General features: G+C 39.4%; 3 protein-coding genes, 1 long non-coding RNA gene and 1 pseudogene across 14 annotated transcripts in view, besides 13 other annotated features; 4 read left to right on the top strand and 1 right to left on the bottom strand.

Annotated features, from left to right (window-relative positions):
- Positions 1-484, top strand: part of MMP10 (matrix metallopeptidase 10) — a 10,127-nt gene extending 9,643 nt beyond the window's left edge. Inside the window, exon 10 of the mRNA NM_002425.3 lies at positions 93-484. Coding sequence (NP_002416.1) covers positions 93-193 — 101 coding nt within the window. The 3' untranslated portion in view covers positions 194-484. The remainder of the gene's footprint in view (positions 1-92) is intronic.
- Positions 3,059-4,185, top strand: LOC100421658 (sacsin molecular chaperone pseudogene; annotated as a pseudogene).
- Positions 17,314-18,513: an enhancer, noted in NCBI's record as "MED14-independent group 3 enhancer chr11:102623204-102624403 (GRCh37/hg19 assembly coordinates)". NCBI's record gives its function as "activates an origin of replication core promoter dependent on BRD2, BRD4, P300/CBP and CDK7 cofactors, and independent of MED14, by STARR-seq in HCT116 cells {active_cell/tissue: HCT116}" and the evidence as "EXISTENCE:reporter gene assay evidence [ECO:0000049][PMID:35650434]".
- Positions 23,218-23,782: an enhancer, noted in NCBI's record as "H3K27ac-H3K4me1 hESC enhancer chr11:102617935-102618499 (GRCh37/hg19 assembly coordinates)". NCBI's record gives its function as "activates a minimal SCP1, AML or CMV promoter by ChIP-STARR-seq in naive H9 embryonic stem cells {active_cell/tissue: H9 hESC(naive)}" and the evidence as "EXISTENCE:reporter gene assay evidence [ECO:0000049][PMID:30033119]".
- Positions 23,783-24,347: an enhancer, noted in NCBI's record as "H3K27ac-H3K4me1 hESC enhancer chr11:102617370-102617934 (GRCh37/hg19 assembly coordinates)". NCBI's record gives its function as "activates a minimal SCP1, AML or CMV promoter by ChIP-STARR-seq in primed H9 embryonic stem cells {active_cell/tissue: H9 hESC(primed)}" and the evidence as "EXISTENCE:reporter gene assay evidence [ECO:0000049][PMID:30033119]".
- Positions 37,441-37,490: a silencer, noted in NCBI's record as "silent region_3866". NCBI's record gives its function as "represses an Ori minimal core promoter by ATAC-STARR-seq in GM12878 lymphoblastoid cells {active_cell/tissue: GM12878}" and the evidence as "EXISTENCE:reporter gene assay evidence [ECO:0000049][PMID:35858748]".
- Positions 37,611-37,660: a silencer, noted in NCBI's record as "silent region_3865". NCBI's record gives its function as "represses an Ori minimal core promoter by ATAC-STARR-seq in GM12878 lymphoblastoid cells {active_cell/tissue: GM12878}" and the evidence as "EXISTENCE:reporter gene assay evidence [ECO:0000049][PMID:35858748]".
- Positions 45,626-46,825: an enhancer, noted in NCBI's record as "BRD4-independent group 4 enhancer chr11:102594892-102596091 (GRCh37/hg19 assembly coordinates)". NCBI's record gives its function as "activates an origin of replication core promoter dependent on BRD2, P300/CBP, MED14 and CDK7 cofactors, and independent of BRD4, by STARR-seq in HCT116 cells {active_cell/tissue: HCT116}" and the evidence as "EXISTENCE:reporter gene assay evidence [ECO:0000049][PMID:35650434]".
- On the top strand, positions 46,032-59,190 carry MMP8 (matrix metallopeptidase 8). 7 transcript variants are annotated; one of them, XM_011542835.3, is made up of 12 exons: positions 46,032-46,232; positions 47,440-47,506; positions 47,908-47,995; positions 48,313-48,557; positions 49,224-49,372; positions 49,460-49,585; positions 52,411-52,572; positions 54,567-54,684; positions 55,549-55,682; positions 56,277-56,430; positions 57,129-57,232; positions 57,529-59,190. In XM_011542835.3, exons 3-12 carry the CDS (start codon positions 47,963-47,965, stop codon positions 57,636-57,638), a joined length of 1,335 nt encoding a protein of 444 aa, XP_011541137.1. In that variant the 5' UTR covers positions 46,032-46,232; positions 47,440-47,506; positions 47,908-47,962; the 3' UTR covers positions 57,639-59,190. The 7 variants fall into 7 exon arrangements, with proteins under 7 accessions (XP_011541137.1, XP_047282921.1, NP_001291371.1 ...); XM_047426965.1 differs by having other exon boundaries at positions 47,905-47,995; NM_001304442.2 differs by lacking the exon at positions 47,440-47,506.
- Positions 65,217-79,499, top strand: MMP27 (matrix metallopeptidase 27). Of its 5 annotated transcripts, none has more exons than XM_017018120.2 (10): positions 65,217-65,373; positions 66,211-66,449; positions 67,868-68,016; positions 68,105-68,233; positions 74,151-74,312; positions 74,498-74,615; positions 75,889-76,019; positions 76,921-77,080; positions 77,945-78,048; positions 78,976-79,499. In XM_017018120.2, the coding sequence occupies exons 1-10, from the start codon at positions 65,272-65,274 to the stop codon at positions 79,218-79,220; spliced, it is 1,539 nt and encodes a 512-aa protein (XP_016873609.1). In that variant the 5' UTR covers positions 65,217-65,271; the 3' UTR covers positions 79,221-79,499. The 5 variants fall into 5 exon arrangements, with proteins under 5 accessions (XP_016873609.1, NP_071405.2, XP_011541252.1 ...); NM_022122.3 differs by having other exon boundaries at positions 74,495-74,615; XM_011542950.4 differs by lacking the exon at positions 66,211-66,449 and having other exon boundaries at positions 74,495-74,615.
- Positions 79,500-83,773: 4,274 nt separating this feature from the next.
- Positions 83,774-129,862, bottom strand: MMP20-AS1 (MMP20 antisense RNA 1). The gene is made up of 5 exons (NR_183620.1): positions 129,651-129,862; positions 93,202-93,283; positions 89,612-89,746; positions 89,098-89,164; positions 83,774-87,661 (listed from the first exon to the last, which is right to left on the bottom strand). It is a non-coding gene; the product is annotated as an MMP20 antisense RNA 1 (long non-coding RNA).
- Positions 84,503-84,672: an enhancer, noted in NCBI's record as "experimental_18685 CRE fragment used in MPRA reporter constructs". NCBI's record gives its function as "activates a minimal promoter by MPRAs in K562 erythroleukemia cells, with activity observed for the non-introgressed 11:102557130 variant allele {active_cell/tissue: K562}" and the evidence as "EXISTENCE:reporter gene assay evidence [ECO:0000049][PMID:34662402]".
- Positions 91,550-91,719: an enhancer, noted in NCBI's record as "experimental_18677 CRE fragment used in MPRA reporter constructs". NCBI's record gives its function as "activates a minimal promoter by MPRAs in K562 erythroleukemia cells, with activity observed for both the introgressed and non-introgressed 11:102550083 variant alleles {active_cell/tissue: K562}" and the evidence as "EXISTENCE:reporter gene assay evidence [ECO:0000049][PMID:34662402]".
- Positions 107,462-107,631: an enhancer, noted in NCBI's record as "experimental_18676 CRE fragment used in MPRA reporter constructs". NCBI's record gives its function as "activates a minimal promoter by MPRAs in K562 erythroleukemia cells, with activity observed for both the introgressed and non-introgressed 11:102534171 variant alleles {active_cell/tissue: K562}" and the evidence as "EXISTENCE:reporter gene assay evidence [ECO:0000049][PMID:34662402]".
- Positions 123,886-124,055: an enhancer, noted in NCBI's record as "experimental_18672 CRE fragment used in MPRA reporter constructs". NCBI's record gives its function as "activates a minimal promoter by MPRAs in K562 erythroleukemia cells, with activity observed for both the introgressed and non-introgressed 11:102517747 variant alleles {active_cell/tissue: K562}" and the evidence as "EXISTENCE:reporter gene assay evidence [ECO:0000049][PMID:34662402]".
- Positions 128,309-128,478: an enhancer, noted in NCBI's record as "experimental_18668 CRE fragment used in MPRA reporter constructs". NCBI's record gives its function as "activates a minimal promoter by MPRAs in K562 erythroleukemia cells, with activity observed for the introgressed 11:102513324 or rs11607177 variant allele {active_cell/tissue: K562}" and the evidence as "EXISTENCE:reporter gene assay evidence [ECO:0000049][PMID:34662402]".
- Position 128,393: a transcriptional cis regulatory region, noted in NCBI's record as "Neanderthal adaptively introgressed variant 11:102513324 (GRCh37/hg19 assembly coordinates) or rs11607177 in the experimental_18668 CRE". NCBI's record gives its function as "modulates activity of the experimental_18668 enhancer by MPRAs in K562 erythroleukemia cells {active_cell/tissue: K562}" and the evidence as "EXISTENCE:reporter gene assay evidence [ECO:0000049][PMID:34662402]".
- Positions 137,529-137,698: an enhancer, noted in NCBI's record as "experimental_18652 CRE fragment used in MPRA reporter constructs". NCBI's record gives its function as "activates a minimal promoter by MPRAs in K562 erythroleukemia cells, with activity observed for the introgressed 11:102504104 variant allele {active_cell/tissue: K562}" and the evidence as "EXISTENCE:reporter gene assay evidence [ECO:0000049][PMID:34662402]".

Here is a 144,179-nt window from a genome sequence, read left to right as displayed (position 1 = left end):
TCCATTATTAACTTGTACTTAATCTAAGTTATATGTGTTGCAAAATGACATATTTGAAGATGTCTCATCATTTTCCTTATCTATATTTACAGGATTTTTCTACTTCTTCAGTGGATCATCACAGTTTGAGTTTGACCCCAATGCCAGGATGGTGACACACATATTAAAGAGTAACAGCTGGTTACATTGCTAGGCGAGATAGGGGGAAGACAGATATGGGTGTTTTTAATAAATCTAATAATTATTCATCTAATGTATTATGAGCCAAAATGGTTAATTTTTCCTGCATGTTCTGTGACTGAAGAAGATGAGCCTTGCAGATATCTGCATGTGTCATGAAGAATGTTTCTGGAATTCTTCACTTGCTTTTGAATTGCACTGAACAGAATTAAGAAATACTCATGTGCAATAGGTGAGAGAATGTATTTTCATAGATGTGTTATTACTTCCTCAATAAAAAGTTTTATTTTGGGCCTGTTCCTTACTTTCTAGAACAATTCATGTTCAATACCCTGATCATACTGGGGACTGATTATTTGACAGATAGTCTGCCAGTAGGTGTGGTAGGAACACACACTCTATAAATTAGTCATGTGGCTGTCACATACCCTCTCCTATTCTCTGCACCAACAGGATCTTTCTTTTCATCTCACAGATATTGTAAGTGTTCCTTACACACCTAACAAAGAAAGAGGTAAATCAACAGTTGTCCTGTATCTAGGCAGGATCAAAACAAAATGGAGAAATGGAACTCTAGAATGTTAGAGCCTGGGAACCTGCATATTATTTAATAGACTTTCCAATTTTACAGGTGGGGAAATAAAACTAGTTTGGAGTCCACTCACCTCTTGTTTTAACCCAAATCTTTCTTCAGTGGGATTCCTTTCTTGCTCTAGAGACTAAATTTCTCATCTCCCCCTCACCCTCACCCTCCTGTTAGAATACTCTCTTGCTACCATTTTGTACATGGAAACCCCTGAGTGATAACAGTGCATGTGCACATGCCAATTTTGTGACAGATTTACCATCACGAAGTTACATGCTTACACCATACTGACAACACTATAGAAACTTGTTCCTTCTTTTATTGACTAATTTTAATGCCAGACTTTGTCATAGTTGCAAAGTATGAAACAGTGAAGAAAATACATTTAACTCAATTTCATTGAGTTTTGTCTGGTGAGAGAAAGAAATCAAATGAAAGAACATAAATTAATGTATAACTACAAATTATAAAGCTGTTATTAGAGAAACGACAAAGCTGTAAAGAAGAGTACTGTTGGAGGAAGGGTTATCTGTTAAAGTTTGGTTATTAGAGAAAGTCTCTCTGGGAAAATAATGTTAAAAACAAAGCATCTAAATCCAAATGGCCAGGTGGGTGAATGGGTAGGAGGATTTAGACTACTCTAAGGAAAGAAAATGCAAATTAGTGTTGAGGCCCAGTGGGTTTAAAAAAATAAAAGTCCTTGGCATGTTCAAGGAACTGAAAGATGAGTGCCTATTGGCATGTTGGAGAGTAGGGGTGGAATAAGATATTAGACAGGTAGACACAATCAAATCATCCAATGTCTTTACAGTATACTAAAGAGTTGTATTTCACTTTTAGTGCATTGTAGATTCATCGAGTGAGTCTTAAACAGATAAGTTATGCCAGCCATTATATTTTTGAATGATTACTTTAGCTGGAGAGAGTTGGAAGGAAGTGACGACAAAAGTTGGAACAGGTTAAAAATGACAGGGAAGGGTGGTAGGGACAGGGGACCTCTGGGTAGATTGAGAGACATGACTGGATTTTTTTTATTTTTATTTTTATTTTATTTTTGGCCCTGTCACCCAGGCTGGAGTGCAGTGGTGCAACAACCACAGCTCACTGAAGCCTTGATCTCCCGGGCTTAGGAAATCCTCCCACCTCAGCCTCCTGAGTAGCTGGGACTGCAGGTGTGCACCACCACTCCCAACTAATTTTTGTACTTTTGGTAGAGACAGGCTTTTGCCATGTTGCCCAGGATGATTGGGAACTCCAGGGCTCAAGCAATCCATCTACCTCAACCTCCCAATGTGCTGGGACTACAGGTTGAGCCACCATACCCAGCCCTGATATATATTTCAACATCATTCAGATTTCATGATAAACTAGATAGAGTTCTGAGAAAAAAGGAAGGTATTAAGAATAATTCCTAGATTACCGGCTTGAACAAATTCTTGGATCACAGCAGCTTCAACAGAGTCAGGGGAAGGCTGAAAGAGAAGCAGTTTTGTGGGAGAAAGTTAAGATTCAGTAGGAATCACCTCACCTTTTAAATATAGAAATTCTTGTAAGTTAACCAACTAAAGGCATTAGTAGGCCATTAGATGGAGGAATCTGGAGCTCAAAACAAAGTAGATAAAACTGTGGGTGTTTGGCGGCATCAGTCAAGCCATGGGAATAGGTAAGTTTATATGGGAAGATTGCAGAGATAAAAGAAGATGGTTCAGGACTGAACCTTGTAAAATGCAGTATCACTCAGACCAGGCCAGGATATGCTGTGGTAATGAGCACTTCCCGATTTTCAGTGGCTTAGAACTAAAAGTGCATCGTAGTACTCCACTGGGGTCTCTACTCCAAGTTGTCCTCACTTCAAGACCCGGGCTGATGGAACGGGCACCACGTTGAACGCCAGCCTTCACTGCGGCGGAGGGAAAGAGTTATTGGTAAATTTCGCGCTGACTCCTAGAAGTCTGTGTGGATACAATAAACATCATTCTGCCCATACTTCATTGGCCAAAGAAAATTACATTGCCTCATCTGACACTAAAGATAGTCAAATAATATACTGTCACACGCCTAGGAGGAGAATCAGAAATATTTAATAGAGAACACTAATCATAAACACAAAGGGCTTCCTCACAAAAACAAAAAAAAAGTAACATGTGTACCCGGGTTGCCGCCGAGGCTCGCGCCTGCGCAGTGAGCATCCCGCCCTTCGGCTGCTGGGAGCCTCCCAGAGCCCAGGAGCGGCAGGGACCAGACGCTGGCTTTGGGGCTGCCCAACAGCCCAGCGGCTAACGACACCCGCGACGGGGGACAGGTTGATTTGGTTAAACAACTCCACTACCCATTGATTTTCTCAAAGATATTTTGCGAAGACGTCCAGGAGGACAGATTCTTAAGGCCTTTTTAATGGACATTTGGAACAGGCAGAGGCAGACACTGCCTTCTAGATGCGGTTTTAAAGCAGCTACGGTGAATGATGGGGTCAGATCTCCGGGTGTACAACACGGTTTTCAGCCCGGACGACTGGCGCGGCATTCAGAAATGGCAAGAAGTAAGACAAAGTATGAGCCTTTGAAGGTTGGAAGATTTGGAATTGAGTTTAAGTCTGGCTACCATAGAGATGTTCCTTGTATCTTTAGTGGTGACTGGATTGGGATGTTCGAGCCTCATCAAACACTTTTTGGCCCACATGAGTGAGACCAGTGTTGGAATGTCAAAGATGACAGCATTTAAATTCGTGAACTTTTGGACCAATTTCTGCCATTTGCTGGCATTTTTGGAAGCACCAAGGAAACATTCATAAATCTCAATTTTCCAGAAACATTTTTTCCTTTTCCTTTTCGCCTGCATCCTCGACAGCTTAGTAGTAAACACTACAGTAAGCAGAAGGTTCTCCAGCTCTCCGTCTTTTAGGGCAGATGTAGACCCAGTGCTGCTCTTTCTAAAAAGTGTGCAGGACGTCTCCTTATAATGTCCGAGAGGCTGGTGGAATGGAGAAACCGGTATTTAGAGTGACTTCAAGGGCACTCTATTTAGACGGCACTGAAACGTGAACGTCTGAATTCTATAAAGATCCTGGGAACTGCACTAAGTAACAATTGTGAAAGGACTCCAAGCAATGGCATCAACTGTATAACATACCATGCTGGTATTAGAGCCTCTCTTCAGTGAGTTGTCCCAGATTGCAGGGATTTATGCAGTTAGCCATGATTGGGTCAGTTTTAGAAGACAAGAGTACTGAAGATGTACAAAAGCCATCTTGGTTGGTGTGTAATGGTGTGGGTGGCCAAGGGATTTGCAGTAATCTTCAGTCTTTAGTGGATGGATTGAAATTTGTCCCAATCATTGGAATAGCCATGTCTTTGTCAAGCAAAGATGGTGAAGCAAAAGGAGCAATGTCAGATGTCTCAGGAATAGCATTTTGTTTTCTTTACTGCAGGGTGGGGAAAGCAGAACAGGCCTCCCAGTTCACATCAGTGGGTTCTTTGGCCTCACCGACAACATCAGGAACATAAAATAAAGAGATGTGGGCAAGTGGAGAGACCTGGCAGCTTTCTGGAGTGAATTTGTTTTCATGACTGTTGTCCCTAAAGTTCATGCTACTTTGATCTTAGATTCACCAAAACTTCTGGAGTTTTGTTACAGAAAAAAAAAGTAACATTCCTATATTTTCAGTATTTTACATTAGATTTTTGACAGAGAAATATGTACAAATGACCCAAAATCCAAAGAGAAGGAAATACCACTTTCATTAGTAAAAAGTTTTTCTCCCTCTCATCTCATCTCAGCCAACCAGTCTTTTCCAGAGGTAAACAATGCTACTAATTTCTTATGAATCCTTTAATCTACTTTATGCATTAATAAGCATGTCTATTAAGCCTTTACTTTCTAACCCAAAGGGTGGGATACTTTATATCCTATTCCACAGTTCATTTTTTCTCACTTAATATATCTTGGAGACTGCTCTGTATCAGTGACAAAGAGCTGCATTATTCTAATTAATAGCTACATAGTAACCCAATATACGAATTCATCATTTATTTAACAATCCCTTATTAGGGCAAATTTGGGTTTGTTTTCGATATTTACTTTTCAAAAGAAATAATGTAATAAACCTTTTACATATGTTACTTCACAAAGAAATACTGTAATTAATAACCTTTTACACATGTTACTTCACAAATGTGGAGTGAATCCGTTAAAAAACTATCTTGCTTAAGGGCTAGGTAGAGGAAGAACTGGAAAAGCAATTCATTGATTCCACACTGCTATTGTTGGGATCATCCATGACTGGCTTAAACTCCTGGAGGTGGGGCTGTGCTTAATCTCACCCTAATCATGTTGATCAGTGGGCGAAGAAAGAATTGGCATCAATATTTTCCACCAAGAACTGTGAGATGAGAAAGTAGAAACAGTATGCCGAGGCAATCTAGGTAAAATGTTGGCAAAGAAAGTACTTATAGGAAATATTTTCTCTTGTGTTTACAGATTTCATTAATGGTTCCAGTGAATGCCTTTATTTGGGGGAGGGTAAGGAAAAAAAGGAACTTCAATTTATAGACACTGTAAAGGGTGCTAGATGTGTGCAGTTCTTTCGGTCCTCATGTTAACCATGGCAAACAGTAATGTCTTTAGATTATAGACTTTTAGGCTTAGAAGGATGAATTTTCTCATGATGAGCAACTAGTAAGCAGCAGCACTGAAATTCCACTCCAGAACAGACTTAGAATCTGTATAGGAAACTCACTGTTTTCTTCTCTGTACTCACAACACTTCTGACACCAGATATGTGGGGGTTTTTTTCACTCCAACCAATTCTTTAACTTTCCCAACACTGGGTGTCATGTAATTCAATTATCACACTAAATACCTGAAGTTAGTGTAGACCCCACAGGTTAAGGACACAATCCCATAAGACCACTCTGCTTACTTCCAGTGCTAATCACATGTCTGGGCCTCCTGGACGTCCCGCAGACCAGCTATAAATGAGAGCTTTCTACAAACCACTCCTCATGGTCAATAATTTGCTAGAACAGGTTGTAAAACTCAGGGAAACATTTAGTTAAATTTATTGGGCTGAAAACTCCAAGCTTCTAATCATGGTTTGGTCTTTCTGATGACCAGCCTCCTTCCAAGAGTCCCCTCATTAGAACAAAAGATGTTCTCATCACCCAGGAAATTCTAAATGATTAGGGGCTCTGTGTCAAGAACCAGGGTCGAAGACCAAATATTGGAACAAAAGATATGCCTACCACCCCTATCTATAAGGGTATTAAGAGCTCTGTCTCAGAAACAAGGGCAGAGAGCAAACATTAGAACAAAAGTTTCTCCTAGAACTCCTATTACTCAGAAAATTCCAATGGGTTAGGAGCTCTGTCAGGAACTAGAGCAGAAACCAACATATGTATTTCTTATGATTTCAAAGACCCCTACATTAAGACAAGAGCAGCGCTAATGGCAAATTCATTAGGATTCCCAGAAAGAGATAAGATGAATATTTCAATGCTTCCTACCTCTGAACAGTTTTTGTTCAGAAAATTGGGAGGATGCACTAATGGCAAATTCATTAGGATTCCCAGAAAGAGATAAGGTGAATGTTTCAATGCTTCCTACCTCCAAACAGGTTTTGTTCAGAAAATTGGGAGTATGCCTGCACCTTCAGGAAGGGAACAAGTGACTTCAGATTTGCAGAGATTGAGAGGGATGCTGACAACAGGCTGGGAGTTACCAATAAGTAGCCACAGAATGGTGGTAACCAGACAGAAAAGAAAGTAAGTGAATATAACCTGAATGAGCTTGGAAGCATGTTTTTTCCCCAATCAGTCCTCCAGATGATAATGCAACCTAGCCAATACCTCGAGAACCTATGAAGAGGACCCAGCTAAGCTATACCCAGACTCATGACCCACAGAAACTGAAATAATAAATGTGTGTTGTTTTAAAATTAGTGGTTATTTTCTACTCAGCAATAGATACCTAATATGTTGAGTGATTGCCTTATTTGGAGCCACAGCCACATAGCAATTAATCCAGATGATTCAGGCCAAAATCCATTTCTGCTACAGAAAGTCTGGAGGCAGAAATATCCCACCCCCTTTTGGAGCTCAAAACCAGCAATGATACCCCTGACATAGAGAGACAAATGACTGTGTCTAGGGTGGGCTTTAAGGCAAAATTTTAAAGTGGAAATAAATAGCCATTAATGCTCTCACTTTATTTGGCGTATCTTTCTCTTATCTTTCTGTATTTTACCCACCTCTTTTTCCAGGCACCAAGCAGCACTAGAACACAGAATTTGCAGTCATTAATAAAATATGCATGATAACAAGTTTAGAGTGTGTGAGTTATAAATGTTCCTTTCTTGCTATTGACTAGCATTAGGACACACGGTAAATATGCATGTTTTAAGAGACAGAGAAGTAGTAGAGTTAGAGCAAAACACACACACAGAAAGACAGACAGGCAGACAACAGAGACAGAGAGGAGAGAAAGGGTGACACGATGGTGATAAGACAAGTGTAGGGAGGAATACGTGAACTGTATTTGAATTGCAGGAAGATGATTCAGGTATGAGAAGACCAAGAAGCAAAAATCTGTGAATCAGTGGAGGGAGGAGGAGCAAAGGGAGTGAAGAAGGAAAGGGTTAAGATGATATAATGTAGGACTGCATTAGGAAATTCCACTGGGACCAGCCACCTAAGGGGAAGTCTTGAGATCAGGGAGGGGAGAGAAACCTGGAGAGCAGTTTCATGCTAAGCCTTGGGGTGTAGCAAACAACCTTGCAGGTGGGCCTTCATGCCTCAAGGACCAGGAGCAGAGAGAGTTCAAGCTGGTCCACCTAACCACTCTCTATCTAAGTGGGGAAGGGGGTGCTTGCATGAAGTGGGTTTTGGGAGGTTGAATTGCTGTTCTACCTCCTCCACTCCATCATTCATTGATTCATTCACTCATTTAACAGATACCCACTGAATGTCTACTGTATAGTAGGCAACATATGGGGCACAGAGTTTCACAAACATGGCCACACTCTTACAGAGCGTATATTCTCCAGAGGGAGATGGAGAAGTTAACAGTCTATGTGATATACTACCAAGCGTGATGGCCATAATGGGGGAAGCACACAGAGCTGTGGGATCACCAAGGAGGGGCTCTGCCCCCAATGCTGAGAGATTAGGGAGGCTTCCAAGAGGACTAGGCATCTATATGGAGAGCCAAAGGGCAAGAACTTAAGAGGTAAGAAGAAGGGAGGTGGTCCAGACAGAGAGAGATCAGAGTACTGGAGAGTGTCGATTACTTCTCTGGCCCAAAGCATTGCTTCTCAAGCCATCCGTAGTGAAGGACCAGTTCCTTACATTTCCAGTTCACCATGGATACTTTTGTAAAATACAGCGAAAGGGAATTACTATGAAAATGAGATGACAAAGACATTTTTAAATGTTCAGTTTTTAAATTATTAGACTAGATCCAATAGACATAAAACTACTTTATCAAATTGTTGTAAAAGCATGATTGATTGCTGAGCTTATCACACACCAATTACAGTTCATGAATCATCCCTGATTCACAGGCCACACTTTAAGGAGCACTTGCCTATAGCATACAGGAAAAAGAGAAAAATTACAGTCTAGAGGATTCTGGATGAAACAGACAAGGAAAAGAAGAATCAGTGAGCTGTTACCAGAAGCTCTTTCTGGGTGTAGGTCCATTCAGACTGCAGAAACCTGTGGTGAGAGAGTCATCATGCATCCGTCTGAATTGCAACCATTGAATTCTCACCACACCCAGTGTCTAACATTAGTTAATTTGGTGGAAAGTGGGACACAATCAGCGAAACAGAGGGTTTTAGAGGAAGCTGAAGAAGGAATTAGGGATAATCAACTTCCCCTTCCCACTCCAGCTTCAAAGCTTTTGTTAGTTTCTAAGAATCCTCTGACTCTGTAAAATAGACACCCCTTCCAATTCAATGGTTTCTGGTTAAAAGGGGAGGGGGGAGAAACAACAACAACAAAAAATGATAATAATAAAAAACAAGCAACCAAGCAAATAAACAACAAAAAAAACTTCCACAACTGCAAAAGCTTTCCCACACATCCATCTGCGTCTGCTTGCCTGGCTACCGCCTTGTTTCTCATTCTGGCTTCTGGCTGCAGAAGTTTTCTTTGCTGAGATGCACTCTCTGGCCCTCCTGAGCTGTGTTGCACATACCTCTTGTACATTCCCAAAATACTCTCCAATCACAGCACTTACCACTCTTTATTTAACTGTCCCCTCAAATTCATCCTACATTGGACTGTGACTTCCTGCGGTTATATTCCACTGCAATTCAGAGAATGGTACATGGTAGCTACTCCGTAAATCACTGTTTGTTAAATGAAAGCATGCATAACTCCCTTGAACTAGGAAGAAAGTAATGTCAATTTTAGAATGTGAAGAATGACAGGCATCTGGAGATGTCTGGAGAGGAAGGGCATTCCAAGGGAAGCAAGCTGCATGCACAATGGCATAGAGATATTAAAAGACATGTTTGAGGAATCTCAAGGGAACATCTGAGAGAGTCAAAGAAAGGGAGTCACATTAATTTATGTTTTAGAGAAAATATATGAAGCATCAGCTTTCTAACATGTGATTGAGTATAAAATTAATGAAACATTTCAGTAAATGAAACAGTAAAATTTCTCCCAAAGTTTGTAACTCATTGTTTTTCATTTAGTCACTCATTTAGCACATTTGCTCATTTAATAATCATTCCATTGCATCCATCAAATCTGTTTTTGAAGTAGGAAACATAAATAAGAAATAAATTGCCCACTCACTTAGCTAAGTAACACACGTTACCACTATATGTGTAGTATATTTTCTCAGCAGCAATAAAATAGGAAAGAAAAATTACTTCATCAGTTAAACAAGCATGCACTAAAAAAATGCCCTGGTTTCTTTCTCTCTCTCTCTCTCTTTTTTTTTTTTTTTTTTTTTTTTTGAGACTGAGTCTCACTCTGTCACCCAGGCTAGAATGCAGTGGCACGATCTCAGCTCACTGCAACCTCCACCTCCCAGGTTCAAGCGATTCTCATGCCTCAGCTTTCTGAGTAGCTGGCCCACCACCATGCACAGCTAATTTTTTTTTTTATTTTTTCTTTTAGTAGAGATGGGGTTTCACCATGTTGGCCAGGCTGGTCTCGAACTCCTGGCCTCAAGCGATCCTCCCACCTAGGCCACCCAAAGTGCTGGGATTACAGGCGAGAGCCACTGCTCCCAGCCTGCTTGGTTTCTTAAGGATTAAATCAAAGGAGGTAGTTGAAGATATATACAACCTTCTTAATCCCTGCAAAGTCAGTAGGAAATCCAACCCTTTAATTTCTTCCCTAGAACAAAGACATGGTGAATCATAGACCTACTTATATTTAGAAGCAGATTTATAATTATACATACTAGTAAGACCTTCCCAATCAAATTAATGGAATGTCACTGGATCACCATTAGCTACAACTAAAAGGTGACAAAAGCATGATAAGTGAATTTAGAGCGTAAGTTATCTAGCTTGGAAATTTGCCACCTCCACAATTGTTCTTAAAATCGTATTTGGCTCACAGATATGATGATGGCGATGATAACAATGATGATTATACAATGATGCAATACCTAGTAACACAGCTGCTTCTTGAGCAATGCTCCCAAATCTCTAAAGCAGATGATTCAACTTGGTTTATTGTGGAGATTCAGCAGATATTACTTGTTTTTTCCTTGCTTTATTTAACTGCACAGCAACAATTTCCTCAAGAGTCATTTCCTGTGGTAAGTTTAAATCCCCTTAAAATGAACTAACCCTGTCCCTTGAATCATAGTCACATTGTTTTGCTTTCTAAGAAATAAAACAACTGAGAATTTCAAGATCTCAGTTTCCTCATTTGCAATGGAAGGGGGTTTAATTAGGTTTTGTGATTTGTTTGTTTGTTTTACTGTTACAGAGCAGTGGTCCATATTTTGGGGGTATATGTGATATTTTGACACATGGATACAATGTGTAATGTTTATTATACCAGGGCAATTGGGATATTCATCACTCCAAACATTCACCCCTTCTTTATGTTGTGAACATTCTAATTCTTCTCTTCTAGCTATTTTGAACTATACCACAAATTATTGTCAATCATAGTCATCCTACTGTACTATCAAAAACTAGATCTTATTCCTTCTAACTGTATCTTTACAACAATTATAATTAGAGTTTTTTTTTTTTTTTTGAGACCAAGTCTCGCTCTGTCACCCAGGCTGGAGTGCAGTGGCTCCATCTTGGCTCACTGCCAGCTCTGCCTCCCGGGTTCACGCCGTTCTCCTGCCTCAGCCTCCCGAGTAGCTGGGACTACATGTGCCCACCACCATGCCTGGCTAATTTTTTTTTTTTTTTTTAGTAGAGACAGGGTTTCACTGTATTAGCCAGGATGGTCTTGATCTGACCTCGTGATCCACCCGCCTCAGCCTCCCAAAGTGCTGGGATTACAGGTGTAAGCCACCATGCCTGGCCATAATTAGAGATTTTTAAAGGTATCTTTTAACTCTAAGAAAAAAACAGCAATCATGAAATACTCTGTAACAAACACCAAAGTAGATATATGTTATATATATAATTTTGTTTAATTCTTCTGAAAACCATTTTGGGATTGGGGGGAATTTTATTACTATTATTATAATTTTCTAGTCAAGAGAACAGAACTAACTTTAGTCTTCATACCCAGTTAGAAGTAGGGTTGGATTTCCAGTCTCTACCTGCTAAATCTCTATCTACCTCATACCCAAAATCATACCTTCAAGTTCTGTCTCCCATTCAACATTCCATAAGACCATGATTATACAGTTTTTAAGAATTTTCAGGGTAGCAATTTAGAATGCCAGCCATTTGGAGTTTGCAACATGCTGTTTTATATTTTTAATAGCTTTCTTTATATTCTTTCTTTTAGAGCAAGAAGTCTCTGTTCTCCAACCAGTGACCCAAACATTACCTTGTGTACAATAGCGATGCGTGTATAGACCTCCAACACATGATGGATAAGAACACATTCTCCCCTCTCACACACCAAGGACATGGGCTGCATTTCTCTGAGTATCTCTGTTTACCTTTTATTCCATATAATACCTGATCACAGTGTAAGTTTTTGATGTCAGGGAAATAATGATTACTGTTGTATTAGTGCAATTTATAAAACACATGTCTATAACAGTATATCTCTACCCTATAAAAAAAATTTCATACATAAAGGAAGACAAATAGTCAAGCATAAGGCAAAATATGAGAAGTCCTTTAAGAAAGCTACAAAATACCACAGAATTCCAATAAGTTAAACAATATGATGTTTGACAGAAAACAAAATCTAATCCATGTTAGATTCATTGACATGAAATGAAATTCTTAGTGTAGTAGGCTTAGACTTGGAAATAGAAAGCAACAGCTCTAATTCTAGTGCTCTTCACTAGATGCATGATCTGGAACAAGTGATGGAAGGCCCATGTCTCTAAGTTTTCTCATTTGACAAGTAAGAGGTTTCTATTAGATTGGTGATTTTTAAACTTGCTGCATTCTTCCATGGTATTTGGGGGTTATGTTAGAGGGGACAAAGAGAGAGGTAGTAGGATGAAGGTGAGTCTCTAGAGTTCAGTGCTTCTACTTTAAGCACTACTATCATGCTTTGCTTTTTTATCTGTTTGCAAATTTGATCTGTTTGCTGGACATACACACAGATTGCTCTTTCAGTAAAGCATTCAGTATTATGACATAATTGTTGTCAAGCACTATACTGAATAACCACCAGATTTCTTATTGTATGAGTCTTCATGAAGATGACATCATGTGTAATTTGTTGCTCAATCCCAGTTATCACAATGGTGGTTTCCTCAGTTTTTCAGGAGTTCCCCTTTCCTGTTTCTGAGGCTACTGAGTGAACTAGGGGATTCCTGGCAGGAAGCACCAGGAGCACTGAGGGGATGGCTTCTCCACAGCTAGTGTATGCACCCTATGGTGGTCGGGGAGTTCCAGCCTCATTTTGGCTGGGAAAAGATGACCTATATTCCATTTGTCCTAGAAAATGCCTCCTTTTCTTATTTCCCTTGCCTCTGCAGGCATCAGAAGTCCTGTGGGAAAGAGAGAATTTGGGTTTTCCTGAGAAATTCATTCACTTCCCCTTTTCTGTTTGCATTAGTGTGATACTCCATTTAGATGGGGAAGTTGTGGTTAAAAATTAAATTGAGAGAGGAGAATGTGTTCTTATCCATCATGTGTTGGAAGTTTGTACACACATCTCTATCGTACATAAGGTCACTGTCTTCTGTGTAATTGCAGCACTTTGTATGAATCTCTTACAGCACAAATTAAAGGTACCATGCATGAATAATCTGCTGGCCTATTTTTCCTTTCTCCAGCCTAAGTGACTGGAAATATTAAGAAAATATTTGTTGAATGGAGGAAGACATATATGAATGGATAAATACAGCCTAGTCCCCTGGATTAAATGTGTTCAAGCATTCATGGAGAAAGTATTACTAAATGTAGTAAAGAAAAAAATCTGGCTACTCTACTGAAGAGGAGGAAGCTCTGAGACTTCATGAAGAGAGAGAGAGGGAGACCCTGGTATCCCTGCTGATCCCAGCCTTCCAATCTTCTCCACCAAAGCACCAGACCTGTGATGAAGCCAGAACATCTTGGGTGTTCTAGCCCCAGTCACGATCTGACTGCCGCCAAAAAAGATATTCCAAACAACCAAATTGTTCAGCTGAGATCCAGTAATAGAATCCTGTTAATTATTATTGTTTTGAGACACTAAATCTGCAGTGGTTTGTTATAAGCTAAATATACACAGGAGAGGCAACCAAGTAAGCAAAGAACAAATAATATCCCACAAGGTAGAAGGCTAAGCAGGGTCGATACGATGCGTAGAATCTACATGGAAGACCTTTCCCACCACTTCCGGGAAAATGAAATGAAGCTCATCCTTAACAGAAAGAACGGCAGAGATCTTTATTATGGCACTCACACACACACAGAAAAAACATAATGGAAAAAAAACCAATTGGGTCACTTAGGGCAACAGAATTCATTTTTCCTGCAGATATATTAGTATCAGTTACCACTTGCAGATAGTCAAAAAGAGGGAAAATCCTGGCCAACATGGTGAAACCCCATCTCTACTAAAAATACAAAAATTAGCTGGGCATGGTGGTACGCAGCTGTAGTCCCAGCTACTCGGGAGGCTGAGGCAGGAGAATCGCTTAAACCCAGGAGGTGGAGGTTGCAATGAGCCAAGATCACACCACTGCACTCCAGCCTGACCACAGAGCAAGACTCTGCCTCAAAAAAAAAGAGGGAAAAGAAAACTTAGAGTAATATCAAAAGGAAGTCTCTTGGGGGCACCAGAACAAAGACTCATCTCCACACCTTCTTCTTTGAGATACCTGCTGCTAAATTACTGGATGCGTATGTTTCATCTTCCACATAGATGATGTCAAGATGACAGCAGAGGCCATGTTCTTGTGTGGGGCATAGCTGCTTTAATCATTTGCAATGCCTAGTACAGTGTTCTGTAAATAGTAGGCCCTAAGTAATCAATAGCTGATGAAATGTCTGGCTAACTGACCCATCTTTTAATCATGTAGATCATTAGGTCAACAGTGTCCAATAGAAATGTAATAAAAAGACTGAGTGTAATGGCTCACGCCTGTAATCCCAACCCTTTGGGAGGCCGAGGCTGGAGGATCACTTGAGCCCAGGAGTTCAAGACTAGCCTGGGCAACATAGTAAGACTCCATCTCTACAAAAAAAAAGTTACCTGGGCTTGGTGGTGTGCACCTATAGTCCTAACTACTTGGGAGACAGAGGCAGAAGGATCACTTGTGCTCAGGAGTTCAAGGCAGCAGTGAGCTGTGATCATGCCATTAATTCCAGGCTGGGTGGCAGAGGGAGACAGACAGGAGAGGAGAGGGGAGGAGAGGAGAGGAGAGGAGAGGAGGGGAGAGGAGACGAGAGGAGATGAGAGGAGGAAAGAGCCTCATGTAGAAATTTAAATTTTCTAGTTGCCACATTTTTAAAAGTAAAAAGAAAACAAGACAGACTAATTTTAATAATATATTTTATGCAACCTAATATATTTAAAATATCATTTTAGCATGGGCTACCAATATTTAAAAATCATAAATGAGATATTTTTCATTTTAAAAAAATACTTAGTTTTCAAAATTTGGTGCATAGTTTACACTTGTGGCACACCTTATACAGATTAGCCACATTTCAAAGGGTTCAGTGGTCACAAAGATGAGTAGGTACTGACCCAGCTTCATAACAGAACAACTGATTGCTGTCAATGTCCTCTCAGAAATATGCTTCTCACGTAGAACTTTCACAGTCATTAACTTTCACTGAAAAATGATTCAGCTAATAAGTTTGTTTCATTTTATTTAGCTTTGTGATGCACACTAACAAAAGCCAAGATTATCTTAACAAAGAAAATATTGTAGTATTATAGTGTATTGTGTGTTTTAGCAGACTCAACAAGTGCAGTGCAGGAAATAACATCTTATGGAGGAGACCCAGGTTCCTTTGACTGGCGACGGGCTTTGGGAAGCACATTTTACTTTTGCCCTTTTTCTCTCTCTTGTGTTGCCATAAGACCCTGCCTAAGTGGCAGTCCTGGAAGGTAGTAGTCCTAACAAGAAGCAAGAGACCAGGGGACGTCAGGACAATAACTCTCTATATCACTCCTAGCAAAACTAGAATCCCTGCAATGCTCTACAAGCTCTCCCTCTCATCTGCCTCTGTCTTTGCAATCACTCACCTTGTCCCCTACTATTCTTCCCTTTGCCCACTCTGCTCCAGCCACATTGGTCTTGGTGTGCTATTTCTTGAATGTGTGCTCGTTTACTCCCCAACACTTTGCACAAGTCGTTTCCTTGGACAGGAGCACTTTTCCCCCAGATATTTTTATGGCTGACTTAGCCATGCTTTACAGCTTTGCTTAACTGTGTACGATGGGGTGTGTTTCATTGTTGATGGCCTTATTGATGATAATCATGAGTTTGCAAAAGCAACTGGTTAACTTCCATTATGTCACAATTTCTGATGAATATTGAGACTGCACATTGCGAATGAAGAGGATGTCTCCCTAGGTGAATCAAATAGCATTTTGTTGTTTTCTGGGAGTGCCAGGACCCTACATAAAGAGGGAGCCTGTGGGCTGAGACACTGGAACAGCAGTCAGGTAGGGAGCCATCACTTGCCTTGCACTGAGAAGGAAGACAAAGGCCAGCATGTCCAGGCTTTTTTTTTTTTTTTTTTTTTTGCTGCTGGTGCTGCTCTGGGGTGTGGGGTTGCACAGCTTCCCAGCGACTCCAGAAACACAAGAACAAGATGCAGAGATAGTCCAGGTAAATGCTGCATTGCAGCTGCCAGTAATGCAAGAGCAGCGTGTTCCCATTTTTCAAAGGTCAAGAGGTAGGAATTCAAGCAAGTTTGGGATTCATTTAGGAAACAAGTAGTTTGTCAGGAACAGGTCCCCTCATTTAAAAAAAAAAAAAAAAATATATCACTGGGTGCAGTGGCTTATACCAGTAATCACAGCACTTTGGAAGGCTGAGGTGGATCGCTTGAGTCCAGGGTTTGAGGTTGCAGTGAGCTATGATTGCACCACTGGACACCAGCCTGGGCAACGGAGCAAGACACTGTATCAAAAAAAGAAAAAAAGAAAAAAGAAGGTAAAGCTAGAGGGAACCAAAGGAGCAAGCAACACATAGACTGGCTGTACTAACTGTGATTCTGACCTCAAGAGTAAAGCTAGACTTAACAATGGCATGGGTTCTTCTACCACAGTAACATTTCTGCACCACTGCTAAACATAATAAGGGCTACGAGATCACTACAGAAGCAGACAGATTTTTTCCCTCTTCTCATTCAATTATTAAGGAAAAGGGCTATATTGTTACAATAGTGAAATGCTGCAATTTTTCAGAAAACTGAGAAAGACTTTACTTCTACTATTTTAGTATTCTTTTCTTTATAAGAAATACCTAGAAAACTGCTACTACAACTTGAAGAGTGAAATCAATCAAATTGGAAGGCAGAGAGACAGTAGCCCAGTGCTTGAGAAGCTGAAGCAAATGCAGAATTTCTTTGGGCTGAAGGTAACTGGGAAGCCAGATCGAATTTGATGAAGCAGCCCAGATGTGGGGTGCCTGATGTGGCTTCCCTCATCCTCACTCAAGAGAGCCCTTGTTGGGAGCAAACAAATCTGACCCACAGGTAATAAGACTGCGCACCAGAGTGAGAGACAGCTGTTTCCCACCACAGTGGGAAGAAATGAGGTTCTCTGTGTCTCTGTTCTCTCCTTTATCATTTTAAGGATCAAAACTACATGCCAAATCTGCCTCAAGAGGATGTGGACCGTGCCACTGGGAAAGCCTTTGAACTCTGGAGTAAGGCCTCGGCCCTGACCTTCACCAGGGACTTTGAGAGTGAAGGGGACATAATATTATCCTTTGTGTGAGGAGGTAAGCTCTTCTCTCCCAAAACCATTCTGAACGTTCCCTCCTGCTACCCTGGGATCTGCTCCATCAGAATTGCTGATGGAGGAAAGCCTCACAGATGAAGTGTGTCTTTTGGCTCCTTGCTATAGCTCTTTTGTCTCACCTGGGTAAGGCTGAATAAAACAAGGGTATATCTTTGTTGAATTCTTTTTCTTGCAGATCTCCATGACAATTCTCCCTTTTATGGACATGATGGTTGTCTTGCTCATGCATTCCCACCTGGACCAGGTATCGGAGGAGATGTTCATTTTGATAATGATGAAACAAGGACCAAGGATTTCAGAAGTGAGTCAGCTAATTCCTTCACTGCCTCTTTTATTTTTCCTTCCCATAGCTTATAGAATTTTTTTTGTTTTATCTGAAAGAATGCTTTCAGTAAAATGAACCAATTTTGACTTTATTAGTATAAATACTTTAATAAATATAAACTGTTGACACTATAAATTACTTTAAAAAGGTAACTATTTTGTCTCATTTCATAAAAATGTAAGAGAATAATATTTCTTCAAGCTGTGTAATTTTACTGACAAAAATACATTACTCTAAAATTTTTACTAGAATGTTTAATATCATATCATTATGTACATTTGTCAACTATTCAGTGCTTTGAAAATATTCAGGTTTTTGGATTTTGCATGCATAAAATGTAAGGACACTAGACCCTATCACAGTGCAAAATAAGTAACTTAAAGGAGTTTATTTGAGAGGCTGAGGTGGGTGGATCACTTTTAGGCCAGGAGTTCAAGCCCAGCCTGGCCAACATGGTGAAACCCTGTCTCTACTAAAAATACAAAATTAGCTGGGCATGGTGGCGTGTGACTGTGGTCCCAGCTACTCAACTTGGGAGGCTGAGGCACGAAAATCACTTGAACCAGGAGGCAGACGTTGCAGTGAGCCAAGATCGCACCACTGCACTCCAGCCTAGGGGACAGAGTGAGACTCTGTCTCAAGAAAATTTAAAAAAAAATTAAAAACTGGTTTAAATAAGCAAAGAATCTTGAAGCATACTAGCATAAGGTGTATATCTTGCCAATAAGGAGGATTTTTAAAAATATGAAGTTTCAAACTGCCTTTCTATGAGGTGGTAACTTCTATTTGTGCAGAGATACTCTGGCTTCATGATGTAAGATGAACTGACATTCTGGAGTAACCAAATGAACAAATACAGAATCCTTTGTCTGGAGTCAGCCTGGTCGAAAGCTCAGATATGTCTTCTGCAGAAGGTGTCCATCTGCCTCCCACCCTTGTAGTCCTGCAGGGTGCCCACCACACACACACACACCTGTGTAGCTTGAGAAGTAACCCAATTATACTAAGAAGAAAGGTCTTCTCGAGTGCACCTTACATTGGAATAAAACTCTCCATCCACTTCTCGTGAAGCAAATGTCTGGAGGAAATTCTGTCTAATATCTACTAGACTCCAGGCAAATCTTTTCATGGCCGATTTTTTGTTGACAGGCAGTAAGCACTGGGTCGTTCAGGAGGATCAACTGCTGAGTGGCTACCCCAGGGACGTCTACAGCTCCTTTGTCTTCCCTGAAAGGGTGAAGAAAATTGATGCTGCCATTTATGAGAAGGACACTGGAAAGACACATTTCTTTGTTGCCAATGAGTATTGGAGGTAAAGACCTACCCTCAGAAAACTTGGGAAATCAGATCACTCTGGTGGAAGGAGAGTTGCCTTTTAAAATTTTTCTCAAATTTCACTGAAACTTTCCTTTTTTCTGAGAATGAATGCAGCCAGGCCCACAGCCATTCAGTCCCCTACCTGTTATCACACTGCTGCCTAGCAAGGCAAGGAACTTGTTGGCTTGCATTTGAAAAGGAGATAAAGAGCAGAACACACAAAGGGGACTAGAGGCATCCAAAAAGGAGAAAATGAAGCATTTCTCCTTGATAGGACAGAACATGGAGCCCAAGGGAAAATTTGAATCAGATTTTTATGGTTGAGAATAACTTAGAGTTTGTCTAGTTTGCCCCACTCTCCCTCCCAGTTAAAATTTCTTAATAGTTTCATGCCAACAATGTACCCACCCATAATTTTTAAAAGCAGCCATCGGGGTTTTGCAAAATTGAGGCACAGACAGTACCTACCTCTCAGATTTGTTGTGAGAATTAAATGAATCTTCATATGAAAAGCACTTAGGACAGTGATTAGTACATGGAAAGTTCTACATGAAAGTTAAGTGTTTTTTATTGTTTTTATATTAACCACAATGTGATATTTTTAGTTATTTTTTGTTACCAGGTATGATGAAAATATGCAGTCCGTGGATGCAGGTTATCCCAAAATCATTGATGACCTCCCCGGAATTAGTAAAAAAAATTGACCTGTTTTGAAAAATAAAGGTAAAGACCATTCAATTTCCTCATTTCACTATCATAAAATTACACATTTAGTGTTACATAGATAAGACAGTAAACTGTGTACACAAAAATATGATATTTTCAAGAGTTCATGTGAAAAATCATTATCTAGTTTCTTTTATTTCTAGGTTTTTTCTATTTCTTTTGTAGAAGAAGGCAGTATGAATGTAATCCTAAAATGAAGCAAATTTTGACTCTCCTGAAAGCTAACATCTGGTTCAAGTGCAGAAATAACTGATGGTTGACTATCACCAAACAGAAAATAAAAAGTATTTTTAATGAGCCCAAAATATGTTCTTTTCTAAGAAACCAGGTATTTCAGTATTTTATTTCAGTCTCTTGGTAACACAAGGCAGAGACATAGAAATACAATCTTATTTAACTTCAATCTGAACATATTCTATGTTAGCTAGAATATATTGCTTCATGAACTTATATAAGTTAGTTTTAAGCAAGTACTAAGGGTTGTCAATCAAGGTCATCCTTAGGTTTTCACAGAAAAAAGCTTTTTACTAGAGTCCAAGACTCTGACTTTAACCTGAGCAGCTGCACATATGGGATGCATATCTCAATCCACCCAAGACAATAACAGCCCTCAGTTTCAACAAAGAAAAAACAGCGTAAAACTGTATCATCCTTACATGTACATGGCAACACTGTCACATATTAAAGAAAACAGACACTTAAACTTCGTATAAAAAATAAAGTGGCTGGGCACAGTGCCTCACGCCTGTAATCCCAGCACTTTGGGAAGCTGAGGCAGATAGATCACTTGAGGTCAGGAGTTCAAGACCAGCCTGGCCAAAATGATGAAACCCCATCTCTACTAACAAAAAATACACAAATTAGCCGGGTGTGGTGGCAGGCACCTGTAATCCCAGCTACTTGGGAGGCTGAGTCACAAGAATCACTTGAACCCAGGAGGTGAAGGTTGTAGTGAACCAAGATCGCGCCACTGCACTCCAGCCTGGGCAGTAGAGTGAGATTTAGTATATATATTTTAAAAAGGTAACTTTTATCAACATATAATATGAATACAGAAAAGCCATGTATCATAAGTATATAGCTGATGACTCTTCACAACACAACCAAGTAACCAGCACACAAAAGAAAATTGCCAGTATCCCCAAATCCCTTCTCCAGGTACTAAGCTTTCTAAGGGTAACTACTATCCTAACTTCTAATCTAATACCATAGATTAGCTTTATCTCTTTCAGTACTTAAAATAAATGGAATTATACATTATATACCTTAGTATCTGACTTCTGTCACTCAACATTATATTTATGAGATTCATCAATATATTTTTATGTAATTTTTGATCATTTATTCTCTTTGCTGTAGAGTTTCCATTGAGTGAATAATTTCCCACAATTTATCTCTCCAGTCTATGTTGAAGGACATATAAGTAGTTTCCAATTTGGGGCTATTACAAATAGTCTTCAGGGGAAGCAGAGCAAGATAGTTGAATAGAAGCTTCCAATAGTTGTCCTCACACCCCCGCAAGAACACAAAATTGAACAACTATTCACACAAAAAAGCAACTCCATAAGAACCCAAAATCGGGTGAGCAATCACACTACCTGGTTTTAACATCATATTAAGGAAAGAGGCACTGAAAAGGGTAGGAAAGACAGTCTTGAATGACCTACACCAGCCCTCTCCTATCCCCCTGCAGTGATCATATGGCATGAAGAGAGAATCTGCACTAGGGGAAGAGGGAGTGTACAGTGATTGTGAGACTTTGCATTGGAACTTAGTGTTGCCCTGTCATTAGTGTTGCAACACCAGGCAGAATTCAGTCAGCTCTTATGGAGGAAGAGAGAGAGAGAGAGAGAGAGAGACTCAATTTGGTGGGTAGGGGGGTGGGGGGGAAGTCAGGAAAGAGAAGAAGAGTCTCTGCCTGGTCATCCAGGGAATTCCTCTAGATCTTACCTAAGACTACCAAGCTGGTACATCTGTGGGTCTACAAGAGCCACAGGTTTACTGGGCTTGGGGTGCCCCCTAAAGCACATATGGCTGCTGTGACCAAAGACTTAGATCATAACAACCAAGTTGCTTGGAATACCTGGAAAGCCTTCCCAAAAAGGACAGGTACAAACAAGTCCAGACTAAAAAGACTATGATAAATACCTAACTCTTCAATGCCCAGACACTGATGAACATCTGTAAGCATCAGGATCACCCAGAAAAACACTACTTCACCAAACAAACTAAATAAGGCACCACAGACCAATCCTGGAGAGACAGAGATATGTGACCTTTCAGACAAAGAATTTAAAATTGCTCTTTTGAGGAAGCTCATCAAAATCCAGGATAACATGGAGAAGGAATTCAGAATCCTATCAAATAAATTTAACAAAGACATTGAAATAATTACGTGGAATCAAGCAAACATTCTGAAACTAAAAAATGCAATTGACATGCTGAAGAATGCATCAGAGTCTCTTAACAGCACAATTGATCAAGCTGAAGAAATAGTGAGTTTGAAGACAAGCTATTTGAAAATACACAGTCAGAGGAGACAAAAGAGAAAAGCATACGTACAAGATCTAGAAAATAACCTCAAAAGGGTAAATGAAAGAGTTATTGACTGTAAAGAGAAGGTAGAGAGAGAGAGATTAGAGTAGAAAGTTTATTCAAATGGATAATAACAGAGAATTTCCCAAACCTAGAGAAAGATATCAAGTACAAGAAGGTTATAAAACACCAAGCAGATTTAACCCAAATAAGACTACCTCAAGGCATTTAGTAATCAGTATCTGAAAGGACAAGGATAAAGACAGGATCCTAAAAGCAACAAGAAAAAAGAAACAACATGCAAAGGAGCTCCAATATGTCTGGCAGCACACTTCTCAGTGGAAATCTTAAAGACCAGGAGAGAGTAGCGTGACATATTTAAAGTGCTGAAGGAAAAAAAATTATCCTAGAATAGTATATCTAGGGAAAATACCCTTCAAACATGGAGAAATAAAGACTTTCCCAGACAAACAAAAGCTGTGGGATTACATAAGCACCAAACCTGTCCTATAATAAATGCTAAATGGATTTCTTCAATCTTAAAAAGAAGGATGTTAATGAGCAATAAGAAATAATCCAAAGGTACACAATTCAGGGGTAATAGTAAGTAAACAAAAAAAACACAGAATATTATAATACTATAACTGTAGTATGTAAACTTTCTATGCAAGGCATAGAAAGACTAAAAGATGAACCTTTGAAAAATAATAACTACAACAACTTTTCAAGACATAGTATAATAAGATATAAATATAAACAACAAAAAGTTAAAAAGTGGAGAGATGAGGTTAAAATGTACAGTTTTTATTAGTTATATTTTTGCTGGTTTATACAATTAGTGTTAAGTTGTCATCAGTTTAAAATACTGAACTATAAGATATTATTTGCAAGCCTCATGATAACCTCAAATCAAAAACCATACAACAGATATACAAAAAAATCAAAAGCAAGAATTTAAAACATACAACTTGAGAAAATTATCTTTACGAAAAGGAAGACAGGAAAGAACAAAAGAAGGAAGAGAAGACCAGAAAACAAATGACAAAATGGCAAGAGTAAGTCCTTACTTATCAATAATAACACTAAATATAAATGAACCAAAGTTTCCAGTCCAAAGATTCAGAATGGATTAAACAATAAGACCCAATGATCTATTGCTTACAAGAAACACACTTCACCTCTAAAGACACACATAGAATGAAAATAAAGAGATGGAAAATGATACTCTATACAAATGAAAGCCAAAAGAGAATAAGAGTAGCTATGCTTACATCAGACAAAATAAATATCAAGACGAAAAGTATAAAAACAGACAAAGTTGAGGGAGGAGCCAAGATGGCCGAATAGGAACAGCTCCAGTCTACAGCTCCCAGCGTGAGCAACGCAGAAGACGGTGATTTCTGCATTTCCATCTGAGGTACCGGGTTCATCTCACTAGGGAGTGCCAGACAGTGGGCCCAGGTCAGTGGGTGCGCGCACCGTGTGCGAGCCGAAGCAGGGCGAGGCATTGCCTCACTTGGGAAGCGCAAGGGATCAGGGAGTTCCCTTTCTGAGTCAAAGAAAGGGGTGACGGACGCACCTGGAAAATCGAGTCACCCCCACCCGAATACTGCACTTTTCCAACCGGATTAAAAAACAGCGCACCACGAGATTATATCCGGCACCTGGGTCGGAGGGTCCTACGCCCACGGAGTCTCGCTGATTGCTAGCACAGCAGTCTGAGATCAAATTGCAAGGCGGCAGCGAGGCTGGGGGAGTGGCGCCCGCCATTGCCCAGGCTTGATTAGGTAAACAAAGCAGCTGGGAAGCTCGAACTGGGTGGAGCCCACCACAGCTCAAGGAGGCCTGCCTGCCTCTGTAGGCTCCACCTCTGAGGGCAGGGCACACTCAAACAAAAAGACAGCAGTAACCTCTGCAGACTTAAATGTCCCTGTCTGACAGCTTTGAAGAGAGCAGTGGTTCTCCCAGCACGCAGCTGGAGATCTGAGAATGGGCAGACTGCCTCCTCAAGTGGGTCCCTGACCCCTGACCCCCGAGCAGCCTAACCGGGAGGCACCCCCCAGCAGGGGCATACTGACACCTCACACGGCAGGGTATTCCAACAGACCTGCAGCTGAGGGTCCTGTCTGTTAGAAGGAAAACTAACAAACAGAAAGGACATCCACACCAAAAACCCATCTGTACATCACCATCATCAAAGACCAAAAGTAGATAAAACCACAAAGATGGGGAAAAAACAGAACAGAAAAACTGGAAACTCAAAAAGCAGAGCGCCTCTCCTCCTCCAAAGGAATGCAGTTCCTCACCAGCAACAGAACAAAGCTGGATGGAGAATGACTTTGACAAGCTGAGAGAAGAAGGCTTCAGACGATCAAATTACTCTGAGCTATGGGAGGACATTCAAACCAAAGGCAAAGAAGTTGAAAACTTTGAAAAAAATTTAGAAGAATGTATAACTAGAATAACCAATACAGAGAAGTGCTTAAAGGAGCTGATGGAGCTGAAAACCAAGGCTCGAGAACTACGTGAAGAATGCAGAAGCCTCAGGAGCCAATGTGATCAACTGGAAGAAAGGGTATCAACGATGGAAGATGAAATGAATGAAATGAAGTGAGAAGGGAAGTTTAGAGAAAAAAGAATAAAAAGAAATGAGCAAAGCCTCCAAGAAATATGGGACTATGTGAAAAGACCAAATCTACGTCTGATTGATGTACCTGAAAGTGACAGGGAGAATGGAACCAAGTTGGAAAACACTCTGCAGGATATTATCCAGGAGAACTTCCCCAATCTAGCAAGGCAGGCCAACGTTCAGATTCAGGAAATACAGGGAATGCCACAAAGATACTCCTCGAGAAGAGCAACTCCAAGACACATAATTGTCAGATACACCAAAGTTGAAATGAAGGAAAAAATGTTAAGGGCAGCCAGAGAGAAAGGTCGGGTTACCCTCAAAGGGAAGCCCATCAGACTAACAGCAGATCTCTCGGCAGAAACCCTACAAGCCAGAAGAGAGTGGGGGCCAATATTCCACATTCTTAAAGAAAAGAATTTTCAACCCAGAATTTCATATCCAGCCAAACTAAGCTTCATAAGCAAAGGAGAAATAAAATACTTTACAGAAAAGCAAATGCTGAGAGATTTTGTCACCACTAGGCCTGCCCTAAAAGAGCTCCTGAAGGAAGCGCTAAACATGGAAAGGAACAACCGGAACCAGCTGCTGCAAAATCATGCCAAAACGTAAAGACCATCAAGACTAGGAAGAAACTGCATCAGCTAATGAGCAAAATCACCAGCTAACATCATAATGACAGGATCAAATTCACACATAACAATATTAACTTTAAATGTAAATGGACTAAATGCTCCAATTAAAAGACACAGACTGGCAAATTGGATAAAGAGTCAAGACCCATCAGTGTGCTGTATTCAGGAAACCCATCTCATGTGCAGAGACACACATAGGCTCAAAATAAAAGGACGGAGGAAGATCTACCAAGCAAATGGAAAACGAAAAAAGGCAGGGGTTGCAATCCTAGTCTCTGATAAAACAGACTTTAAACCAACAAAGATCAAAAGAGACAAAGAAGGCCATTACATAATGGTAAAGGGATCAATTCAACAAGAAGAGCTAACTATCCTAAATATATATGCACCCAGTACAGGAGCACCAAGATTCATAAAGCAAGTCCTGAGTGACCTACAAAGAGACTTAGACTCCCACACATTAATAATGGGAGACTTTAACACCCCACTGTCAACATTAGACAGATCAACGAGACAGAAAGTCAACAAGGATACCCAGGAATTGAACTCAGCTCTGCACCAAATGGACCTAATAGACATCTACAGAACTCTCCACCCCAAATCAACAGAATATACATTTTTTTCAGCACCACACCACACCTATTCCAAAATTGACCACATAGTTGGAAGTAAAGCTCTCCTCAGCAAATGTAAAAGAACAGAAATTATAACAGACTATCTCTCAGACCACGGTGCAATCAAACTAGAACTCAGGGTTAAGAATCTCACTCAAAGCCGCTCAACTACATGGAAACTGAACAACCTGCTCCTGAATGACTACTGGGTACATAACGAAATGAAGGCAGAAATAAAGATGTTCTTTGAAACCAACGAGAACAAAGACACAACATACCAGAATCTCTGGGATGCATTCAAAGCAGTGTGTAGAGGGAAATTCATAGCACGAAATGCCCACAAGAGAAACCAGGAAAGATCCAAAATTGACACCCTAACATCACAATTAAAAGAACTAGAAAAGCAAGAGCAAACTCATTCAAAAGCTAGCAGAAGGCAAGAAATAACTAAAATCAGAGCAGAACTGAAGGAAATAGAGACACAAAAAACACTTCAAAAAATTAATGAATCCAGGAGCTGGTTTTTTGAAAGGATCAACAAAATTGATAGACCGCTAGCAAGACTAATAAAGAAAAAAAGAGAGAAGAATCAAATAGACGCAATAAAAAATGATAAAGGGGATATCACCACTGATCCCACAGAAATACAAACTACCATCAGAGAATACTACAAACACCTCTACGCAAATAAACTAGAAAATCTAGAAGAAATGGATAAATTCCTCGACACATACACTCTCCCAAGACTAAACCAGGAAGAAGTTGAATCTCTGAATAGACCAATAACAGGATCTGAAATTGTGGCAATAATCAATAGCTTACCAACCAAAAAGAGTCCAGGACCAGATGGATTCACAGCCAAATTCTACCAGAGGTACAAGGAGGAACTGGTACCATTCCTTCTGAAACTATTCCAATCAATAGAAAAAGAGGGAATCCTCCCTAACTCATTTTATGAGGCCAGCATCATTCTGATACCAAAGCCAGGCAGAGACACAACAAAAAAAGAGAATTTTAGACCAATATCCTTGATGAACATTGATGCAAAAATCCTCAATAAAATACTGGCAAAACGAATCCAGCAGCACATCAAAAAGCTTATCCACCATGATCAAGTGGGCTTCATCCCTGGGATGCAAGGCTGGTTCAATATACACAAATCAATAAATGTAATCCAGCATATAAACAGAGCCAAAGACAAAAACCACATGATTATCTCAATAGATGCAGAAAAAGCCTTTGACAAAATTCAACAACCCTTCATGCTAAAAACTCTCAATAAATTAGGTATTGATGGGGCCTATTTCAAAATAATAAGAGCTATCTATGACAAACCCACAGCCAATATCATACTGAATGGGCAAAAACTGGAAGCATTCCCTTTGAAAACGGGCACAAGACAGGGATGCCCTCTCTCACCACTCCTATTCAACATAGTGTTGGAAGTTCTGGCCAGGGCAATTAGGCAGGAGAAGGAAATAAAAGGTATTCAATTAGGAAAAGAGGAAGTCAAATTGTCCCTGTTTGCAGACGACATGATTGTATATCTAGAAAACCCCATCGTCTCAGCCCAAAATCTCCTTAAGCTCATAAGCAACTTCAGCAAAGTCTCAGGATACAAAATCAATGTACAAAAATCACAAGCATTCTTATACACCAACAACAGACAAACAGAGAGCCAAATCATGAGTGAACTCCCATTCACAATTGCTTCAAAGAGAATAAAATACCTAGGAATCCAACTTACAAGGGATGTGAAGGACCTCTTCAAGGAGAACTACAAACCACTGCTCAATGAAATAAAAGAGGATACAAACAAATGGAAGAACATTCCATGCTCATGGGTAGGAAGAATCAATATCGTGAAAATGGCCATACTGCCCAAGGTAATTTACAGATTCAATGCCATCCCCATCAAGCTACCAATGCCTTTCTTCACAGAATTGGAAAAAACTACTTTCAAGTTCATATGGAACCAAAAAAGAGCCCGCATTGCCAAGTCAATCCTAAGCCAAAAGAACAAAGCTGGAGGCATCACACTACCTGACTTCAAACTATACTACAAGGCTACAGTAACCAAAACAGCATGGTACTGGTACCAAAACAGAGATATAGATCAATGGAACAGAACAGAGCCCTCAGAAATAACGCCGCATATCTATAACTATCTGATCTTTGACAAACCTGAGAAAAACAAGCAATGGGGAAAGGTTTCCCTATTTAATAAATGGTGCTTGGAAAACTGGCTAGCCATATGTAGAAAGCTGAAACTGGATCCCTTCCTTACACCCTATACAAAAATCAATTCAAGATGGATTAAAGACTTAAACGTTAGACCTAAAACCATAAAAACCCTAGAAGAAAACCTAGGCATTACCATTGAGGACATAGGCATGGGCAAGGACTGCATGTCTAAAACACCAAAAGCAATGGCAACAAAAGACAAAATAGACGAATGGGATCTAATTAAACTAAAGAGCTTCTGCACAGCAAAAAAACTACCATCAGAGTGAACAGGCAACCTACAAAATGGGAGAAAATTTTTGCAACCTACTCATCTGACAAAGGGCTAATATCCAGAATCTACAATGAACTCAAACAAATTTACAAGAAAAAAACAAACAACCCCATCAAAAAGTGGGCAAAGGACATGAACAGACACTTCTCAAAAGAAGACATTTATGCAGCCAAAAAACACATGAAAAAATGCTCATCATCACTGGCCATCAGAGAAATGCAAATCAAAACCACAATGAGATACCATCTCACACCAGTTAGAATGGCAGTCATTCAAAAGTCAGGAAACAACAGGTGCTGGAGAGGATGTGGAGAAATAGGAACACTTTTACACTGTTGGTGGGACTGTAAACTAGTTCAACCATTGTGGAAGTCAGTGTGGCGATTCCTCAGGGATCTAGAACTGGAAATACTATTTGACCCAGCCATCCCATTACTGGGTATATACCCAAAGGACTATACATCATTCTGCTATAAAGACACATGCACGCATATGTTTATTGCGGCATTATTCACAATAGCAAAGACTTGGAACCAACCCAAATGTCCAACAATGATAGACTGGATTAAGAAAATGTGGCACATATACACCATGGAATACTATGCAGCCATAAAAAATGATGAGTTCATGTCCTTTGTAGGGACATGGATGAAATTGGAAATCATCATTCTCAGTAAACTATCGCAAGAACGAAAAACCAAACACCGCATATTCTCACTCATAGGTGGGAATTGAACAATGAGAGCACATGGACACAGGAAGGGGAACATCACACTCTGGGGACTGTTGTGGCGTGGGGGGAGGGGGGAGGGATAGCATTGGGAGATATACCTAATGCTAGATGACGTGTTAGTGGGTGCAGTGCACCAGCATGGCACATGTATACATATGTAACTAACCTGCACAATGTGCACATGTACCCTAAAACTTAAAGTATAATAATTAAAAAAAAGAGACAAAGTCATTAAGGTAATAAAGTGGTCAATTCAGCAAGAGTGCATAGCAATTGTCAATATATATGCATAAAATACTGGAGCACCCAAATATATAAAGCAAATATTATTAAAGCTAAAAAGATAGATAGACCCTAACACATTAATAGCTGGAGACTTCTATATGCTATGGGACAGATCTTCCAGACAGAAAATTAACAAAGAAACATTGGAATTAATGCAGTATAGACCAAATGGATCTAATAGATATTTACAGAACATTTCATCCAACAGGTACAGAATACACACTCTTCTCCTCAGCACATGGATCATTCCCAAGGATAGATCATATGTTACACCATAAAACAAGTCTATAAAATTCAAAAAAAAAAAACTGAAATAATATCAAGTGTCTTTTCTGATCACAATGGAATAAAACTAGAAATCAATAACAAGGAATTTTGGAAACTATACAAACACATGGAAATTAAACAATATCCTCCTGAATGACCAGTGAGTCAATAAAGAAATTAAGAAAGAAATGAAAACATTTCTTGTAACAAATCAAAGTGGAAATACAAAATAGCAAAACCTATGGGATACAGTGAAGCAGTACTAAGAGAAAAGATTATAGCAGTAAGTGCTTACATCAAAAAAGTATAAAAACTTCAAATAAATAACATAATAATGCCTCTTAAAAAACTAAAAAAGCAGGAGCAAATCAGACCCAAAATTAATAGAAGAAAAGAAATAATAAAGATCAGAACAGAAATAAATGAAATTAAAACAAAAAAATACAAAAGATCAACAAAACAAAAAGTTGGCTTTTTGAAAACATAAACAAAAGCAACAAATCTTTTGCCCAGTTAACTAAGAAAAAAGGGAGAAGACCCAAGTAAGTAAAATTAGATATGAAAAAGGAGACATTAAAACCAATACTGCAGAAAAAGATCATTAGAGGCTACTATGAGCAACTATATGCCAACAAATTGGAAAACCTAAAAGAAATGGATAAATTTCTAGACACATACAACCCACCAAGATTGAACCATGAAGAAATCCAAAATCCGAATAGGCCAATAACAAGTAATGAGATTGAAACTTAATAAATGTCCCCCAGCAAAGAAAAGCTCAGGACCCAAAGCCTTCACTGCTGAATTCTACCAAACATTTAAAGAAGAACTAACACCAATTCTACTCACACTATTCCAAAAATAAAGGAAGAGGGAATACTATCAAACTCATTCCATGAGGACAATATTACCTTGATACCACAACCAGAAAAAGACACGTCAAAGAAAGAAACTACAGGCCAATATTCTTGATAAACATTGACACAAAAATCCTCAACAAAATTCTAGCAAACTGGGTTCAACAACACAGTGAAAAGATAATTCATCATGACCAAATGGGATTTATCTTAGGTATGCAAGAATGGGTCAGCATACACAAATTAATCACTGTGATACATCATATCAACAGAATGAAGGATAAAAATCATATAATTTTTTTAATTAACGCTGAAAAAGCATTGATAAAATTCAACATCACTTCATGTTAACAATTCTCAAACAACTGGGTACAGAAGGAACATACCTGAACCCAATAAAAGTCCTATATGACATACAGCTACTGGGTGACATTACTGAATGGGGAAAACTGGAAGCCTTTCCTCTAAGATCTGGAAAAAAACAAGGATGACCACTTTCACCATTGTTATTCAACATAGTACTGGAAGTCCTTAGAAACTATACAAACACATGGAAATTAAACAATATCCTCCTGAATGACCAGTGAGTCAATGAAGAAATTAAGAAGGAAGCTAGAGCAACAAGACAAGAGAAGGATATAAAAGGCATCCAAATTTGAAAGGAAAAAGTAAAATTATCCTTGTTTGCAGAATATAAAATTTTATATTTGGAAAAACCTAAAAACGCCACCAAAAAACTTATTAGAACTGATAAACAAATGCAGCAAAGTTGCAGGATAAAAAATCAACATACAAATATCGACAGCATTTCTATATGTGAACTGCAAACAATCTAAAAAAGAAATCAAGAAAGCAATCCCATTTACAATAGCTACAAATAAAATAAAATATCTAGAAATAAACTTAATCGAATAAGTGAAAAATCTCTACAATGAAAACCATGAAACATTTATGCAAGAAATTGAGAAGGACACCAAATAATGGAAAGATATTTCATGTTCATGGATTGGAAGAATCCACATCATTAAAATATCCTTGCTACCCAAAGCAATCTACAGATTTAACGTAATTCCTGTCAAAATGCCAATGACATTCTTCACAGAAATAGAAAAAGCAATATTAAATTTATACAAAGCCATAAAATACCCAGAGTAGCCAAAGCTATCCTGAGCAAAAAGAACAAAAATGGAAGAATCACATTACCTGACTTCAAATTATACTACACACTATGGTAAACAAAACAGCATGGTACTGGCATAAAAACAGACACATAGACTAATGGAACAAAATAAAGAATCCAGAAGTAAATCCATGAATCTACAGTAAACTTGCTTTTGACAAAGGTGCCAAGAACATACACTGGGGAAAGATAGGGGTCTAGTTTCATTCCTCTGCATATGGATATTCAGTTTTTTCAACAACATTTATTGAAGAGACTATCTCTTCCCCCATGTATGTTCTTAGCATATTTGTTGAAAATGGTTCATTGTAGCTGTGTGGATTTATTTGTATTTCTGGGCTATTTTATTCCATTCGTCTATGTGTCTGTTTTTATGCCAGTATCATGCTGTTTTGGTTACTATAGTTCTGTAGTATAATTTGAAGTCAGGTAATGTGATTCCTCCAGTTTTGCTCTTTTTGCTTAGGATAGCTTTGGCTATTCTGGGTTTTGTGTGTGTGGTTCCAAATAAATTCTAGGATTTTTTTTTCTATTTCTGTGAAGAATGTCATTGTTGTGTTCATAGGGACTGTATTGAATCTGTAGATTGCTTTAGGTAGTACGGACATTTTAACAATATTGACTATTCCAATCAATGAACATGGAATATTTTTCCATTTCTTGGTGTCCTCTTCAATTTCTTTCATCAGTGTTTTATGGTTTTCATTACAGAGATCTTTCAGTAATTCCTAGGATTTAGTTTTGTGACTACTGTACATAGGACTGCTTTTTCATTTCTTTTTCAGTTTGTTCACTGTCGTCCCACAGAAATGGTACTGAATTATGTATGTTGATTTTGCATCCTGCAACTTTACTGAATTTATCAGATCTAATAGTTTTTTGGTGGAGTCTTTAGATTTTTCCAAATATAAGATTAAATCATCTGCAAACAAGAATAATTCAACTTCTTCCTTTGCAACTTAGATACTCTATATCTTTTTCTTGTATGATTGCTCTAGCTAAGACTTCTGGTACCATGTTGAATAACAGTGGTGAAAGTGGGTATCCTTGTCATGTTCCAGATCTAAGAGAAAAGGCTTTCAGTTTTGCCCCATTCAGTATGGTACTAGCTGTGGGCCTGTCATTTTACTATTTATTGCCTGTCTTCCCCTGCTACAGTGGAAGCTCCATCAGGATGTGTGGCAGGGAGAGGGGTGGGGGATTTGCTATGTATTATTGTTTTGTCTGTTTATTTTACTAATATAATGCAAAATCCAAGTAAGTACTTAATAAAAGTTTTTAAATAAATTAACACAGAATTGATGCTGGATTCCAGAAAAGATGGAAAGTTAATAAAAAGGTATATAGTCAGTTTGACCAGCTCCTGAAAAATTTCTTGGCTTCGTCTTCATTAGTGCAGAGGCTAGAATATTACAGACATTGCAGCAGCCCCCAGAAATGCTCAGAGCCTAAGACCAAGTTTCTGATGGGTTCCTGGGGAGAAAATCCACCAATGAATATGAGAAATCAGAGTGGTTGTGTTTAGACTTTGCCAATAAGCACTCTGCCTTGAGATTTCAGGGAGACTGATAGTCCCATGGAAATATAAGATCTCAGGGGAAGTATGCATTTGTAATAACCATATCTGTCAAAGGACTTGTTTCATCCTGCTGAACTCATGACTGGAGTCGCCCCAAAAGTGGCAGCAAGGGAATTCCTGCAAGGAAGTGCCCAAGACTGTCTCCAGATGGGGCCAGCTGAGATTCCAAAGAAGGAAGCACTAAATGCCAGGGTGAGAAGGACAACACATTTATTAGGGGTATTTACTTACAGAGTTCTTTGGTGTATCCTCTCAAAGAACAATCACGGTAGAGGGGTGTCCTACATAGATATGTCTTCATCTAGGGGGTAATATGTCTATATGAGGATTTAAAGATTTGGTTCAGGGCCAGGGCCAGTTTCTTTCTAGTAAACCTAGATATCTTTATCACTACCAGGGAATTTTCAAGTTCCTGGTTTGGTTTCAAGACTGCTGGGAAAACCTTACAGCTGGCAAGGACACAGGGTGGTCAAGGCACTCTGATTTTTGGTCAGGACACAGAAAAAAAAAGTGAGGGGAACTGGGGAACCCTGCAGGAGTTTTATTCAGAATATATAAGAAATCTAACATATTAATAATAAAGTGACACATGCAATTAAAAATGCATGGGAGTTTTAATCAGACTCTTCACAAAGACATATATATGGCCAATAAACACATTTAAAAAGTACTTAACATTATTAGTTATCGAGAAAATAAAATTCTTATAAGGCACCACTAAAAAAAATCCACTAAAATCATTAATGTTAATAAGACTGACAACACCAAACATTGATGAGGAGCTAGAACATCTGGAAGGCTCATACAATATCAAATTGCTCACAGTTCAATATTTATTCACCCTATGACTTCTACATATTTGCCCAAGATAAATGAAAACATAAATACCCCAAAAAAGCTTGCTCAAGAATTCATAACAGCTTTATTCTTGATAGTCCAAATCTGAAAATAGTGGCATATTCATACAATAGAATATTACCACTAGTACTATATACAACAACATGGATTAAACTGAAAACCATTAAAATGTCTCTCTTATCCTAAGAGACATCATTCTAGGCAAAAGAAGCCAGGCACAGAAGCTAATATATACTTTTGATTCCATTATATGAACTTTAAGATTATAAAAAGTAATATATAGGAAATGAAATCAGAACAGTGATTGACACTGAGGAGGGACTGTGTTTGACCAAGAAAGAACTCAGAGAACTCAGATGATGGAAATGTTCTCTTCCTTCATGAGGTATGGGATACATTGGCTTATACATTTGTCAAAACTCACCGAACAGTGTAGTTAAGACTTGTGTACTTCACTATATGTCAATAGTATCTCAAAAATATATAAAGAAAAAAGAAATTAACAGCAAAAGGAAGTCTTAATTATTCTATAACTATAAAATAATGTTTAATGGTTTAAATATCTTCCCACAAAGAAAACATTAAGCTTAGATGGTTTTATTGGTTTGTTTTGCCAAAAGATCCATGTCAAGGAATAGATCATTCCAATCTTACACAAACTCTTTCAGAGAAAACAGAGGACATATTCCACCATCACCATATAGCACATAGGGAGCAACTTTAGGTACTTTCTTATTAATACTGGGAATAAGAGAAGGATGCCTGCTATCACTGATATTCGTTTAATATAGTCCTGGATATCCTGTCAAAAACTGAAATGAGGCCATGAACAGTGAATCATGCCTGTAATCCCAGCCCTTTGGGAGACTGAGGCAGGAGGATTGCTTGAGCCCAGGATTACAAGACCAGCCTGGGCAACATCAGTAAGACCTCATTACTACAAAAAAAAAAAAAAAAATTAAAATGAGGAAAATATCAACAGTTATAAAGATCAAAAGGGAAGAGTCCAAATTATAATTATTTGTAGATAATTTGATAATTTACATAGAAAACCTCAAAAGAATCAAAACTCTTAAGATGAGAAAAATTGTAATGTTTCCAAGTACATCAACACATCAAAATCATTTACATGTCTATATATGCACAATAAACAAGTAGATCAAACATAGAAAACAAAATATTAATAGCCACAGCAAAATCAATTACCTCTTTAGGAAATAACATAGCAAAAACAGAACAACCCCTTAAAAATGAGAATTTAAGACTCTATTACAGACATATAAGAAAAATAGAATATGATCTTCATGTATGGAATGACCTAATACTCTAAAGATGACAATTTTTCCAAAATTAATTTGTAAATGGGAAGCAATTTTAACTAAATTCCAATGGCAGTATTTGGGAAAGGAAAATTGATTGCAAGGCTTTTATTTATAAAAAAAAAAATACACACTAGGAGCTAAGAATTTTGACAAAGAACAAAGAAGGAGAGAGTCCCACCAAATATTAAGACATTTTACAAAACCTCTGTGACCCCAGTGGTGCAAAACTTACGCAGGAGCAGAGACATAAGCTAATGGAACTAAATACAAGTCCAGAAACATGCTTTTGGTATGATAGGGGTGGTACTACAAATTAGAAGAAAAAAAAGAATGAATCCTCAAATAGTTGTTTGGAGGCACTACATGGAAAAAATAAAGATGAATTCTGTATCCCAGCAAGTGCAAGTAACAGATACTCTTCACTGTGGAGTTCCAGCTACTGGGCACATGGAAGAATTATACTCCTTAGCCTCCTTGCAGTGGGATGGGACCACATGACTAGTTCTGGACTATGACTTGTGCTTGGTTCTGGGCTGGAACATTTCATTGCTTGTGCAAAACCCTTTAGAAATCTTTTTTCAACCAACATGACAGAGAGAATTCAAGATCACAGCTTCTCTGGAGGTCTGTGAAACTGGGTCACTGCCATACACAGAGGTCCTCTGTCAAACCATAATTGACACATAGCACAAGCAAGAAATAAATCTGAGCTGTCTTATAAGACTAAAGGATGCAGGGCCTATTACCAAAGTGTAATTTTGCTTATTCTTTCTGATGCAGACCATGCACAAAAGTATACTTTGAATTGGTTAAAGACTTCAATATGAAAGGTAGAACTAATTCAACAAAATACATAGGAGAATATTTTGACCATCATAATGTGGGGAAGAATATCTCAAATAACACCAAAAAAGCATAACTCATAACGGGCAAAGCTGATAGTTTTGATTACATTGAAATTAAAGAATTATATTAAATGAGAAACAGAGAAAGTGTCTGCAACATATGAAACTAAGGAAAGATTAATAGGTGGTTCAGAGAAGAAATTCTTTTAAATCAACATGAAAAAGGTAAGAAATCCAGTAGAAATGCAGGCATGGAAATAAGTTGGCTATTATTAGAAGGGGAAATCTGGGTAGCTGACAGCATATAAAGAGATATCCAATCTTACTAGTAATCAACGGAATACCAATGTAAAAAAGATACCTACTTATACCTACCAAAAATGGCAGAAATTAGAAGTTCTGGTTATATTAAGTGCTGATAAAAACATGGGGAATATGAACCCTTATTTACAGCGGGCAGAACTGTTAATTGGTGCAACCATTGTGAAGCAAAATCTGGCTGTATCATAAGAATACCTGTATTCTAACCCCAGTAGTCCCACTTGTAAGTATTCATTCTGACTGTGATCCCCAGGAGACTTGTAGGGCAGCCAATACAGAACTATTTGTGAGAGCGGGAAGCTAGCCACCGCCTGGATGGCCATTGTTGGTGAACTGACACTTAGAATGTGATAGCCCTTATCAAGTAAGCTAAAACTGCCACCCACAACCTGGCATTAAGATCTGTTAACAGAGGACAAAATAATGTGCTTAGGAACATTGTGACCACTGTGGAGTTTCTCATTCTGCATTCTCACCTAAAGCAAACTATTCATTTTAATGAGCTTTGGCCAAGTCTTTAATGTCCAGTTCTCCCACTAACCTACCTAGTTCAAAACCTGGGCTCATCCTTACTAAATGAGATAAATGGGATCTATTTGTTTTACATTCTTATTTCGAAGAAGACTGTTGATCTGACCGAACAGTTCACCCTCCGAATACCCCAGTGGACTTTGGCGCCCTCTGCTGGTTTTACAGGGGGCATGATGACCACTAGCATGGCTAAGAGTGACAGGTCTCAGCCATCCGTGACTTCATTGAAGGCCACTGGTTGCGTCTGCTATACACCAGCTTACTCTGGGAGCATTAAGCCATAGAAAAATATCTGGATGGAGACATTTCAAAATGTTAACATTGGTTACCTCTAGAAGAGGGGACTGAAGTAGGGGGAAAGGGGGTTAGAAAACTTCACATTTACTTACCGTACTTCTGAAAGTTTGGAATTTTTTTTTTAATAAGCATGTATTTTTGTATTACTAGACTATTTAAAAATAAGTGATTTTTAAAATAAAATAAATCGTTTGAACAACACTTTCTATATTGCTTTTCGTGCATTACCTCCTTAAAGCCCACGGCTTTGAAATAAGAACGTAAAACAATATAGCAATATAGAAAGTGCTCCTATCCTGTGAGGCTTTTTTTTATATTTAATTGCCAGAGAACTGTAATTTTTATCTGTTATTTTGCACTCTGTGTTAAACATTTTCTACACATCCATATTTAATCTTCACAACATTCCTATGATGTCAGGGCTATTGTTACCACCATTTTACACGCAAGGAATTAAAACTTAGGGATGTGAAGTGAACTGTGTCTAGGGTCCCACAGTAATAAGTGGCCAATTAGGGATGTGCAATTAAGACAGAGAGATGAAGGAACTTGTGCAAGGTCAAGCAAATGATAGAGTGGAGTCAAACCCAGGTCTTCGGATTTCCATTCCCCATGCTAAAGAGAAACAGGCTGTCTGTGAGTACCTCGGGCTTGTCACTTCAGGTTCCTCTGATGTTTGGTCCTGATGTATGAGGCAACCACATCTGTAGAATTTGGAGGAAGAAAGAGTCAGAAAGTTCCCATAATGACCTTAATGTGACATTTAAACTAAAGAAGCTACTCAGGCAGAAGGTCAACTCCAGTAGAAGACTTTGTGGAGACTGAACAGAAAGAGCCTTGGAATTAAACCAAACTTGGATTCCCAAATTCTGCCACACATTACACATCTGCCAGTGTGTGATCTCAGGTAATTCACTTAACCTTTCTGATCCTCAGTTTCTGTATTGCTTTTAAAAGACGTAATACCTAAGAAATTTACATAAAAGTGACTTTGCAAAAGCCTTTATGACAGTACCTCACTTCTAATGAGTATTCAGTAAATACTCACATATTCTTGGCATGGAAAGTCAAAATGGAGAACAGGGTGGGTGCAGGTTATCCTGGAGTTATAGGGCATGGTCTCCTAAAGGGCTTTTCAAATCACATGCAGACCACAGATCCTGAAGTGCCCTTCCCTGTGCAGTCAGTCTACACATTTACTGACTACCTCCATCTCTTCTCATTGAGAATTATTGCCTGTAACAGAAAGATCAATGGTCCCAAAAATGCCCACATCCTGACCCGTGAACATGTTAGCTTACATGGCAAAAGAGGTTTCACAGGTGTGATTTGGGTTAAGGACCTTGAAATGGGAGATTAGCATTATCTCAGTGGGTCCAATCAAATCACCTGAGTCCTCACAAGTGGAGACCCTCCCCCAACTGTGATCAGGGAGAGACAAGAAGATGGAATAAGGGTTAGAGAGAAGTGATATTGCTGGTTTTGAAGATGGCAGAGGTGGAAATACAGGCCAAGGGATGCAATAGCCTCTAGAAGCTGGAAACAACACAGAAACTGATTCTCCTCTATAGCTCCCAGAAGGAACACAGCACTGCTAACATATTGATTTTAGCCCAGTGAGACCCATACCAGACTTCTGACCTGCAGAATCGTAAGGCAATGAATTTATCTTGTTTTGAGCCATTGGACGTGTGGTTATATGTTACAGCAGCTGCGGAAAACTAATCCACTGCCCCTGACAAGCCAATGTCACCAAAGGGCATATGTGGTGTCTTTCTGATATTTTAGGTTAAAAAATAAATTCAGGTTGAGAACCATTGATCAAGAGGAGTGAGAACAGAATCTAGTGGGGACTATATAGATGTGAGACAGTTTATTGAGATGAATTCTCACAGACTCCAACAGGCGTATGTGGGTGACAGCTGGTTGGGCTCCAAGGGGGATGGGAGCCAGATGTGTGGTGTGAGGAGCAGGTGTGTGATGTGAGGAGGAGCAGGTGTGTGGTGTGAGGATTGGGTGTGTGGTGTGAGGAGGAGCAGGTGTGTGGTGTGAGGAGTGGGTGTGTGGTGTGAGGAGGAGCAGGTGTGTGGTGTGAGGAGTGGGTGCGTGGTGTGAAGAGGAGCAGGTGTGCGGTGTGAGGAGTGGGTGCGTGGTGTGAGGAGCGGGTGTGTGGTGTGAGGAGTGGGTGTGTGGTGTGAGGAGGAGCAGGTGTGTGGTGTGAGGAGTGGGTGTGTGGTGTGAGGAGAAGCAGGTGTGTGGTGTGAGAAAGAGCCGGTGTGTGGTGTGAGAAGGAGCGGGTTTGTGGTGTGAGGAGCGGTTGTGTGGTGTGAGGAGTGGATGTGTGGTGTGAGGAGGAGCGGGTGTGTGGTGTGAGGAGTGAGTGGTGTGAGGAGTGGGTGTGTGGTGTGAAGAGGAGCAGGTGTGTGGTGTGAGGATTGGGTGTGTAGTGTGAGGAAGAGCAGGTGTGTGGTGTGAGGATTGGGTGTGTAGTGTGAGGAAGAGCAGGTGTGTGGTGTGAGTAGTAGGTGTGTGGTGTGAGGAGGAGCGGGTGTGTGGTTTGAAGGAGTAGAGGCACTGACTGGGCTTCCAAGAAGTTTGACAGTGAGGGAAAGGAAACAGGATGGTAACTCAAGTGATTAATAGGGTAGAAAGAAGTCTGTTGTTTGGTTTTATTTTGTTTTACTAGAGAAACCATGTAGGCAAACAGGAAGCAGCCAGTGAGGGAAAGGAAATAGCGGGGGAATGTGTAAGGAGAATAGTTCTGGTGTGGAGATACAGAAAGAGTCCCATGGACACACTAAGAAATTGAATATTTTGGTGGTAAAAATGAGAGAAAACGAGGGCATTTACTTAAAGTGGGAAGTAATACCTTGCTATAGCTAGACATTGTTAGAAAATCAAGAATGGAGAAGATTTAGAAAAGACAGTGCCTCAGGAAAAATGAAAAATGAGGCATTCCAGCCACACAGCTGGATTGATTTAGTAGAAAAGAGAGTTTTGGCAAAATCCACTTCGCAGTTTCCTGCCTCTACATACACAGAGCGGCCTGGAATGGAAATGTTTACTTTTCTGCCATCTGTTCTCGTGGGTCTGTCAAACTAGTTTCTGGACAGTCGTTGACTCTCAATGGGTCATTTTCTCCATTCTTTCTTATCCTCAACACCCTCTAGTTGGGAGGACAATAGATACAGGGGCAGAAATGGAAATGTTTGGGGCTAATCAAAACCATAAGGATAAGATCCTCCATGCTCACTCTAGCTACTCTCTCACTTGCCTGGACCATGGCGGCTGCTCAGCAGGCCTTTTAATCAGCCTCATCTGTGGGTTGAATTCACTACCACGGCTTCTCTAAGTCTCCACTTCCTTCAGCTCCAGCCTTAGCCTTGATTCCATCTGTCATCCTCAAGAGAACTCTTTGACTCTCAAGACAACTCTGTTTTTGTTTTTTTTGTTTTTTTTTTTTTTGAGACAGAGTTTCGCTCTTGTCGCCCAGGCTGGAGTGCAATGGCACGATCTCGGCTCACCACAACCTCTGCCTCCCGGGTTCCAGCAATTCTCCTGACTCAGCCTCCCAAGTAACTGGGATTACATGCACGTGCCACCATGCCCAGCTTATTTTGTATTTTCAGTAGAGACGAGGTTCCTCCATGTTGGTCAGGCTGGTCTCGAACTCCCAGCCTCCGGTGATCTGCCTGCCTCAGCCTCCCAAAGTGCTGGGATTGCAGACGTGAGCCACCGCACCCGGCCTTAAGGCAACTTTTATTTTATCTGTGTGTATCTGTGATGCGAATTGCTGCTCCTTGGAGATGTGTGGTGTGATGACCCAGGTTCCCTCCTGTCTTCTTCAACCTCATTTCTTCACCATCCATCCCCACACCAAGAGTAAGACCCATGACCACCCGCTAGGGCCAGGTCCTCACGACCTTTCACTTAAACTCTTACTCCACCTTTTAATTGTTCTTCTTATTTATAACCTCTCTTCAGTCCAGTCTATCCTAGATACTATGGCCCGGTTAGTTTTATTAAGTCAGCATAGATTGTTACATGGCTCAGAAACAAACAATGTCTGCTCATTGCTGGCCTTTTGATGTTTAATTCCTGCCCCTCCACTATCTGGTTCTAGCCTACCATTCCAAGCTGCTTCTCTTTATATGCTCTATGCTGATTCCCCCAGACCCTTGTTATTCTTCACTTACAATCCAAGATTTCTTACCACAATACCTTTGCTTTTTGCTTCTAATCCCACCCTCATTTAACTTAATTTCAATGCCAAAATTCAATCCACCTTTCAAAGTTTATCTCAGTGTCCACTTCCCCTACAAAGACTTTGTGGATCTCCCCAATAGAATATGATTTTTCCTTTTTTAAAATCTTAAAACATGACTCTTTACTTCTCTTATTGTATATTCTCCATCCTCTCTTACAATAGAGATTCTCAACTCATCCTCATTGTTACCTGGGATGCTTTCTAAACTTGTGTATACCTGGGCCCCACCCCAGAGATTCTGATTCAGTAGCTGGAGTGGAGCTCAGTCCATTCTGGCTGCCAAATAAGATATCATAGACTGAGTGGCTTATAAACAACAGAAATACATTATTTCTCACAGTTCTGGAGGACGGAAGTCAGATCAGCCTGCTAACATGGTTAGGTTCTGGTGAGGGCCCTCTTCTGGGCTGCAGACTGCCAACTTTTCATTGGATCCTCACTTGGTGGAAAGACAGAAAGAGAGTTCTCTGGGGTCTCTTTTATAAGGGCACTAATCCCACTCATGAGGCCTCACCTCCTTAAGGCCCCACCTCCTAATACCGTCACACTGGGAGTTAGGATTTCAACATGTAAATTTGGGGTTGGGGGACACAACATTTAGTTCATAAAAGAAGCCTACTTGTATGTTTAATATAGATTCTGATGTAGTGCCAAGACTGAGAATAATCACTTTTAAAAATTTTTTCCTCATTGAGAGAACAAAGGAGATTTTAGGAAGAGTCAATGAAAAGGTAAATTTGAATCATATCTCTGAATCTGTTTTCTTCTTTAAAATGGGGATAATAACTCCCACTTCTCTGGGTTGTTATGAAGCTTAAGGAAGGTAATAGATGCTGCATATCTAAGACTTAGCACAGTGATTAATCCATAATGACTTGTGAGATCTGAGTGTATACATTTATACTCTGTGCAAAGGATGTGAGTCACACACATATGTTCCCTGGCTGAACTTGAACACTGGCTACTAAAGGAAGCTCCATGGAAGTTACTTCACTTGGTGGCTTAACTTAGAAGCACTTCTCTTTCTGGAAAAGAAGAAATTTTCAGCATTTCTAACTCATTCACAGAACGGACGCATGAACTAATGTGGCTATAATTTCACCACATTCATAATACAAAGAGAACAGCACAGTGAAGGGTTTACACAGACTTTTTCCATGTATGATCTCATCTAATACCCTTGATGCCCTATGAGGGAGATGTTAATGCACTAGTTTCACAGGTGTGGAAATTGAACCTCAGAAGAACTTAGATTTGCCAAAAGTTGCATAAGTGGGAAGTGGCAGGACTGTAATTTGAACCCAGTAAGTTTAATTTCCACCCAAATGCTCTTTACCTTTCACCACAACTGGCCCTAACAATTGTTCTGTTAACTTGATCAGGGTATATGGACATCCATTCTGATCATGAGAGTTCAGAAAGGCATGAAGCTGAGGACATTTTGCCTTGGCTTATGTGAATCAAATGAGCCACGGCTTCACTGGGTATAATTCTGTGCTTAGCGGACGCTGTTCCTTCTACTGGATCACATTCCCCATTGGCAACTCCTACTCATCATTCAAGATTCAGGCACATGTGCTCACCCCAGCTGGTTCAACTCATCCTTTATTTTATAACTAAAAAACAAATAGACTATATCTATGCAATCTGTGTCATCTCCTCGGGCCTAGAAAGCAAAACTGAACTATAAAAATACACCTGCTATGTTGCTGTAGAACCCACATCTATATCCTTATCCTTATAAGAATATCCTTATCCTTATGAGAATAGGCTGCTGCCGAAGGGGCAGGAGGGAGGCTAGTAATAGAGAGGCAGAAAGAGCCTACATTGCCTTGTGAGTTTTCTGGGCAAACTAAATTTCTTTCTTCTTCTTAACTTGCCCTGAAACTCATGTTATAATGAACAATACCTTCATTTTTAAAACTTTGTTGGCTTGTTTGTTTTTTCTAGCAAGATATCTACTCAACAGGCGAACAACTCCTGTTCGCACTGAAGTGTAAATGACTGATTTGATTTTTGGGGGAGAGAGCCTGAGAGAACTCAGTCCCAGGGACCAGAAGCAGGTGAGGCACAGACACCACGGAGGTAGACAGTGGTCAGGTGTGGAGAAAGGATTCAGAAGGCACAAGCTGGAGCCCTGAAAGCAAATGCAGTATAGCCTTCTCCACCACTGCACCAGGGCTGGGCCTGTTGGGGGAATCCAGACCCAACCGTTCAATTTTTTAACATAGCATTTACCCAAACACCAAAAACTAAGTTTACCGAAGTTTTAGATTCTCAACTAAATCACTTGCTGTTATGTTCAGAAGAAAGTACATTTATAAACCTTGTAAGCAAGCCATTGCATCAAAATAACTCAACATAGAGTTAGACCAATGTTAAGGCATTTTCGTGGAGGAAAAAGCATTTTTTCACCAAAGACCTAATGTAAAGAAAGCCACATTAAGCCATGAACTCAAGGAGGATGAACATGACCGTGATCTTTGAACAATTTGGCAGGAAGCTGTCACATTTATATTAATACAAAGAATGGGTTGCTACATCTCTGCATGTCTACATTCTACCTCTTCATGATCCGGTTCAAATTCCACCTCCCTCATGAAACCTTCCTTGATTTCACTCCCTCCACACCACTGCTGTTTCCTCCAAACACCCACAGCATTTTATCCAAACCTCTATTAATTTATCTCCAATACTCTAGCACCCATCACAGCATGTGGCATGTAGTAGATGACAGGAAATGTTTACTGAATGAATGTAGGAATATACATCATTAACATTAATCTGCTGTCCAGATATGTTCTAACCCAAGACACCTTTCTTTGGATCATTTTCAAAGTTCCTAAGTGACCTCAGGAAAGATCAGAACTCCTTATCATAGCATCTCAAATACACTCTTTACATATTAATACATGCTATGTATCATACATGTAGACACATGCATTTATACACAAGAATACCTGCCTTTACCAAATATGTATGCATATATGTAAATGAGTATTCACAAAGACTGTGTATGATAACAAACTACATGCATGTGGACTCAGAATAAGTGGGACCAGGTTACATGATTTGAAAAGCATGCCCAGGGGCCTCTGACAAACAGTCTCCTATGTAGCCATATTGTCTGGAAATCTCTCAGTGTCTTACTCCTTGAAGATGTACAACATCTCATTCTCCCTCTCCCTTGTCTTCTGCCTGTGAATATAAGCCAAAGTATCCAGCTGTTGAAGGCCTAGAGCTGCTGCTCCACTATGGCCCAGCCAGAGACTCAAGTGGGAGACTACCATGCAGAGCTTATAGTAGCTCCCAGCTCAGTCTCTCTAAACATACCCTCTGGGGTTGAATCCTGGCCCCTCCACAAATGAAACATGTGACTTAAACAGGTCATCTAAATGTCTCTGGATTTGATTTCATCTGTAAAATGGAGATAGTAATAGCATCTCCCTCCCAAGGCTATGTGAAGATGGATTGGGGTAATATGTGGAACACAGTACAAATGTCTGGGCAATCATAATTTTTTAGCAAATGTTCATTATTATCATCATCAGTATTGTTCTCTTTATCTTTTCCATGGAAAGTCTAACTTATAGACTAGGGATTTTCTAATATGTTGATACCAAACCACATCCTCCAGAAGCAGCTCTAGGCCCCATACAAAGCCTGCTTTGTAATAACACAGTCACTCATTCTCTCCACATACAATGAGGGAGGGTAAGTACAGAGATTCTCTAGTTGGGCTCCTTGGTCCCAAGATATCTACCACAAACCTCAAAATATTCCCCTGCATAAGTTAATTCAACCTCAACATCTTACATAGTCAAAAAATGTATCCACATAACTTCAGGATTAGTCCCTTGTTCCTTTTCCTCAACCAATTTTGTAAAAGGAAATAACTAAAACATCCAAAAGCAAAGAGTAGAAAGTTGGAGTTTTGAAAGACTGTTGAAAGACTCCCCCATTTGGGGGTACTAAATCACATTATAAAATTGCAAAACTGTCAGAGTGTAATTAACCTATGTTGCTTCATATTCCTGATGCAGCAATTGTTTAAGACATGGCTTTAAAGAGGACTGCAAGAGAGCTGTGAGTGACACATGATGCTGTGAACGTCAGGGTGCTCGCCAGGGAAGGGCCCTACCCAGAGGGACAGAAAGAAAGCCAGGAGGGGTAGAGTTTGAAGAGAAGATCATGTTCTCCCTGAAGACGCTTCCATTTCTGCTCTTACTCCATGTGCAGATTTCCAAGGCCTTTCCTGTATCTTCTAAAGAGAAAAATACAAAAACTGTTCAGGTAAATGAACTATCAGTTAGGTGATGTTTGATTTGCTGATTATTAGGAAATAGTGTGGGTTGTTTTCTCTTGTTAATTAAAACAGCCTGAAAGAAATTATTTGGGTGATTAGTTTGAGATTGAACATCTCCTTTTAGTGATTTGGAGGGTTCCAAGCTGGTAAGGACTAGGCCTTTTAAAAGCCGGACATGAAAACAAGCTGAATTCTTTAAAGGCTGGGAAAATACTGCTGTAGAGTTACCCCTAGTTGGGAAACTTTTGTAGAAGAAATGGTTTTATTTATAAAATGGTATCATTTTCTTTCTCATTTACCTAAGGTTTTTCCTTCCAGGATATCTGCAATCAAGTTACTATATGTCTGGTGCTTCCATACAGGCATTTTCTTTGCCGCCAAAAATTCCAGATATAGAAAATAATGTGAGGATGGTAGATTACAATGAACTAGAAATCAGTACACAGTAAAATCATATTTCCCAGCATCAGATTGTGGACTGTTTATAAACTCTTGGAAGCATTATAAAAGCAGAACCAATAGTTTTTTTCCATTGTTTCACAGTCTGAAAGTGAACCCAAATTTTTAAGAAACACAAGGGAATTCTGTCACAAATCTCTCATGCACAGTTTTCTTAGCATTATAGTTTGGAGAAAGCATTATTATTATTAAGAGGTTATCTCTTAATTGTAACCCCCGGGTTAATGTAAAGTCCATTGAGTGCTTATTCTATGCAAGGCAACTGCTACACATTTCACAAATATCTCATTTAATCCTCACAAGAACCTTATTGGAGCATTATTATTTTCATTTCAGAGACAAAAATATCTTAAATCAGATAAATAATGTGGCCAAGTGCTCACAGTTAATTCATGGCAGAGTTAAGATTTGAACCCAGGCCTGTCTGATTCCAAAGCGTGTGATCTGGTCAGTGTCACCTACTGCTGTGGTTAGAGTGTGTCCCTTGAATTTATGTGTTAAAGATTTAGTAGCCCATGTGACAGTGGGTCCTTTAAGAAGTACTTAGGTCATTAAGAAAGATTAATGACACTCTTGTGTGACTGGATTAATTTTTGCTGGAGTGGGTTCTGGCTCTTGCAGAACTGGATTAGTAATTAATAGAATGGGTATTATAAAGAGGGGCTGCCCTTTGTGTTTTGCCCCTTTTCACACATGCTTGCTCCCCTTTTGTTTCTCTGCCATGTTATGACACAGCACAAGGCCATCTCAGAAGCCAACCAGATGCAGCCACCTGATCTTGGACTTCCCAGCCTCCAGAATTGTGAGAGAAAATCAGCCCCTTTTATGTATAAGTTACCCAGCTTCAGATATTCTGTTATAGCAACAGAAAATGGACTAAGACACTGACAAGGTGCCAGGTGTTCACAGGCAGCATGAGGTCTAGTTAGGTTACATTTCACTGTGTATGAAGAAACTTTTAAGCCAAACTTAAAATAGGTAATTTTTAGGCTAAACTCTTTGGATTTTGACTAAATTTAACACTTCCAAAGAGTTACTTTGGTGAATAAAATGCTAATATCAATGATATTGCTGTTCCCCTAAAAGATATTTGAAATTATTTTGAAATTATCAGTTCTCATTTGAGAGGCAACATGGTGAGTTAAAATCTGAATCATCACTTGGAAAATTCCTTAATTCTCTGTGCTTCTGTTTGTTCAGCAGAATAAATAAGCCTTTTCTACAGTAGTGAAGAGGATAAAAAAGAGGAACTGCACTGATGCAACAAATACCTCAAGAGAAGTCAATTAATGTTAGTCCTAATTTTTTTGTAAAAACAAGAAGACAGTCTCCTGACTGTAGAGTAGCACTTTGCCTGTGTGATGTGATCCTCATCCCTTATGAGACACCCTTTTTTATGCATAACCATTAACTGGAGCACTGAGTGGAGGAACTGTTCTTTCTAAAAAGAGTTGTTCTCTCAAAGCCAACCTACAAATTAATTTGTGTTATTGTTCCTGTGGCTGTCAAGTTATCAGACCTCTGTAGTAACTTAGAAAGGGTTGCAAAATGACCAGAGAACTGGAGGTCCTTTCACAGCAAGACCCCTATGTGCTTGTCTTTGTCCAGGACTACCTGGAAAAGTTCTACCAATTACCAAGCAACCAGTATCAGTCTACAAGGAAGAATGGCACTAATGTGATCGTTGAAAAGCTTAAAGAAATGCAGCGATTTTTTGGGTTGAATGTGACGGGGAAGCCAAATGAGGAAACTCTGGACATGATGAAAAAGCCTCGCTGTGGAGTGCCTGACAGTGGTGGTTTTATGTTAACCCCAGGAAACCCCAAGTGGGAACGCACTAACTTGACCTACAGGTGATATCTCTAGGGTTTCAGGATACACTCATTTATCCAGTATGGACTGGGCTCTTATATGACAGACACTGTTCTTGGGATACACTAGGAACAAGTAGATAAATATCCCTGCCTTTGAAGAGTGTGAGTAGTGAATGAATATGAGAATGAAAATGTTGAGATACCGTGGGTTCTTTCCACTCCAAGGCTTCCCGTTTTAGTCTTCCTTCTCCAACAATCTAAAGAGGACTACCAGCAATGTTAGGCTGTCTCTCTAAGCACTTACTTTAGGACCCAACAAAGGCTTAATCATTGCTGGAGAGAGTCAAGTCCCTCCTTTCATACATCTTAATAATAATAATAATATCTAATATTTGTGGAATATTATTACTATTTGACAAGTAATGAACTAAATGCTTTATATGTATTTAATCCCCACGGCAGCCCTATGAGAGGGATACTATATTAGTATCCTCATTTTATGAATAGGAAACTGAGGTTTAAAGACATGTATTAACTTGTTCAGAACCCACATCTGTCCTCCACCCTGAGACCTGCACTCCCTCCTTATCCTCTCCAGTGGTAGCACACCATGATGCAACTCACTTCAAAACAGAACAACTCATCAGTTGATGGACTACTGTTCTAAATAACATTTAACTCTTCATACATCCTCTCATTTTGAAGGATTCGAAACTATACCCCACAGCTGTCAGAGGCTGAGGTAGAAAGAGCTATCAAGGATGCCTTTGAACTCTGGAGTGTTGCATCACCTCTCATCTTCACCAGGATCTCACAGGGAGAGGCAGATATCAACATTGCTTTTTACCAAAGAGGTAGGTACAAAGCAGTCATGCTCAGTTTTGCTTTCTTTGGCTAACCTGAAACTTGGCAAGGATCTAATACAAATGTTCTTATTTCAGATCACGGTGACAATTCTCCATTTGATGGACCCAATGGAATCCTTGCTCATGCCTTTCAGCCAGGCCAAGGTATTGGAGGAGATGCTCATTTTGATGCCGAAGAAACATGGACCAACACCTCCGCAAGTAAGTTAATCAAGATTATGTCCACACACAGCTTCTGAATTAACCTTTTACAGATTAGAATACACACACACACACACACACAATAAAGGTAACATAATATTTCAAACTCACAAAAAGTGATCATTTGAAATTTTTGCTACCTCATGATACTAAGTCAATTTGGGATTTTTTTAAAAAAAGAAAGAAAAAGACATGCTGAATCTGATTACTGACCTTACTTCTTAGGTCAGAGATCAGAAAATACAGACTACGGCCAAATCCTGCCTGACCCCTGTCTGTATAAATAAAGTTTTATTGAAACAGGGCCACATTTATTTGTTTCTATATCATAAATGGCTGCTTTCACTCTACAATGGCAAGCTGAGTAATTGCAACATGGATCATTTGGCTTACAAAGCCTAAAATATTTGCTATCTGGTTCTTTACAGATACTGCTTTAGAATATCTTTATTTTAATATTCCCAAATTTAGTGATGTTTGAAAAGAGCCTATTTTTCCATTTTTGGAAATTCATTTAGAAATTATAATTTCTATAATTAGAAATTAGCCTATTTTTCCATTTTTTGGAAATTCATTTAGAAATTATAATTTCTATAATTAGAAATTAGTCTATTGAGAAAAGAACAGACACCTTCCCTCTCATCTAGTTAGTTCATCTCCTTGGAGCTCTTCTTCAGTGGTATGCTTCTGTACAGCAAGCCACTCCTTTCAGGAGAAGGCTCCTATTAAGAAGGACTGGGCTGCTTGAAGGGAAGAAATGAGGCTGAGGACAGGTATACCCAGACCATGTGGTACTTCACAAAATATGGGGTAACAATATGCCAGAGAGCACTTTTAGAAAATAATCAGAAAGGCACCTTTTACCTTTGCTTGGCACCTGTTCCTCCTGCCATTTTCTCAACATGGGTATGTTACGAGGGTCTATTCTACCTAAGTCCATATGCTAGGAGCTGTGTGTAGCCAAAGATAGGTAATAACCCTCAGCTCCTCTCCATTCCCTGTTGCCCTCCTCACTAGTTCGGATGATCATTACCTCTTACCTGAACGAATGATCTAGATTCCTAACTGGACTCTCCATCTCCAGTATGTGCTCCCTCTAATTTTTCCTACCATTGCAGCAGGGTTTGTTTTTGGAAGCCCATCTTGGATCACATCACTCTCATGCTTAAAAGTTTCAATGTTTACACATTCTGCACCAAATAAGGTCCAAATACTTCCACTTGGTATTGAAGGCTCTTGGTGCTTGTTCATCCTTGTCTTTCTTGGCTTGTCTTCTTATTTCACGTATTCCATTCACATCGGGCTAACACCCACATTGTACATTCACTGTTTCTAGGTCACACCCTATGCTTTTCATCTTCCTCACATTTGCTTGAATTGCTTCCTCTCCCTGAAATACTCTTCCCATGCCCCACGCACCACCTTTTAAAATCTCTCTCATCTTGCCATGCTATGTATGTCAAAGGCCACCTTCTGTCTTGCCTTGTCCTGGAAATGAGAACTTCCTCTGCAGAATTCTGACAGCTTTTGTATCTCCTTCTCTGTCATCACTCACTGTGTGCTTTCAAGTTGTTTGCACACATCTCTCCTCTTCTAGACTATGCACTCCCTGTAGAGCAGAGAACCACAACAAATTGCCCACAGTTCCTTTCACGGTATTCCAAGCATTCAAAGATATTTTTCTGAAATGCACTCATGAATGCATAATTAAAAGGATGTGATGATAAGAAACAATTCTTAGAGCATGGGTAGAATTTTAGCAGGCTAATTATCAACAGGAAGTTGAACATTGCAGTAAGAGCATGGATCTTGCCATTATACCTGGGTTTGACCCCAATCTGTCACTTACTAGTTGAGGGACCAAGTACCAGCTATTCAAAATCTATGGGCATCAGTCACTTTACTATAAAAATATTGTTAATAAAACTTCAGAAAAATGTTATGAGGATTGCATAACATTAGATTGCCTAGTATGTTGTAGGTACTCTACAATTATGGCTTTTTTTAAAAGTAGGCATATACAAAAATGCATCAGTGTGTTTGTGAGGCAGCATGTAGACTGGCTGGACTGAAGGATTCATGTTAAAAGGCAAGCACTCAAATATCTGCTGGAGCCAAGTGGAGGAGGTCTTGAAGGCCAGGCAAAAGAGGTTGGGCTTTATTTGATAGGAAGTGAGATCCTGGGAAGGTTTTAAGTCTCCAGTTGTGAACGGCACTATGCTCATGGAAGTTAAAACATGGAGAAAGAGAGCAATAAGGGTAGGATTTGTCTCTCTCCAGTAGAGAATTCCTAGAGCATCTTAGAAAGCTCAGAAACAGAGAAGAGCTGGTGCTAAGCTGTGGGTGATGAGGGAGCCAACATGAGCCAGCCCTCCATCTGAGGCTGCTCCACTGCTGGGCTGGCTTCTCTTCTAACTACTTGCTCACAGGGACTCTACTCGTGAGGCTGAGTGTCTGGGACAGTGGAGATGGTGATTGTGGGAATGCAAGAGAAGAGGGGTTCCCAAAGTCATGACGGCTCTGCCATTACTTCTCCAAGTCTCAGATGCACATTTGTAAAATGTGAGAATTGGAATAAATGCAGCTTTTCTGGGTTCTAAGAGTTTATAAGAAGTTCATACTCACCTAGTCGCCATCTATGACCACTATCTTGATTCTTCTCAATGTCCACTTTCTCAGGTATCTGAAAGAAAGATGAAAAAGACAGCCATGGGAAGGGCTATTTCCCTGAGCAGTTTTGACTTGGAGGTTGCATTCCTTGAGATCATGTTTCTGCCACCCTGGGATCCACACTGAGCTGTTTACCACCCGTGTTTGCATTTCAGATTACAACTTGTTTCTTGTTGCTGCTCATGAATTTGGCCATTCTTTGGGGCTCGCTCACTCCTCTGACCCTGGTGCCTTGATGTATCCCAACTATGCTTTCAGGGAAACCAGCAACTACTCACTCCCTCAAGATGACATCGATGGCATTCAGGCCATCTATGGTAAGGTCTTCTCAAGAGAGTCATAGTACATGGTAGGACCTGGGAATAGGCGAACACTCCCAGAATCTGAATATCTCTTCCTTTGCACTTCTGCAGTTTCCATAAAACTGAACTCTGAATTTCCCCAGTAATAAAGCATTAACAAAGAAGGTGTGAGGGACTGAGCCTCTATTGCTGCCCTAAAAGAAAAAAAGTTTAAGAAGAAATGCACTACAGTGCTTCCCAGTTATTGTCTTTGGATGGTGGGGATTTTTTTCTTCTTTTTTAGGCTTTCCAAATTTCCAATTTTAAATTTTTTTTGGGGGGGGGGATGGAGTCTCACTCTGTTGCCCAGGCTGGAGTGCAGTGACGCGATCTTGGCTCACTGCAACCTCTGCCTCCCAAGTTCAAGCAATTCTCCTGCCTCAGCCTCTCAAGTAGCTGAGATTACAGATGCCCACCACCACACTTGGCTAATTTTTGTATTTTCAGTAGAGAGGTGATTTCACCACAATGACCAGGCTGGTCTTGAACTCCTGACCTCGAGTGATCTGCCCACCTCAGCCTCCCAAAATGCTGGGATTACAGGCGTGAGCCATTGCACCTGGCCCCAATTTTAAATATTCTAAAAAGACATGACTATTCTTTTTCCTACAGCAATCCTGCTCCCAGATGTATCTATCAAAGAAATTCTCATGTAGATCCATAAGGGGACATGTACAAATCATGCCAAAGATGTTCACTGCAGTCTTGTTTGTGGTAATGGAAGTTGGAAGACACCTGGGAGTCTATTAGGAGAAGACTATACAGATAAAATGTGGTAGCTGCACACCATGAAGTGATGTGCAGCAGTGAGAAACATGGTACTAGATGCACATATGGCAACAGTACAGATGGGTCTTTAAAACTTGGTACTTTGTGAAAAAGAAACAGAATGAGATATATTGCACAATGTATTAATTAAATTACACAATATATAAGTCTATGTAAATTTAAAATGTATATAAACAAAGCAAGGCATTTTTCAAGAAGAAGAAAGGGAATGGTAGTGGAGTATGGAGAGAAAAAAAGAAACTTTTTTAAGGCATCACTGATACATTTCAAGGATAAGTATAGGGGCCTTTTGCCATATTGCCTGGATAAGACCATTACATCTCTCTTCACGCTTGCCCTTCTGTTCCCTAGTTGGCTGTGAATAAAAACAAGAAACCAATAAGGGATTTACTGCTCTCTAAAAAAGTGTGGAATGGAATGGAATAGTGGATTGGAGTGAAATATAATTGAATGGAGTGGAACAGAGTGGAGTGGAATTGGGGAAAGCCCTTTTCTGTCTCTGGTGGGACAGCACTATAAAATCAAGCAAGCATGCCAGGGTGCCACAACCAGGGAACTTTTTTGTGATTGCAGATATTTCAGAAATGTTGAGCCTATCCTAACTGCCTCTATTCCCCAATTTCTTCCTCCTGCCCACCCCAACAACACCCCTTTATTTTGTTCACCAATGTTTTTATCTTAACTATTATTATAGCCTTTCATTCCACAGTGAGAAAACACATGAAAATTCAAATACTTATAGAAAAAATATTGCTAAAATTTGACTTAGGTGTATGCTATAGCGTAAAAGACTAATATCATTCTTTCCTGAAAGTGGATTTTGGTGAGGAGAGAGGCAATAGATACTGAGTGACCAAAAAAGCAGAAAGAGGAACTGAAAAGTCAGAGAAGAATTAGTTTAGAATTTAAAAGGGAAGGAAGGAGCATAGAATTCAAATTTCTTTACTTCACAGCTTGACCTGGAACTTACCCTGAAAACCATCATTACTCTTATTAAAGAAACAAAAACTTTAAAAGGATGAAATATACAATTACTTTAATACTTTATGGTATAGTCTGGTAGCACTTACCTTCACATGAAGACCCTTCACCTTTCTGAGAAGTCTCTGATGTACCCAAGAGTCACACCGGACTTACTCTCATAAGAAAGACCTTTTTTTTTTTTTTTTTTTTTTTTCCAGGACTTTCAAGCAACCCTATCCAACCTACTGGACCAAGCACACCCAAACCCTGTGACCCCAGTTTGACATTTGATGCTATCACCACACTCCGTGGAGAAATACTTTTCTTTAAAGACAGGTATAAAATTGAAATATTTCTTCCTTTGATTCCTCTTACTGACATACCTTAAAACTGGATTCAAATTAAGTCACACGTTAGTCACCTTTTCCTTGAATTCTATACTTGTGCTTCTCATCGGAATTTTTTATAGGTTCTGGGGCACCACTAGGATTATCATAGCCCCCTGAGCTTAACTTTATCATCTTCGTCTTTTAAAGACTATTTGTACCATTTTTGTGTCTATACTGAATTTATGCAATTGAGTATTTTCTGGGTAACTCAAGACATCCAGGAGAAAAAAAAAACATGAAAACATTCACAAACATTCAGATGCCTTTGGTGATGTAAACAGACATGGGCTACAGCTGCTTGGGAACCCCATAGCTGAAACACCAAAGCACCATCCAGTTCCATCCAAAATCAGTCAAGTAAATGGAACCTGCGCTTAGCTAGCTGTGCAGCAAATCATCAAACTGAGCGAAATTTTTATTTGTCCATTGGCTATTTTGTGAGTGTGCAATCACAGGCTGAGGGTACATGCTGTTGCTTTTATCAATATGTTCACAGCATTTACTGGGAGCAATAATGAAAGATGCTACAAAGTAAGATTTTTCAATGTCCAAGGCAGGACAATGCCAAATGTAATCAAATAAGATCACTCCCATAACCTTCCCTGAAAGCTGTGAAGTACTTGCCAGATGGACAATATCACTATAAAGCTTCGCCATATGCTGGTCACTGTGCTAGGAACTTTGCATTCGTTCGATTGTTATATTCTCCCAGCAATCCTACAAGGACCATCACTAGCCTAAAAGTCACAGGAACTGCCTACTTAGACTGTTATGTATAAGTGTGTGTGTGTGTTTCCTTATGTTCCGTTAGGTACTTCTGGAGAAGGCATCCTCAGCTACAAAGAGTCGAAATGAATTTTATTTCTCTATTCTGGCCATCCCTTCCAACTGGTATACAGGCTGCTTATGAAGATTTTGACAGAGACCTCATTTTCCTATTTAAAGGTAACTTCCTAAAGTTTTCATCTTATGTTAGTTCTGCCTGAAGGGAGGGGGCAGGACTTCTTTGTGGTCCCTTTCAGGTTCATGGTGAGCTAATGACAGCATTAAGCTGGCCAGGCTTTTGCCAGAAGACTAGGGTTGGGCCCCATCAGGACCACTAACTACTGTGTGAACCTGAGTGGGTTATTTGCTTTTCAGCCCTCAGTTTTCTCACCAACAAAATGAGACCACACTAGACTGTCGTTAGCATTCTTTCATCCTCATCCCAGATACAATTCTCTAAGACTCCTCAAGCTGTAATTTGGTTTCTGCATAAAAGTCACACAAACTAAGGCATCCAATTGTGGGGCCTTGAATGTCTTGCTCAGAAGTTTTTATTTTTTATAGGCTCTGGGGAACCATTAAGGCTCTCACAGCCCCCCTGAACTTAACTTTATCATCTTCATCTTTTAAAGACTATTTGTTCCATTTTCATATCTATGTGCAAGACCAAGAAGTGGTATATATATATATATATATATATATATATATATATATATATATAATTTTGTAAAAATGGAAAAGTCGTATTTAACACTTAACCTGAATCATTGACAGGCAACCAATACTGGGCTCTGAGTGGCTATGATATTCTGCAAGGTTATCCCAAGGATATATCAAACTATGGCTTCCCCAGCAGCGTCCAAGCAATTGACGCAGCTGTTTTCTACAGAAGTAAAACATACTTCTTTGTAAATGACCAATTCTGGAGGTAACGTAAACTATTTTTTCAATTATAGGTTGAAATCTGTGTTTCTCTACCCTGCTTACAAACCTTCAAGCATTTCAAGGTTTAAAACAATCTAGATAGTCTCTAATAGGTTTTACCGAGAATATATTCTTTTTTACAGGATGATTGATGTTACCATGGCTTTTGAAATTTTTCATTTCTATAAAATTAAAATGTCTATGCAATAGTATTGAGGATTCTGCATCAAGAAACAAAGAAAACCTTAACAAAGCACTAGGGTGAGATACAAAGAAAGATTTAAGCTAATTCTCACTTATGAGTTCAACTCAGACATATGCAAGCAAATGTTATCCAGATAGCCTGCAGAATTTGGTTCCCAAGTTGAACCTATTATGTATGTTTATATATCTATATACACACACAAGGGAGTTATACTATATACCAATTAAGTAAAAGCCTTGAAAATATAAGCTTACTTTGGGTAATAACAGTGTGTCAGCCATCAAGCCTGTTTTAGAATTAATGATAACCATATGTTTTATAAATGTGTACCCTTAGGTAGAGAAATTAACCATTCTTAATCCTAGTAAACAGGGCATTGTGAGAACTGAATGAAAAAATATGTGTGAGGAGACTTTGTAAATTATATACAATAAAAAAAATTTTTTTCGTTATATTCTGTATTGGTGTTAAATCGGATAACATTTTGTTTTTACCAGATATGATAACCAAAGACAATTCATGGAGCCAGGTTATCCCAAAAGCATATCAGGTGCCTTTCCAGGAATAGAGAGTAAAGTTGATGCAGTTTTCCAGCAAGAACGTAAGTAGGAAAAAAAAACCTAATAAATGTGTTGTTTGTTTGTTTATTATAGAGGAGACAGGGTCTTACTATGCTGACCAGGTTAGTGTCAAACTCCTGGCCTCAAGCAATCCTCCCACCTCAGCCTCCCAGAGTTCTGGGATTACAGGCATTAGCCACCGCACCTGGTGTTTAAATTTTTTAAATAGCATGTTTGCATTTGAATGTTATGTTGGAACAGGGGCAGGGTTTTCTAACTGAAGACATCTGAGATATTCTATAAGCTAATTCAATAAATTATCTCTCTTTTTTTATAGATTTCTTCCATGTCTTCAGTGGACCAAGATATTACGCATTTGATCTTATTGCTCAGAGAGTTACCAGAGTTGCAAGAGGCAATAAATGGCTTAACTGTAGATATGGCTGAAGCAAAATCAAATGTGGCTGTATCCACTTTCAGAATGTTGAAGGGAAGTTCAGCAAGCATTTTCGTTACATTGTGTCCTGCTTATACTTTTCTCAATATTAAGTCATTGTTTCCCATCACTGTATCCATTCTACCTGTCCTCCGTGAAAATATGTTTGGAATATTCCACTATTTGCAGAGGCTTATTCAGTTCTTACACATTCCATCTTACATTAGTGATTCCATCAAAGAGAAGGAAAGTAAGCCTTTTTGTCACCTCAATATTTACTATTTCAATACTTACATATCTGACTTCTAGGATTTATTGTTATATTACTTGCCTATCTGACTTCATACATCCCTCAGTTTCTTAAAATGTCCTATGTATATCTTCTACATGCAATTTAGAACTAGATTTTGGTTAGAAGTAAGGATTATAAACAACCTAGACAGTACCCTTGGCCTTTACAGAAAATATGGTGCTGTTTTCTACCCTTGGAAAGAAATGTAGATGATATGTTTCGTGGGTTGAATTGTGTCCCCCATAAAAGATATGTTGAAGTTCTAACCCCAGGTACCCATGAATGTGAGCTTACCAGGGTCTTTGCAGATGTAATTAGTTAAGTTAAGGTGAGATCACACTGAATTAGGGTGGGCTCTAAATCCATTATGACTGTTGTTCTTATAAGAAGAAGAGAGGCATAGTCACCTAGGGGAGGAGGCCGTATGAAGACAGAGGCAGAGATTGGAGTGACGCATCTCCAAGCCAAGGAATTCCAAGGACTGTAAGCCACCAGTAGAAGCTTTGAAGAGGCAAGGAAGGATTCCCTCCAATAGCCTTCAAGTGTGACCCTGCTGACACCTGCAGAATTCGGACTTCTATCCTCCAAAACCGTGAGGGAATAAATTTCCTTTGTTTTAAGCCACCAACTTTGCAATACTTTGTTACAGCAACCCTAGACATGAGGTACTAGACACAGTACATCTACACATATGAAAATGAATCAACACAGAATGCAGAAGTAGAACCCTTGCTAAGGACTACTGGGCATCTTCCCAGGACAGCAGCCAAAAGAGAACCACCACTTCCTCTCCTGCCTCCTCCTTGCTCTCTCCTAGAGTCCAAACCCAAATGGGCCAGTTGGATCTGATGTTCGTCAGTTCTTTACTTCTATTTCCTGGGGTACTCAGGAGGGCACACACTATAGATAACTTGGGTTAGCTGCATAAAATTCAATGTCTCATTAAGTTGCATTAAACTGAGCTTAGATGTGTAAGTTTGCTAACGGATGGGTTTTTTTGTTAAGAACTATAGGATTTATGGGACCAAGTCTAGCGAGTCCAGATATCAAAATCATTATAATGTTATATTTGCTGTTATTAGAATATAATATAGCTTATTATACAATAAATATGTAGACTGTAAAATATATTTCTCACTAGTACCTCCTATTTTCTTTCTCTGTTGAAGTTTTTAAATCCCACAGATAATTAAATTGGCACCTTTATGCTTGTTCAAAAATTAAAATAATCTATTAAATAAGTTCAAATTAAAGATTTTTACTTCAAATGACTGATTTGTGATTTGCTTTTAATTTCTTAAAATGTTACCACATAATTCATCTAAAGTATAAAAAGGAATAGCAAATTTTAGATGTTGTGCAGATATATAATGCTTGTGTCAGAATTATTATAATATTGATAATAAACTTTAGATATTGCTTCAGAGTGTGTGAAATATTTTATAAATATTTGAGGTCCTCAAAAATTTCCTCAAGTATGTTAATACATTATTCTCAAATTATTTTACAAAATAAGAAAACTGAAACAAGTATATATTATCATTCCATTCATTGATTTATTCAGCAAGAATTAACTACCTACCTACTATTAATTATGTTTCAGGGACTGTGCTAAGAAAAGTGAGAGAGATGTATAAGCGATTCATCATATCAACGTAACAAATGCAAAAGGATCTATAAGAATTGAATATTCCATTTTTAATAGTAGCATCAATTTCAGACTATCATGTTTCCTAAAACTTTCTATAATGCCAGTTATGAAAGTTTTAGGAAAATGCAGGCATGAAAATGAGTGTCTTATCTTCTCAGAACACCTGCTAGTTGTGCTGGCTATGATAGACTCTTGGCTCAAACCTCATCTATACATCTTTGAGATGAGGACTGATCTCATACTATTTTTTAACCACATTTGACAGAGTCATAGACAGTAAACTGTAATATGAAGTGTAATAAAGAATTCAGAGTTATTCCTTTTAAAAAAATTATCTTGTTGACAACATGTAGTATTTTCCAGCTATTACATTGATATTTTGAATGGGCACAAGAGATATAAAGACCTAAGCTTAGAATGCATTTATTTATTTTTTGTTTATTTATTTATTTTTGAGACAGGGTCTTGCTCTGTCACCCAGGCTGGTGTACAGTGGTGCAATCACAACTCACTGCAGCCTCAAACCCCTGGCCTCAAGCAATGCCCCACCTTAGCCTTTCAAGTATTTGGGACTACAGGCACACACCACCACACTCAGTTATTTTCTTTTGTAAAGGTGGGGTCCCACTACATTTCCCAGGCTTGTCTCAAACTCCTGGGCTCAAGTGATCCTCCTGCCTCGGCCTCCCAAAGCGCTGGGATTACAGGCTTGAGCCACCATGCCACCCTGCCTAAGCTAGAATTTAAACAATGAGATTCATGTTTATCTTAGGTTGAGATTCTTCAAAAGCAAAGCCTAAGTCAAGACATTGGTGCAATTATATTTTCAGGACACAGTCCCAGGAAGCAAGAGTGAGGTAGCAAGAAGAGTGAGTCAAAGAATGAGGAAAAGCCAATACAATTATGTGTTATCAAGGTTTCTGCTATGGGCAATTGAAGCTCAATTCCACCAGGGGCCTCTGAGAAGCCTGCAGACCAGCTTCCAGTCGTTCACATCTCCAGTGAGCAGGAGGCTGGAACATTCATCCTTCAGTTTCCATTCCCCATTGGATGAGGATGTTCCCTGAGAGTGTTAACTTCTTTACACTTCCAGGCTGTACTGTCATGCTGACCTGGAAGGCTTGATGGCATCTCAATGCTCTGGGAAGAAAGCAAAAAGACACACAGTCTGTGCTTAAAGTTGTATTAGGTTGGTGCAAAAGTAACCACAATTACTTTTGCACTTTGTCAGAGCAAAGTGAGTTACACAAACCAGTCCACCCCTTGTGCAACTAAATTAATGCTGTGGGTATGTGGCAGAGGACATCAGAAGAATCTCCTACAGCTTTGTTCCTTGGAGATTTAAATGATGGGAAATTGGATGAGCTTTCTCTGGAGTAACTTACCAGCCTCAGAAAAAAAAGAAATTACAGATACCAACACTGGAGAAATCTCAGTGTGGCAGGGCTGCTAATGACCTATCTTAACCTTCAGTCTACACTTCTTCTGCAGTGAGACTCCAATTTCATTTGAGGTAGCAATGCGTCATATTTTGTAGCCTTGCTTACAGCTAGGCTTACAGCTGGATATGGCCATGTGTTTATTTCTAGCCAAAATGTGTAAGCAGAATGTTGTGTGGGGCTTCTGGAAAGGGACTGGAAAATTACTTTTTCTCTGCCTTCCTCCTTCTTTCTGCCTGTAATGCAGATGTAATGGCTAGAGGTTGAGAAGGCAGCTGACTCATGAGGCATTGTACTGACAGAGTGGTGTAGCAAGGTAGATGTTGCCTACCCTTGATGATATGGAGCTGTCAAACAAACCCTAGGCTTCCAAATCTGGGCACTTTTTTTTAATGTGAGGCAAAAATACATTTTTATTTAACTAAGCATCTGTTATTTTGGGTTTTTGTGTTACATTCAACCAAATCTCATCCTGACTAATACATCACATGAAGGGTGTGGGAAGTGCCCCACCTCCCTGCAGTGAAGGTCATCAATTCACCATCCCTGCCTCTACACATGAGAGCTTCCAGTCTGCTTTCTTGCCTCTCATTCTTAAGCAGATTGCACAACACAAAGTCACCAAATATTTTTGAAAAGATTGCAGTGTGAAAAACAGAGACCAAAGGAGAGACTTTGAGGAACTAGAGACAATTGTAGGAGCAAAAGAAAATGTCGAAATAAACTAAAGTATACTTAACATTAACATTCTTTAAAAATAAGAAGAGACTGGGTACAGTGGTTTGTGCCTGTAATCCCAACACTTTTGGAAGGCTGAGGCAGAAGGACTGCTTGAGGCTCAGCATTCAAGACCAGCCTGGGCAACATAGTGAGACCTTGTCCCTACAAAAAAATAAAAATAAAAATATTAGCTGGGCATGGTGGCATGCAACTATAGTCCCAGCTACTCGGGAGGCTGTGGCAGGAGGATCACTCGAACCCAGGAGTTTGAGGCTGCAGTGAGTCATGACTGTGTCACCGCATTCGAGCTTGGGTGACAGAGTATGCCTTCTTTTGTTTATTTAAACAAACAAATAAATAAATATAAGAATTAAATATAAGAATATAATTTTGGATGTAAAATATGTCTTATTTATTTAATAATTTCTTATTTATTTAGTTATGAATTATGTATTATTAATTATTTAGTAATTTATTTAAATAAATAAATAAGACATATTTTATGTCCAAAAACACTAATGAAATGCAAAAAAAAAGCTTAAAAATGTAAAAGAATACTCAGAACTGGAAAGAGTTCTTGGAAATTAAATGTCTTAGCTGAAATTAACAATCGGTGGGCTGGAAAGTTAAGTTGGTAGAAAATAGGATATATTAGAAGCATAAAGACTCAATCTAGGAGGTCCAACAGATATGGAAAGAAAGAAGAGAAAATGAATGGGTAGAAAAGGAGAAAATGAATAGGAAGAAATTATAACCAAAACTATATTGGAAAGTTACCTTAAATTGAAGTTTCCATGAAAAAAAGGTCCACTTACTGTCCAAAAATGTTAATACAAAAGACCTACATCAAGAGCATAACTATAAAATTTATAAATATCTAGGTAAAGAGAAGATTTCCAAAACCTTTCAAAAGAAAAACATCAAGAATCAGAGTATAAAACTTTTCAACAGCAGCACTAGAGTCTGGAAAATAATGGAATCTTCATTATCCTTCAAAGTTCTCAGGCAAATTTATTTTAGACTGAAATTCTGTATCCAGTCATACACCAATCAAGTGTGAGGATGAAATAAAGGGCATTCTTAGGTATGAAAAAAATCAGAATATTTATTTTCCTTATATTCTTTCTTAGAAAACTCCTGAGAGACATGTTGCATCAAAACAAGGGAGTAAATCAAGACATAGGTAGAAGTGAAACCCAGTAGCCAGAGATCTAACACAGAGACACAATACAAGTTTTCTGGTTAATGAGAGGATGACAGTTCTACAACAGACCCAGACTGGAGAAGGCAAGCAAGGGGTCTCAGAGGGATGAGTTCAAGGGAAAAAAACTGCTGCTATATTTCCTGTCATGTTTGGTTATTCTGAGAGAGTTTAAGAGTTCTATGGAAGAATTTGGTAAAGAATTAGCATATAAAAATCAATTCAACTATCAACTGCGGAGAAAAAAGGCTATACAAGAAAGGAGATGTAAGGCCAGGCATGGTGGCTCACACCTGTAATCCCAGCACTTTGGGAGGCTGAGGGGGGTGGATCACCTGAGGTCAGGAGTTCAAGACCAGCCTGGTCAACATGGTGAAACCCCATCTCTACTAAAAATACAAAAATTAGCCAGGCATGGTGGTGCATGCCTGTAGTCTCAGCTACATGGGAGGCTGAGGCAGGAGAATTGCTTGAACCCGGGAGGCAAATGTCGCAGTGAGCCGAGATTGTGCCAATGCACTCCAGCCTGGGTGACAGAGCGAGAGTCCGTCTCAAAAAAAAAGGGAAAAAAAAGAAAAGGATATGTAATCATAGTATACTACGTGATTCTCTTGTGAATAATATTTTCATGGTCATAATTGTATGAACGCTGATTACGGGCTTAAACATTCCTATAACCAAATTAGGAAAGCAGAAGGAGTGTTAAGTCCTTCTTTTCCATAGGAAGATGTTAATAATAACATTTAACTTTGAAAACTCGAGAAATAGTAGCATAAGCACGTTATTTACAAATGTGGAGTTAAACATAAAGATAAAAAGCTATAAAAATAATTTAAAGAAGTTACCTTTGGGGAGCAGGACTTGAAGGAGCGAAAGGTTAGGGCAGAGAGATGCTTTTTCGTTACAACAAGATAGCACCATTTGACTTCCCTTTTTCTGGTAACTCTATTTTTTTTTAAATTTTGTTCTGAAATATTTTAGAGTTTAAAAAACACAAAAGAACAATACAATGAGCATACTTGTACTTAGCATACTTGTACTTAATACCATTATAACACAAATCCTGATCATGTCTGCCTTCTCCCCTTCATCCCATTGCTCCAGAGGCCAATTAAACAATTTAAACTATATACATATATTAAAACAGTAAATAATAATATTTCTGAAACAAGATTTATAACTGGGATGAGCTTTAAATGCAAAGGAAGTATGTATCTACTTAGATCCTATAAGTTCCTCAGCTATGCCATATAAATTTTGTTTAGGATATGGACAAGGAAGATTTAGAAAGGTGTATCGATTGAGGAGTTAACATTTGGGAAGAAAGGGAAGAAAATTTTAATAATTGGTAGAAGAAAAGGGGAGGACAAGTGAGGGAGGACATTGCTGTAACTAAGACTGTTCCTTCATCTAAAAGTAGCCCAAGTAAAGAAGAATATATTGAAATTAATCCAAAAGGCTCTCACTAACTATATTCTCACTTCTGATGTTAATTTTGGCCTTCATCATCCATGACCTCTATGACTCTTCATCTTCCCAGTCAGCTGTCTTGTCCATGAGACCCTCCATCCCATCTTCCATAGCTGTCTACATATGTATTTTGTTCCAGTCAGGCCAGATTTCCTGCAGCTTATTTCTGCTGTGTTACCTCCTTCCCATGGCCTCTTTGCACTCATACTTCTTCTTCCTTCCTCTGTAAATCCAAATTCTACACATTCTCCAAAACCCAGAGCAAGCCCTAGTGCAAGCCCCAGTGCAGGCTGTATTTAACTTGCATAAAACCTCAAGGCCACACTCATAAGCAATGATCTGCCTTTGGCCCTTCTTAGTCTTTACAATCTGCACTGTGTATTTGCCCACTTGCCTCCTTTTTGTCCTACATTAATTTCTGTATGTGTCTGAATTCTCCAACAAGATTGCATTCACAGGGGCAGGCAAACAGTAGGAATTCAATAAACATTTGAAGTTTATCTTAGTTAATAAGGGTAATCTGACTCCTGATTCATTTGTCTTTTTATGATAACATCCTACCAAGATATTCTGAGATTGCCTTCAAAAGAAAACTTTGCAAGGAAAAAAAAATAACTTGGAGGCTCACTTCCCAGTATATTCAATTCAGTAATAAGCACTAACTGTGTTTACTAAACAATTGCAGGCCAAGATTACAAAATCAGCTCAGTCAAAAAAAAAAAAAAAAAAAAGCAAATCATGACACACTTTATGGCAAGTGTCCCTTTCTGTTATTAATTAAATGATGATACAAGCCAATTCATGCCACGTCTCACTATTATTTTCTAAATTCTGTGCTAACAGAACCGGCTTCAGCTGAAGAAAGAGAGGAATGAAGCGCCTTCTGCTTCTGTTTTTGTTCTTTATAACATTTTCTTCTGCATTTCCCTTAGTCCGGATGACGGAAAATGAAGAAAATATGCAACTGGCTCAGGTACTGTCTTAATAAATGATATCGATGACTATTGATAAAAAGCTTATTTTATTGATTCTCTTGGGACCTAAAAAGAAAACACATTCCTGCAAAAGAGTCCTGAACTTTTTTGTGAGAAGGAACTGCTTTTCATTTGTCTATCTCTGACGATATCAGGAAATTGTGTTGGGGAGGAGGGCTGGCACAGGGAGGGGGAAAGGATCTGCTATAACTTTTAGCAATGGTCACAAATGAAGGGATGTTTAGTGCGAGGAGAAAGGAGAGAGCCCTGCAAGGTATGGAGATCACTATAAAAGCATTTCAAGACAACCAGGAGGACCCAATCTACAATTTGGAGCCCTAATCCCTATATGTATGAAAAAAAATACATTGCTTTACAGATTCCCTCTAAAAATCAGTTCAGTTAACTTTTTATTTTTGGTTAAAGCAAATACATGTGCAAAATGGATAATCACTTATTTATCCTAGAACTTGTTTCAAAGAAACACCAAAATGAAAGTAACAGCAAAAATATGTAAGATAGGTCATCATTCAACAGACAGACGAAGCTTCATTCTCTTCTGTGGAGGTTTAAGAGCTGCGTGCTTTGGCTAATTCTGGTCACTCATAAGTCAACCAAGTCTTGGAAATTGAAAGAGCAGGGTGACTCGTTATTTTCCTCTTTGTGTCCTTCCTTTCTTCTTTCCTCCTTCACTCCTCACTTTCTCTCATTACTTCTTTTTTTTCCCCTTTCCTATTGCCAGAAGGAATTTTAGGCAATTTTGCTTTATCCTGAGATGGAGATTTGCTCTCCTGTAGTCTGTGCCTCTTTTTTTTTTTTCTTATCTTTTTGGTCAGGCATATCTCAACCAGTTCTACTCTCTTGAAATAGAAGGGAATCATCTTGTTCAAAGCAAGAATAGGAGTCTCATAGATGACAAAATTCGGGAAATGCAAGCATTTTTTGGATTGACAGTGACTGGAAAACTGGACTCAAACACCCTTGAGATCATGAAGACACCCAGGTGTGGGGTGCCTGATGTGGGCCAGTATGGCTACACCCTCCCTGGGTGGAGAAAATACAACCTCACCTACAGGTAATGCTTCTGCCAGCTTATTTCCGCCTAATCCAAAGGAACATAAAGATAATTTCCAAGGAACAGAATAATATTCATTCAATTGACTGAGCACTTCCTGTGTGCACAGCACATCTTAGGCTCCATTTACGGTATCTTCCCAACAAACCTGTGCTGTAGGCTCTGCTGCTACCACCATCTTAAATACAGAGAAACTGAAACAAAAGTTTATTTACCGTGGCTGAGGTTACACAGCTCTTACTGGCTCCAGCAGACATGCTCTCATCTCTAGCCTCTGCCACCATCATATAAGCTCCCAACAAATACTGTCATCTGACTGCAGATACTTGACAGCATGAATGAAGGGTGCCCAAGAGAAAATGGGGAGACCCTGGAACACAACCAGTTTATGTCAGAGACATGTGTGTGTGAGAGAGAGAGTTGCCAAATCTCAGATGAGCCCCTCAGAGCAAAGTAGGGTGTTTCCCTCAGACATCTCAAGGAAAAGGGGGCAGGCTGACTCATTGGCAGGAAGAGGATGAGGTATGCCTTTGATCTGAGACAGAGACAGTCACCTTGACCATCACTCTACAGCCTTTCTGATAGTTCTTCTTTCATCTTACTGAGTGCTAGGACTTGAGATAAAAATGAATTTAGCAAGATAGGCAACATAAACGAGAAAAATCTTTTCCTGAGCAATTCTTGTGGTTCTCATGTAAGATTCTTAATATATGGACTGGGTGTGGTGGCTCATGCCTGTAATCCCAGCACTTTGGGAGGCTGAGGCAGACGGATCACCTGAGTTCAGGAGTTTGAGACCAGCCTGGCAAACGTGGCAAAACCCCATCTCTACTAAAAAACACAAAAATTAGCTGGGCCTGGTGGCACGCGCCTGTAGTCCCAGCTACTCAGGAGGCTGAGGCATGAGAATCACTTGAACCTGGGAGGCAGAGGTTGCAGTGAGCCGAGGTCGCGCCACTGCACTCCAGCCTGGGGGACAGAGCGAGACTCTGTCTCAAAAAAAAAAAAGTTCTTAATATATGGTACATGCACAAGACTGATTTCTACAAGCCATTCAAAAAAATGATTCTCAGTTCTTTTTAAGAATGTCTTTATAATACTTTCATATACAAGCCAACACGTACATGAGATAAATGCTGTCTTGGGATGTGATCTTAGTGAAGTCATTTAACCTCTTTCAGCCTCCTTTGTTGAAGTGTTAATACTACTGATTCATAGGGAAGATAAAGGAATTTAATTCTATAGTATATGTAAGAGTATTTCATTTAAATAAAGTGCTAATGCAACTGTAAGATAATTGCACCACACCAAAGTTACTGCAGCACATTATTGATAAGCTAGAAATGTTTTTTGTAGTTATGTGTGTATATTCATGCATGAATAAGCCAGAAATTGACATATTTTTGTTAATTTTTAAGAATAATAAACTATACTCCGGATATGGCACGAGCTGCTGTGGATGAGGCTATCCAAGAAGGTTTAGAAGTGTGGAGCAAAGTCACTCCACTAAAATTCACCAAGATTTCAAAGGGGATTGCAGACATCATGATTGCCTTTAGGACTCGAGGTAAGGTTTTCAACAGAGAGCAAAGCTATTTTTATCTCAGGAGATTTGAGGAAGCTGATCTTTTTTCCTCGCATAAATTGTATCTCAGTCCATGGTCGGTGTCCTCGCTATTTTGATGGTCCCTTGGGAGTGCTTGGCCATGCCTTTCCTCCTGGTCCGGGTCTGGGTGGTGACACTCATTTTGATGAGGATGAAAACTGGACCAAGGATGGAGCAGGTGAGTCTAATTTTCTTTATGAACAAAATCTTATTATTCTAAAGAATCCCTGAAAAGAATAGCTTTGTAACTAGCTGCTTTTTAACTGTAAAGTTCCCAATGTCCCCACAATTTTCCATATTCCAAGATGACCTTGATGGAAGTGTTCAATACACCCTCATAAAGTGGCTACTTCTACTATGATCAGAGCAGTCTTCATTATTTATACATTCATTCATACACCCATAATGTCTGAGGGGCCACTGTGTGCCCGGAACTATACAAGGTGTCCTATGGACCCCAAAGTTGTACTAGAAAAGTGTAAGCCTTCAGAGGTTCATGATCCTGTGTGGTACACAAGGCCAGCCCACATACCTGCCATATAAGGCAGAAGATGTTTTGTGTTGTACCAGTGGCAGAAGTCATCTGTTGCTTGAGGATTGAAAGAAGACTCTAGGGAGGTGGTAATTTTGAGTTAGCAATTAAAGGACAGTATATGGATTCATAGCCCATAGAGGCTCTAATTCAAAGCATGAACTTCCTCTTCTAACTCTTGCCCAGCTGCAAAGGAATCAGACCTTAATCCTTATATTTGACTTATTTCTTCAAACCAAGTAAGTTTATTTTATTTTTCTCAATGGGTCTGCCTGGCATTCAAGGTGTTTTACTACTGTTCTGACAAAAATATCAAACTGTACTATATTAACAGGTAGCAATGTAGGCCTCAAAGAAAAGAGCAAGCTCAATAGATTTTTGGGTCCCCCATTCTTTTGTTCTGTCATTGGCAATAGTTACCTTGGGTCTGGTGTCTAGCTTCCAGAGTCACAGGAAAGCACAGGTTGTAGTGGTCCTGATGGATAGTATACAAGGACACAGATCATTCCCGACCATGTATCTCCAGATAATCGGTCTAGATCAGCTTTGCACTTTCTGTGAAACTAAAAGTCTGTCACACAAAATGGTCCATGGCCACTCACTGCTCAGTCAGAACAGGTGATGCAACTGTTTTTCCAAGTGCCAGTGAAAAGGGCGAAAGTCAGTACTGGCTGAGGTTCAGGCAGCAGCAGGCAAAATCTGGGATTGGCTGCTGCCATTGCCACATGACTTAGCATCACAAGCAGACAAGAAATTGAAGGAGGTAAGATAACATTGTCACCCAAGCAAGAGAGGAAAGGAATGAACCATGTCTGTTGTGTATCTTCTGCTGAGACATGTTTCAATATTTCTTTGGTATTAGTCTGAAGACACTGCGGGTGTGTTTCACCAAACAGTTACAGGAAATATCCTAGCACTTGCCAAAATCAGAATGACTCCCCTTGCTCAGCCAGGCTTTACTTTCATAGCTAGAGGCAGAGATCAAAGATTTCACTATCCTTTTGTCTCTTAAATCCAATGCTAAGTAGCAGTTCCTCTTACCCATACTGCTTTAAGCCCTCTGCCAAGGGGGACATGTGGGGTAAGTTATTTTTTTTTAAGTCCGATGTATCTGGGTTCCACATCGGTAAGGCTCGCTTGAGCAAGGCAAGAGATAAATACAGTCCTCAACCAAGTTCTGGGTGGGCAACCAGGCAGCAGTTCCAAAAAGGATTGTCTTCTGACCACTTTATTTCAGTCCCTCAGAGTAGAAATTGTGGGCCCTCTGTGATCCAATTGTATAACTCTTAGTTCACTGACATTAAAGGGGAAAATACCTTCCTCTTCTCCAATGGAAACATAAAATATCAAGCAAACGTAATCTCCAACAAAATTGCAATTTTTAAAAAATAGGCAATTCAGCAATAACCTATATGATCACCTCTTTCATTGCAATGTGGAGGCTCTGTTTTATGGAAGGGTGGCAAAAATCTTGGTGTAACTTGCTTAAGAGCAACAGACACATCATCTGCCAATGATGCTATTAAGCTGCTTCCTCCGGGAAGAACAGGTCATCGCATGGGGATGTCAGAGGACTTTAAGCACATACAGAGATTTTCCTGAGAGTCTCTCAAAGCAAAGCCAGGTGCCAAGCCTATTGTGAGTGTGTGTGTGGCACACACGTGTGCACCAAACAACTGAACAGGCCTTACAGACTGCTACAGATGCAGTGTTGGGAAGGAGAAAAAGCAATGGTTTGTAGTTTGGCAGACACTGGTTCCTTTCAGGGCTTCCCATTGACCAGCTGAGGGACCCGGGGCAAGTCAAGTAATTTTCTTACTCTCTATTTCTTTGCCTGTAAAAGAGTAATGATGCTCTTCTTTTAGGAGGGTGAAATAAATTACCCTTACCCTAACTAGGTTAATAAAGGTGAAAACCCCTTTCAGAGCAGTTGTCCATAGTGAACACTCAGAAAGTGCTTGACATCAAAGATTCTGTTGACAATTGTTAGTATTGATGATGATAATGATAACTAGGGTGGAATTACATTCTAGGCATAAGGAAAAATATTTGAAAAGCTATGAATGTATAATGCACAAATTTGTCTATTTAGTCACATCTCCATGAGACAGAGACTTTTGTCATCTTTTACCTACAGCGTCATATGGCCAATAACAGTGTTGTCACATGAGAAATACTCTACAAATCATTGGTAAATAAAGTCACTCAATGATCATTTATTGAACATCCACTATGACTCAGGCTCTGTCATAAAAATGAAATATACCCTTGTATATAGGACACAGAAGCTGCCCTCCAGGGCTTCACTGTCTAAGGGACACATAGACAATTAAATGGCAACTAAAATCAGTAGGATCAGTACTGAGATAAAGGAAACTATGGCAATGTAATAGGTCCTCACAGAAGAAAGTCCAACCCAGACCCACAGGTCAGCAGAGGAAGCTATGTCAAGCCTGAGAACTGGAGGCTCAGCAGGAACTAAGAAGACAAAGTAGGGTGAAGAGGGTGAATAGGAGTGTTCTGAACAGAATAGCTCAATCCAACATAAGGAATAGAATTGTAGAAGACAAGGCTAAAATGGCGAATAGGATTCAGATTACAGAGGGTCTTGAAAGCCAGAATAAAGATCTGGACTTCATTTAGAAAATCTGAGCTTGAATTATTTTTCCCAACAGTCATTTTTCCAGTTCCTTGTCCAAAAGCACACACAGTGATATAGCCAGCCAGGCAAGGGGCAGCAACAAAGGCAAGAGCAGAAAAGTGTCAAAGACCATGACATAATTCTTTGCCCTTTTACGTTTGCTTCATGCAAACATCACTAGGCAAATTTCCATCAGGGAAGCTGAGGTTTTCCTTAGGCTCCATGCACTTAGTTGCAAAGCCAGGGATGGACTTTATGTATGTATGTATGTATTTATTTATTTATTTTTTGAGACCGGGTCTCACTCTGTCACCCAGGCTGGAGTGCAGTGGTGCGATCTCGGCTCACTACAACCTATGCCTATTGGACTCAAGCAATTCTCCTACCTCAGCCTCCCAAATAGCTTGGACTACAGGCACAGGTCACCTTGCCTGGCTAATTTTTTTTTTCTTTAGTAGAGACAGGGTTTCTCCATGTTACCCAGGCTGCTCTTGAACTCCTGAGCTCAAGATATCCACCCACCTTGGTCTCCCAAAGTGCTGAGATTACAAGAGTGAACCACCACGCCAGGCCCAAGAGGGTGGTCTTCTATACTTAGAGCCTTACAGACTAGTGGGAGAGGCAGACAAAGACAAAGGCAATTCTAACATGCCTGGTAAGACTTCTGGAAAGGGCACTATGGTCATGTTTAGGAAACACATCTAACCATTTTTGCATTAGACAACACTTGGACATCCATTAATCATTATTAAGCAGTCACAATCACTAGGAATAAAAGATAATTAAGACATGGTTCCTGTACTCAGGGTGACAGAAACAAACAATGCAGTCCTTACGGGCTATGACAGAATCAAGTGCTGAGTCTGTGGAAGCTGGAGCCATGCATTTAACTCAACCTGGATAAGACCTGGAGGGATAAGGGAAGTTACATGAAGGAAATAACTTTAGAGGGGAGTCCTGGGGAATAAATAGGATAGTTAAGCCAGGAGAAAGTGGAAGAGATATGTTATTAGCAAAGAGACAAAGGTATGAAGACATAGAGATTAGAAAGAACCTGACACAGATGAAAAATGCCAGCGATTTAACATAGTTAGCTTGCAGAATATGAAAATAAAATATAAGGCTGAAAATAGGCAGGGACTAGACCATGGAAGGTCATGTGAAGGTGTTTGGACTTTATCCTATAGCAATACAGAACCTCTGAAGAATAGAAGTAGGAGCAACATGATCACATATACTGTAGTCTAGCAACAACCCCAAACTGGTGGCTTCTTTTTTTTTTTAATATTATCCATTTCTGAGACACCGGTTTCAAGCCATTTTCTTACCCTAGGCTATATTTTTCCATGATGTGACTAGTACCAATTAAAGTTATGTGCCATTTAATCATATTTTGGTCAACTATGGACTATGGATATGACAGTGGTCCCATTCGATTATGATGGAGCTGAAAATTTCCTATCACCTAGTGATGTCACAGCACAACACATTACTCACATGTTTGTGGTGATGTTGATATAAACAAACTTACCGTGCTGCCAGTCATATAAAAGTTCAGCACATACAATTGTGTGAAGTACATAATACTTGATAATAAGCAACCATGTTACTGGTTTATGTATTTAATGTACTATACCTCTTATGGTTATTTTAGAATGTACTCCTACTTGTACAAAAAAAAAGAAAGAAAGAAAGAATAGGTAACTGTAAAACAGCCTCAGGCAGGCCCTTCAGGAGGGATTCCAGAAGAAGGCATCGTTATCCTAGGAGATGACAGCTCCATGCCTGTTATTGCCCCTGAAGACTTTCCAGTGGGACAAGATGTGGAGGTGGAAGACAGTAATACGGATGACCCTGATCAAAGGAAGGAAATATTTTTGTACAGCTGTACAACAAGTTTGTGTTTTAAGCTAAGTCACAATAAAGTCCAAAATTTTAAAAATTTAAAAGTTTAGGCCAGGTATGGTGGCTCACACCTGTAATCCCAGCACTTCGAAAGACCAAGCCGGAGGATTGCTTTAGCCTGGAGTTCAAGATCAGCCTGGGCAACATAGTGAGACCCCCATCTCTACAAAAATAAATAAGAAAATTAGCTGGACATGGTGGCATGCACCTGTAGTCCCAGCTGCACAGGAGGCTGAGGGAGGAGGATTGTCCAAGCCTAGGAGTTTGAAGCTGCAGTGAGCTGTAATCACACCACTCCAGCCTGGGCAACAGAGCAAGACCCTGCCTCAAAAAAAAAATTTATAAAGTAAAAAAGTTACTGTAAGCAAAAGTTAATTTATTATTGAAGAAAAATATTTTTAATTTGGTGTAGCTTAAGTGTCTAGTGTTTATACAGTCTACATAATGTACTGTAAGTCCTAGGCCTTCACATTCACTCACCACTCACTCACTGACTCACCCAGAGCAACTTCCAGTCCTGCAAGCTCCATTCATGGTAAGTGTCCTACATAGCTGTACTATTTTTTATCTTTTATACCATATTTTTACTGTACCTTCTCCATGTTCAGATATGTTTAGATAGACAAATGCTTACCATTGCGCTAAATAATTGCTTACCATTGTGCTACAATTGCCTATAATATTCAGTACAGTAACGTGCAATACAGGTTTGTAGCCTGGGAGCAAGAGGCTATACCATGTAACCTTGGTGTGTAGTGGGCTGTGCCATCTAGGTTTGTGTAAGTGCACCCTATAATGTTTGCTCAATGATGCATTTCTCAGAACATATCCATATCATTAAGCAACACATGACTTATTAGCATTGCAATACCTCCCAGATAAATGGTGGTACATATGAGAATTATCTGCTGTATAGCAAGCCTTTATTTCATTCCCCTTAGTTACTTTCTAATCTCAGATGCAGCCATTCTCTTTTTGATTAAGTCATGTGCTCGTGTTTTCCCTGTTATTATCAAGGATTCAACTTGTTTCTTGTGGCTGCTCATGAATTTGGTCATGCACTGGGGCTCTCTCACTCCAATGATCAAACAGCCTTGATGTTCCCAAATTATGTCTCCCTGGATCCCAGAAAATACCCACTTTCTCAGGATGATATCAATGGAATCCAGTCCATCTATGGTGAGCAAAATTATAAATCTCAATATATGTGAACTAAATAGGAAGCTTTTCAGAAAGGAAGTTAAGAAAATCACTTCTTGAAATATTATCATGAAGCAAATATCCACTTAGGTAAGACCCTTGTGTAGGCATATTTCTTCATGCCCTCTTAATTCATTGTGGTATTTTTTTTCTCATCAAAGGAGGTCTGCCTAAGGAACCTGCTAAGCCAAAGGAACCCACTATACCCCATGCCTGTGACCCTGACTTGACTTTTGACGCTATCACAACTTTCCGCAGAGAAGTAATGTTCTTTAAAGGCAGGTAAACTCATTTCTCTAAACACCTCAACTTCCTATGAAGATTTTTCTTTTCAAGAGATTTGAGGATAAAGAGGTAGTCATGGGGCTAGTGAAAATGTGTGCCTTTTATCTTCATTTTATAACTGCCTATACTGTTTGAATGCTTTACCATATGTGTGTCTCTTGTAGTTGTTTGATAAATTTTTAAATGTCTTTAAGGAATTTTAAAAATTGCCATTGCATAAGAAAGGGAAATAGAGTCCACTTTCAGTGACTTTTTGGCCAGAAGAGTCCACCAATCCCAGTGGCCTACTGAAGCCAACTTACACTCCGTTACAGGAGTCTATTGTTAAATTTTCAGGAATTTTGCAAACCAGTTCACATCACATAGGCAGCTTGAAATTGGCCATGGTTGGAGTATTTACATCTGAAAATCAGCAAATGATTAAAGTCATGTCTTCTTCCCACCTGGAGAGCCAGTTGTTAAACATGGGTCAGCACCTCACTGAACGTTTCTTAAAGTTGCATCAATAAAGTGTTAGCTGTAGTGGGAAATCCCTTCTCTCACTACAATTTATTGAACTTAAGTTACAGCATGGTGTGTCAGTTATGTAGACCATGACCATATTTTTATAGCAAAATACCAAGACATACACCATTGACAAAGATATAGGGGCAAAAGGAAAGAATATTTGAAATTGGACTCCTTTCACCCATGAATATATCGCGTTACAATCACATGTTATCACCACCATTCTCTGACCAGCAGAGGCCAAGAGCTACCCACCATGAATGTCACAGAGGAGTGGCCTGTATGTGGAGGGAAATGGAATATAAGGACTTTTCACGTCTCATTCATAGACTCAGAATTTTGCAGCCAGAAGGGAAATTCTGAAGAAGTATTTTCGCATGTCAGTGATTACATTTCTTTATTCCAGCAAGCATCTGCTTCAAAAAGTTCCTCTTAGGAATGCTTGGTGTTGGCTTAGAATGTTGGGTGTTGCTGCTTTGGCAAAAACAAAACCATTGAGCACTCAGAACTCAGAATAAGATTTCCATGATGAGTTTGCCACTCTACGGATCCAAGAGTGGGCACAAAGGCATGTCCTGGACTTGGAAGTCCCAAACTGAACTGAACTCACAATCACCTAAATTTACTGGGGAAAATTATGCTAATTATCTCAATTATTTGAGGAAGATACCAACCAATTAGCTAAAAGGCAAGCCTAAGATTACAAAATTCTCATTGACATGGAAATAGGCTGCATGTGTAAAGTGTTTTTTGTTTAACACAGGCACCTATGGAGGATCTATTATGATATCACGGATGTTGAGTTTGAATTAATTGCTTCATTCTGGCCATCTCTGCCAGCTGATCTGCAAGCTGCATACGAGAACCCCAGAGATAAGATTCTGGTTTTTAAAGGTAACCTGGCCCATCCCGATTCCTCTTCTCCCTCTGGCTGCCTGAACTAACCAGTGGATATTTTGGTGTAAGAAATAAAATCTTCATGCATGAGCCAAGGCGCAGGGCTTTTGCTCTCATCTTAGGTTCCTGTCGTAAAGAATATAAATAACCAGGATTCTCTGTGGCTGTGAAGATAAACACAATCCTAGTTGCACAGGGACTAAAATAAACCTGTGTGATAAAAACTAAAAAAGTCTCTTTTTCTGCCAAATAAAGGTAATTAATCTGTCTTTAATGTTCACTTTTTACTAAGGTTGCCAGATTTGGCAAATAAAAATATAGGACACTATAAATTTCAGATAAACAACAAATAATTTTTTGGTATATATATATATCCCTTAAAATATTTTGTATTTATTTATACCAAAAGTTAGTCATTGTTTACTTGAAATCAAATTTAACTGACATTTTCTGTTTAATGATCATGATCTTATCAGATTACTAGCCTTTGAGAGCACTTGGGGGCTGAAACTTAGGAGAACATGTCCAAACATACTTCATTTTAAAAATTTCAATTGACATAATAATTGTACATATTTATGGGGTACAATGTGATGTTTAAATACATATATGCATTGCTTACTTGATTGTTTTGACAGAGTTAGCCAATTAAAAGCAATCAATGCAATGAAACCAATTGACAAAGGTACGCATACTATTGACTTTTACAGGTATATATTATTTGTGTAATATAAATAATATGAGCAGCTAAAGAAAGTGGTAGGAATGAATGTGGACATAAGATTATTAAATCTCTAAGCACTGAAGCTAAAAGGAACTAGGTATCTAATGATTTTTAAATTTCTTGAGATACCTATTTCTCCCTCTAGAAAATAAATAATCACTCCTCTCTTCCTAGATGAAAACTTCTGGATGATCAGAGGATATGCTGTCTTGCCAGATTATCCCAAATCCATCCATACATTAGGTTTTCCAGGACGTGTGAAGAAAATAGATGCAGCCGTCTGTGATAAGACCACAAGAAAAACCTACTTCTTTGTGGGCATTTGGTGCTGGAGGTAAGTTTACAGACAATTGACACTTTGTTTTATTATGGAGAAAAATATTCACAATAGCATCACTTTGACACAGACAAAATTAAAATGAATCCATAATATTTTTTATTTTTTTATTTTTTTTGAGATGGAGTCTTGCTCTGTCTCCCAGGCTAGAGTGTAGTGCTGCAATCTCTGCTCACTGCAGCCTCGACCTCCTGCTTTCAAGAGATCCTCCTGTCTCAGCAACCCCCAAGTAACTGATACTACAGGCATGTGCCACCACGCCTGGCTAATTTTTGTACTTTTTGTAGAGATGGAGTTTCACCATGATTCTCAGTCTGGTCTCGAACTCCTGGGCTCAAGCGATCCACCCACCTCGGCCTCTCAAAGTGCTGGGATTACAGGCATGAGTCGCCACGCCCAGCCCATAGTCTTCTTAAAGTGAATAATGAAGGCAGTGGATGACATTTATCAAGCCGAAAGAGATCTCAATGAGTCTAATGACTTTCCTTCAATTTAAAAAAAAAGATAAGATAAAATAAAAAGTTGGTGATCCCAACCAAATTGCCAATGACACAAACATATCTAGTGAAAAATTTTGAAAGCTCCAAGCTCAGCCTTCAATCTGATGTAACGATTTCTCTGAATAGCATCAATCTAACATATGTTGTGCCCTTTTTCCCTGATCATTTCTTGTTTGGAAGATTCTATAAATGATTCAACCAAACATAATCTTTACTGTATTTTTATTATTGATCCAATTAGTTTTCCTCTACTATGCCTATGTATTCCCCACATCCCTGCTTGACTCTAAGTTGTGCGGTAGACAAATTAAGCTCCCCAAACCAAAGATCCGCTGGTATCCTTTCATATTCTTGTATGCAGGTTTGATGAAATGACCCAAACCATGGACAAAGGGTTCCCGCAGAGAGTGGTAAAACACTTTCCTGGAATCAGTATCCGTGTTGATGCTGCTTTCCAGTACAAAGGTAAGCATGGATGTCTCACTTATTGGGATACTTGAGAGACTGTGTTGACTGTGAAAAAAGACAGCACAAAAACTTAAATGCTTTTATTTTAATGCAATTTTGCTACTCTTAAGTATATACAATAATAAACATTAACCCCACAAACATTATCACAAACTGAATCCATAAATCCTGAATTATACTCTCTGTTATACTATCTCAAATCTATGTAAAAAGTACCAAATCCATTTTACTCATCATTGATAAGTAAAGACACCCCCTAAAGTGTGCGAAGTGACTAAGCACATGAACAAAACAATGATTCTCAAACTTTAATGTATGTACCTTAATGTACATAGCTTGGGGTTTGTGTGTGAAACAAAGTATTTGAGGCAGAATTGTGAGTGATACCTAAGAATCTGCAGTTTTAAAAGAACCTCAGGCAATGTAATGAATACAATCCAGCAACTATATCATCCAAGACAATGACCTAGACCATGGGGTAATCTAGAAATATCTTTGAGTGACATGATCTATTATTACAATGAAATCTAACACAGAACCTCAAAACCTAAAACAGATCAAAGTAGAACGGCTCTAAGAAAATGAGAATATAGAGACCAAGGCCATATCCACAGGGGCCTTTTCCTCCCCCTCACTGAGACACTTTGTTGAAGCCTAGTTTGAAAACCTCTGGCATAGACCACAGTCTGGCTAGAAAGGTAAAAAGTCCCTTGAAACTCACCCTTTATAACACTGGCTTCCTCCTTAGGGAAATAAAAATAATAGGATTTCCCACATGACAGTAGAAAACTAAAATGTATGTATGTGATTCCACAAATTTCTTCGTTCTCCATAATGTTATTTTTTTCCATGTTTATAAAATTTAAAAGTATGGAAGTATTATATAGTTATGAAAGATAACTAATCCTGATTCCCTGTCTCTAGGATTCTTCTTTTTCAGCCGTGGATCAAAGCAATTTGAATACGACATTAAGACAAAGAATATTACCCGAATCATGAGAACTAATACTTGGTTTCAATGCAAAGAACCAAAGAACTCCTCATTTGGTTTTGATATCAACAAGGAAAAAGCACATTCAGGAGGCATAAAGATATTGTATCATAAGAGTTTAAGCTTGTTTATTTTTGGTATTGTTCATTTGCTGAAAAACACTTCTATTTATCAATAAATTCATAGACCTAAAATAAACCTCAACAGGTCTTTTAATATAAATTCTGCTTCAAAATAGAATAAAACCATTCTTTAACAACAAGTTGCTGGTCCTAGTTCTAAATATCCAAATTCAATGGCCATTTTGAGCTGCCTGATTCTTTTAATAGGAAGTTATTATGTAGAAACAAAAATCTCTGACTGTACTTTAAGCCTATTTCATGCTTTGTGGACTTGGAGAAGACATGTCTTATAACTGAATACTGAAACATTTATTAAACCAATCTTTAGCATTCTATTTTGTCTGGACCTTTGGAGTTTAAGAGCCCCAATAAACTACAGTGCTCATCCCTATGCATGTTCTGAACCCATCAATCAAGTAAGTTACTCCACCTCCCAAAGAGAAGGGTGACAGCCTGGATAGATGCAGGGTGAGTTACGTTAGAGGTTATTCTCTGACAAGTAAGGAACTAGCAGAAGTAGGAGAGAAGTGTTCCCCCAGCCTCACAAACATTGACCAACGCCGTTAAACATTCCTTAGGGAATATAAAATTAAGTTTTCTGCACACTGATTTCAGACACAAGAAATGTGAGGATTTTCATCCTGTGTTTGTGGTATATGTGCATCATCTGAGCCTATGGGTAGAAAGTTTCTGTACTCTTTGTTCCATCATGGATTTGTTGACTTTCTAAATGCTTATGGCTTGATTTTATCATTATACCCTCAAAGTTAAGTGCTTAGCAAAGCTCTTAACAAAATTTTTGACCCAGAAAATGGGAGATTATCAGTGGAACTTGCTTCTGATGAGGTGATATATTGGGCATTACGTCAACTGATAGAAAATAGGCATAGAAAATCACACAAATTCCTACAGTTGGTCCCCACCCCCACTTCCCTGGAGTTCAGTGTTCCCAGTTGCCTAAAAGAAGAGGTGCATAAAAGAGTTATTCTATGTTTGAAACACAAAGTAAATTTTAAGAAGTACAGCTTAACACTCAGCAGGTAGTAGTTAGTAGTCTTTGTGAAAAAAATATATAGTGCTGGAATAATCAAATATCCATATGCATGAAAAAAGAATGTTGACCCCTACCTCACACTATTCACAAAAATTAATAAAAATGTGCCATAGACCTCTAAATATAAGAAATAAAATTATAAAACTTGCAAAAAATATTTTTTAAAAAAATTTTGGGACTTTGGACTAAGCAAAGATTTCTTAGGTAGAACATAAAAACTATTAACCATTAAAAAATGAATGAATTAAACTTTAACATTTAAAACCTTTGCTTTCAAAAAACAATATTGAAAGAATAAAAAGTTGGCTGGGCACAGTGGCTCCTGCCTGTAATCCCAGCACTTTGGGAGGCCAAGACAGGAAGATTGCGTGAGGCCAGAAGTTCAAGACTAGCCCAGCCAACATAGCAAGACCCTATTTCTATATAAAACATATAATTAAATAAAATTTTTTTTCCAGGCGTGGTGGCTCACACCTGTAATCCCAGCACTTTGGGAAGCTGAGGTGGGCGGATCATGAGGTCAGGAGATTGCGACCATCCTGGCTAACATGGTGAAACCCTGTGTCTACTAAAAATACGAAAATTAACTGGGCTTGGTGGTGCGCGCCTGCAGTCCCAGTACTCGGGGGGCTGAGGCAGGAGAATCGCTTGAACCAGGGAGGTGGAGGTTGCAGTGAGCCAAGATCGCGTAACTGCATTCCAGCCTCATGACAGAGTGAGACTCCATCTCAAAAACAAAACAAAACAAAACAAAACAAAACAAAACAAAACAAAACAAAAGAAAAAACTGCTGGGCTGGGCGCAGTGGCTCATGCCTGTAATCCTAGCACTTTGGGAAGCCAAGGCAGGTGGATCACAAGGTCAGGAGTTCAAGACCAGCCTGGCCAAGATGGTGAAACCCTGTCTCTACTAAAAATGCAAAAAATAATTAGCCAGGTGTGGTGGCAGGTGCCTGTAATCCCAACTACTCGGGAGGCTGAGGCAGGAGAATCGCTTGAACCCAGGGGGCAGAGGTTGCAGTCAGCTGAGATCACGCCACTGCACTCCAGCCTGGGCAACAGAGTGAGACTCCGCCTCAAAAAGAAAAATAAAAATTTAAAAGGATGAAAAGTCCAGCTATACACTGGGGAAAAAATATTTTCAAAACATATATCTGATAAAGGACTTGTATCTTAAATATATAAAGAATTCTTATAACTCATAGATAAGACAAACAGCTCATTTTTTTTTTTTTTTTTTGAGACAGGGTCTCACTCTGTTGCCAAGGCTGGAATGCAGTGGTGCAGTCTCAGCTCACTGCAACATCTGCCTCCGGGTCTCCAGCAATTCTCCCACCTCAGCCTCCCAAGTAGCTGGGATTACAGGCACACACCACCATGCCAGGTTAGTTTTTGTATTTTTTACAGAGATGGCATTTCACCGTGTTGCCCAGGCTGGGAACTCCTGGGCTCAAGTGATCCGCCCACCTCAGCCTCCAAAGTGCTGGGGTTACAAGCATGAGCCACCGCCCCTGCCATCCCCTCATTTTTTTAAAAACATTAATGAATGTTTATATTTTAAATTATTTATTTATTTATTTTTAGAAAGAGTCTTATTCTGTTACCCAGGCTGGAATGCAGTGGTGCGATCTTGGCTCACTGCAACCTTCGCCTCCCAGGTTCAAGAGATTCTGCCATCTCAGCCTCCCCAGTAGCTGGGATTATAGGCGCCCACCACCGCTCCCAGCTAATTTTTGTATTTTTAGTAGAGACGGGGTTTCACCATGTTGGCCAGGCTGGTCTCAAACTCCTGATCTCAAGTGATCTGTCTGCCTTGGCCTCCCAAAGTGCTGGGATTACAGGCATGAGCCACCGTGCCCGGCCTTATTTATTTATTTTGAGACACAGTCTCACTCTGCCTCCCAGGCTGGAGTGCAGTGGTGCCATCTCTGCTCACCGCAACCTCCACCTCCCAGGTTCAAGTGATTCTTGTGCCTCAGCCTCTTGAGTAGCTGGAATTACAGGTGTACACCACCACACCTAATTTTTGTATTTTCAGTGGAGACGAGGTTTTGCCATGTTGGCCAGGCTGGTCTCGAATTCCTGACCTCAAGTGATCCACTCATCTAGGCCTCCCAAAGTGCTGGGACTACAGGCATGAGCCACTGCACACAACCTCAGTTTTTTTTAATGCCCAAAATATTCACCATATGAGTAGTAAATTAGTACATGAAAAGATTTTTCTTTTTTTTTTTTGGAGATGGAGTCTCTCTCCGTTGCCCAGGCTGGAATGCAGTGGCGCGATCTCAGCTCACTGCAACCTCTGCCTCCTGGGTTCAAGCAATTCTCCTGTCTCAGCCTCCCGAGTAGCTGAGACTACAGGTGCACGCCACCACACCCAGCTAATTTTTGTATTTTTAGTAGAGACGGGGTTTCACCATGTTGGTCAAGATGGTCTCGATCTCTTGACCTCGTGATCTGCCCACCTCGGCCTCCCAAAGTGCTTGGATTACAGGTGTGAGCCACCACACCCAGCAAGATTTTTCAATATCATTAGTCATTAGGTAAGTGCTAAACCACAAGGAGATACTACTGAATACCCAGTAAAATGGTGAACATTCAATGGAGAAAGAAACATGCTCTGATAACATATTCTTAATGTTTGCTTTCAAAGGTGTGTTGCTGTGAAACTCTGCCATTCACTGAAATAAAGAGTTTATGATGCATTTTAAAATAAATAAATACATAAATAAGATGGTTAATATTTAAAAGCTGGCCAGGTGTGGTTGCTCATGCCTGTAATCCCAGCACTTTGGGAGGCCGAGGTGGGTGGATTGCTTGAGGCCAGGAGTTGGAGACCAACCTGAGCAACATGGTGAAACCCCATGTCTACTAAAACCACAAAAAATTAGCCAGGCGTGGTGGCATGCACCTGTAATCCCAGCTACTTGGAAGGCTGGGGCAGAAGAATCTCTTGAACCCGGGAGGTGGATGTTGCAGTGAGCCGAGATCATGCCACTGGAATGTTAACAAGGGAAAGAGAGAAAGAAAGCTCTCTGCCACAGAAAGGGTTCCCAAAAAAGGGTTTCCATTTCACAGTTGAATACAGAGACTTTTATAAGGAACCACTGAGTGTTGGGTGTCTCATTTGCATAAGGAGCAAATTTCTGGTCGCTCCACCCAGTCCTCCTAGTGTGCATGCAGGCCCTTAGCTTGAGTTACTCCATATTGTCTTTGTTTCCCTTACCGTGCATGTGTCAGGGGATAGCATTTTCCATTGCAGATAAGTCTGGGTAAGTCTCCTGTGTAGACTTTCTTATGTATGCAGCTGTGGGCATATCTTAGGCAAGCCCCCCTGTGAAAGTTCCCTTATCAGTGCTTGCATGCCGTTCTTTTGTTTGAAAGAAATCAATGGAGCATCCACCCTAACTGCCTGCCTGACTGGTTTCTTCCTTCCTCACTCAGTTTGGCAATTTATTATAAAATTAAACCCACACTTCTCCTGTGACCCAATGATCCTACTCTAAATGTTTACCCAAGAAGAATGAAAACCTGCCCAAATAAGTATTTGCACATAAATGTTCATGAAAGTTTTATTTATGATAGCTAAAATCTAGAAACAACCCAAATATCTATCAGTTGATGAATAGACAAACTGGAATGTCCATACTCAACAACAAAAAGGAAGAAATGACTGACACATGAAACAATATGGATGAATCCCAAAAGCAATATGGAAAGTGAATGAAACCAGATACAAAAGACTTCATGATATATGATTCCATTTATATGAAAAATTAGAGGAGACAAAACTATAGTAACAGAAAGCAGGTCACTGATTGCCAAAGGTGGGAAGTGGGAGGAGGGATTGACTACAAAGGATCATGAGTAAACTTTCTGGGGTGATAGAAATGTTCTATATCATGATTGTTGCAGTGGTGACACTAGTGTATATATATATAGGCTGTGCAAATAAAATTAGTGAATTGTATATGTTTACTCTACTTCGATAAAGTGGATTTTAAAAAGTAGTATGACTTACTACTTAACATGTAGTAGATTCTCAAATGTTGGTCAAGTTTGTTTTCTTTCCTTGTCCCTATTCTTGTTCTGTAGCACAAATACGTGTGATATTACAGTTAGGAGAGCACCAGAAATTGCACTCATTTTTGCTTATGGGCAGTTACTTTTTCCTGGATATATATTCTTAAAAATTGACCTGTAGGAGAGGACAAGATTCAACTATAAAAATAATCCTATTTCAAATTCAGTGGAAAATCTAAAAACACAGTTTTCAAAGCATATATGTTGAATATTAGAATTATATTAAAGATTTATAACTCAAAAAGTAGGTGATATCACTCATCCTTTAAGATTTAAATAAACTTGATTTCCAAAATCCAAAATCTTATGGAGTTTCTAATGCTCCCCATCAAACAATTAGAGGGAAAAATCTTATTAATATCCTTTGGCAAACCCACCTCCAAAATCGTCTCCCCACAGTGACCTCCCCACAGATGCCAACCTTCTGCTCTTCTGTCTGACCCCTCCCTTCTTTGACCTCTGGGAGGAACCCAAGTTCCTGTTTCTTTATCTTTCTTTTTAAATGTAAACTAGTTATGTAAACCTGTTTATTGTCTCATTTAAACATGTCATTATGGCCTCCCATTCCTTGGAAAAACAGCTTATCAAGGTATCTTTTCTCCTAGAAAAGAGCTTTAAAATAAGATATTTTGATTTCCATCTGCTAGCTTGGAGGCTGGGTAAGAGTATGAGCTTTCAACCCAGATTAGTTAGGCTCATTGAGCACTTCCTCTATTTATTCACCATGGAACCTGGGGAAAGTTCCTTCTCTGTGCTACAATTTCTCCATTTGTTAAATGAGGATGCTAACAGATCCAAGCTGTAGCCTGAACAATTGGCAACTGGTCACATGCGTCACTTACAATAAGTACTTGATGTAGTTAATGCGCAGTAAATGTGAGCCATCATTATTATAATTAGATATACTAAGCAATTTATTCTAAAGTAAAAACAATTGGGAAAACTAAAAATTAAGCTCAGAGTTTCTCAAAATTGGAAAAAAATATGGGCCAATTCTTTCTGTCCTATATCATACACTTACAGAAACAGACTAGCTGGAACAACAAACATAATTGACACTTGGCTTGTCCCTTCTGGTTTTCTTAAGGGCCTGCGATTACGTCTCAAAAGAAAGAAACAGCTTTAAAAACAAGCATGAACAAGACAGTGCTGGCAATAGTTATTCATTTTGGAGATTTGAACAGCTGAGGTGGAAAAGAAATGAATTCACACAGAAAGAATGTATTTGAATTTCTTCTTGCCTGAGGACAAAGACAGAAACTCATTACAACCTTCCTATTGTTTATCATGGGTGGACTCTCCTAATGAAAAAGGAATTAAAACGTGGGATTTGGTGACCTAAAAATATGTCATGGGTTTTACCTGAAATGAATCATTTTTCCCAGAAAATAACAGGATTTTTGTTGTTGTTTTTGTTCTTCAAGTTATTTGAAACACATGACATATTTTCAGGTTGAAATTCAGTGCTTTGTTTGTGTTTGAGTATAAAGAATCTCAGAGGAAGCTCAGTAGCCAAAACATATCTTTAACATACTTAAATTGGTCACCAAATCCTACATTTTAATTCCTTTTTCTTTTTAATTTAAAAAAGAGAGCTTTATTTCTCATAATGGATTGCAGTTTTCAGGGTGGCTGTTCTGACAGGCTGGGAAGTGTAGCCTCCAGCCAGAAGCTGGAAGCAGGCACTTTCTTAAAGTTTAAGTCTGTATTCACTCACCATCCAGAAATCTATCCAAAGTCATAAAGGAAATCAAAATCCAGATTTATTGATACAAATCAGTCCTAATTTGATCTCTAGGAGAGATCGAGAAAATGTGAACAAGGTAATCAACAATGAATTTAAGACTTTCTTAAAGTGAAAAGTTTCTGAAACAGAGAAATGTTTCAGTTTGACCACTATTTATAATTTTTATAGTATTTATCGCTTAATTGACCAATATGGTTTGGCTGTGTCCCCACCCAAATCTCATCTCCAATTGTAATCAGAATCATAATGCCCACATGTCAACGGAGGGACCTGATGGGAGGTGATTGGATCATGGGGGCGGCTTTCTCCATGCTATTCTCATGAGAGTGAGTGTGTTCCCACGAGATCTTATGGTTTTATAAGTGGTGGTTTCCCCTGCTCTCCCTCTCTCCTGACACCTTGTAAAGACGGTGCCTGCTTTCCATTCCACCATGATTGTAAGTTTCCTGAGGCCTCCCCAGCCCTGCAGAATTGTGAGTCAATTAAACCTTCTTTGTTTGTAAATTACCCAGTCTTGGGTAGTATCTTTATAGCAGTGTGAAAATGGACTAATACAATCATAAAGCCATATTTGGTTTTAATCTTGAGATTTATAAATTATTTTTGCTCAATTTTTCTGGATTATACTGTTCAATTTTGTTAGTAATAAATAGTGAAAGCATTTATTTTCAAAGTTATTTGATTTGTTCATTTTTTTGGATGAATCGAGTTCATAATTTTGGATTTTCTGAACTATTTTTAGGAACTTAGAAACAAAAAGAATAAAGTAGGAAGTGTTCAGCTGCACAAATGTATAAAAATGAAATGAAGAATAGCTGAGTCTAAAACCCCTCAGGAAATAAGATAGTAGGGTTTCAAAAAATTCACATATAAAAATGCATCATAAAATATAAGGTTCTTCAAATAAATGTGTTCTCAGAAATCTCGGTGGGTTAAAAAAAATCTCTCAAGATGGATTTCAGTTAAGATGTCAACCCTGTCATATTTCACATAAGAACTGCTTTTGTAGTAAATTGTTAGTCTCATTCATTCAATAGATATTTATTCAATGTCTGCTGTAAGTTAGACTCAATGTTGAGGCATATTTGTTTATCCAAAGAATATCTATTGATTGCCTACTATGTTTTAGGCACTGTTACAGGAGCTATGGACATAGTGAACAAAAGAGCAAAGCCCAAGCCTTGTGGATCTTACATTCTAGTCAAGTTAGAGAAACCAAAAATAGACAAAAAATTGTAAATATGTCAAGGAAGATAAATGCTCTGAGGGAAAATCGAGCAGACTGCCAGTGCTGGCCCTATTTGCCTCAGATTCATTCCTTGCCCTTCCAGGGCTGGGAACAGGGTGGTGGGTGCTTCCGCCTATGGTAGAGTGCAAGTCTCAGCATCAGTTCCTTCATCTGAAGGGAGACAGGAGGACAGGAGGAGGGAGGCACCAGGTAAGGAGGAAGGGAGACACCAGACGTAGCTCTGTCTCCCTCTCTTGGCAGCATCTTCCATGGGGCTGCATCTCTTCAGTGCTACAGCTTCCACCACAACCACTGTGGCGAGGTGATATGGATGCCTTTGTCCTTCCCTCCTAGGGGATTGTAGGTGTGAGCCACTCTGCCCAGTTCTAGAAAAATTTAAGCAGAAACAACATTATTTGACTTGTATTTTAGAAAAATCACTCTGACTGCTCTGAGGACAGTAAACCACAGGAGCAAAAAAGTAGGAACTGGATATCTGTTAGGAAGCTACTGCAACAATCCAGACAGCAGATGATGGTGGTAGCAAGTGAGAAATAGTCCGAGATTATATTTTGAAGGTAGAGATGACAAGATTTACTAACAGATTGGATGTGTGATGTGATATCAACAGAAAAGTCAGTTATAACCCAACTTTTTTTTCTGAACAAGTAGAAGAATGGAGCGTCCGTTCACTGCATTGATAAAGCACAGGGAAGGAACAACTTTGAAGAGAAATTCAAGATATCCAGTAGGCAGTTGCACAGATAAGTCTAAAGTATAGAGAAGAGTCTAAACATAGAGTTATAAATTTGGGAGTTGTCATTGTATAGAGATACAGGATTGGATTAGGTCATTTAGGTGGTGACCCAGAGAGACAAGAGAAAATTGAGGACTGACCCCTAATCATTAATTGACAGATTAAAGATCAATTTTGTTGTACATTTTCCTAATCCCCACAGCAATTCCATTTATGCATATGGGCACATTCTTCCTGTTGGGTGTCCATTCTCCATGCTGTGTGTCACTGAGCTCACTATTTCACTCTGCATGACTTACCAGGACTCTTAATCCTTCTAGTGGATTTTCCAAACCAGAGCAGGGGCATATCTTGCAGGATGAGGGATGGAGGGGTGGGAAGGAATTAGCCCCTAACTTTTCATATTTTAAATAAATAGAGGCCAGGCATAGCGGCTCATGCTTGTAATCCCAGCACTTTGGTGGGTCACATGAGGCCAGGAGTTTGAGACCAGCCTGGCCAACATGGTGAAACCCCGTCTCTACTAAAAATACAAAAAATAGCTGTAATCCCAGCTACCTGGGAGGCTGAGGCATGAGAATTGCTTGAACCTGGGAGGTGGAGGTTGCAGTGAGCCAAGATGGTGCCATTGCACTCCACCCTGGGTGACAGAGTGAGACCCTGTCTCAACCAAAAAATTAAAAATAAAGTAGAACATTCAAAAGTATATGAAATCATTCATGACATTAATGTAGGTCATGGTTGTATTTAGTAAATATACAAAAGATCATACATTTTTTGTTAATGTAGAAATATATACAAAATGAGAAAACTTTGATCCTACCATCTTGAGAAAGAGCTGTTGTCTACAATGTAGGAGAATGCTGCCTTACCTTCTGCCGAATGGTCTTTGAGCTGAGTTTCTTCGGGGCCTTGTGGGCTACAGAGACTTTATTTTAATGGGTATTATAAAGATTACTGGCATTTTTTTCTTTTTCTATAAGAATAGAACTTGTTTTAAGAAACAAAAAAAAGAATCAATTCAAAAATTTTATATTAGAGAAAATATTTCTTTCAAAAACTCACTTGACCATTTTCCACTTCAGTCATTGCATTCAAATTAGGAAAACATCCTACTTTGCAGACTTCACCCCTGGTGACAAGAACAACACATTTCAGAGTGGCATGCCTCCTCAGTGACAAACACTCATGTGAAAAATGAGTTTATTGTTAAGTCCTTATCTTTACTGTGAAAGACAGTTTATCTTCAAGCTAGTTCTATAAATAATCATCATAGTAATAACTATTTGCTAAACACAACATGCTATAGTTACTTTATGCTATCTTATTTATGCTACTGACAATTCTATAAGGGGTGGGCATTGTTGCCATTTAACAAATGGAGAAATGATGCTTACAGATTATTTTTGTTGCCCAAGGTCACATGATAAATGTTATAATTCAAATTCTGTCTTATATTTTTCTATTTTCATCTTCTTGTGGAATGTGAATGTTCTGATACTCTATCATGCCTCATACTCACCACCAACACTCAAAATTAAACAAAACAAAAAACCCTTCTACACATTTGTCTGCTTACCTATAAGAACCTGATTCTCCTGTTCACCCCCAAACTTGCAGCAGCACCCAGCAGGCTCAATTGCAATGTGTTTCCTGGTTCTTCTGCAACATGTTTTACCAAACTTCTAATTTCATGGTTGCTGTGGTTTATTTGCTCAATAAAGAAAAAAGAAGGAACACAGTTTATTCCCCATTAAGCAATCCAACAACACACCAAATGACAACCAATGGTAACACAGGTTATGCTGGACCTCATGCTGCCTGCATCAGTTCATGAAGACAGTCCTGCAGAATGCAGCTGTCAAAGAGACTCTGGGGAACTCTCCACCCTCTTGGCCTGGGATTCCCTTATTTCACAGTAATAAAAATGACTAAAAATTTTGGCTTGCAAGTTATTTTGCATAGAGTTACGTAAGTAAAGAATGCCAAAAGTGACTATTTAAAGTTTCTATTTCATTGGCTGGGTGCAATGGCTCATGCCTGTAATCCCAGCACTTAGGGAGGCGAGGCAGGAGGATCACTTGAGGCCAGGAGTTCGAGACCAGCCTGGCCCACATGGCAAAACCCCATTTCTAATAAAAAATACAAAACTTAGCCTGTTATGGTGGCACATGCCAGTAGTCCCAGCTACTTGGGAGGCTGAGGCAGGAGAATCCCTTGAACCCGGGAGGCAGAGGCTGCAGTGAGCCGAGATTACACCACTGTACTCCAGCCTGGGCGACTCCATCTCAAAATGGAGCGAGACTCCATCTCAAAAATGAAAATTTTTAAAAAATGAAAAAGTTCCTATTTCACTAATTGTTTTCACATCCCTGAACTTATTTGGTTCTCAAGATAATCCTTCAAGATAAGAAAAAAAAATACTGGGGGTGATAAATTCATTTTATTCATTTATAGAGAAGAAAACTAAGATATACAATTATCTGAGGAAAAAGATGCAATTCATATTTAGATACCCTGGCTACTGGTCCTGTGTTCTTTTCTACGTAACAGTCTTTGCCTTTTCAACTTACATTTTTATTGTTGAAGATTATGTGTTTTAATCCTTATGACCCCCTTCTTAAATGATGGGAGCAAGCCTTCGGCATTTTGATATTCAGTAAAGTATCTAATACCAACAAGAACTAAAAGAATATATGTGAGATTGAGATAAAAAATCTCACGGTCATACTTCCATGATCTTGTTCAAGCTTTCACGTCCCCTGCATTTATTCCATGAGACCCACGCCTAAAGCACCAGTGGTGGTTTGGAGAATATTAAAATCCAGCTTATTGTCTTACACAAGCCAAAGAAGAGGAACACTGAGTAAATTTAAAATTTAACAAAGATGTAACAGCCAGTCACTCCAAAGAATATAAGACACTGGAAGCAGGTCTTAATGGGAGCAGACGTTAATACAATCACAGAGCTGCAGCTTCCTCAGGATATCATATATACACAGTCAGTTTGATTAGCCTGAATGCCCAAGACAGTTTCTTTTCAGTGTCCTATGGTGGCTGCAGCCAAGTGCTGACTGGCACACAGCTGGCTGGGCCAGTTCTGAAGCTTGCCTGGAAGGACTGCCTTCTGCTCCCCCAGGCTGGGCCTTTCTCCTACTGGCTAACCCCGTCCCCAACATTTAGGTAGAGCCCTTGATTGCAGGTATTGACCCAGGGCTGGGTTGGACTTGAATTTGGACTGCTGGGCCCTCCTTTTCTTATTCCATATTTCAGTACTTCACAGCTTTCTCATCACACTGGTAGTAACTTCCTCTTAGCTCTTTCTTGCATTCCCCTGAGGCAATTGAAAGGAGCACTGACTGATGATATAGTTTGGATATTTACCCACGTCCAAATCTCATGTTGAATTGTAATCCACGGTGCTTGAGGTGGGGCCTGGTGGGAGGTGTTTGGATCATGGGGGCGGATCCTTATACTTTGGTGCTGTCTTCGTGATACTGAGTTAGTGCAAGATCTGGTTGTTTAAAAGTGTGTGGCACCTCACCCCGCCACCCTCCTCCTACTCTCTCTCTTGCTCCTTCTCTGGCCATGTGACGTCCCTGCTCCCCCTTTGCCTTCTGCCATGCTTGTAAGCTTCCTGAGGCCTCCGTGGAAACTGAGCAGATGCCAGCACTATGCTTCTTGTAAAGCCTGCAGAACCGTGAGCCAATTAAACCTCTTTTCTTTATAAAAAGTACCCTGTCTCATATATCTTTATAGCAATGCAAGAACAGCCTAATATAACTGATGTTGATGTTGCACACTGGCTTGATTCCTCCCAGATTTCTTCTACTGCTGAAACTCTGAAACCTACCCCTCTTTGGAGGAAGATGTGATAACTGCACTATTCTAGTGGAACTCCAGTGAATCTACAAAGAAAAATCATTCATATCTTTTACTGTCTCTGTGGAAGGGACCATCTTTTCTCCTGGAAAACATAAAATGCATTTAACAATTTCTTCCTTAGAGCAGTAATTCTCTATTCTGGATGCAAAGTTAGAATCACACGGGAGGTTTTTTAAATGACCAATAACTGGGCTCCTCCACCCTAGACCAATGAAACCTGAATCTCAGAAGGGTGGGGCCTGAGATTCTGCATTTCTAACAAGTTCCCAGGGGGTGTTGCTTCACAGACTTTCTTTAAGTAGCATAAACTTTCTAAAATGCTGGTTCACATATGTTAGCATGCATCAAAATTACCTGGAGGTCTTGGGCCCCACCCCTAGATTTCCTGATTCAGTCGGTCTTCAGCAGACCTGAGAATGTGCATTTCTAACAAGCTCCCAGGTTATATTGATGTTGCCCATTTTGAAAACCACTATAGTTCACACTACCCCTGCCCCATCCCTACCCTAGCATTTTCGTCCTTCTAACACCACTGTGGCTACAACAGTGAAGACCTGAGAGCATAGAGAGCAAGACCAAGGAAGACAGGTGGAGAGCCCCTAATCCTTTTAGTGTTCTTGGGTCTGATTCCCTAAATTTAACTTCAGGATTTGGTGAAGGCCACCAGCTGTCACCCATGCAGTCTCCTCTGTCCAAAAGTCCCCATTGAGTGCCACGTGTTTATCAAACAGAAGCCAACCTCACATTTACTCAAGCTTCCTCAGAAGCAGTCACTCAGTTCCTAAAGAAAACAGTCACCTCCCTTGGCTGGGCCAAGGGTTTGGGACACTGGAATGAGAGGTTATAGCCAGTTGTGAAACATCTTTCCCAGAAAAGGCCAACACCCACCTGGCATCTGAGGCTTTAGGAATCTGTTTGAAGCATATGGACTTTCATTAAATCAATTTGGCAAACTACTTGGAAAGAGAATTTGCTTACAAGAATCATCTAAGGACAGAAAAAACATTTTTCTTTTCTTTTTTTTTTTTTGAGACCGAGTCTTACTCTGTCACCCAGGCTGGAGTCCAGTGGCACGATCTCAGCTCACTGCAACCTCCACCTCCCGGGTTCAAGCAATTCTCCTGCCTCAACCTCCTGAGTAGCTGGGATTACAGGCACGTTGCCACCATGCCCTGCTAACTTTTGTATTTTTAGTAGAGACAGGGTTTCACCATGTAGGTCAGGCTGGTCTCGAATCATGATGCCTGACATGACTATGTAGCTGGTCAGGGGAATGGGAAGCACCTGTTTGTAAGATAATTCCTTATTTATTCTTCTGGCCCAGGAAAGCTGCCATTAATTACTTCTCTGTTTTCATCCTTGGGCTCTGCATGAAAGGAAGAGAGGAAAAAGTAAATATAATTCCACTGTTTATGAAAAGCCCAGAGAAGTAAGAGTAACAAGCCAACTGCCAATTCTACCTGGGCTTAGCTTGGAGTGGGCGGTTACAAAAGAGGGTGATTCTATCAAGGAAGGTTTAAAAGAAAAAAAAAAAGACATTTCTAGAGCTTGATAGCAACAAGTCAGTTTCCATAAATCTCCACAGGGTTATTAGATGAAAACATCAGGCTTGGTCAGTGAGAAAATATTCAAACCAATGACCAGAAAGAAATGCAAACAGATCACAGAACCAGACATTCTGTGATTACTTCCTCTTAAACACAGACCTAGATTAGCTCTCTCTTAATCTCTCATAAAATTAATCCTTAGCTGAGTGGACCAAGAAACCCAAGTATAGTCTTCACAATTTTATGAATTTAAATCTTCGAATCTTTAGCAAGATTTAAAATTCTCTGTGCACCACATAGTGAAAACTTTCATGAGCTGAAACGGTGCTCTTTCATCCATCCTATAGGGTCTGACTATTGCTTAATGAAGGAAAAAACACAAACCTACACAACCCATTTTAATGTTTTGCTAGTTTTAATGTGCATATGAATCACTGGGGATCTCAGTAAAATGCAGATTCTGATTCAAAATGGCCTTGAGTAGGAACTAAGATTCTGCATTTCTAATAAGCTCCCGGGTGAGCCCATGCTGAGGTTCTCCAGTGAAACAAAGAAAAATCATTCATATCTTTTAATGTCTGTGTGGAAGGGACCATCTTTTCAACAACACCTTGAGTGAAAAGGATCTGTTCCACCTAAACTGGTGTTTTAGATTACAACTCTTAAAGTGGCAAGAGAAAACACAAGAGAATTTTTGGTAACATTTTTTTCTTTTTACATAAGTCACAAACCTAGGAGTCATAATGGAAAAATAGACAAATTTGACCAAATAAAAATTTAAATTTCTACATGTCAGAAAATACTATAGGAATAAAATGACAAGATGGCAGATAGAAGGCAGGACTAGCTTGCAGCTCCCACTTGGACAGACAGAGCAGCGTGTGGAGACTTATGTCGTGAACTTTTGCTCCAAGAACTACAGCAGGAACATACTAAGAAAGCCAAGAGAATCCACAGACCCTTTGAAGGGACTGGATCTCTGCTGCAGACTCCCTGAGATGCCAAAAAACTGTGAGTCGGCTTGCTTTTTCAGCAAGGAGGCTCGTGGTCTGGGGCAAGTTCTCAGCCCTGGTCACTGGCTGCCTGGAAATAGACTCAGTGCTGTTGCAGGGCATGGTGGGAGTGAGACTGGTCTTTAGGACTGCTAGCTGCATGGGAGTGGGGTGAGGCCTGTGACTGCCAGCTTTCCCCCACTTCCCAGATGACCTGTATGACTGAGCAGATGCAGCCATAATCTCCTTGGGAACATAACTCCATTGCCTAGGGACCACACCCCCATTCCCCACAGCAGCTGCAGCAAGCCCTGCCCAAGGAAAGTCTAAGCTCGGACACATCTAACCCTGCCCCCACCTGGTGGTCTTTCTCTACCTTCCCTGGTAGCTGAAGACAAAGGGCATCTCTTGGGAGCTCTAGGGCCCTGCCCACCTTCTGAGAAACCTGAATACTTAACCAGGCATCCCTAGGGCAAGTTTGCATCCTCCCTGTGGTACTGCAACTGATGCACTCTGGAAAGCACCACCTCCTGGCTGGAGGCCAGCCAATACAAAACCAGCACACTAAACAAAAATAGAACCAAGGACCCTCACAGAGTCCACTTCACTCCCCTGCTACCTCCACTGGAGCAGGTGCTGGTATCCAGGGCTGAAAGGCCTGAAGACAGTTCATATCACAGGACTCTTTGCAGACACTCCGCAGCACCAGCCCAGAGCCCAGCAGCTCTGCAGGGTCGCTAGACCCAGAAGACCACAAACAATCACTGCAGTTCAGCTCTCAAGAAGCCTCATTCCCAGGGGAAGGGGAAGAACACCATGTCAAAGGAGCACTCTGTGGGACAAAAGAATCTGAACAGTAACCCTTAAGTCCCAGATCTTTTATCTGACATAGTCTACCCAAATGAGAATGAACCAGAAAAACAATTCTGGTAATATGACAAAACAAGGTTCTTTAACACCCCCAAAAGATCACACCAGCTCAGCAGCCATGGATCCAAATCAAGATGAAATCGTTGAATTGCCAGAAAAAGAATTCAGAAGGTCAATTATTATGCTATTCAAGGAGGCACCAGAGAAAAGTGAAGTTCAACTTAAAGAAATCAAAAACATTACACAGGATATGAAAGAAAAAAATCTTCAGTGAAATAGACAGCACAAATAAAAAACAATCACAACTTCTGGAAATCAAGGACAAGCTTAGAGAAGCGTAAGATGTATTGGAAAGTCTCAGCAATAGAATCTAACAAGCCAAAGAAAGAACTTCTGAGCTCAAAGACAAGGCCTTTGAGTTAACCCAATGCTTCAAAGATGGATTAAAAATAATTTTAAAAAATGAACAAAGCCTCCAAAAAGTTTGGGACTATGTTAAATGCCCAAACCTAAGAATAATTGGTGTTCCCAAGGAAGAAGAGAAATCTAAAAGTTTGGAAAACATATTTGAGGGTATAATCAAGGAAAATTTCCCCAGCCTTGCTAGAGATCTAGACATCCAAATACAAGAAGCTCAAAGAACACCTGAGACATTTATGACAAAAAGACCATTGCCTAGGCACATAGTCATCAAGTTATTTAAAGTGAAGACAAAGAAAAGAATCTTAAGAGCTATGAGGCAAAAGTATCAGGTAACCTATAAAGGAAAACCTATCAGATTAACAGCAAATTTCTCAGCAGAAATCCTACAAGCTAGAAGGGATTGAGGTCCTATTGTTAGCCTCCTGAAACAAAACAATTATCGGCCAAGAATTTTGTATCCAGTGAAACAAAGTTTTATAAATGAAAGATACAGTCTTTTCCAGACAAACAAATGATGACAGAATTTGCCACTACCAAGCCAGCACTACAAGAACTGCTAAAAGGAGCTCAAATCTTGAAACAGATCCTTGAAATATGCCAAAACAGAACCTCCTTAAAGCATCAATTTCACAGGATCTGTATATCAATAATACAGTGAGAAAAACACAAGGTATTCAGGCAACAGATAGCATGATGAATAGAATAGTGCCTCAAATCTCAATACTAACGTTGAATATGAATGACCTAAATTCTCTACTTAAAAGACATCGAATGGCAGAGTGGATGGGAATTCACCAATCAAGTTTCTGCTGTCTTCAGGAGACCCTGCTAGAGTGCTTTTCTGGCAGCCGCCATTGGGGGGTTCCCAATTTGCTTCTAGCAAATTGGGAACACCTTGGCACCTCAAGCATAGCAGGTGCTTGACCTTGAGGGGCCAAAAACAAAGCTGCAGACCTGGTCCCAGCACCCCATAGTTGGAGCATGAAGCTCAGGAGTGCTGAGCTGAGCCCTGGCCTCCTGAAAGCATCCAGAAATGAAGCCAGTCAACTACACCCAACTTATACCACAGTTAAACTTTTCAGGGCATCAAAAAATATAAAAGCAAAAAGGCCCATTCAAAGGATAACAAATTCAAAGATTAAAGGAACATCAGCCCACACAGATGAAAAACAACCGGCACAAGAATTCTGGCAACTCTAAAAGTCAGGGTGTCTTCTTACCCTCAGACAACCACACTAGCTCCCCAGCAATAGTTCTTACCAGATTAAAGTGGCTAAAATGACAGACATAAAATTCAGAATCTGGATGACAAAGAAGCTCAAAAAGATATAGGAGAAGATTGAAACCCAATCAAGAAAACCAGTAAAACAATCCAAGAGTTGAAAGATGACATATCAATTTTAACAAAGCATCAAACTAAACCTCTAGAAATGAAAAATTCACTACAGGAATTTCATAATGAAATCAGAAGCATTAATAACAGAATAGACGAAGCTGAGGAAAGAGTCTCAGAGCTCAAAGACTGCTCCTTCAAACCAACACAGGCAGACAACAATTTTTTAAAAAATTTAAACATGAACAAAACCTCTGAGAAATATGGGATTATGTAAAGAGACCAAACCTACAACTCATTGGCATTCCTCAAAGAGTTGGAGAGAGAGGAAGCAGCTTGGAAAACATATTTGAGGATGTTGTCCACAAAAATTTCCCCAACCTTGCTAGAGAGGTCAACAGGCAAATTCAGAAAATTCATAGAACCCCTGCAAGATACACTAGATGGTGAACAACAATTCCCAAGACACATAGTCGTCAGATTCTCCAAGGTCAACATGAAAGAAAAAATCTTAAAGGCAGCTAGAAAGAAAGGGAAAGTCAGGTACAAAGGGAACCCTGTCACACTAACAGCAGGCCTTTCAGCAGAGACCTTACGAGCCAAAATAGATTAGGGCCCTGTATTCAGCATCCTTAAGGGAAAAAAAATTCTAGGCTGGGTGTTGTAGCTTATGGCTGTAATCCCAGCACATTGGGAGGCCAATGCAGGAGGATCACTTGAGCCCAGAAATTTTGGACTAGCCTGGGCAACTAGGTCAGACCCACATCTCTACAAAAAATAAAAAATTAGCCAGGTGTGTGGCATGTACTGCAGTCCCAGCTACTCAGGATGCTGATGTGGGAGGATCACTTGAGCCCAGCATGTTGAGGCTACAGTGAGCTGAGATCACACCACTGCACTGCAGCCTGAGCAACAGAGTAAGATTATGCCTTAAAAAAAGAAAAGAAAAGAAATTCCAACCAAGAATTTCCTATCCAGCCAAACGAAGCTTCATAAGTGAAGGAGAAATAAAGTCCTTTTCAGACTGACAAATGCCAGGGGAATTCATTATCACCAGACTTGTCTTACAAGAGATCCTGAAGAGGGTGCTACGCATGGAAATGAAAGACTGAGGCCTGCCACCACAAAAACACACTTAGGTACATTGCCCACTCACACTATAAAGCAACTATTCAATCATGTCTACAGAACAACCAGCTAACACACAGTGACAGAATTAAATCCTTAGATATCGATATTGACCTTGAATGTAAAGGTCTATGAATGGTGTCAACACATTCACAATATCAATATGTGTGAATGTAAAGGTGTAAACATTTCACTTAAAAGGCATAAAGTGGCAAGTTGGATAAAGAAGCAAGACCCAAGTGCTTGCTGTCAAAAGACCAATCTCATCTGCAATGGCGCCCATAGGCTCAGAGTAAAAGGATGGAAAACGATCTATCAAGAAAATAGAAAACAAAAAAGAGCAAGGGTTGCTATACTTATTTCAGACAAAACAGACTTTAAACCAACAATGATCAGAAAGGACAAAGAAGGGCGTTATGAAATGATAAAGGGTTCAATTCAACAAGAAGACTTAGCTGTCCTAAATATATATGCACCCAACCCTGGGGCAGCCAGATTCATACAAGTTCTTACAGACCTATGAAGAGACTTAGATAACCACACGATAACAGCAGGAGACTTCAACACCCCACTGACAGTGTTAGACAGCTCATCAAGGCAGAAAACTAACAAAGATATTTGGGACCTAAACTTGACACTTGACCAAATGGACCCTAACAGGCAGCTATACAGCACTCCAACTGACAATAGAACATACATTCTTCTCATCTGCACATGGCATGTAATCTAAGATATAGAACACTCCACCCAACAACAACAGAATATACATTATTCTCATCTGCACATGGCGTGTACTCTAAGATTGACAACATGCTCAGCCATAAAGCAATTCTCAAACAAATTCAGAACAACCAAAATCATACTAACCGTGTTCTCAGACCACAGTGCAATAAAAATAGAAATCAATACTAAGAAGATCACTCAAAACCATACAATCACAGGGAAATTAAACAACCTGCTCCTGAATGACTTTTGGGTAAACAATGAAACTAAGGCAGAAATCAATAAATTCTTTAAACTATTGAGAACAAAGATACAACATACCAGAATGTCTAGGACACAGCCAAGAAGTGTTAAGAGGAAAGTTTATAGCACTAAATGCCCATCAAGAAGTTAGAAAGCTATCAAATGAACAACCTAACATCACACCTAAAAAAACTAGAAAAAGAAAAGAAAAGCAACCCCAAAGCTTGCAGAAAAAAAAGAAATAACCCAAATCGAGCTGAAGTGGATGAAATTGAGATATGAAAATCCATGCAAAAGATCATTGAAACCAAAAGTTGGTTTTTTGAAAGAATAAAAGGAATTGATAGACCAGTAGCTAGATTAATAAAAAGAGAGAGAGAGAGAAGGCCCAAATAAACACAATGAGAAATGACAAAGGTGACATTACCACTGACCCCACAGAAATACAAAAAACCCTCAGGAACTATTATGAACATCACTACGCACACACACTAGAAAACCTAGAAGAAATGGATAAATTTCTAAAAACATGCAACCTGCCAAGACTGAACCGGGAAAAAGTTGTAATCCTGAATAGACCAATAAAAAATTCTGAAATTGAATTAGTAATAAAAAACCTACAAACCAGAAAAAGTCCTAAAGCACATGAATTCATAGCTAAATTCGACCAGATGTACAAAGAAGAGCTGGTACCAATCCAACTAAAAATATTTCAAAAAATTGAAGAGGTGACTCCTCCCTAACTCATGCTATGAGGCCAATATCATTCTGATACCAAAACCTGGCAGAGACACAATGAAAAAGAAAACTTCAGATCAAAATCCCTGATGAACATAGATGCAAAAATCTTCAACAAAATACTAGTAAACTGAATCCAAAATACTAATAAACTGAAAGCTAATTCACCACAATCAAGTAGGGCTTTATTCTTGTGATGGAAGATTGGTTCAACACGCAAAACCAAAATTCGTCCTCTTTCATGTAAAAACCCTTAACAGACTAGGCATTGAAGGAACATACCTCAAAATAATAAGAGCCATCTATGACAAACCCACAGTCAACATCGTACTGAACACGTGCAAAAGTTGGAAGCATTCCCCTTGAGAACCAGAACAAGACAAGGATGTTCACTGTCACCACTCCTATACAACATAGCCAGAGCAATCAGGAAAGAGAAGGAAATAAAAGGTATCCAAATAGAAAGAGAGAAAATCAAACTATCTCTCTGCACAGACAATGTGGATTATGCCTAGAAAACTCCATAGTCTCTACCTAAAGGCTCCTAGAACTAATAAACAACTTCAGCAAAGTTTAAGCATACAAATCAATGTACAAAAGTCAATAACATTTCTACACACCAATAATGTTCCAAACTGACAACCAAACCAAGAATGCAATCCCATTCATGATATCCACAAAGAGAATAAAATAACTAAAAATACAGCTAAGCAGAGAGGTAAACAAACTATACAACAAGAATTGCAAACACTGCTGACAAAAATCACAGGTGACACAAATGGAAAAATATTCCATGCTCATGGATAGGAAGAATCAATATTGTTAAAATGGCCATAATATCCAAAGCAATTTACAGATTCAATGCTATTCCTATGAAACTACCAATACACCTAAAAAAACAGAAATTGACAAGTAGGACCTAATTAAACTGAAGAGTTTCTGCACAGAAAAAGAAAGTATCAACAATAAACAGACAACCTACAAAATGGGAGAAAATACTCACAAAGTATGCATCTGACAACAGTCCCTTTATCCAGAATCTACAACGAACTTAAATCAACAAGCAAAAAACAAACAACCCCACTAAAAAGTGGGCAAAGGATATCAACTGACACCTTTCAAGAGAAGACATAATCTTAGCCAGCAAGCATATGAAACAATGCTCAACATCACTAAGCATTACAGAAATGCAAATCAAAACCACAATGGATACTAGCTCACACCAGTCAGAACGGCTATTATTAAAAAGTAAAAAAATAACAGATGCTAGTGAGGTCATCTAGAATAGGGAATGCTTATACGCTACTGATGGAATGTAAATTAGTTCAGCCCTGTGAAGAGCTATAGAAAGTTTAAACATTTCTCAAAGAACTTAAAACAGAACTACCATTTTACCTAGCAATCCCATTACTGCATATATACCCAAAGGAACATAAATCATTCAACCAAAAAGACATGTATGTTCATCACAGTGATATTCACAATAATAAAGATATGGAATCAACTAGATGCTCATCAGTGATGGACTGGATAAATAAAATGTGGTACATATATATCATGGAATACTATGCAACCATTAAAAAACCAAAATGATGTCATTTGCAGAAACATGAATGCAGCTGGAGATCATTATATTAAGTGAATAAATGGAGGAACAGAAAATCAAATACCACATGTTCTAACTTATAAGTGGGAGCTAAACACTGAGTACACATGGACACAAAAATAGGAACAACATGCATTGTGGCCTACTTCAGGGGAGAGGTTAAGAGAAGAGTGAGTGTCACAAAACTACCTATTGAGTACTATGCTCACTATCTAGAAGACAAAATTATCTGTACACCAAACTTCAGAGACATGCAATGTACCCATATAACAAAGCTGTACATGTACCCCTGAACCTAAAATGAAAGTTGAAAAAAGAGATACTTGTACATGTATGTTTATCACAGCACTATTCACAATAGCAAAAATATGGAATCAACTTAAGTGTCCATCAACAGAGAATTGGATAAAGGAAATATGGATAAAGGAATAAAATCATGTCTTTTGCAAAAGCCCAGATGGAACTGGATGACATTATCCTAAGTAAAATAACTCAGAAACAGAAAGTCAAAATACTAGCATGTTCTCACTTATAAGTAGGAGCTAAACAATGGGTACACACAGACACACGGATTGTAAGAATTGACATTGGAGACGACAAGAGGTAGGAGGGTGGGAGGGGGATGAGGGACAGAAAATTACCTGTTGGGTACAGTGTTCACTATTTGGATGATAAGTACATTAAAAGCCCAGACTTCAATGCTACACGATATAGGCATGTAAGAAACCTGCACTTGTACCCCCTAAATATATTTTTTAATTAAAAAAATTTTTAAGTCACAGACTTATGATTCCATTTGTATATTCTCTACATGACAAAATTATAGATACAGAAAACAGATTAGCCGGTGCCAGGGTTTAAGGATAGTGGGAGGCCAGGGGACAGGTGTAACTATAAAAAAGCAGCACAAAGGAGATCTTCATGGTGATGGACTAGTTGTGGATATTGATTGCAACAGTGTTTCCATGAATCTACACATGTGATAGAATGACAGAGAATATACACACATTGTACCAACTGCCTAGTTTAGATATTGTACTATGATTATGTAAGATGTAATCATTGGGGAAAACTGGATGAAGGATACATGAGTCACCTCTGTATTATCTTTGCAACTTCATGTGAATCTATAATCATTTTTAAATTAAAAGTTTTAAAAAAGCAGCCATACATTCATGCTAAATTTAACATTTGGTTTGTGTATTGAAAAAAAATTTCTAAGGCAAGCTAGATTAAAAAAGAACGTAAGGTCAAGAACAATGCATATAATGTAGTCCTATTTACTTTTTTCTTTCAGAAAGGCAATATATGCAAGTACATATGCATATACATATGCAAGTACATATGCATATACATATGCAAGTACATATGCAAATACATATGCAAGTACATATGCATATACATATGCAAGTACATATGCATATACATATGCAAGTACATATGCATATACATATGCAAGTACATATGCATATACATATGCAAGTACATATGCATATACATATGCAAGTACATATGCATATATATATATGCAAGTACATATGCATATATATGCAAGTACATATGCATATATATATGTGCAAGTACATATGCATATATATGTGCAAGTACATATGCATATATATATGTGCAAGTACATATGCATATATATGTGCCAGTACATATGCATATATATATATATATGCCTATATAATTTATATATACAGAAATTTCCAAAGTAAAGGACAAGATACTAATAGCAAAGGCTGACCCTGGGGAACAGACTGGGGGAACCCAGAGTAAAGGATATTTTTAACATGAAAGAGGACTGTATTAATAATTGCACAGAAACAACAAGCATAACGAGCTCAAAACTCAGAAAATCAGAGTTTATGGTCACTGAGAGTAACATTACTCAATAAATGCCAGTTATTGTTGTTATCTTTTCTTCTTCCTTACATTTTTACCTATTTTGTGCAAAAAAAAAGTTTATGATAATGGTAGACTAAGTTATTTGTATTAACACTCCTATTAAAAAAATTGATAGGATAGTTTTATAGTGTTGGTAACCCATCAAATATATGATAGGATATCCTCTTAAACACCTGTCAGTCACTCAGTGGTCATCAACCTAAATGCTTACCACACCAGGAAGGTAAAGTAAATATGTGAGGGCCAGGTGTATTATTTAGGAAAAGATTGAGATGGTGGCAAACAAGAAATAACACCCAGACAAAGCATTTAAATACAAATGTATACAAGACATGGCTTGGATGAAACAAAACACATTTGTGTTCTGCCAGTCCCCCACAGCAACCCATGCATGTCTGCCTGCTAAGGAATCCTGTTCCACTGTAGGCAGATCTAATTGCTAGAAAGCTCCTTGTGCTCAGCTGAACTTTATGTCGGTAATTTCCCTCTATAAATCCTAGATCTGAGCATTTTCTTCATAACAATATTTAGTTGACTTGGCTTTAGCAAACACTTGCTGATGTCTAATAAGAACTAGTTCCTTTAGCACACGTTCAAAGCTACCTACAGGTAGGTAGACAATGTAACTCAAGTTTGTCCTCAGAAAGACTAGGGTTTAATCCCAACTCTGTCATCTAAAAGCTCTAGGACATTGGAAAAGTTATTTAAATCTTATATATATTCATATTCAAGATGTGGATAATAAAACTGTTCAGCTTGCAGAGTTGCTGTGGAGATTAAATGTGAAAATATGTACAATGCATAGCACATGTCAAAGAAATGACGTTTTCTGTTGGAAATGTAACTAATTTGGGGCCAATTGTTCAACTTTCTTGAATTTTTGAGAAAGTAGAAAATTAGCAAATTTTCAAAGTCATTTCATAGCCAAAGATTGAAAGACGAGCTACAGGCTTGATATCCTAAAGAAACTTCTTTTCTTTCCCAAGCTACCAGGTGTGTTTTCTCTCCTTGCCACTAGATGGCAATTGCCTCCCAGGGTATTTGAGCTCAAAGACCATAAAATCCCGGAGGCCACCACCAAGGCTAACTTTTAAATTACAAAGCAGTCCAGAACCATACCCTGGTCTCTCAAAGATAATTTGTTCACTTAGTAACTAAGAAATACAGGGACCACTTCCCGAAATTCAAGGGAGTGGGAGAAGGAGTGATTGTCTAGAAGAGCAACTCAAGACTTTTTCCACAAAGTAACTCATTCATCTGACCTAGTTTGTTCCTGCCGCAGAGTCTTTGCTCTCACTGCCCCATATTCCCAGACCCTCTCCCTCCAGACATTTGTGCAGCCCACTCCTTTATGTGTTTACATACTAGCTCCCTGCCTCCATAATGTTAGTCTCAGGAGAGTGGGGGCTGTTTTAGTTTCATACAGCACACTCAACCTCAAGAATAATGCTTCCTATGTAGTAAGTGCTCAGTAAACATTGGCTGAATGAAATTTAAATGAATACCCAGGACTCTCAAAAGTTGCTCGTCCAGTAGCTGGAAAGACACCCTCCCTCTTCTCAAGAAAGCAAATCAAGATGCAAGTGAACCAGAGATGGTCAATGTCCTGCTAATGCAGGGCTGAAGCTTCAGGTGGCTTCCCACCCGTCACCTCTGGAAATCACATCTCATCTCCTACGTTCTTGGGGCCTTCAGTGACAATAAACTAACCTGAGATGATGGGTAAAAGTCAAGAGTGACCCCTTTCTTTCCTTATCAATAACATGCCTTTTAATAGAGTCCTTCTGGAGAGAAAGCTGTTCCCAAAACCCATCATCTCTTTCCTGTAGTCTTTTATCTACACCTTCAGGTCTCATAGGTGCTTCGGATGGAAGCAAATGCAGTCTCTCTTTCTATAAACTGTCCCTGAGAGAGGCACCCCAATCCCTGGACTTCAGATCAGTACTCCCCTTGGGCCCCATATATAATCATCATCTCCTGATAATCTCACCTCAAGTCGGCCTCTGTATTCCTCTTCCCCATTCTCACTGCCGCCACCCGGAGTCAGGCCCTCCTTTTCCTAAGTTGGTGGACGGGAAATAGGCTATTTAATGAAATGCATGTTTCTGGCCATGACATTCTGCTCAAAACCTCCCAAGGACCTTGTAAAACCAGCTTACATCATCTCCTTATGCAGCCTTCCCTGCCCCTTCCTCTCAGAGCAGAATTGACCCTCTCCCCCTTGTGTCTCTGCTGTGCTTCATGTAGACTCATCTCATACCATCTGTTCCTCTTTACTGCAGTTAGCCAGCTGCTTCACCTCTAGACTAGCGGGCCTTGATCATGTCACTTTTTATGTCCAGTACCTTAAAAAATCCCTGACTTTCATCAGCGTATCAATACCTATACTTGGTTCTCATTATGCATCAAAAACAATCCGAGCCTCTTGCTCTATCATTAACAGTAACCAGCTTGTCCCTTCATTAGTCCCCCATACATCCCATCCACTCCCAGCCAGGCTGAGTGTCCCTCGGTGCCCCTGTTAGCATGTGTCTGGGACCACCTAAAGGGTCCTGGAGAAAGGCCCCTAAATGGTAACGTTCAGTACATGATGGCAGATTGTACTTAAAATGGTAGATGTTAGAATATAGTTAACTGGAGGTTCTAGAGCCAGACCACCTGGTTCAATCTCCCTTCTACCACTTACTAACTTGTGACTTGGGAAATTATACCACCTTAACCTCTCCGTGCCTTAGTTTCTTCCCTGGCAAAAAAGGTAGCAATAATAGTACCTATCTCATAAAGGTTTTTGGAGGATTAGAATGATACAGATAAAGCTCTGGAACAACCTTGTCACATAGTAAGCATTTAGTTAATTCTGATTATTATTGAGTGTCTGCTATATGTCAGTCACAATGCTAGAAACTTGACATATATTACTGAAACGGGAAAACTTCCCTTGCCCCCCTCATGGGGCATGCAATGGAGGAGTGGCTCGCCTCTTCAGTGCCTCACTGCTCAAGCCTCTAGGGGGAGCATGCAGACGGGCAGGCTGTGGGGCTTCAACCCCACGACAGTGTCTAGGGGTGAATGTTTACAGCTGAAACCCTAGTGGGCATGTGTTACAGGGTGTTCTTTTAGTTTAGCTGTTTGTAGGCGGCTTCTGTTAGCTCAATTAGACCCCTGCCTTATCACAAGGACAGAGGGTTTTCTGTATCCCAGGTTCTTGCCTTGGTGTACCAGAAGAATCAGATCACGCATGGGCTTGGAGAATGAGTGCAAGGTTTTATTGAGTGGACATATCTCTCAGCACATGGGGAAGCCAGAAGAGAGATGGTTTTCCTGTGGAGTTGGGCCGCTCGGCGGCTTGGGCTTTTCTCCAACTGCCGCCTTGTTCCACCTGTTGATGGCCTGCTGGCCTGCCAGCATCTGTCGTGTGCTCTTCCTCCAGCATGGTCCCCTCCATGTCCTCTCGATGTCCAGCCACTTGTGTCTTCTTCCACCGATGTGTTTCTCTTAACTTCCAGCAGCTTGTGTGTCTGCCTGCTAGGGCCTCAGGGTTTTTATAGGCACATGATGGGGACATGGCAGGCCAGGGTGGTCTTGGGAAATGCAACATTTGGGCGGGAAGGCTGGAGTATCTGTCCTCACCTAGGTCATTGGGCACAGGCCAAGGGTGGAGCCCTCGCCAGGGACCATGCCCTTCCCTTCCCAGCACTTCCCTTCCCCGCTTCTATATCATTACTTCTCATACTTACAGCAACACTGGAAGCGGGCAGTACTTTCTTCCTTCAACCAGTGAAAGGGCTGAAGTCCATAGAGATTAAGTATCTGTCTCAAATTCACATGGTCAGGACATTTCGAAGCAAGGATTTGAATCTACTTATGTGATTTTTGCCATACCTGTACTATTATTTACCAAATAACCTTTAATTTGGCTCCTTTTCCTTTAAATAAATATAATATATTAATAAATCTAAACTTCATTTCATTTTCACAAATAAGTTTGATGTGTTCACTAATTCTCCTCATTCACATAATAAGTTTACAATAGTTAAATGTTTGTCCACATTTCACCTAAAAATATCAGATATTCCACAGTAATTAGTAAAAATATTATATATTCCACAGTACATGGTACTAAGCCATGTTACTTAGCCTGTTTTTACTTATATGCACTTCACAAGAATAAAGTAATCACTTAACTTATAAATTAAAAGGACTTTAAAAGCAATCTAAGCCAGGAATAAGTAGCCTTCAATTTTTATGTCAATTTTGACGAATTGAAAATGGCTGCCCAGAATAATTACTGTGTTGGACACAACAAGAAATAACGCCATGCTCTCTGTGCACCGTAGGCCCAGGAGCCTGGAGTGAGGGGACTGGCCACATATTTGCCATTCTTTGTCTAGTCCCATCTACTCAACTTTTCAGAGATGATGCCCCATTAACTCTTCTTCCTCCCACCGCCATTACTTTACCAGATAACCAGGAGAGCCATATTTTACCAAGAGACACAGTAAGTAAGCAAGGAAGGAGACTGGCAACTCTCCTGATTCTGCAGTGATGGCACCTTAGGAGACACACAGGGAACTTAGGGTCATCAAAAAGGCAATTAAAAGGGCTGACAGACAATGTGCTGGATAGGACATCCAGGCAAGGAGAGTAGAAAAACATCAAGGAGCTGTAACAGCCAGACACAATAGGATCCTGGCAAGTAAATATTGTTTAATGTGATGACTGTGTATTAAACCTGAAGTTAGCATTTAGCCCCTGTCAGTCAGCCAGCAGGATGCCTCTAAGTGCTTACTGGGGCTCTTGTATATATATATTTTCTTGCTCCAACACATACTTAAGGCAGACACTGGGTTGTGGTAAAGGATCTCTTTTATGGTTATTTACTTGGACCAAGTTGTTATGCCCATGCAGACAAGCCTCTACTTATTTGGTCTCATTTGAAGGATTAAAAAAAAAAATCTCCTACTGATTGTCCCTGTATAATTCTTCCTATTCTTTCTGTTGTTAAAAGGAAGGGAGGTTTGTTCAGTGCTTAGGATCTCTCCAAAATCTACAAAAGAAGAGTCAGAGGCCCTTCCTCTTCTGGCAAGACTAGATCCCTTTTTCAGAAAACGTCTGAAAGATCACAGTTCAGAAAAGAGTTAACATAGCAGACTTGAAAACTGCTATCCTTAGAAAGCCCTGCTTACAAGGTTGGCCTTTAGGCTGACATCTGGAAACTTAGATTTCAGAAGATTCCTACCATTCACTGGCAAGAATGGCTCACTGTACCTAAACTGTGCAAATATGGTTTACAATGAACACCTGCTTTCCTTCTGGGAGTCTGGAATTTGGGTACATGGCAGGCAGAGGCAGGTAGAGAGGGCATGCCCCCAGACCCCAATGAAAAACCTGGGCACTGAGTCTCTAACGGGCTTTCCTGACGGACAACATTTCACACTTGTTGTCACAACTCATTACTGAGAAATTTAAGAGTGTCCTCTGTGACTACATTAAGAAAGGACCCCTGGAAATTTGCACCTAACTTACCCTGGACATGCACCTGTTCCCTTTGCCAATTTTTATCTGAATCCTTTCACTGCAATAAATACTTGCTGTGAATAGGACTATACATTCTATACATTGAGTCCTATGAGTCCCTCCAGGGGATCGTAGAACCAGTAGCAGACCAGGGGAATCCACTGACACAAGCACTTTTGCTTTTCTGTGCTCTGGGAATATAAGTATATGGGTCATGACCAGAAAACAAACAAACAAAAATTGAGCTAAAAATATGAAATTTAGCTATAAAGTGTGAACTCCATAATCATCAACTAGAGAGCTGATCTATGTCTTGGACAAGTGGGGAAACATGGTGAATTTCCTGTAGCAATTGGAGAAGGGGTATTTTGCCCTTGAAAAGCATCATTCAATTTATGATCTGATCTTGTACAGAAGAAGAGAAAGTGCTATATAAATAAATACTAGTTAACACAAACAACCTCTCTTGAAGTAGAACCACCTCCAAACTAGAAATCTAAGATTCCTCCCCACTTTTTTATAAAAGCCTGCCTTCCATAAAGGCCTTTAGAAAAACTTAGACCTGAAAAGGAGCTCAGAGCTCATCATTCCCTCTCTTCTCAGTACAGAAATCCTCTTTAGAACATTCCTATCAGGTTATCTCTTGAGCACTTCCCGTTCACCCAATGCTTCTCAAAAATTTCCTCCAAACTACTCGAAGAAAATAAATCTTATTGGCAGAGTAGTTACAGGTATAGTTCAAATCAGATTTGAAAAGATAAATATCTCTGAGCATACCTTGCTTTTCCTTAAAATTTATCTGATTTTTGTTATTTCCTCACATGTCTGTGTTTTGTGGAGATATTCATCACCATTTTAAAAAGCATGCCTCAGGCCAGGCACTGTGGCTCACACCTGTCATCCCAGCGCTTTGGGAGGCCAAGGCAGGAGATTCGATTGAGCCCAGGAGTTGGGGACCAGGCAGGGCAACATATCAAGACCTTGTTTCTGCTAAAGATAATTTTTTTTCCAAAAACTTAGCCAGGTGTGGTAGCACATTCCCGTACTCCCAGCTACTAGGGAGGCTGAGGTGGGAGGATAGATTTAGCCTGGGAGATTGAGGCTGCAGTGAGGTTGGAACACCATTGCACTCCAGCCTGAGAGACAGAAAAAAACCTTGTCAAAAAAGAAAGAAAAAAAAATAATGTGGCCAGGCGTGGTGGCTCACGACTGTAATCCCAGCACTTTGGGAGGCTGAGGCGGGCGGATCATGAGGTCAGGAGATCGAAACCATACTGGCTAACACGGTGACACCCCGTCTCTACTAAAAATACAAAAAATTAGCCAGGCGTGCTGGCAGGCGCCTGTAGTCCCAGCTACTCAGGAGGCTGAGGCAGGAGAATGGTGTGAACCTGGGAGGCGGAGCTTGCAGTGAGCTGAGATCGCGCCACTGCACTCCAGCCTGGGGGACAGAGCAAGACTCCGTCTCAAAAAAAAAAAAATAAACAAATAATAAAGTATGGCCTTAGAGAGATTACTAAAGTACATTTTTATGTAACTTTTTTCTAATTACAAAACACAAAAAAAGTACAGAGAGAAAAGAACAATACCTATGCATAATCCCTGCACTCCTACCGCAAGATAACTGCTTCTAATATTTATGTGCCTGTCTTATAAATTTTTATTTTAAAGAAAAAAACAGCTATAAGATAGTGTGATAGGTTCTACTTGCAGAAAAAAATATATGAAAGAAAAAAAGAATGGAGAATTACAATCTTAACAGAAGAAGTGCCTGAAATCTACTTTGACTAGAAAACCTAGAGGTGAGAGAGACAGAAAATTAAACATAATAACCATGTTTTCATTTTAAAACACACCTTTCAAGTAAGGATCCAAATGCTTCAGATATACTAGGCAAAGATGGGGTCCAAGAAATTTAAGAAAGGTTGTCTGCACATGTATTCACCTTGATTCTTTGTTAATGTAAGGTTTGGTATCTATATACCCTTTAGTTATACTCACTCAGCAGCTGTCAGCAGAATCATTACACAGGTTAAGAAACAGCAGTGTTGGGAATTTATTTTCCAATGACATATATATACAGGTCTTTCCAAGAGGTAGAAAGCTTAGGTCTCATAAGACAAATAATTGTGCTTATAAGGCATTAGATTTCGTGGTTGGCCAGCTGAATAGGTCCATTTCAAGGTCCTAAAAGAAGTAGATGTTGCACACACACACACACACAAACACACACACACGCACACACACACACGAAGATGGGTGAAACTCCTGCTGAACAACAATATTCCACCAGGCAACTGGCTAAAGGAGTGGAATTTACTTCAATGGTTGGAAACCTAAGGGCATCTACAGTGTTTGAAAGAAACTGAGAACTTGCTTTAGAAGTCCAAGTTTTAGTCCAAGTTCTGTCCTTTACCATCTGGTTGTCTTCGCAAGCCATTTCACTTCTCTGAGCCTGTTTTCCCATCAATAGAATGGGTATAACAACGTCCACCTTGAATGATTGGGGGGTTACATAATTTAGACGGCCTGGCATGTAATAAATACTGCATAAATGTAGCCCAGAGAATTGCTACACTGATAAAATAAAACAATACATGTGAAAGCACTTTGTAATCTGTATAGTTATCTGGGAGTGGGAGAAAGCCAAACCTCACCAGAATACTATTGTTTAGAACTAAGGATTACATTTAATAAGGGCCTCATACATCAAGGAAGGCAAACAGATTGAGACAACTCCATTTGATGAGGAGCTGCTGTCTCGAATGCCACATTGTAAAAAATATCCTGCAGCCATGGGTTCAGAAGGGACAAAGAAATACAGCATTAATGCCAGTTATTGTAGCATAATCGAAATGAGTTAGAGCTTGAGCCCAGCGGGAACTTACAGAAAGACGTTCTGCCTACACCCCGGCTCCCTGATCTGCAGCTGCACCACTGAATGTTGCAGAAAAAGGTTTCATGAACAGAAAATGGCAATCATAAGACTTGTAGGGTGTATACGCTCTTTTCAAGTATATCTAAGTGCATGATCTCAAGTTACTGGATATCAGCAAAAGAGAACAGAGAATATTTCCAGCCACAATCCAAGGACAATATGGAGTATCAGTTTCCACTAAATATGAGATTAATGATAGCCCTACTTGATAGGGTTTCTATGAGGAATAAATTAGATGAAATACATAAAATACCTAGAACAGATCTAGCATGGGGCAAGCGTTCAATAATATATAACTATTATTATAAGGATAAAGATGTATTATCTTTTGTTTCAATAATTCACAATATAATTTGGGATTAGGTTGCAAAATTGATGAGTAATGTGATACTCAAGTCAGGTAAAATTATTTATTAATAATCTCTAAATTATCAAGACCTGCAGACTTGGAAGCTCCAAAGCAAATAATACATGACTTTAATCACTCTTTGTCTTTCAATTGATACCTCCCTTTACCTAGGGCAAGGGAAGCTTCTGTTTTAATGGAAAGGAAAAGAGGGAGGACGGAAGGAATTGAAGCTGGAATAGGCTTGTACAATGGGACAAATAAATATAGTTTTCACTCTTTATGACCAATACATACAGTTGGCTTCATTTTACAGTTGGCTTCAAGTTAACAGTGCATGTGATGCAAATCAATTTACAATTTTCCTTAATAATTAAATCAAATAGTAATAAAATACTTAAAGCTGTCTTTTACTATGCCTCAGTCTGACAACGAGAGATAACTACTGCAAACATAATGAATTATGTCTTCTGGTATTCAACTTCATTTCTCTAAATAATGTGCTTGTGCATTTATTTCCTAATTAATGTATCTTATACATTATCTAGTGACTTCTGTTAATATTAGCTCTATTACATTCCCACCAACCCTCCACCTCCTTTCTTCCCTACACTTCCTCTTATATCACAGTGTTTATATTTTTATTATGTAAATATTGTTTATTTCCAAGTCAAATAGTTTATTATTATTACATTCCCATTCACATACAGTTTTCTGGTATTTCTTTTTCTTTTCTTTTTTTTTTTTTTTTTGAGATGGAGTTTCGCTCTTGTTGCCCAGGCTGGAGTGCAATGGCGTGATCTCAGCTCACCACAACCTCCGCCTCCCGGATTCAAGTGATTCTCCTGCCTCAGCCTCACAAGTAGCAGAATACCAGCTACTTACAGGCATAGTTAGTGATTGCTTTATTTATCATTGCTACTGATTACAAGCATAGTTAGTGATTGCTTTATTTATCACTGCTTGGTTTTCTGTGCCCATTCCAAGTTTTTTTCAAATGCTGCAGCTGTTTTGATGTGTACCTATCAATAATTATTTAACTCAAATGCTAGCCAACCATTTAATTTAGTTATATCATTTTTCTCTTTCAGGATGAAACTGTCCATCCAGCTCTAAGGAGAACTGGTAGCTTCCTTGCCCTGATGCTTAGCTGTTTATACTGAAACTTCCCCTCCACTTCTCTCCTGTATTGGATCCCCTGATTCCTTGAAGTAATGTCTATTTTTCATTTTACCCTATCAATTGCTAAAACATGTTCTGCAATAACTTCCTGAGAAAAGATACATGAAAAATTAGTTTTTGGACTTCTCATGTATCTTGATTGATTGATTGATTGATTGATTTACGGGGTATGGAAACCTAAGTTGAAGTCACATCCCCTTAGAATTTTGAAGGTATTTCTTTACTATCTTCTAGAATCCTATATTTTAGCCATTTGAATTGCTATCCTTTGATTGTGACCTGTTTTTTCCTCTATAACTTGATGTGGGTTTTTTTGCATTTGTTGATCTGGGTAATTGGTGGACGCTTTCAGTCTAGAAACTTTCAGCCTTCAGTAAAGAGAAATTTTCCTATATTATTTATTTGATAATTTCTTCCTTTACTTTTTCTCAGTTCTATCTTTCTGGATCACTTCCTTCATTGGATGTTTGTTCTCCTTGTTTGATCTCCAATTTTCTCATCCTTTTTCCTTTGATTTTTAACCTCTAGTTCTATTTTCTGGACAATATCTTTCACTTTATTATCTACATTTTAATAAAATTAACCGATTCATTTGTATTAGTCAGGGTACTTAGGTGCAATGATTAGAAGGAAACTCTGGCTCATAAAGCAGAAAGGGAATGTACATAAAACATTTTGAGTAGCTTATAGAATATTTGCAATATGAAAGAACAGACGTGGAGGCTACAACAGCCAAGAAACCAGAGCACCCTCAATACTTCTCAGAACTTAATCCATAAAAGCATTACTGTAGCCCTCAATGGGCATAGCTTGCACTGCAATGCCACCAACACTGGGTGCTGTGTGGTGTCACTAGAATTTCTTCCAGTCTACCACTGGAGGCTGGAAGTAGCTGAAATCACAACTTCCAGACTCACCAGAATGGATCTGTGTGATACCTGAGTCTTCCTGTCACTAAATGCTAATTCAAATTCTGGAGAAACTGACCATGCCCTAGTTACAAGCAAATGTTTGACATTTTTGGTTTTAATATTGGAAACTGGCTCTGCCTCAAAAGGTAGGGAATCCCCCAAATGTATGATAAGGATTCAGAGCCTGGGCAATCACAAAGGATAAAAATGTCCACTGAGGTCCACACTTAATCCATCCTACACCAATGTTCACCCTTCTTCTACACTTCTAAAAAAATGCTTCTACATAGCATAATGCAATGAAAAATACCTTGTCCAACTAAAAAACATGCTTATCCTTTGCCCTAATATTTAAAAAGCAGTAAACTCAAAGTCTCACTGTTATTTATTGTTTCCATTCCAAGACCAGGATCTCTGAGTAATGTTCATGCTTCTCCGGTTCTATACTGATAACCTTCTATTCAATATCACATAATCTTGGATTAATTTGTGAATTTAACCAGAATGAACAAACATAAGGTAGTGGGAGATGGGGGATAAAGGAAAGAAAAGAAGGCAGTTCAACTGTCTAGGATATTTATTATTTTCAATGGCAAAACTCGCAATTACTTTTGCACCAACCTACAATAGAAGAAAATATTGGGAGATGCGGCTGTCCTTATTTCTCCAAATCCCCATGAAACTTGTGGCAGGCTGAAAAATGATTCTTCAAAGATATGTCCACATCCTAATCCTTGGAACCTGTATATGTTACTTACTGTATTTGAATACAGAGTCTTTGTAGCTGCAATTGAATTAAGGATCTTGAGATGAAGAGATAATCCTGGATTACAAACATGGGCATAAAATCCAATCATAGGAGTCCACGTAAGAGAGAAGCAGAGAAATGTTTGACACACACAGAAGAAGAAAAGTCAATGTGTACACCAAGGCAGAGATTACAATGATGTGGCCACAAGCCAAGGAATGCCAGCAGCCACCAAAACGTAGAAGAGGCAATAAATGATTATCCCCTAGAGCTTCTAGAGGGAGTATGTTTGTTCCTGCTGAAACCTTGATTTTAGCTCAGTGAAACTGATGTCATATTTATGGTCTTCAGAATTGTAAGAGAATAAATTTCAGTTATTTTAACCAGGCTTGTGAGAGGTTGTTAACAGCAGCCACTGGAAAGGAATATGAAGCTACAGTAGAATTTAGGATTTTCCTTCTCTATTATCAGGCTCAGAAGTCTGTGTTTGTCAAATGCTTCTTATGAGATTCTAGACATTATTCAGATTTTTAAATTACTTCTTTGGTAGCAGCAGCATCTGCTAAATGAGTCACTTCTTCACCACCCTGCTATTTCCTTCTACGGGGAGGAGTTCCTATACCTTTAATACTTCTGATCTGCCCATTTTCTCACTAATTGGTGAATTTGGAAGGAGAAGTTCCTTTCTTTTGGGAGCTTGCTCCCTGCACAGAGGTTTTTGTAGCTGGGTAGTTGGCTTTTAACTGCTACAACCTGAACAAAAGACTTTTAAGTCTAGGCTGCAGAGTATTGTGACTTTTGTGGATGATTATAGTTTAAGGAGGCCAAGTCCAGAGGCAGAACCTGACCCATGGGGAGGTTTCAAAGAAATGTCAGTTGAAAGCCACTGGGCCTCAGCAAAGACACTGGAGCCCTCAGGTCTCAGCAAAATCTCCAGGAAGAATATTTAGTGGGGGCAAGAAAACCGCAACTGGAGGAAGTTCACCCAGAGGCTGGCAAGCAAACTGATTGCTTTGTCCTCAGCAAACTTACAGGCCCATAGTAGGCACAGGCAGCTTCACAGTATAGGCAAAAGCAGTTCAAACTTTAACTACATGTAACATACCTGTCTGGGCAGCAGGACCTCTGCAGATGCCTTGGAATATGTTAGGAAGCCTGAGTCAATAAGAACCCCCGAGGCAAGGGTCCAGTTGTAGCGAAACACAAGTGTTTCTTCCTATAAGCCTTTGAGACATTAGTTATAGCACAACATTTGTTTTTTTAAGCTTAAAGGAAGGTAAACTCATGTGCACTACAGAGCACTAGGGAGATTCACATATATCCATGCTAGCTTTATATCATTTATCATCATTTATGTCACATTAGCTTCATATATCCATACTAGCTTTATATTATTCGTGTCCAGCCAACATAAGATGTACTAGATTGGCTGTTTCAACTTCCATTCTACATTCCCAAGGGGAAAACTGCAACAAGGTCTTAGGTTGAACTAGTAAGTCTTGTATATGTACTCAAGATCATCCTCATTCAGTGGTACCCCATTTGGTTAATTTCTTATAAGGAAGAAACCTTCCCCAGGATGCAGTTTTCTTTAACCTAAACAACCTGACAGGTGCGTGACACATGACTGACACGTCTGTGACACATGACTGACACGTCTGTGACACGTGTGTGACACGTGACTGACAGGTGTATGACACGTGTTATACGTTAATGACATGTGTGTGGCATGTGACTGACACATGAATGACAGGTGACTGGCACATGACATGTGTGACACGTGACTGACACATGTGGCACAGACTGACAGGTGTATGACACTTGTGTGACAGGTGACTGATGTGTGTGACACGTGACTGACACATGTCTGACATGGGTGACACATGACTGGCACATGACTAACACGTGTGGCACGTGACACTTAAATGACATGTGTGTGACACGTGGCTGACATGTGGCTGACACGTGTGTGACACATGACTGACACTTGGCTGACACATTTCTGACACATGGCAGGTATGTTCTGACACATAGCTGATGTGGGGGGGGGGATGTGACTGACGTGTGTGACCAGTGTGTGACCCATGACTGAATCATTGCTGACCCGTGAATGACTCGTGTGTGACCCGTGTGTGACCCCTGTCCAGCTTATTTTTGTTTTTTTAGTAGAGACGAGGTTTCACCATGTTGGCCATGATGGTCTTGATCTCTTGACTTCATGATCCACCCTCTTGGCCTCCCAAAGTGCTAGCATTACAGGTGTAAGCTACCGCACCTGGCCTCAAATGATATTCTGTTGGAAATGAGAATGGATGTACAGGTGAATATTCCTTTCAGGTATGGTAGATATGCAAGGTCATATTAGTTTCTCTTGGAGATTTCTCCCTACTCAGCTTTGGCTCACAGCATGCATTGTTAAGAGGATTCTGGAAGCTTGACATTGACCTTCTTGTGTCTTAGAGACATTAAAACAAAGAAGGCTTTCTTTTTCTACTTTTCACTCAGGAAACTTAGAGTATTTGGTAACATAAAATACTGGGTTCTAGGGAAATAACTGTCCCTGGGATAACTGCTCTAGAGCCTGAAAATTGATTTTTTTTTTAATTTGGTGAATATGGCCAGTACTGACAAATGTGTGCAGCATATTAAGATGAAACACCAAAATTGTTGCTTCAGAACAATTCTGGAGTCCATGAAGGACCCATACTCCTCCCAGGGAGAGGAATCCCAAGCTATAGGTGCCACAGGAGCCCACCCCACCCTCTCAATGAGACTGAGCAGAAAAAGAAACTGAGGAGGGCACTTTCATGTCTTTAGATTTTTAACTCACAGGAGTAGGAGAATTTAAATTACTGAGGGGATTCGATTCCCTGGAGCTTTCATGTCTTTTAACTTTAGCTTGCAAGGGGATTTAATCTTCAGGCCTTAATTCCTCTCTGGGAATTTGATGATGGGAGGAGGCTTATACCCAAATGTGGAACATCTCTATCTTGCCAGGCCTTTTACTACTACAGGGTCTCCATGCACTTCATTTTGGAGCATTTTATGATATCACTTGATCTCACTGTAGAACTTCTGACAACACTGACTAACTAAACAAAGAGCAAAGCAGTAAGAGGTGTCCTCTCCATGGTGAAGAGTGTTTTCAATCGTTGACATTATTCAGAATTGTTGGTGCATCATAATAATAAGTCACACCAAGCCTAAACCAAGGGTGGAATATCCACTGGAGGGTTTCTTCTCTTGGGAAATCATTTTCAGATAAGCCACAATTGGGAGTATAGCGGATAATTTAGGAAGGGAAATAGAATAATAGATTTTCTTAGCTTTGGATGTAGAAGGTACTTAAAATTGGTTTAATTAACATACATTTCTGACTTATTTCAGAACCTTGTAGAGGCGAAAATTCACATTGCCTCTCGATAGTCCCAGGATCAAAGCCAGAGGATCAGAGGTTGTGACTGAGGCAAGGGCCTTGTGAAAGCCTGCTGATCTCCTCCCATGAGGGGGATAGATAGCCCACTGTTGGTTAACCACAGGGTTAATGTCCCAGTCACTGAATTGATTGACCAAAACTTGAGATCTAAAAGTCCTAGCCACAGCAATTAGGCAAGGGGAAGAAATAAAAGGCATCCAAATAGAAAGACGGGAAGTCAGACTGTCTCTCTTTACTAATGATATGGTTCTTTACCTAGAGAATCCCCTAATCTCTGCCCAAGTCTCTTAGATCAGATAAATAACTTAGGCAAAGTTTCAGGATAAAAGACCAATATACTAAAATCAGTAGTATTTCTATACACCAATAACATCCAAGCTGAGAGCCAAATCAAGAATGCAATCCGATTCACAATAGCCACAAAAAGAATAAAGAACCTAGGAATACAGCTAACCAGGGAGGTGAAAGATCTCTACAATAAGAATTTTAAAACACTGCTGAAAGAAAGCAGAGATGACACAAACCAACGGAAAAACATTCCATGCTCATGGATAAGAAGAATCAATATTGTTAAAATGGCCATACTACCCAAAGCAATTTACAGATTTAATGCTATTCCTATCAAACTACCAAAGACATTCTTCTTCACAGAATTAGAAAAACTATTCTAAAAATAATTTTGAACCAAAAAAGATCCTGAATAACTAGAGAAATCCTAAGCAAAAAGAACAAAGCTAGAGACATCACACTATATGACTTTAAACTATGCTACAAGTCTGCAGTAACTAAAATAGCATGGTACTTGTAAAAAAAAAAAAATAAAAAAAAAAAGACACCTAGACCAACGGAACAGGTTAGAGAACCTAGAAATAAATCTGCACACCTACAACCATCTGATCTTTGACAAAGCCAAGAATAACAAGCAAAGGGGAAAGGACTCCCTATTCAATAAATGGTGCTGGGATAACTGGCTAGTCATATGCAGAAGATTGAAACTGGACCACTTCCTCTCACTATATACAAAAATCAACTCAAGATGGATCAAAGGCGTAAATGTAAAACCTAAAACTATTAAAATCCTAAAAGAAAACCTAGGAAATACCATTCTGGCCATTGGTCCTGGCAAAGATTTTATGATGAAGACTCCAAAAACAATTGCAACAAAAACACAAATTGAGAAGTGGGACCTAATTAAACTAAAGAGTTTCTGCATAGCAAAAGAGACTATCACAGAGTAAACAAGCAACCTACAAAATGGGAAAAAATATTCGCACACTACATATCTGACAAAGGTCTAATATCCAGAATCTATAAGGAACTAAAGTTCTAATATCCAGAATTAACAAGCAAAAAACAAATAAGTCCATTAAAAATGGGCAAAGGACACATCTCAAAATACATATATGCTGCCAACAAGTATAAGAAAAAATGCTTAACATCAGTAATCATTGGAGAAATGCAAATGAAAACCACAATGAGATACCACCTCACACCATTCAGAATGGCTATTATTAAAAAGTTAAAATATAACAGATGCTGATTAGGCCATGGAGAAAAAGGAAAGCTTATACACTGCTGGTGGGAATGTAAATTAGTTCAGCCACAGGAAAGCAGTTTGGAGATTTCTCAAAGAACTTAAAACAGAGCTACCATTCGATCTTGCAATCCCATTACTGGAATATCAGTTGTTTTACCATAAAGACACACGCACATGTACGTCCATTGCAGCACTACTCACAATAGCAAAGACATGGAATCAACCTGGACTTAGAAAGTGTGGTACATATACACAATAGAATACTACACAGCCATAAAAAAAAGAATGAGATCATGTCCTGTGCAGTGCCATGGATGCAGCTGGAGGCCATTATCCTAAGTGAATTAAAGCAGGAACAGAAAAGCAAATACTGCATATTCTCACTTATAAGTGGAAGGTAAAAAACTACTTTAAAGTTCATATGGAACCAAAAAAGAGCCCGCATTGCCAGGTCAATCCTAAGCCAAAAGAACAAAGCTGGAGGCATCACACTACCTGACTTCAAACTATACTACAAGGCTACAGTAACCAAGACAGCATGGTACTGGTACCAAAACAGAGATATAGACCAATGGAACAGAACAGAGCCCTCAGAAATAATGCTGCATATCTACAACTATCGGATCTTTGACAAACCTGACAAAAACATGCAATGGGGAAAGGATTCCCTATTTAATAAATGGTGTTGGGAAAACTGGCTAGCCGTATGTAGAAAGCTGAAACTGGATCCCTTCCTTACACCTTATACAAAAATTAATTCAAGATGGATTAAAGACTTACATATTAGACCTAAAACCATAAAAATCCTAGAAGAAAACCTAGGCAATACCATTCAGGACATAGGTATGGGCAACGACTTCATGTCTAAAACACCAAAAGCCAAAATTGACAAATGGTATCTAATTAAACTAAAGAGCTTCTGCACAGCAAAAGAAACTACCATCAGAGTGAACAGGCAACCTACAGAATGGGAGAAAATTTATGCAACCTACTCATCTGACAAAGGGCTAATATCCAGAATCTGCAGTGAACTCAAACAAATTTACAAGAAAAAAACAAACAACCCCATCAAAAAGTGGGCGAAGGATATGAACAGACACTTCTCAAAATAAGATATTTATGCAGCCAAAAAACACATGAAAAAATGCTCACCATCACTGGCCATCAGAGAAATGCAAATCAAAACCACAGTGAGATACCATCTCACACCAGTTAGAATGGCGATCATTAAAAAGTCAGGAAACAACAGGGGCTGGAGAGGATGTGGAGAAATAGGAACACTTTTACAGTGTTGATGGGAGGGTAAACTAGTTCAACCATTGTGGAAGTTAGTGTGGCGATTCCTCAGGGATCTAGAACTAGAAATACCATGTGACCCGACCATCCCATTACTGGGTATATACCCAAAGGACTATAAATCATGCTGCTATAAAGACACATGCACACGTATGTTTATTGCGGCACTATTCACAATAGCAAAGACTTGGAATCAACCCAAATGTCCAACAAGGATAGACTGGATTAAGAAAATGTGGCACATATACACCATGGAATACTATGCAGCCATTAAAAATGATGAGTTCATGTCCTTTGTAGGGACATGAAGCTAGAAACCATCATTCTCAGCAAACTATCGCAAGGACAAAAACCAAACACCGCATGTTCTCACTCATAGGTGGGAATTGAATAATGAGAACACATGGACACAGGAAGGGGAACATCACACACCGGGGACTGTTGTGGGGTGGGGGGAGGGGAAAGGGATAGCATTAGGAGATATATCTAATGCTAAAAGACGAGTTAATGAGTGCAGCACACCAACATGGCACATGTATACATATGTAACAAACCTGCACGTTGTGCACATGTACCCTAAAACTTAAAGTATAATAATAAGAAAATAAAATAAATAAATAAATAAATAAATAAAATAAGTGGAAGGTAAACATTTAGTACACATGGACACAAACAACGGAACAATTGACACCAGGGCCTTCTTGAGGGTAGAAAGTGGGAGAAGGGTGAGGATTTAAAAACTACCTATTGGGTACTATGTTGATTACCTGGGTGACAAAATTATTAGTACGCCAAATCCCTGCAACATGCAATTTACCCATATAACAACCTGCACATGTACCCCATGAACCTAAAATAAAAGTTGAAAACAATTGAAAATATAATTTTAAAAAAAAGAAAAAAAAAAAAAGAAGCAAAGGACTGTTGGGGGAAATGATTGCTTCGTCATTCCTGGTGTTTCCTTTGTAGGGAGAAAGCTCCGCAGCCATAACACATTGTTACCTACTCCCCGATGGATGAGTTGGAAGGGGAAAGTGGCCATGCCAAATCTATGTTCTCACAGTTCTGGAGGCTGGAAAGTCCAAGATGAAGGCACCAGCAGATTTAGTGTCTGGTGAGAACTGCTCTCTATCTCCAAGATGGCACCTCTTATTGCATCCTCATGTAGCAGAAAGTGTGACCAGTTCCCTCACACCTCTTTTAAACATGCTAATCCCAAAGGCTCCGCCCTCATGACTTAAACCCCCACCTCTTAATACTATCACATTGGCAATTAAGTTTCAACACATGAATTTGGGGAGGGCACATTCAGACCATAGCATGGCTCCCTTAGCGTGCTGCAAGGTGTTTCTATCACCACATTTTTCAAAAGTCTTTCTTTTTTTTTTTTTTTTTTTTTTTTTTTTGAGACGGAGTCTCGCTGTCGCCCAGGCTGGAGTGCAGTGGCGCAATCTCGGCTCACTGCAGGCTCCGCCCCCTGGGGTTCACGCCATTCTCCTGCCTCAGCCTCCCGAGTAGCTGGGACTACAGGCGCCCGCCCCCTCGCCCGGCTAATTTTTTTTATTTTTAGTAGAGACGGGGTTTCACCGTGTTAGCCAGGATGGTCTCGATCTCCTGACCTCGTGATCCGCCCGCCTCGGCCTCCCAAAGTGCTGGGATTACAGGTGTGAGCCACCGCGCCCGGCCTCAAAAGTCTTTCTTAAGACAGCAGGACAAGAAGTCCACAACCAAATGATCAGCCTTCATATGATCAATATGCCTTGAATCGGCCAAAGTGAATCCATCAAGCAACTATTACATACACTATTTTAACCTTTAGAATTCTTTTAAAGAGTACCAAAAAAAAAGAACAGCTCACTAGTAGAACAAAATAAGCAGAGTGGGAAACCTAGAAATCCAATGGAAAGCAAAAAATAATGAGGATGACAACAATAATAATGAAGATGATGGCAAAACATAGCTTGTGTTGGCAGTGGTGGTGTTTGACAAACTCCAGGAACTGAGTCACCAGCACTTTCAACAACCTATAAATGCTACAATCTGGAGCAGTCTGGCTTATTTTAGAACCATGTAATCAGCTGTGGGTCTAAAACTAGATGATGGGTGTTGACCTGAGCAGAGAACCAAAAAGAGAGGAAACAAGGTTGTATTTCTGGAAATTAAGCACTATGTTGAAAGAACAAAGGAAGGGAATCATTTATTTAGAAGTATATGTGAAAACGTAATGAGATGAAGAAAAATCTCATTCACCCAAATCCCTGTTAGGGAAAGCATCGTATTTGTCCTGGAATAGATGTCTTGATTAATAACTACTGGTCAAGGGTAAGACTCACCCCATATCCTGCTGGTGCATGCTCAAGAAACAAGTGCTGTCTGTTAAATTGTTCTGCATAGTAGAAAAGTGAGGAGTTTAAAGTTCTATTTGAAAAGAGAAGAAGAAAAGCCAAAAGATTTATGCAAGCGGAAAAGAAACCGGATTGTTTATGTCCATACCACCCAAAGCAATACCCAGATTTAATGCAACCCCTACCAAAATTCCAATGGCTTTTTTCACAGAAATAGAAAAAACAATCCTAAAATTTGTACGGAACCACATACAAAAAAAATCCAAATAGCCAAAGCAGTACTACGAAACAAAAGCAAAGTTGGAGGTATCATACTTCCTGGTTTGAAATTATATAGCAAAGCAATAGTAAGCAAAAAAGTGCTGGGTGTGATAGGTCACACCTGTAATCTCAGTACTTCGAGAGGCTGAGGCGGGAGGATTGCTTGAGCTCAGGAGTTTGAGACTGGCCTGGGCAACACAGCAAAACCTCATCTCTACAAGAAATACAAAAATTAACCGGGAGTGGTGGCACATACCTGTGGTCCTAGCTACTCAGGAAGCTGAGATGGGAGGATCCCTTAAGCCTGCGAGGTAGAGGCTGCAGTGAGTCATGTTCGTGCCACTGCACTCCAGCCTGGGTGACAGAGTGAGACCCTGTCTCAACAACAACAACAACCCCCCAAAAAAAAGGGGGGAAGGGAAAAAGTATAGTGCTGGCATAGAAGCAGAAACATAGGCCAATGGAGCAGGATAGAGAGCCCAGAAATAAATCTAAATAGATACGGTCAACTAAATTTGGACGAGAATACCAAGAAGACAGAATAAGGAACAGATAGTTTCTTCAATAGGAAAACTGGATTTACACACGCAAAAGAATAAAATTAGACCCTTAACTTACACCGTATACAAAAAGAAACTCCAAATGGATATGAGACCAAAAATGTAAGACCTGAAATTATAAAATTCCTAGATGAGAACATAGAAGAAAACCTCCTTAACATTGGTCTTGGTGATGATATTTTTTGGATAACACACCAAAAGCTTTTACCACAAAAACAAAATTAATAAATATCAAACTAAAAAGTTTATACACAGCAAAGAAAACAACAAAATGAAAAGGCAACTATGAGCTGGGAAAAAATAATTGCAAACCAAATATCTGAGGAGGGCTTAATATCCAAAATTTATAAAGAACTCTTACAACTTAATAGCAGAAAAGCAAATAATCTGATTTTTAAAATGGGAAAAGGAGCTGAATAGATATTTCTCCAAAAAAAAAGACATAAAAATGGCCAACAGGTATATGAAAATGTTCTCAACATCACTAACTATCAGGGAAATGCAAATTAAAACCACAATGAGCTATCACCTCGCACCTGTTTGGATGACTATTATCAAAAAGTCAAGAAATAACAAATGTTGACAAGGGTATACAGTGAAGAGAACCATTGTACAAAGTTGTTAGAAATGTAGATTGGTACAGTCATTATGGAAAACAGTATGGAGATTCCAAAAATAATTAAAAATAGAGTACCATAAGACCCAGAAATTCCTCTTCTGGGTATATCCCCAAAGGAGACAAAATCACCACTTCATAAAGATATCTGCACTCCCAGGTTCACTGATGCATTATTAACAATAGCTAAGATATGGAAACAACCTAAATGCCCATAGATGGATGAGTAGATAAAGAAAATGTGGTGGTGGGGTATGTGTGTGTGTGTGTGTGTACAGTAGAATATTGTTTAGGCTTTAAAACAGAGATCCTGCCACTTGCCACAACATGGATGGACCAGGAAGACAGAAGGATGTTATGCTAAGTGAAATAAGCCAGACATAGAAATAAAAATATTACATGATCTCACTTATATGTGGAATTAAAAAAAAAAAAAAGCTCAAATACACAGAGATAGAGAATGAAACAGTAGTTTCCATGAGAGTAGCAAGGTAGGAAATTGGGAAATGTAGGTAAAAGGATAAAAAATAGTAGATATGTAAGATAAACAGGTCTTGAGATCTAAGGTACAATATGTGAACTACAGTTAATAAAATTGTGGCCGGGCGCGGTGGCTCATGCCTGTAATCCCAGCACTTTGGGAGGCCGAGGCAGGTGGATCTCCTGAGGTCTGGAGTTTGAGACCAGCCTGGCCAACATGCTAAAACCCCGTCTCTACTAAAAATACAAAAAATTAGCTGGGCGTGGTGGCAGGCACCTGTAATCCCAACTACTCGAGAGGTTGAGGCAGGAGAATCTCTTGAACCCGGGAGGCGGAGGTTGCAGTGAGCCAAGATGGCGCCGTTGCACTCCAGCCTGGGTGACAGGAGCAAGACTCCATTTCAAATATAATTATAATTATAATTATAATAAATAAGAAATAAAATGAAATTGTATTGTATTGGGGATTTTGGTTAAATAAGTAGATTTCAGCTGTTATTGTCACGCAAAAAAGTAACTGTTAAATGATAGGTGTGTTAATCTACTTTACTATAGTAAGTTTTTTTGTTTTTTTTTTTTTGGTTTTTTTTTTTTTTTGAGACAGAGTCTTGCTCTTTCGCCCAGGCCGGACTGCAGTGGTGCTATCTCGGCTCACTGCAAGCTCTGCCTCCCGGTTCAAGTGATTCTCCTGCCTCAGCCTCCCGAATAGCTGCGACTACAGGCGCCCGCCACCACACCTGGCTGATTTTTTGTATTTTTTTTAGTAGAGACGGGGTTTCGCCGTGTTAGCCAGGATGGTCTCGATCTCCTGACCTCGTGGTCCTCCCACCTCGGCCTCCCAAAGTGCTGGGATTACAGGCGTGAGCCATTGCGCCTGGCCGTACGTATTTTACTATCTATACGTATCACGTAATACCACGTTGTAAACCTCAAATGTACACAATAAAAATTTGTACAGAAAAAAAGAAAGAGATCAGAGAAAAAAAATCTCCCATAATTGGCAAGAAAAGAAGGAACTGAAATAAAAAGTCATATCTGATGGTTAAACCATAGGTGAAAAAGGCATTAAACAAAGTATTTATTTAAAAATGGTTTGGACCTTGACGTGTCCTTTTTTTCTTTGATATTTTAAAAGAAAACTATAGGGTAAGCAAATGCTTGCAGAAGTTTAAACTCATGTCTCTTTAGACACAGAGACTAAGAGGTCTTTTGAGACCTTCTCCGTCTTGTGGTTCTATGACATTTCATGGAATCAAAAGCATGATTAAGCCTGAAGAACTATAATAAAAACAAGCCTCATATGTAATTATAGTATCCAAAAGTGCCTACTTGGTCTCTTTTGCTGCTGCTTCTTGTATTTTTTTTTTAACCTAAACAGCTTCAAACTGCAAATTAACATTTTAAAAAAGATCCAGCGTTCTCAAGAAAGAAAAAGAAAGTACGTACTTCTGCATTCAGAACATGATTCTGGTTCCAGGTCAATATATGTGTTACTGCTGTAATTCCATTGATGCAACAAGTATTTGCTGAACAGCTCTCTGTAATTCATATTAGATCTTGTAGGAATGGGGAATCAAAGGTGAGTGAAATATGCTTTCTGCCTTTAGAAAACTCATAATCTAGTTTGAGGGACATAATAAATAGCCCAAATAAAAGAGATAAATATCAAAATGGAGTTATCTGAAAATGCTACCTAATGAAAAATTCTTATTGGAGACAATGAAAAATACATCCATTGCAAATCTTAAGCATTGCCCTTTGTGGTACTATCATATCTTGTTATCTTTCATATCAAAATATGACACTGTATCAAGCTAGCCTTAAGGAGCCAAAAATACTACAATAGCTGATAATGCCAGATAAAAGAAAGAACAAGGCTCTGAGCCCAGAAGTTGGAGTGTAACTCCGTAAGGGCCACCAGCCTGGCTGTTGGATTATTTTGCAGTATAAGCCAAAGTGTGGCCTCACCATTCAAGGGATCAAAAGGGTCAGAAGATACTAAATACCCTAGTAAAAGTCAGCCCTTAGGAGGTGTAGCTCACCACTGCCGCTGCCACTTCATTCAGATGAAATCGGGGTAAGATGAACACATAGGAGAAAGAAAGAAATTGTAAAGAGACAACTTGCCACTTTTTCAGGATGGTCTGTAGAAGTACAGAATGACTTTGACTAGATTTGGTGATGATGGTCTTGGGGGTGCAACAAATGCAAATGCTTCAGATCATTTTAGCTCCACCAGCAATTATGTCATGCCCAGCACTGCCAGCTTGACCTTGGGACTTGGAAAACCCACAAGGTGACCATCCTTATTTGCCTATAGATGACCCTAACCTCTGCTCTTCCTACCAAAAGACACTAAAGCCAACTGGTTATTTGCAGACAAAGAAGCTACATCCCATGATCATAAATCAATGACTAACATCTGAAAGGCTTTCTGGAGGGAAAAAATTAATATTGCTTAATAATCTGAAAGCACAGCTGAGTTTGCTTCCTAATTAAAATCATATATTTTAACTAATATATGAAACCACATTAAATAGAAATCACTCAGGGTGCCCTTTCTTTCTCATTTTACTTTTTAAGTGTTCCTTTTTAATAAAATTTAGGGGTGACAGAGGGGGACACTGAATTTTAAATTACACATACAAGAATGCTTTTTAAAAAATTCAATGCTCAAAAAAAAAAAACAGGAACACCTATTTTAAGAAATAAAAGAGGCTGGGGGCAGTGGCTCACGCCTGTAATCCCAGTACTTTGGGAGGCTGAGGTGGGTGGATCACCTGAGGTCAGGAGTTCGAGACCAGCCTGACTAACATGGTGAAATCCCATCTCTACTAAAATATAAAAATTAGCCAGGCATGGTGGCGGGTGCCTGTAATCTCAACTACTCGGGAGGCTGAGGCAGGAGAATCACTTGAACCCAGGAGGTGGAGGTTGCAGTGAGCCAACATCGTGCCATTGCACTCCAACCTAGGCAATAAGAGTGAAACTCCATCTCAAAAAAATAAATAAATAAATAAATAATAATAAAAAGAAATTTTAAAAAACTGTGAAAAAAGTTACAGACAAAGACTATAATATAAAGATATGTGACAATCAGTTCTGAGGGAAAACAAAGCCAACAGCAATGTCAAAATGAAAAATGAAAGCATTAGCTAGGATTAAATTTCCCTTAAATTCAATCTCCAAGAAGAAAGAAAGAAAAAAGAATTCATTGAGTAAATGAACATAACTTTAGCTAAAGTCGAAGTTGTCATTGTTATTGCAGTAGCTCTTGAAGAGGCCACTTTTATAATAAATATAATTGTCTATTACAATAAATAAGTGCCTTTGAATAATTGTTTTTCTCACTTTATTTATTTATTTATTTTTGAGACAGAGTTTCACTCTTGTTGCCCAGGCTTGAGTGCAATGGCGCGATCTTGGCTCACTGCAACCTCCGCCTCCAGGTTCAAGCAATTCTTCTGCCTGGTCCTCCCAAGTAGCTGGGATTACAGGCATGCGCCACCATGCCCGGCTAATTTTTTTATTTAGTAGAGATGGGGGTTTCATCATGTTGGTCAGGCTGGTCTCAAACTCCTGACCTCAGGTGATCCACTACCTCAGCCTCCCAAAGTGCTGGGATTACAGGTGTGAGCCACCACACCCGGCCTTCTCACTTTACTAATAGAATAATCATATTGAAGAGTCAGAAATTTTCTTTTAAAACAGCAATAAGGAATATGAAACATGAGAATAAAATCTAGAAACTTTCCACCTGATTAGAGAAAAATAAAGTTGACGATAGATCATTTAAAAAGTGAAAATAAGCTCTGAACTGAAAAGAAACACACACGTCCCCAGGGAAAGCCCAGTAGCAAATACACCGATAGCTTCTTTCTGTTCCCTGTGGACTCCAATTTCTCAGGAATACACATTTTCAGGGAGAGCCAAGATTCTATTCTTGACACTGGAGGCAATAGAGGGAAGTCAATACCAACAGGAAAAAGTCAAGAAGTTAAAGTGAAAAATGCAAGAAAAGTCAAAACCACTCAATGCTTATCTCTCACCTCCACAAGCTCAAGCCCAGACTCTCAGTGTGGCACAGGAGACTCCGTGACCTGGCCCCGCCAGCCTCCTCTGCCTTGTCTCACCTTCCCTTTAGGCTTCAGGAACACTGGTTTGTCATGTTCTCGCACAAACCAGGCCCCCTCATCTGACTTGCTTCCTGCCGTGCCACTTTTCCTTTGCCTGCTTCAGGGCTGCCCATCCTCTCATGCTCAGGAAGTCTTCTCTCACGTCCCAGTAATCCCATAACAATGACCCTTGACCCCTGTTTTGTAATTGCACTTTTGAACGACTGTCTCTCGGATCACCTAGTGACCTGGACAGGGCTGGGTCAATGTTTACTACAACAGCATTGGATCCAGGCATGTGGCCCTTCGTTAAGTGAATAAATAACTGGGATATTTGTAAACTTTCATTCAGACATTTATTCAACTTCTGCTGGCAAAAACCTCCTAAGCAATGTTCCAGGAACTGTGAGGGTAACGGGGAAAAGAGAAAGGAAAGGAGGAAGGGAGGGAGGGGAGGGGAAGGGAGGGAATCCACAGTGAGCCCTGTGTCCTTAAAGACAATTCCTTTTAATTGTGGGGTGGGTGGTTGGGCAGGGGTAAAGGAGATAAATTTAGGATATGTTTAAAAGTTTGGGAAGGAGAAAAGTATGAAAGAGAAGAAAAACAGAGTACTCTTATAACCACTCATTAAGCTGTAGCCATTTGCTTCACAGTTCTAAGCACGTTTGAAGGAGTTCAAGTCAAAAGGGAATGATGTTGAGAAGTGCTTTGCAGATAAATTATATCTTACGATTATAATAATGACTACATAAGAAATTAAAATATAATTGTGTTATGTATGTATACATAATAACAATCATTTATTCAGTACTTTTCACTTTCCAGGCATTGTGCCAAGCATTTACACACACTTTCTCATTTAATTCACACAACTTGATACAGTAGGTATTAATATCCTCACTTCATAAATGAAGAAACTAAAGTTTAGAAAAGTTAAATAACTTACCCAAGATCACACAGCTATAGTGCCTACCTATCTTGCATATATCTAAATAATCAAAAAGATAAATAAATTAGTTAACTAAAATGTCCCATCACCATACATAAACTGACTTATCCAAACAGTAGATGTTCTTGGAAAGAGTTTGCTGATACTATTGTCTTTTACAGAAACATCACCTGTGTCTCCAACACACCAATAATTCTTCCTCAAAATGGAATGCTACCTTTATTTAGATTCTGGTTAATTATAAATGAATCACAACTAGTGAATTGTTTCCTTGAAATTTGTCCCAAAATTTTTAGGGAAAGGTTTATAAAACAAAATTGAGGTTTCAACCTCATAATTTAACCATCATGTGGGTCTTGAGACATTTATTGACATAAGTACTTCAGAATTACAAAATAGAGAGATCTAGGGCTCTGACTGTTAAAGATTAAAATAAAATTACTTAAGAAGTTTAATGAATGCAAAATCCCTTTTTATTTGCTGGGAACACTGAGCAGGAAGTTCTGTGGTTGTTTCATTGTGTGCTCATGAATTACTATGATTATGTGGTTTAAGACAATTTATTTTTATTTATATATGCTTCTTTGAAATCACTGCTACTCACATTGCCCTTTATTCATCATTTTTCTTATCTAAAAATATAAATCTTTATGTTTAGTGACTTCTTAATTCAATTAAAATCCTTTGTCTCAAAATTTTGAAATGACTGCTTTTGCAGAATTCAAGATTGAGCAGAAACATTAAATGTAATAATGGGCACTAATGAGCAATAAAACTAAAAGGCTAGAATTAAATTGTTTCAAGTCATTATCAAAATTTATTTTCAATTCAGTTCTCAATGGAAGATTCGTTGAGTTCTCTCTCCTCCCTCACAGAAACTGCGGCTGATGGTTCTGGCATTGTATGACCCAGCTCTCTTCTGTCTTCCTTGCATTGTTCTTTCCCAGATAGAAAATGTTTGAGTTCACCAATAGCTTCCAGTATGCCTCCTTCATAGCGATCTCAATGAAAGAAACACTCTGCCCAGCTGACTCCAAATTGAAGGATTTTGTTGTTGTTTTACTGCCCTCGAGCTCAATGGAAAGGTTGGATTTGTGCCCCTGGCTGAAGTCTAGAGCGTTCTTAAGAAACGATGTACTCTCCCTAGTGACTACACTGAGTAATAATGGAGTCCAATCCACCTAGCCCATAGTATTTGTGGATGCAGTGGATGCTATGGTACAATGTCTAGATGTTCCCCACGCTGGACTAAAGAATTTATTTTGAATTGCCTCAACTGAAGAGAATTTACCTCTCCCCAGGCCGTATCACCTACCCAGAGCAGACCACATCCGACAGTTGGTCCATGTAGGGGTAACAAGGCCCTTCAACCATGCTCCAACCCAGGAAAACTCTGAAGGGCTGATATGGTTTGGCTCTCTGTCCCCACCCAAATTTCATCTTGAATTGTAATCCCCACGTGTTGAGGGACGAAGGTGATTGGAACATGGAGGCAGCTTCCACCATGCTGTTCTCATGATGTTGAGTGAGTTCTCATGAGATCTGATGGTTTTATTTGGTGGTTTCCTGGCTCTTTACCCTCCTGCTGCCTCATGAAGAAGGTGCCTCCTTCCTTTTCTGCCATGATTGTGAGTTTCCTGAGGCCTTCCTAGCCATGCTGAACTGTGAGTCAATTAAACCTCTTTCCTTTAAAAATTATATAGTCTCAGGGAAGTTCTTTACAGCAGTGTGAAAACAGACTAATACAAGGGCTATGTTAGCTCCCAATCCCTGGGACGCTGAGACAATCCTCAGACTCCATTACAGCCCATCTTCTCCCTCTCCGTATCCTGCTTCCCTTCCCTTCCCATCTACATGTGATGCTCCAAGAGCACTGCCCAATAACTTCCTACACTCTCGTGTCCCTCTCAGAGTTGGCTTCCAGGGGAACTCAATCTATGACAACAGACAAATCCTCACTTTGACAAAGGTACCACAAAACTTAATTTGTTAAATATTTCAATTCCAAACAACATTACATTTAACCTTTTTCTGGAATCTAAAGAAACTACTATATGGTGTTATTGTTACATACTGAATCTTCATTCTATTTCCATTTTTTAATCAAGTCATTTCATTAATTCCTTCAACAAATACATTTTGTTCACTTTTAAAATTGTTTATAATTTATTCAACAAACATATTTACTTGATGCCAAATTTCCTTTCTTAAGGCACTCAAAGCATAATAGAAAGAGAGACAATTTTCCCAATAGCATAAAAAGTATTAGGTGACAGATAAAGAAATGATATCTAAGCTGAGTCTCAAGGGACAGGTAGGCTGGCAGGATGCGGAGGAGGGTGTCCCTGGTAGAGAGGGCAACATTGAAAAGGCAGGGCGGGATTAGAGTTCATTGCACAATACAGGGGTGACGAGGAGTTCATTACAGCCGTAGCAGAGGCTGCAAGCAGGGTAAGTGGGAAAAGAGGCTGGAGCCTGCAAGATGAGAACAATGTCACGCCAAGGATGATGGGCATGTTCTTAAAGGCCAAGTACAGAGTGACATGATTATATTTTATTTTTTTAAATGTTACTTTGGTAGCAGGATAAAGTTTGGATCAGAACAGTACAAGACTGATGCTGGGAGACTGTAAGGAGGCTATTTTAAGAATCCAAGTAAGAAATAATGGGGGCTTGAACAAAGGCAGTGAAGGAGGAAAGAAGAAAACAGACTCCAAAGACTACAAAACTAGACTCCGCAGGACTTAGTAAACCACTTAGAAATTGAGTTGTTACTCCTTGTCATATATATAAAATATCATATATATTTAAAATCATATTAAAAATATTTTTAAATAACAGTTATTTTTAAATAACGCGGTTATTATTAGGTGGTAATGTTATAGGTGATTTTTAATTTCCTTACTTTTTAAAATCTGTTTTCTTATGAATTATTAACAGAGGCCTTATACAAATTTTGTAATAACAAAAAACAATTATTAAAATAAGTAAAGACAGCACAGTACCATTTGGCACAGCCAGATAGATTTTTATTTCTAGATAGTGTTCTCTAATAAGAGGAAACAGAGCTTCTTGGAGAAATGGCTGATTCCAGGGCTGGGCCAGGGTGAGTACAAGATGAGCCCTAAATATCTCATGATGCCAGGACACAAGAAAGTGCCTGACAAAATGTTGGAGGCATGTTAAATGGAAACAGGGGCCTCCATCAGCCAAGTTTGAACAATTCATCAGCGAAGTTTGTCTGGCTAGAGTTATCACATTAAGCATATTAGAAATTAAAATTGAAAAATAATATTTAATAGCCCATTTTAAAATAGTAATATGTTATTTGTTAATGTAACATATTTTTGTAAAAAATAACTATATTTCCAAAAAAATTGGTTGTGAAGAATTGTTTTATACTTCATAAACAAAATAATCATACCAACAGATTATAATCTGTGACCAAGGTTCACCCGGCAAATGACTCCTGGCCTCTGCTTTTCTGTGTCAGTACCTGGAACTGTGGGTGAGAGGCGTCCTCCAACAGACCGGTCTCTGCCTTTCTTTTCTGCCCACCTCCTGTTGGCTGCCCCCAAACTGCCTTGTACATAGAAATATCTTCAGTTTCTTAGAAGAGATGCTCTTCTTTAACATATCCTTACCTCATCACCTCGTCTGCTTGGAATTTCCCCCTTCCCACTACCTGTCACTCTCCTTCCTTCTCACTGCACCCTTCTTGCAGGTGAGTTCTAATTCCATTAGCAATCAGCCCTCAACTAAAGCCCCATCCCCATGGAAAGTCCGCCCTGGCCCCTACTTTCCTCCATTTTACTCTCATTCTCAGCTGCCCAGGCAGAGATGGGCTTTCCCTCTTCTGCCCTCATTTGGACCTTTAAATACCTTTCTTTTTTTTACTAATTACACTGTAAGGTATTTTGAGTGTATATCTGAGTCTCTCCCTGGAGATTCTAAGACTCTGGTTAAGGACAGGTTTTATTTGCCTTTTGTACCTCCAGGACTAAGTCTAGTGCCAGCATGTAGAATAAATACAAGAGTTCTAGACTGAGTAAATAGAAAGAAGAAACAGATTATAATCTAGAGAATAAAATAAGAATCCTTGATTCTATAACTCTTATAATGGAATGGATAAGTAAACAGGTGAGGGAGAAGAAAAAGCACTTCCTTACCACTGAATTCCAATGAAACAATGCAGAAGGAACAAAGAAAATAGAAAATCACCTCTGTAAAAATTGTTTCAGGCAAGAATCAACAGCAGTTGCTAAAATCAGTGGACAGGAGTATCATGAATGACATACAGAATAGCTCTATAAGTCTCATAGTGTCTTCTCACAAGAGTAAAACAGCAGGCGAAAAAATCTGACAGACTTCACGGGACCAAGTTATAATTTAACATCACCAGTAATGAAAGAAATTGACATCATTTGTCTCCTGATGTGAGGTACCAAAGGGACACAGCACAGGTTCTGTGGTATTCTTACAAAAAATGTATGATCTGAATTTAACCACGAGGAGGCATTAAAAAATTCCAGATCAAGGGCCCTCTTTTAAAATAACTGGCCAATACCTTTTTATTTTTTTGAGATGTTGTCTTGCTCTGTCGCCCAGGCTGGAGTGCAATGGTGCGATCTTGGCTCACTGCAAACTCCGCCTCCTGGGTTCAAGAGATTCTCCTGCCTCAGCCTCCCGAGTAGCTGGGATTACAGACACATGCCACCACACCCGGCTAATTTTTGTATTTTTAGTAGAGACGGGGATTCGCCATGTTGGCCAGGCTGGTCCGACCTCAGGTGATCCACGCGCCTCAGCTTCCCAAAGTGCTGGGGTTACAGACGTGAGCCACCACACCTGGCCTGGCCAATACTTTTTAAAAGCATCAAGATATCAAGAGTAAATATCAAGTATCAAGACAGATAAATAAAGAATGATAAAGAAAGAGGAAATGTTTCAAACTAAAGGAAAATAAAGGGGCACGATGACTAAATCCAATGTAAAATCCTGGATTGGATCCCAGATAAGAAAAAAAAAATTAGAAAGAATTGGGTCCATGAATTAGATCAGCAGTTCTCAACATTTTGGTCTTATGATCCCTTTACCTGTCTAAAATATATTAAGAACCCCAAAAGCTCTTGTTTATGGCTGGCTATAGTGATCACATTAAGCATATTATAAATTAAAATTGACAATTAATATTTAATATTATTATTTAAAAATAATAATATATTACTTCTTAATGTAACATATTTTTGTAAAAAATAACTATATTTTCCAAAAAGAACAATTATTGTGAAGAGTGGCATTGTTTTACACTTCTGAAAACCCATTTAATGTCTGGCTTTCTGGAAGGAAATTTGTTTCTCTGCCTGTGCACACAGTCCGTTCACATGTCATAAAGCCTCAGGAAAACGCATGAGAAAATGAAAGCGAAGAAGGAAAATCATATGTAGCATTATTATGAGCAAAGTTTGGACCTGATAGTTTCCCTGAAAGTTTTTTGAGAACCCCTAGGGGTTCCTGGACCACATTTTGTGAACCATTGCTTTAGATAATAGCATTGTTGTCAAAGCTAGTTTCCTGATTTTGACAGTGAGACTGAGATTATGTAAAATGTTAACATTTGAAGAATCTGGATGAAGAGTATAGGTGAATTCTTTGTATTATTTTTGTAACTTTTTTTTTTTTTTTGGAGACATAGCCTCGCTCTGTCACCAGGCTGGAGTACAGTGGCCTGATCTTGACTCACTGCAACCTCCGCCTTTCAGGTTCAAGCAATTCTCCTGCCACAGCCTCCTGAGTAGTGGGACTACAGGCGTGCCACAATGCCCAGCTAATTTTTTTATTTTTAGTAGAGATGGGGTTTCACTATGTTGGCCAGGATGGTCTCAATCTCTTGACCTCGTGATCTGCCCACCTCGGCCTCCCAAAGTGCTGGGATTACAGGCGTGAGCCACCATGCCCGGCCAATTTTTGCAACTTTTTTGTAAGCCCGAAAACATTTCAAAATGCAAAATTTAAAAATACAGTAGTAAACATTAAATAAGTAAAGCATTTCAAATTTCAAAAGCTGAGGAAAAATACATAGAGATAGAGGGAAGCTGGAATCAAGAATAAATTCCTGGTTTCTGGATAGACGTTGGCAGGGGTAATATTCGAAGTATTTTTCAACCAGTATGGCATTGGTACTGACACAGCAAAAGCCCACGAGCAACCATGACAGTTCTACCAGTACACATCAGCTAAGGCTAGTGCTATTGCTAAACTGGAGAATATAAGAGGAGAAATAAGCGGGGGAGCTGGTGGGGGAACGGGCAGAAAAGGCATGTTGCGAAAGATGGCAAGTTTTATTCTGAATTGACCTCAATTTGAAGGTGAAATGCAAGTGACAGGAATCCCACTAGAATTAGTTAAGATCAAGGGGAAACTTACTGGGAGGCTCACATAACTACAGAAAATGAATGCTTACTGAGCCTCGCTGAGGATGAAACACTTTCAGTCTCCCTTTCTCTTTCTTTCTCTCATCTCTGCTTCATTCTCTTCTACTGCCACCTGGCATTTCCACTGAGCAGGGAACATGACCACAAACGATTCATGAACCTTACTTCTCCATCCCCAGAAAGAGCCCAATCTCTAATCCCAAATTCAGTAATACTGGGAAACCAGTCTAATTAATCCAGTTGGGTCACTGATTGGCCCATTCTTGGACCAATAGAAGGTGGCCAGGAAAATGAGGAACTATGATTGGCCCAGCACAGGTCAGGGGCCTTTCTTACCTCGAGCATTTCCCTCTCTTCCAGAGAGACAGAGCCAATAAGAAATTTCATTCAAATTACATGTTTGAAAGGATAGCTTCCCATTGGACCAGTGTGGCTACTCTAAGCAGACAGTATAGTAGGTGGCCACTTCATAGTCCCTGTGGGGAGAGATTCAAGCGGAGATTGCAGGAAACCTTTGAATATATCTTAAAACAAAATCTGAGCTGACGATAAAAATTAAGGTTTCATCAGCACATATGTGATCTTTATATTCCCATTAAATGGCAACTCTCTATTCTCCCCCACCCCAACCCAACCCTTGGCAACCACCATTCTGCTCTGTTTCTATGAGTTTAACTATTTTATTTATTTTGTAGTTTTCTTTTCTTTTTTCTTTTTTTTTTTTTTTTTTTTTGAGATGGAGTCTTGCTCTGTCGCTCAGGCTGGAGTGCAGTGGCGCGATCTCGGCTCACTGCAACCTCTGCCTCCCAGCTTCCAGCAATTCTCCTGCCTTCAGCCCCCCAAGTAGCTGGAACTATAGGCGCACGCCACCATGCCCTGCTAATTTTTTTGCATTTTATTAGAGACAGGGTTTCATCATGTTGGCCAGGCCAGTCTCAAACTCCTGACCTCAAGTGATCCTCCCACTTCGGCCTCCCACAGTGCTGGGATTACAGGCCTGAGCCACCATGCCTGGCTGAGTTTAACTATTTTAAGTATTCCATGTATTAATAAGTGGAATCATGCAGTATTTGTTCTGTGACTGCCTTATTTCACTTAGCATAATGTCCTCCAGAGCATATATCTCTGCCTCTGTGAGATTAACTTTTTTTAGCTCCGACTTATGGAGTGAGAACAGGTCATATTTGTCTTTCTGTGCCTGGTTCATTTCACTTAACGTAACAACCTCCATCCAGTTCCATCCACGTTGTGGCAAATGACAGGATTTCATTCTTTTTTACGCTTGAATAGTATTCCATTGTGTATATATGCCGCATTCCTTTATCCATTCATCCATTGATGGACACGTTGGTTGATTCCGTATCTTGGCTATTGTGAATAGTCACAATACACATGGACATGAAGTAACCCCTTTAACATATGAATTTCCTTTCTTTTGGATATTTACCCAGCAGTGGGATTGCTGGATCACATGGCAGATCTATTTTTAGTTTTTTGAGAAACATTCATACTGTTTTCCATAGTGGCCATACCAAATTACATTTCCACCAACAGTGTATTAGCGCATCTCTTTCTCTGCATCCTCACAAGCATCTGCTATTTTTTGTCTTTCTGATAACAGCCATTTTTACTGGGGTAAGATGATATCTCACTGTGGTTTTGGTTTGCACTTCCCTGTTGACCAAATGCATATTTTCTAAAGCCATCATTCTTTCTACATGTATTTATGTTACCTTTTTACCATAAGGAAGTGCTTTCTCTTCTCCCCATTATTGCTTGTTTATATCAGTACAGACTCATGAGTTTTTATTTCATTCAATGGACCACAATCCATTACTATCATTATGGATTTTGATGCTCAAAGTGTCTTAGATTAACCCAGAGGGGGCTCCAACAAGCTGGATCGTGTCCTTTAAACATTCCTTCATCATTTTACTACCTGGCACCACAATATGCTCCAGGTTTGTCTTAGTTTATTTGGGTCGCTATAACAAAATACCATAAACTAGGTGGCCTATAAACAACAAAAATTTATTTCTCACAGTTATGGAGCCTGGAACACCCAAGATCAAGGAAGCTTTCCCTGATACATAGACGGTGCCTTTCTGCTGTGTCCTTACTTGCTGGAGGGGGCAAGGCAGCTCCCCGGAGCATCTTTAATAAGGACACTTATTCCAATCACGAGGGCTGCAGCCTCATAGCCTAATCACACCCCAAAGGCCCCACCTACTAGTGCTATCACCTTGGGAGCGAGAATTTCAACATATGAATTTGGGTGGGGGGGGTGGGCAACACAAACATTCAGACGATAGCACTGGGGATAAGGTAGATCTTTCAAAATAGTTAAATTGATTTTACCTGTAGACAACACTCTAAGAAAAAATGGAGATGTTCAAAAGAAGCTGCCAGGCAAACTATCAGCTTCCAGAATTGCTGATTTGTATGCTGAAATAAGTCTATAATTTAGCAAATTGACTCACTAAAATGACTGGGCAAGTGGAATGTGCTCTAATGGGACTTTTGACATCCCGCCCTCTACACAGGCAGCTGTAAACACATTTACTATCCAATCTCAAAAGCTCACATTGGTGATCATTGCAATATATGCCAGAGATTTTACAAGAATAAACAAAATGCTCTTTATACTGACAGCTCGTCTCTCACAGTTCATGACCTAAGATAAACATAACGGTAAGCCTTGTGACTGGACCTCCTATAACCCTCCCCTTGGTGCCCCCGGCAGCCTCCATCCTCACTCCCCTCCGATCCATCCCGCATGCTCCTTTCAGAGCAATCTTCCTGTAAATGCAAACCTCATCATGTCATTGCTGGGGAAGAAACTCTCCAGTGGTTTCCCATCACAAACCATTAATGTCTAGATGCCTTAGCCTGGCACACAAGATGCCTGTGACGTTGCCCAGCACACTCCTCTCCAGGCCCTTTAAATAAAACCCCACAAGCCCTCCAAGCCTTTGCTGCACTGTGGCTGCTCCGGATTTGTTCCATGCCATTCTGCCCATCTTCTGCCTTCTCTGTTTTGCCAACCATATTCCAGCTCTGCACCCTGGAGCCTCATGTCAGTCCTGCCCTTTGGATCTGCAGCTTGTGCTAGAAATTGCTCTCTGGCTTTCCCTTTGACCAAGGTTCACCCGGCAAATGACTCCTGGCCTCTGCTTTTCTGTGTCAGTACCTGGAACTGTGGGTGAGAGGCGTCCTCCAACAGACCGGTCTCTGCCTTTCTTTTCTGCCCACCTCCTGTTGGCTGCCCCCAAACTGCCTTGTACATAGAAATATCTTCAGTTTCTTAGAAGAGATGCTCTTCTTTAACATCTCCTTACCTCATCGCCTCATCTGCTTGGAATTTCCCCCTTCCCACTACCTGTCACTCTCCTTCCTTCTCACTGCACCCTTCTTGCAGGTGACTTCTAATTCCATTAGCAATCAGCCCTCAACTAAAGCCCCATCCCCATGGAAAGTCTGCCCTGGCCCCTACTTTCCTCCATTTTACTCTCATTCTCAGCTGCCCAGGCAGAGATGGGCTTTCCCTCTTCTGCCCTCATTTGGACCTTTAAATACCTTTCTTTTTTTTTTTTTACTAATTACACTGTAAGGTATTTTGAGTGTATATCTGAGTCTCTCCCTGGAGATTCTAAGACTCTGGTTAAGGACAGGTTTTATTTGCCTTTTGTACCTCCAGGACTAAGTCTAGTGCCAGCATGTAGAATAAATACAAGAGTTCTAGACTGAGTAAATAGAAAGAAGAATCACAACTGAACAAAAGAATAAGTTAAATATGCCACTGAGTTCATCCTGTATGTCTTCTGTTTACTCAAGTACAAATATAAAGGGTACGTTGATATAGTCTTTCACACTTTCACTTACTGTTTTGAAATGTAATGCATGGTAGCATTAAAGGAAATTTTATAAGAATTGGTAGGTGTAAGGCCCTACCCCTCACACTACTGTTTTCTTTACCCCAGGTTTCCTTTTATTCCTTTTTTTTTTTTTTTTTGCCTATATACTTCTCCTTGGCAGATACAGAATCAAATGTTGTGTAATTTTTATTTGCCTTTTTGGTTAAAATTGTCCTTTTAATATTTTACACATTGCTAAATCATTTATACTTTTTTAGAAGGATTCTACCAATTTGCAATGTAAAGACACATTTTTATCACTAAGATTAAGTCGATCTTTATCTGATTTTACTCCAAGTTCAATTTTATTGCAGCAGTAAATTTTGAGCTCCTAGAGTGTTAAAACAGTGTTTCCTATCTCTGTATTCCTGGTGCCTAACAAACAACTGATACTTAATAAATCTTTGTTGAAAATATGAAGGTATTTTACTTATTGTATATGTAAAAATTATATCAATAAGTATTTATAAATTATATATGTGTGTGTATATATATATATATATATGAATAAAATTTGGCAGAGCAATCTAATCTAAGTTCTTTTCACATACCCCAAGCCTGAGCAGATAGGCAAAACCCCACTGAACCAAATCTTTTCTAAAAGCTTGATATTCTATCCTATACTCAAAGACTGCTGAAGGCAACCTCACAACCTTCTTTAATGGTTCATTTTAATGCTAATAATTGCCAAATCAGAAGGCTGTTTGCTTCTTCCTCTCTAACCAAAGTTACCTACAGTACAAAGTAAGTGTATTTTTTTTTCTTCCCTTCCCTTCCTTTTTCTCTTTCTTTTTCTGTTCTTGGTGAAAACAAACCAGTTGGCTTCTGGATATAAGCTTGCCAGGTCCTCTCTGAGCTTCTCATTCTCACAAATGAGGTAAGATCATTCACTCATTTTCTATATGAGATTCTGGGGGTAGTCTTTGGTTTTAAATACACTTTTTTCTTTCCTCTATTTTTATTCCATCTGATTCTAGAATATGTGTGCTCTAGAAATTGAGAATATGGTTCATGTTATTCTGTATTCTAATCATAAATTTCTAAACTTAAAAAAACCATTACAAAATAGAATATGATATGATTTACAAGTTATATAAATAAACTTTTTTTAGAGTTGGCCATTCAAAGTGGTATATATTTACTGGAGTCATTTGAAAGAAGGGCCATGGTAAGTCTGGGTATAGAATAAAACGTAGCTGGTGACTGATCACTCAGAATCCTGCCTCAATGGGAAGCATCCCTTACTCTGAAAAATTTACCAGGTTGTAACTGAACTCTTTGGAAATCTAGAAATTTAATCATTTATGAAAGTTAAATTCACTGAAGATTGAAAAACAGAAACCAGAGTAACAAAGGAGTCATTTGCAATAAGAAACATCGTCACCAGCCAGGGAGCTTGCGCAGTCTGGTCAGCCCAACTTCTGCTCAGGCCAGACACACGGGAGTGCCAGGGAGCTGCAGGGCAGCTGGAATAAGCCTAGGGATCTCCCTGCCAGCCACCTTGAAATACCATGTTCCCAAGTCACTGCTCCACGAAGGCACCAACGTATGCTTCCTGTAACTGTTAAGAACACAGGCTTCAATGTCTAACAGAGCTGTGTGAAAATCCTGGAGCCGTCGCCTTAATATCTATATGAAGTTAACAAATCATTTATCCTCCATGAGCCCATTTCTTCACTTGAAAAACAGCGTGTCACAAAGTTGTGTGAAAAATGTACATAAGGTACTTGGCTACATGTCTGGCATATAATGTGGGTTTAATAAAGGTTCTGGTTTCTTAGGGTGATGCTACACATCTTCATTTGATCCATTATATGGGTTGACTTAAAATTTATCCCTCTAAGGACAATCTTGTTTTTCTTCTTTCTATCTTTAATCATTAATTAATCACTCATTCATACATTCACTTATTCAACAACTGTTTATTTTGTGCTAGGAACTGTTCCATGCACTAGAGACACTGCTGTGAAAAGAATATATAAAGTCCTTACCCTTATGGGACTTACATTCTACTGGTGAAAGACAATAAGCACATAACAACATACAGTATGTCGACGTATACATTTAATGGTGTAATGATTTATTTTTCCCATAACTTATTTAATCAGTGGTATTTTCCCTTTCATATTTCTCTGATAGGATCTCTCATTTCATTTTCTTTTAGTCATTGACTTGCTTTCATGTGATTTTTTAGATTTCAGTGATTTGGGTTTCAATTTAGAGTTGATACAAGAATGATAGAAAGAAAGCAGACCTTTGCTCCCCTGTGAAGAAAGAAAAATCAGGAAAAGGAAATCATAGTGAGGAATTACCAGGCATTTACTCTATTATTCTCTCTCTAGAAAGGTCAAAGATGTTGCCTAGTGCTGACTCTGAGGTGAAATTTAGTCACACTAATATATAAATGACTTATAAGAACATAAATTGTTATTCCTCTTCAAAATTTTTGCACTTGATAATTAAAATGTTGCACTTAGGAACATTGGGATTGATTGCATTTGTGTGTTAGAAAAGTGGATACTGGAACCTTCTATAAGTATGTAGATCACACCCTATAGGCAATTATTAACTTCCATGTGCTTCCAAAAACAGAACCTAGAATACTCTTTAGAGTCCTAGAGGTGAGAATATTTTCTCTCTATTGGTCCCAGAATTTCTTACCGTCATTCCTTCCACTCCAATGTTCACTTCCATGTCTGTCTTTGCTTTGGGGCCATCATAATGAATTGGAACAGTGTTTAAAGGAGAGAAAAAGGGAAGAGGATGACCAGTTGAAGGGAAGTTTCAAAGATTCTTTTTGTTCTTCAATTTTAGCAGCTGTTGAAGATAAGGCTCTAGAAGACAGGAGACCATATAAATGCAAATTTTGAAAAATTATTGCAATATCCTATTCCTTTCCTGAAACCAAAAAGCAATGATTAGTATATGTTTGTACATTCATTCATTCTTTTTTTTTAACAAACTTGATTAAGTAACATTTTTTAGAATACAGTCTTCAAACAGCTTACAATTTAGTTGAATGAATCTAATCTGTGGTTTTCTTTTTTCTTCTTCTGAGACACATGTTTTGTCTATCTCACAGTACATGCCAGAAATTCTGTTTGCCTGTGTGTATTAGTCCATTCTCACACTGCTATAAAGGAATACCCGAGACTGGGTAATTTAT

The sequence above is a fragment of the Homo sapiens genome, chromosome 11, assembly GCF_000001405.40.
Source record: "Homo sapiens chromosome 11, GRCh38.p14 Primary Assembly".
Taxonomy (NCBI): Eukaryota; Metazoa; Chordata; class Mammalia; order Primates; family Hominidae; genus Homo; species Homo sapiens.
The sequence above is the reverse complement of the archived record's forward strand: the minus strand, read 5'-3'. Positions and strand labels throughout refer to the sequence as shown.

What these genes read in the sequence shown, in the direction of transcription:
- MMP8 (XM_011542834.3), top strand. Translation starts at nt 46,171, where the DNA reads ATGTGCAGATTTCCAAGGCCTTTCCTGTATCTTCTAAAGAGAAAAATA. An exon ending in CATTGCTTTTTACCAAAGAG is followed by an intron (nt 49,373 to 49,459) that starts GTAGGTACAAAG and finishes TTCTTATTTCAG; the next exon opens with ATCACGGTGACAATTCTCCA. An exon ending in TGCAGTTTTCCAGCAAGAAC is followed by an intron (nt 57,233 to 57,528) that starts GTAAGTAGGAAA and finishes CTTTTTTTATAG; the next exon opens with ATTTCTTCCATGTCTTCAGT.
- MMP27 (NM_022122.3), top strand. Translation starts at nt 65,272, where the DNA reads ATGAAGCGCCTTCTGCTTCTGTTTTTGTTCTTTATAACATTTTCTTCT. An exon ending in GATTGCCTTTAGGACTCGAG is followed by an intron (nt 68,017 to 68,104) that starts GTAAGGTTTTCA and finishes ATTGTATCTCAG; the next exon opens with TCCATGGTCGGTGTCCTCGC. An exon ending in GTGGGCATTTGGTGCTGGAG is followed by an intron (nt 77,081 to 77,944) that starts GTAAGTTTACAG and finishes TCTTGTATGCAG; the next exon opens with GTTTGATGAAATGACCCAAA.